Here is a 144,179-nt window from a genome sequence, read left to right as displayed (position 1 = left end):
GCACTCAAAACTCCCGACACCATCTGTCCCAAAAGAGAACACCAAACAGGAGCAACAACAACAAAAATCCCAACATACACCACACGAAAAACCCTCTGGAACGAAGAAGAAGCAAAATAAACAGACAAGCGACGAAGTAGACTCAAAACGGTCAAAAACACTGGCATACATCTCTGATACTGAAATTGAACTCGACCCTTCGCCATCTGTAGAAAAGGTTGTCGACAACGAGCTTATCTCCTCGGAAGACGAGGTGATGTCCACCGAGGACAACTCAACTCCAATGGAAGACTAGACCTCCACAACCCAGTCCGTCTTACCTGATCAACCGGAAAAGAATTCCCATTACAATCAACATGCACTTTACATCTACACCACCCTCTACTGAGGCTAGAAACAATCAGGAAACAAAGCGGACTGCATCTATCTCAATCACCATTCAGAAGATCTATAGAATTCTGCAGAAATACGGATCCGTAGGAAAAATTCTCAGAAGCTAAGACTTTTTTTTAGGAATTTGTTTTGTTTGCTTAGTGTGCTTTTTCTTTTGGTGGAACAAAGTTTTTAAACGAGGTAATGCATCACTTATTAGTGCCCTTTCTACCACCGCTCATCACTTGTACACAGAAGAAAAAAAATAATATGTATCAATCAATGATATTCATGATGAAGTATTGAACATCAATAACTGATAAAAGTTGATAGAATATCAGGCATAACATTTGATAACGGCACAAGAGCATTTGTAAACAAACTTTCTAAGGCCCTTTACACGCGAACCAAAGTACGCCCACGCAAACCAACATCATCATCGAATAGGGGCAACTATCACCTTTCCGAAAGTGGTATTTGTTTGCGTGAGCGTACTTTGGTTCGCGTGTAAAGGGCCTTAGAATGTTTGTTTACAAATGCTTTTGTGCCGTTATCAAATGTAATGCCTGATATTACAGTCATCAACATGATTTGTTCTCGAATGCTGTGTACATCGTACAACGTAATGAATGACTAATGTGCAGCAGTTTTGATGTAATATTCAACCATTTTTTTTTTCTGTATTCGTCAGATGTGGTATGTGAGACACACACTGGATACCAGTGGGATGCCTTGACCACTTATCATTTTCAAGAGCTGAAATCTACTAACTAGACGTGAAAAAGAACTGGCATCACTGATAAGTTCGAAATGTGGTGGCTTGCTCAATGCTTCAGTGGCGCTACCATGACAAATGCAAGCACATTCCCAACTAAAACATTATTTGCGATGAATATGATTGGGAGTGTTATGTCTGTTTGTCTGTGATTATACTAAGTCCGAATAACGGAGTGGAATTCGCTCAGTGTTTACTAAAATGACAGAAAAAGAACATCTGGATTCCCTTCGTGCTGATGAAGAGCTTTGTCCCGGCGGATAATAGGATTTTCCATAGATTCCCGACTTTGAGAAAAATAAAGATTGGATTCACTCAGTCTATTGGTACTATTCCGAGACTGAATAAAATTATCGTCAATTTCCTCATTTTCCGGCAGATTTTTTAGGTTTTCCACAGGAAACCATGAGACAAATTTTACTCATCGCTGAGTTCCTGCACTTTTGGCGATTATAATCCTCATCCAAATCCAAATTATAATCCTAATCCAATCCAATTTCCTCATTTTCCGGCAGATTTTTTAGGTTTTCCACAGGAAACCATGAGACAAATTTTACTCATCGCTGAGTTCCTGCACTTTTGGCGATTATAATCGCCAAAAGTGCAGGAACTCAGCGATGAGTAAAATTTGTCTCATGGTTTCCTGTAGAAAACCTAAAAAATCTGCCGGAAAATGAGGAAATTGACGATAATTTTATTCAGTCTCGGAGTAGTACCAATAGACTGAGTGAATCCAATCTTTATTTTTCTCAAAGTCGGGAATTTTTCCTTGGAAAATCCTATTATCCGCCGGGACAAAGCTCTTCATCAGCACGAAGGGAATCCAGATGTTCTTTTCCTGTCATTTTAGTAAACACTGAGCGAATTCCACTCCGTTATTCGGACTTAGTATAATCACAGACAAACAGACATAACACTCCCAATCATATTCATCGCAAATAATGTTTAAGTTGGGAATGTGCTTGCATTTGTCATGGTAGCGCCACTGAAGCATTGAACAAGCCACCACATTTCGAACTTATCAGTGATGCCAGTTCTTTTTCACGTCTAGTTAGTAGATTTAAGCTCTTGAAAATGATAAGTGGTCAAGGCATCCCACTGGTATCCAGTGTGTGTCTCACATACCACATCTGACGAATACAGAAAAAAATTGTTGAATATTACATCAAAACTGCTGCACATTAGTCATTCATTACGTTGTACGATGTACACAGCATTCGAGAACAAATCATGTTGATGACTGTAATATTCTATCAACTTTTATCAGTTATTGATGTTCAATACTTCACCATGAATATCATTGATTGATACATATTATTCTTTTTCTTCTGTGTACAAGTGATGAGCGGTGATAGAAAGGGCACTAATAATTGATGCATTACCTCGTTTAAAAACTTTGTTCCAGCAAAAGAAAAAGCACACTAAGCAAACAAAACAAATCCCTAAAAAAAGTCTTAGCTTCTGAGAATTTCCTACGGATCCGGATTTCTGCAGAATTCAATCAATTCTATAGATCTTCTGAAAAATTCATAGAACCGACATCACTGACTTCCATCTGTTTTGTTTTTATTCAACGCAGCTGACGTGTTGACAGAACGCAAGGGAAAAGCAACTAGTGATAAAATTACATGCACGAGGGATGCTCCAGTTGCAAAAAATTGCTTGGGAATGTGGATGATAGATGGTGCTAGTGCGCAGGCAAAATACGCTTGAAGATATTTTTTGAAGAATTTTCTTCTAAGAGTTATGTCTGTTTGTCTGTGGTATAATTTTGACGAAAATTTTAATCGAATCAATGTATACATTTTGAAAAACCACAAAATGCATAAAATTTAATCTATATTCGTTTTGTAATATTTTTGAGTGTTCACTAACACTAATCAAGCACATGTGTAAAGTGTGTGACATAAAAACGATCAGTTCGGCGAGCAGATACTGATTTTTGAAAAAAATCATCTGGCATCCCTGATTTTATAGTTTATCACACGTTCACATTACTTATCATGGCTGACTCGAAAGATCCAGTTGAAAAAGTTAATAAGTGCGTTAAAAGATACTATTCGATGAGGAAATCATTGAGAAAAGTTAAGGTCCAAAAAGCTGCTGAATCCATAATACCGTTCAAAGATTACTTATCCGGAAAAAAACTTACGGTGCCACGTCAAGCGGAATCGCTTAAAACAGTACATCCATCAGAACAAGCCCAGATGCTGCAAGTAAGCGTTCTCCGGTTGGTGAAAAATGCTAGGAATTGTTTCCTAGCAGCAAAGAAAACCAGCAGGATCAAATCTGAGAAGCTGGTCAAACTGAAGGGTATGTATCAATGTCCGACTTTTCTCCGAAAGTATACCGTTCAATTTTCTTCTAAGATTTTCTTCTTCTATGAAAAATATATTTTGACTGGGCACGCTCGTTCATGGTTATGTCTTGTTCAGTCCATGTAATGCAGATGTTTATGTATTTTTATTTCGTCAACCAACGTAGACGATTACAAATATGTACATAATGTCGTTTTCGTTTTTGCGGTGTAGCACTGGTGTAGTGTACACGGTAAGAAAAAATACTCAAAATTAAGTTGAAAAAAACTCAACGTTGGGTTCTATCATTTGAGGTCCGCCGTTGAGTGTATCAGAAAAGCGGCGTTGGTTAAAATTTACTCAACTATTGAGTAATAATAAATGAACTCAAATATAAGTTTATTTTCATTGAGGTTGCTTTTTTGCGCCTTTAACAATTTCATTTTCACAAGCGTTGATAGACGAGTGGTCAACACACGGGCCCCGTAATCTCAACGTCCATGGTTCGATTCCAGTCTGCTCCGTTTTATTATGTTTTTGTCAACTTGGTCAACGCCAGGATTACTCAAAATTGAGTTTTCTTCTTTAACTTAATTTTACCTAGCCCCACGGAAGCCACGTGATGAGTGAAAGGAACTCAATTTTGGGTACTTTTTTCTTACCGTGTAAGCAGGAATAAGCGCGAGTCTTTGACAGCTCAACATTATTTGTTTGTAAACAAAGGTGCATCCTATATCAAGAGCAAATTTTCATTATGTCGTAAGTAACATTCGCACCAATCCGAGAAAAATAAAGTTTTGTTTTGATGACCGAAAAGTTATTCCTATTTTCAAGTAAACACATATAATCTCATAGTGATAGCAATGTTTAACATATTTAGCAGGGTTTTAATCATACAAATGCAAATCGCTAGCTTTCATGCTAAAAAAATACTGGTTTTTGAGTAAAAAGTTATTATACGTCGTTTGGTGGCCCCTATTGTTACTTAAGTCAAAGTGTATTTACCAGGATATTCGGGAGAATTATCAATTACGTCTCCTTACGTGCAGCCCATTCATCATTTTAGGACCACCGAAATCATCTTAGCAACAAACAGTTCGATTTATTCACTTTAATAATGGGAAAGCGAAACGACGAAAGCACACTTTTCACGGGTTTCTCAGCGCTGTTACTTAAGTCAAACGGCATCTCCATAGAAATTGGGTGACTTAAGTAACATCGAAAACTATTTTGATCGGAAGGTGATTACGTCAAAAAGCAATTTGACTGGTAAATAAATTTAAAAATGGGATTTGATCCTATATTCGGACAGTATATAGTGTAATAGCAGGAGAATCGATTGACACTGCTAGCTCGACTTTGTTTACCTTTGTTACATTCTACGTAATGAAAATTTGCTCTTGATATCTACACCCTAAAATATTTCGGTGTACGGCAGTGTAGCACCGGTGTAGCTACACCGCAAAAACGAAAACAACATAAGTTAAGGTCTTGAGGGACCATGATAACTTTTTAAAAACTAAACTTCTCAGTTCAAACGCTGGACTAATAATAATCTATTATGTTCTTTTAGTCTTATGTCGTTTTCGTTTTTGCGGTGTAGCTACACCGGTGCTACACTGCCGTACACCGAAATATTTTAGGGTGTAGATATATGTAGGATGCACCTTTGTTTACAAACAAATCAGTGCCAACATTTCAAAGGGGCGTAATTGCTTTTGTAAACAATGGCTTTAGCTATCGATTTCTCGCAAATAAAAGTCCATCCCTCCAAATTAACAATGCTAGCTGGTAAAGGAAACATTCATCTACCTGCTTGTGTCATTAATCTTCATTAGTAAGTTTTAATTCACGAGAAATCGACGGCTAAAGTCATTGTTTACAAATACAATTACGCCCCTTTGAAATGTTGACACTGAAATGATGTTGAGCGGTCAAAGACTCGCGCTTATTCCTGCTTACACTACACCACAAAAACGAAAACGACTTTACATTACACCTACCAAATGGTTAACCTAGCAAGATAGCTACCCAGCACGGAAGGTTAGTCTAACATGAGTCTAACGTTAGTCTAACACGTTAGACCATTAGACTAACATTTGGTCTAACGTTAGTCTAATGTTCGTCTAATATTAGACTGATATGACACATTCTGTTAGACGTTACAGCCCGTTTCGAGCTCGTATGTTAGTCTAACGTGAGACTAACGTTAGACATTTTTTTGTATGGTGCGTTAGACGTCGTTAGACCACCTCTGTGGTGGAATTTATGCTCGTTTATTTACACTCTGCCATCCGAGCACGAAGTTTGACACTTCGCTCTCGAGCGAAGTGTCAAACTTCATGATCGGATAGCATCGATGAGCAGCAGAGTGTAAATAAATAAGCAGCAAAGTTTTATTCCGATATCAATTTTGGTAAGATCAATTTGTATTCAAATCTTTTGAATATTAACAGTTTTTTTTTAATTATAAACAGGAACCTGAAGGAAATTTATGCAACGTCATGCGGGAAGTTCTGGCAACTTTATGCAGGAAGCTTTTGAAATTTCCAGCCGGAATATGTTGCCCTTTCAAACGAGAACTTCAAGGCATTTTTAATTTGCAGCATCTCCTGTATTTAAATGCTGGGCTCGAACCAACAAAAGTTCTTCAGTAATAGAAGGAAATTCCCAATCGCCCGGAGTGGATTCCGGTCGAGGTTTGGAGTTTGGCTGCAGGAAGTTGCGAAAATGTTCCGCAGCAAGTTGCATGAACTTCCCTTAGGAAACTACAAAAACTTCTCGTAAGAAGTTGCAAGAACTTCCCGTAGGAACTTGAAAGAGCTTAACGTAGGTTCTAGGAACATCTTACGGGAAACTTTTGGAACATGCTACGGGATGTTCTTAGAACTTCCTACGGGAAGTAACAGGAACTTTCAATGGGAAATCCCTATAAACTTTCTTCGCAAGTCCTTGAGATACTTTTCTAACTTAAGTTGCTGTTGAATTAAATGTTTTATTTTTAACTAAGAGAGTTTCTTTTGGTTACCTACATTAATGATATTTATGTTAGCAAAGAGATTAATAAACTAAATATTTCACCTTTTTACTTATTTTCTTAACCAAAACAGCCTGAAAAACAGCAGATCTTCATAAAGCCACACTAATTGTTTTGGTTTTGTTAGGAGTTGTGTTTGTAATCTATACTCTGTGATCCTGGGCAGTCTCCGGAAAATTTGCAACACTGGTAAAAGTGGTCTACAGCTTAACGATGTTTTTGATAACACTTGTTAGGAGTTAGGGGAACAAAGGACAACATCGTCTGAAAAAGAAGTCTGAATATCAATTTGTTGATGCTGTTTTTTAACTCTTTATTTGTTCCAAATTCCAGTCAATTTGTTGAGTATTTCACACAAAACTGGACAAATATGCGCATTTTCACTTATTTAAAGTGTGATAAAAATGCGAGTTTTCGTCTAATCGTCTTGGTGGCTTTGGAGCACTTATTTCTAATGATACAAGCAATAATAGCTTCGGAGACACCAAAACGATTTGACGGAAACGTGCACTTTATCACACTTTTTGCATTTTCTCGGCAGTGCAGTTTCAGATGCAATTAGTAATACGTGCATTCATGTTTTAACCTAGGTGCTCCTGCTGGTACAGTAACTTGCCAACTTATTTTATTATGATGTGTGTCACACATAAAATGTTATGTTATGCCTATATTATATTATAAGGAAAACCATTGAGTTACTGGGAAATTCGGAGATCTTCGTAGATTTATTTCGTAAACCTTCCGGTAAATTCGAAGAACTTCTGTATAATTCCTAGAACTTATGAAAAATTCGTAGAGCTTCTGAAGAGTTGCGGGAGAAAGAAGTTCGTAGATTATCGAGAAAATTCTTTTAGAAGAAAATTAGAATTGCTGAAAAGTACGTAGAAATTCTTGGAAGCTTGTAGGCCTCTATGAAAAAAAAACAACTCATAAAAGTGCCTCAACCAAATGGCCTGAAGTTATCAGAAGAATATTTTTGACATTCCTGGAACAACTTATGAGAATTCAGGTTCAATTTGATTAAAACAATATTTCATTCAGGAATGGCAAAGACGGTTAATTTATAAAAAAAAGTTAAATTTAATTTTTCTAATTTAGCTGATCATTGGGACCTTCTAGAAAGATCTTGAGGTGTTCGAAAGTTCTCTCCACTTCACATGAAAAAAATAAAATTCTCTGAAAGTTCATGTATCTTCTTGAGCAGGCAATGTTTGAAACTTTTCAGCGGTTCATGGAAGCCCTTGTAACTTTTCGGAAACTTGATGTTATGAAAATCTTAGTTCTTGCAACTTATCGTAAGTTCTTAGATTTTGTTGAAAGTTCTTGGAACTTACCTTAAATTCTTGATATTTCCATAAAGTTCTTGGTATTTCTTGAAAGTTTATTAAGCTTTTTGGCATATCTAGCTTTAAGATTAAGAATTTTGAATAATTTCGGAAGGATGTTGCAACTTTTCGAAGTTTTTTATAATTGGTTGGAAGTTTTTGAAACTTCTCGGAAGATGACTTGCAACCGGAAGTACTTTCATATAAAATATCGTAATGTTGGTGTAGTCGTTGTACTCGTCAGAGCTGTACGGGATTTTGTTGAAGGCCGTAAAGTGGAGCTTCTCAGCTCTGAGGGGGGTCACGAACGATCTCATCCACGTAACAACATTTTTTATTTATTTATTTTTTTAACTCTTTATTTGTTCGAAGTTCAAACTAAATAACATTTCATTTTAACCTAGGTGCTTCAGTTACTACAGTAACTTGCCAGCCTTAATTGTTATGATATAGATCTAAGTGTTTTTACATAGTTCCTGCCTCGGCAATTCAGTATTTAAAACAGGTTTTTTTTAAACCTGCATGTCAGTATGACAATTGACATCTTAAAACTTAGTATAAAGGGGGATTGCAACGATTTTTGCCTGAAATTATTAATTATTTTGTTGGACATTTGTTCTAAAGTCTCAACATTATAATTCTATGTACCTTGGTAGTACCAACAATCAATACGAAACTAACGATTTTAAATTGGCTCACTACTTGACTAGCCTATTGGTCCCAAGCAAATCGACTAACGTACCCCATTCTAGTATAAATTCCAGTACTACACTATGTTTGTTTTGATTCGCTATGAAAGTTTGACAGATAAAATGAGGGGTTATTGGTTTTTCCTATGTTTCGAGGGGTGAATCGATTAGCTTGGGACCGAAGATAGTACCAGAGCTGAGCCAAAATGTTGAGCTCGTTTCTTCGGGACCTTCTGGTCTTAGAGTTACCTCTATGGTAGTACTGTACCTCGTACTGTACCAAGGAGGCAACTTCAAAATCATCTTCAGAACTTTGTTCTGAATCTTTTGAAGTGTTTTTTTTTTTTCTGGTACAGTACTTGTTCGCTAACGCAGCTTAAAGCGCAGCCCAGTTAGCGAATTCCACTCACTAACTGGGCTGGCTTGTTAATCGTCAAAAAACACGGAGGGGACCTTCAAATCGTCGTTAAACAATTTCACGTGCATTAAATTTAAACAGTGTAAAGATTGTTATTGTAATTTGCACGAGTTTAGAAAAGCTTAAAGCTTTCGCTAAAACCGCTTTTCAGTCCAGATTTCAGTGAAAAATTAAAATAATTTTGAAGTTCCAAAATTTAATATTCCATTCGAATGCCCCCACAAATTATGATAACGAAATGTCAAACTAAATGTGACGTCCCCGCCCAGTTAAAAAAAACAGCCCAGTTAAAGAACGCCCAGTTAGCGAACAAGTACTGTAGTGCAACTACTTGACCATATTGGCACAGCGTAAAGCATGGCCGGTCTAAAAACTTGTTTAAATATGAGAAGTTTATTCGTCAGGCAAAGTTTGGATTTCCTGTTTAAGAGGATACAAACATTTTATATATTTGTTACATTTGGCTTGAATGCCCTCAACGTGATCTTTAAAAGTTAATTTTTGGTCAAGTACCAACCCAAGATATTTCACTTGGTTTGACCAGGACATTGGAACTCCCTTCATAATGACTATGTGACTACTACCAACAATCAATACGAAACTAACGATTTTAAATTGGCTCACTACTTGACTAGCCTATTGGTCCCAAGCAAATCGATTAACGCACCCCATTCTAGTATAAATTCCAGTACTAGTATGGCTCTGAACCATTTGGTGGATTATTTTAACGTTAGGTTAAAATTTGACAGATGGAAAGTTATCGATTAACCCTGCTATCCGAGCGTGGTTATTTCTGACAGACAAGAAGTTAAATGTTGACAACCGTGACTGAGTTCTTCTCGGAAACCGGTCGATGCACAGCACAGGGATTTTCGAACATCAAGAATAACTTTTGAAATGTCACTTTTAACCACGAGTTAAATTTAACTCGGCAAATGGTTCACAGCCTATATTTGTTTTGATTCGCTATGAAAATTTGACAGATAAAATGAGGGGTTCGTTGATTTGCCTATGATTCGAGGGGTGCATCGATTAGCTTGGGTCCGAAGATAGTACCAGAGCTGAGCCAAAAAATTGAGCTCGTTTCTTCGGAACCTTCTGGTCTTAGAGTTACCTCTATGCTACTACTAGGCTTCAAAAAGAAAGCTCTGAAGTGTTCAAACTATAAAATATGTAATACTCGAAACGAAATCAATTATTTAATATCATGTGTTCACTAATACATTTTTGCCAAAACATCAGCCTTATAAGACAAACTACATAGGATATATAAGAATGCATAAAAGGTATGTGTGACCGCTTATACATTTCATTTGACACATGGTCTTCATTAACTTTCTGCAAGGCTTATTAGTTGACTTATACATTTTATGAATAATCAGCAATAGAAATTTGCCAAAAGGTATAAGAAGATTTCTATATGTGTAGAGACAGGTGTGACATATGTGACATATGTGAAAGTAATGTATTCTCAAAAATTCTTTCTATTATCACTCTATCCTAATGTTGTGCATATGTTCCTAAGCGGACCTAAGTGTTTTAGTAAACCCTTTTGCCCTGAGATTTAGAATGCATATATACAAGAAAGATATATTCTAGTTAAGTTTTGATAAATATTCCTACAGAGCTTTTTGACGTTTAATCGGCGCACACTAATGCAGCATTTAAATTGAAGGAGTGCGAGCAAGAGGGAAACAGATTAGTGGGAAAACAAACCATCCATTTATCCCTGTGTGCTAGATAGCGTCAAAAAGGTTTACAGATCTATTTTTGGGGTCAACACCCATGTCCAATGGGAGGGAACAATTAAATTACTATTGATTTTAATCAAAAATTGTTTGGCAGATTCGATAATTTCAAACTGTATGGAATACCTTTTGTATTAACACATTTGCACATCTCAAAACAACGAAAAACATTATAGAAAGGAAAGGGTTAACCACCAAGTCGGTGCTGACCTCATCTTTGATTCTGCATGACTTTTTAATTTCAAAACTTTGTCGTTAGTGTCATGCAATTTTTTTATTGCAGGAAACTTTTTGCAAAATTATGCAAAACGTTTAATGTCCAGATTAGTAATGCAAGTCCCGTAGACTATCTACATATGAAAGTCCAAAGGTTATATTCAAAGGATTCCCTGAACAAATTTAGAGAACGTACACGAAACGAAAATCAATTATTTTATCCATGTTTTTCACTTATACATTTTTGCCAAAACATCAGCCTTGTACATTCCATAAGACAAACCACATAGGCCCTATAAGAATGCATAAAAGGTATGTGTGACCGCTTATACATTTCATATGACACATAATCTTCATTAACTTTTTGCAAGGCGTCTGCTTATTAGTTGACTTATACATTTTATGAATAATCAGCAATAGAAATTTGCCCTCGAATTTGCCAAAATGTATAAGGAAATTTCTATCCTAGTACTTTAATCCAGATAGTTTTTCTCTTAAGACCATGCACCCACTACTGGTGCGGCGGTAGTATGGTATGTAGTATGGTACAACAAATATCATGCTGAAGTCGTGTGGCGTGAAAATGAGGATGATATTGGATGCCAGATTGATACACTGATAAAATTTCAAAGATTGTTTTTATGTGTCCCACACCACACATGATTTTTTGCAATGTGATCAACAAATGATATCTATGTGTCAGACACATACTTAATATGTGTACACATAAAAGTCATGTGTAACCACACATACTATTCATTTGACTCATAAATGTCATGTGTGCTTCTGGGTGGATTCTGTTTATGTGTGGTCACATGAAAATCATGTGGAATTTTACATGAAAATTCGTCAATAAAAATGTGTGGAATTCTATTAGTGTAGGAAATGCAACTAACATTCAATGTAATACATTTTTGGTTTGCGTTCGTATATAAATTAAGTTTACCCAGATTGGACGAAAAGCGTACAAACCAAAATATGGGTACATTTGCATCAAAACAATTCAAATATGGTTCATATTAAAAAAAAAAACTGGGCTTAAAATTTACCTATATTTTGCTTTTTTCGCTGAGATAATGACTTATCCGAGTCAATTGAAATCAATCGAATATTAAATAAGGGTTAAGTTGATCCTTAACATAAAAGCGTAGATGCATACCCATAGGTGAAGGATAAGAGAAAGGAGAGGCAAAGGTGTTGAAATGCAGAATTAGATGTCTTCGAGATTGAATGCGCATGTTTAAATAACGTTGATCCAGATACCTATTGTATAAATTTGCATATCATCTAGTTATAATTATTGTCAATAATACTTATATTTCGATAAAGATGTTGCTACCTATTTTATTTTTTATGTGATACTCATCATCACAGAATCCAACCTTGAATCGTAGACCAGGTCCATCAACAATACACTCGTTCCGAGAAGGGGGTCATGGTACCACTCATCCTGTATAGTCATCTTCTTCTTCTTTAGGTTCGCTCCCCACCCGGAATGAACGCTCGGTGTGGTTAGTAATATCAGTAACAGTGTTACATGCAAACGAAAAAGAGATACAACCAGGATTAGTTTTTCAAAGTAATAGTCATCTGAATACCCAACTAACCATATCTCAGTGACATTGTCTTACTCTGAACCTACATTAAAAGTTATTTTGTTATGGTTACTTTGGTACTCACATGAAATGTTGTGCAAGTACTACAAGTTCAATAACGCCCAGCTATGGACAGCTCAATGTTAATACCATTTACTCTTTGAATCAGCGTACACCAACATGATAATCGTCTAAGAAACACTTAAGAATGTATAGAGATAAAGCTCAAAACACAGTTTTAACTTATGTTATAACATCATACACTGGAGTCGCTTTTTACGCGGTTTTTTTTTACACGGTTTTTTTTTACGCGGTTTTTTTTTACGCGGATTTCGGAATTTACGCGGTTTTTTTTACGCGGTTTTTTTTACGCGGGACGTATCACCCGCGTAAAAAGCGACTCCAGTGTACTTTATAAACATCAAACTGTCCAATATAGGACCCTGCCACCACACGGCGTCTGCACGGTAATGTGGGCCATCAAAATGCTTCATCGGTTGCGAAGTGAAGTGCTTCTCAAACTGAAGCGATACATTTCTCAATTTTTCAACGTTATCCTAACGTAAACTTAATATTATCACCCATATGCCCGTCCACGTCCGAAACTCATCCACCACACAAAATCAAATAAAAATGTTTCTTTATGGCAAACACGTCCAGATATAAACGAGAATATGGGTGTATATCTCCACTGTAACCACTACGGGTAATCATCAAAAGTACTTGCTCAGGCACTTTTGAGCAAACTGCAATCACTCTCTCATACTCGAAATGTACCACGAACAAATTGGCACAACGACGCCCTATACACTATCTTACCAAAGCGCAGAGGAAACGTAACTCAAAATATAGTAAATGTTTCTAAAACATCAGTAATCGTTACTCAGTAATTAATTTTTAAACTAAGTTGTGTTTCGGGCTTAATAAATTCAAGAGAAAATGTTCATTATGTCGATTCCATATGTCATTTGCACCGATCCGAGAAAATATAAAGTTTTGTTTTGATGACCGAAAAGTTATTCTTATTTCCAATTAAACACATATAATCTCATGGTAATAGGAATGTTAAACATATTAAGCAGGGTTTTAATCATACAAAGCAGATCGCTAGCTTTCATGCTAAAAAATACTGGTTTTTGAGTCAAAAGTTATATGCTACTTAAGTCAGTGTATTTACCAGGATATTTGGGAGAATTATCACTTACGTCTCTTTACGTGCAGCCCAGCCTCATTTTATGACCGCCGAAATCATCAACAAACAGTTCTATTTATTCACTTTAATAATGAGAAAGCGAAACGAAACGTACACGTTTTACGGGTTGCTCTGCGTTGTTACTTAAGACTACAATAAAGAATTAAAAAAAAAGTTACTTAAGACAAACGGCATCTCCATAGAAATCGGGTGACAATATTTTGATCGGAAGGTGATTACGTCAAACAGCAATTTGGTTGGCAAATAAATTTAAAAATGAGATGTGATCCTATATTTGGACAGTAAATAGTGTAATAGCAGGAGTATCGATTGACACTGATAGCTCTACTTTGTTTACCTTTGTTACTTTCGACGTAATGAAAATTTGTTCTTGATATATCCTTGATGGGGACGGGTCCGGTGCAGTGGTTAGCACTCATGCCTCTCACGCTAAAGACCACTGGGAGGAGACATCAGCTGGTTCAACTTGAGCGTTCCATGCTTATTAGAAAAACTCACAATAACAAAACGGCACCAAGCGCTCACAGGAAACAAAAAATAAATTTGTACCTACATCAACAACAACGGTTCGAAAGAATTTCATATCTGGAGGCCACTGGATGCCAAACGTCCCCAATCCTACACTAGCCACGTCGTAGAACGGGTTAAAGACAGAGAAAACAGTAGAAAATCAAAAATCAATTCTACGGAAAACAACCGGAGAAAAAAGATGCACTCAAGGGAAACTACGAAGCAAACTAAACTCGTTTTCTATCGTCAAAGATTGAAAGCTTCTTATGAGAATTTTCGAATGAGTGAAAGGATAGTATTTAGTCCGCCATGTTTCACGCACAGACTGATGTGGGTAGACTTGGCTTCACTCTTGGCGTGACTCATTATACACCGACTCTAACTGAAGTCATCGTCAACGAAAATGACAGCTGCGAACAAACTCAAGTCGAGCTTTAGCCGACCTTTGTCATGCAGCCCGAGCATAATTCGACCCGAGTCATGCAGATCGATCATCATGGTCACGTCTAACGTTGGTCTAACGCTAACATTTTTCCTTCTGGGTAACGTAGCCTTCTACACCGAAAAAAGTTTTCATATAGCTTCAATTGGAAACGCACATGATATTTTTCCAATAACAAAATTAATGATTTTTATCTGAAATTCACATAACATTCATATAATCACATGAATTCTATGTGATAAATCACATAAATTTCATTGGACACATAAGGCTCATGTGATTATGTAGTGCGATTCACAATTATGAGATCACATGAAAGTTATGTGAAATTCTAATGGATATTTTCCATTGGAAATGTGATTTATTTTTTGAGTGTAGAAATCGATCAGCAGCAGCAGTTATGATGATGATCCATAATTCTCTATCATCCGTCGGATGTTTCTGCTAAGTTGTTTACAACTGTGCAGTTGACTTGTCGTGCGTAGGTACAGTTGTTAATATCGATCGGTGAGAACAAATAGATGCGTAGTTTGTTTATGTTGACTGTGCATGTGGCTTGTTTACTAAGTGGATCGGTGGGAACGGCTTAGTTGCAGAAAACGTATCAACTGAAGTATGAGGATGTTTCATGTAACTGGATTCGGCTTCCTTCCTACAGGATGTGGTTCTAAGATGCACTTTGCTGTGCGGGTAATTGGTGCTGTTACGGGAATCTGCTTTCCCATGCAATTTGGTTTAAAAATGAGTTGATCTGTTGTGTAGGTTACTGGGGATACTTTGACATTATGAACTGATGTGGGCATGATGTTCTGATCGGATGCATGAGCTACTATGGTAGAAGATCTCAGGGGTTATCTTTTCCGTAACTACTCCCCCTCCGAAAGACGCGACGTATCGGCGTGTTAGCTTAGGTTTATTATTTGGATCTGCGTTAGATTGAATATCCTGAGGAATATTCTTTAAATGCCGGTTACACATCCTTACTCTGAAATTGGTGTTTAACCAGAAAGTTATGATTATGAGTCCTAGGATGAAACTGCATGTAGAAATGCCAAGTGTTGTTATTGTATGACGCTTATGGATTTGTGTTAAGTTCGATAAGTGACAACTGTTTTCAATTTGTAGATCTTCGATTGTAAATGATTTATCGAATTTTTGTTCTGAAATTCTTAGGCCATGTAGTGGTAAAATAAACGATGGTTGTTCTGATTTGATGTATTCCAAATTAGTAAAAGTGGTTCCGTTTACTGTTACGGAACAGTTATGGAATTCAATCAAAAATATTCCTGATATGTTTCTTTCGGTGAAACCACAGGTTGAGGTTACATGTGAATCATATTTTGATTTGATAAGCACATGGTTATTTGTTACAGATTTGATTATGTTAGCATCCTCATGTTTTTTAAACGTACAGTTACCATGTAAACCTCTTAACAGATTTGGAAAGCATGTATCCAATGTATAATCCAAAAGATTGATCTTCGATGCGTTGACAGTTCTGGATGATGAAGTATGTCTTCGTTTCGCTGATCATTGCTGTAGCCGCTGGTATTTTTAAAGTTTTGTGCCCTACTGGTAACAATTCTAGCATGAAGTTATTATAAACATTATTTTCAAGTAGTGGGACACTTATTACAAAAATTAATTTTGATTTATTGAAAAATGCAGAAATTTCTAAATAATCGTAAATTTGCTCATAATTATGAACAAAAATTAATTTTTCTTCTAATCTCTTTAAAGCAAATCCTAATTCATCTGGATACAAGATATGTTTTGAAATAATATTTAATTTTGCTAAATGGATCGATTCACATATGCTTTCTAAGTGATCTAAGTTGACATTAATATTGAATATTTCCTTCATAATTTTTAAATTTTTACTGTGTCCATTTTCTACTCTACTTTCCATTAAATTTTTTGTAATAATAGTTTGTTCATCTTCTAGTTACTTTATGATTTCGTTAATTCTATCTTGCATCTTAAAGTTTATCTTAATTTGCCTATTGTTTTCCTCAATTAATTCAACATTATTGTATTGATTTTGATTTAGTTCGTTTGTAACTTCCAGTTATTTGTTTTATTTCTGAACCAATAAAATTTAGCACTCCTCTTTTATTACGCCTTTTAGGCAGCATACCAACATAAAGATTTTGCACATTACTAAATGTTGTTGATATGATACCTGCTAGTTCTGAAAAGTCCTGAAATGATGGAAGTTCTTTGATGATTGATATCAGTTTTCTAAAGGTTGGCAAAAACTATTCTAAATCTATTATGTGATAAATTTTATGGTTTCCTTCATTTAGAAAACTATTTCCTGTGGCCAAAACCAATATTCCTGGATTATTGTTTAAGTCCGTAATTCCCATGGTTGGTGTACAAAACGAACTTCTAAAAAATAAGAAATATAATATTTTGACATCCATTGGGTTCAATTGGTATACTAAAAATAAAAAGAAAATATTATTATTTTTGTGTACTTACTTTATTTTTTATTTTCTTATGCGTTTTACTTGATTTTGTGAAGTTTTCTACCTTTATGATCAAGGTATGTTTGATTTTTATCAGAGCGCACGTTAATACATCCGTATCGCTCTTTGGCTTTCGCTTTTATTCCTTACTTCCTGTAATAAACACTTTGGTCTATTTCTAACATAGGAGCATCTTCTCTTGAAAAGTTATGTTGTTTATGCTGATTTTTTTGAGCTTGAGCTATTGTATTGGTCGCTTCTTGATATAAATTACTCCTATATTCTAGCATACGAGTACGATCAAGTAGTCTTTCGTCACCCTCTTTTATGCCATAAAATACTTCTGTAGGCTTCAAATTAGTAGAAGTGTGAATAGTATTATTATAAAGTGAACAGGATATCAAGAAGTTTTCCTTGTTTGTAACATTTTCAAATTTATGTTTGTTCAAACGATAAATTTCGGATAAAGTTGAATGGAACCGTTCAACGATACCATTTACTTCACTTCGATCTGTTGGCGTAAAATATTGTTGAATATTTAGTTTATCTAACATATTTCTTATTTCGATAGATTTTAGTGACGGTTCATTGTCTGACACGATAAGTTTTGGTGAACCATAATTTTGTATCCCGCGCCCGTACGTGGTGGCCGAACTCGCGATACGCGAACATTGGACGCGAATACAAATTAAAACTAATTAAAAACTCGGAATGAAAATAAAACACGTTGTTACGATGACGAACTTAAAACACTTCTATTTAACATACATGATGACAACATATCTCATTCACTCTTTATGCGCTTTGTTGACATCTGAAGGATGACGGATAAAACAGTCACCCGCGAGTCCAGCGGCGGCGGAGTGGATAGGGGTACTCCGTTTTTCAGCTGTTCTCTTCAATAGAGGTGGTACGGGTCAAACCACTGCGGCGGCCTTCGGATACGAGAAGACCGGCGTAGAAGTTGTACCGGTGTAGCTGGTACGCTATCTGCTGAAGTGAACTCTGGAGATGCTACTGATGTAGACGTAGACGATGATGATGAGGACGAAGACGTAGCTAACGACGAGGACAAGGACGATACAGGTGGCAACGGTGTAGACTCAGCATTCGGGGTCTGAGGATTCGGAAGATCCGGCGAAGTCGATGGTCCTGGTAGTGGAGATGGTGCTGCCGGTACCAACGTGGTTCTAGGAATACTCCACGCATCTAACAGAACGTCGAGTGGTGGTGCCGACGATTGTGACGTACGGTTGCTAACTGGAGTACCACCACGACTGCGCAGCTGGTTGACGTGTGCGCGAACCATTCTACGATCCTCAACCCAGACCGTGTACATCACTTTGCCGATCTTGCCGCAAACGACTCCTGGTGCCCAGCGCCATTTATTATTGCTGTACACCTTTGCGTAGACCGGATCGTGTGCAGAAAAACTTCTCCTTACTTCATCGTCTGGATTAGGCTCTATCGGCGGACGCGGAGGGCGAAGTAGATCCGAATTGGTTCTGATGCGACGCCCAAACATAGCTTCGGACGGTGATTTTCCATCTTCGACCTGACGATTTGGCGTTGTACGGTAGGTTAGAAGGAAAATGTCCAACGCTTCACCAACACAGTTATTCCCCTCCTGGATTTTCTTCAGCGCCCGCTTGAATGTGTCCACGAACCTTTCAGCCTGACCGTTTGACTGAGGATGAAAAGGTGCCGTGGTGACGTTATCAATTCCTCTGTCACTGCAGAACTTCTGGAACTCGCTGCTCGTAAACTGCGTACCATTGTCACTAACGAGCGTTACGGGCATTCCTAGGCGGGCGAAGATGTTCCGTAGAATGCTGATCGTTGCTGTGGATGTTATTCGTTGCGTAGGCACCACTTCAGGCCACTTCGAATGGGCATCGATGGCTAGCAGGTAGTAGACTCCGTCAATGGGGCCGCCGTAATCCACGTGGACACGCTTCCATGGACCACTAGGCTTTGGCCACGGAACCGGTGGGGAATGCGGTGGAGATTTTGCCACGGATGCGCAGTGCTTGCATGCCTTCACGAACCCAACGATTTCATCGTAAATCGATGGCCAGTACACATAACTCCTTGTTATGGACTTCATGCGTTGTATCCCTGGATGTCCCTGGTGTAACTGCCGCATGCACCGCAGTCGATGCTTCTCAGGAATCACCAAGCGTTCACCGAACATGATGCATGCACGGGAATGCCCTTCCGTGAACCGAATATTCGAATCAAGAGTGCGTGATCGGTCTGCAAGCGAAACTGCCTTCCAAAGATCATTTTGTGGAATTTCGTTACGGCGAACACAACTGCTAAACCTTCGCGATCCGGCTGACTGTAACCCATCTCTGCCTTTGTGAGCGCACGTGCCGCATGCTGAACCACCTTCACCGACCCGTCGGGGAACCTGTGGCTGATTGTTGTACCAACGCCTATCGATGAAGCATCCGCCGATACAATGATCTCTCGTCGCGGATCGTAGTGAGTTAGCAGAACATCGGAACCAAGTAGCTCTTTGAACCGATCGAAGGCACGCTGACACTCGGTTGTCCACCGGAATTCTCCATTTCCTTTCAGCAACTCATCAAGTGGAAACCTCAGTGTACGCATATTCGGCACGAACTTCCCATAATAGTTTATGGCGCCCAAGAAAGAGCGAACTCCACTGACATCCTTAGGCGCTGGCAGCTTCTGAATAACTTCGATCTTTGCTGGATCCGGTCGCAGCCCGTGACGATCCAGCAAATGTCCCAAATAGCGAATCTGGCTTTCTCCAAAGGATCACTTTTCCGAACGAATGGTGAACCCGAACTCTTGGATTCTTTGCAGCACCGCCCGAAGATTCTTCTTGTGGTCCTCTTCGTCGGTACCACCGACAACGATGTCATCAAGGTAGCCGCTCACTCCTTTCAGGCCAACCAGCATCGTGTCGATCAACTGCTGGAACGCTCCCGGCGCTGCCTTCACCCCGGGCGGGAGACGATTATAGCGGTACAGTCCTCGATGCGTGTTTATGGTCAGGAGGTCACGAGAACTTTCGTCCACCTCCACTTGCAAAAACGCATCCGTCAAATCTATTTGGCTGAAGACGGTGCAGTTTGCTAGGTTAGCGAAAATGTCCTGCGGAAGAGGCAAAGGGTACTGGTGGGGCTGTAGAGCGTCATTCAGTCCCGTTGAATAATCCCCACAGATACGGATCGTACCATTCGCCTTACGAACCACCACAATCGGAGCTGCCCACTCCGAGAAGTCTATCGGTTCGATAATTTTCTTTCGCTCCAATCGGTCCAGTTCTCCTTCGTTTTCTTACATAGCCCAAGATCGCCAGAAAACACATTCGGGTACTCTGCCTTTAACCCGCTTACACTGGCCGGAGTGCTACTGATCTGGTTGCAAATTGAGTCGAAAGGAACCGACCACAATCCGAAAGCATCAATCGTGTCAGAACCCAGCAGGTGTAACTGTTCCTTGGTGACCCGAATCAAGCCACGCAACACTCCCCGATCAATGGAAAGATAACAAGAAAACTCACCATCAATCTGCAATGGCCTACCACTGGCTGTCTTTGCGATGATCGTCGACGCAGACATTGAAGGGCTGCCAATCTTGCACCAGGTATCCGACGAAATTATCGTGATGTCAGACCCCGTATCGATTTGCATACGAACCGGTAATCCATTGATTCCAACCGGCACGTACTTTCGACGCTCCTGCACACTGCACGAATTCACAGTCACTACCTTAGCCGCCGCAACGTTGGGCTTCCGTCGCCTGAATTTTACCTTCGCTGCACTCCGACAGTAGCCATCCTTATGCCCTACCTGGCTGCAATTGCAGCACTTATGGCTTTTGTACGTGCACTCCCTGGCGTAATGCATGCCACCGCATAGTCAACAAGCTGTTTCCGGACTAGTCTTCCCGCTGCTCGCTCTCCAACTACCCTTCTCACTACCGGACTGGTTGAACTTCGACGGCGAGCTTCCCTTGAAACGGTACTGCTTCGTCTTCAAGGCTTTCACAGACATTGAGTTCTCCTCAATCATCGCAGTATCGTGCCGCAAGTTCAACAAACGTTGACACTCTTCCGACAGCTGTTCCAGCGTAACATCATTCCGCTCCTCAATCTTCGACGACAGCCGCATCCGCACATCCGCATCTTTGCCCGACTTCAAGCCACACACGAATACGAGGCACTTGAACTGCTCCTCCGATAGCTTGGACAGCTCGAACTCGACGCACGATTTGTTAATGCGGCATGCATACGTCACATAATCCTCCTGTGGCTGCTTGACGATTTGCAGGCAACGATACCTCCGGATAATCACAGATTCGGCAGCACCGAACAAGCTGGTCAACTTTTTTACCGTCACCGCAAAGTCAAAATCTTTCGGTGCCTTTGGCAGAATAAAGCGGATATATCTTTCGTGCTCCGACATCCCCAGCTTTCGCATCAGCAAGCGCACTTTTGCTCCTCCGTCGAGTCGGCTGGCATCCTTCGCGAACAAGTCTTCATATCGACTATACCACGCAGCGAACGTAACATTGCTGTCGGGATCGTATCTGAACTCCTTGATATTGTTCGCCAAGGAATCTAAAACAGCTTCCGGATTTGCTGGGACCTGCACCTGGATCGATGTCATTATACTGCGAATCAGCTGCTCCTACTGGGCCATAAACGCTTGCTGTTGTTGCTGCATAACCTCCTGCTGCTGCCTTATCACCTCCTGCTGCTGCCGAAAAAGGTCCGTGACATAACCCTGCTGCTGCTGCTGAAACCATAGCTGGTACGGGTCCACTTGTCCGGCTGGAGGCGGATTTCTGACCTGTTGCTGCTGCGGAATCGGTCGCACATTCCCGGTAGGCAACTGCTGTCCATTTCCCGGCTGAATCGGACCCGGATTCCCGTCGAACGAGTTGTCATCCATTCTTCTTCGTTTCACTGTGGGTAACGTTGTGATGGGATATTTTCACCACTTTTCACAACTTTTGCACTCCCGAAGTCGTCACTTTTGTATTCCGCGCCCGAACTCGCGATACGCGAACATTGGACGCGAATACAAATTAAAACTAATTAAAAACTAGGAATGAAAATAAAACACGTTGTTACGATGACGAACTAAAAACACTTCTATTTACATACATGATGACAACATATCTCATTCACTCTTTATGCGCTTTGTTGACATGTGAAGGATGACGGATAAAACAGTCACTTGTGAGTCCAGTGGCGGCGGAGTGGATAGGGGTACTCCGTTTTCCAGTTGTCCCCAACACATAAAGCCTTTCGAACTTCGAGAGTATTTCTTGATAGGTTTATCCATAGCTGAAAGTTTATCCACAGCTGAGATAAATAAAATTGGTTGTGATATGAAAATATCTATGTGGATGATATCTAAAGGTTGTTTAGGAATAGGGGTTTCCCCTAATTTGATTTTATATGGTCTCCTTTCGTATTTCATAATACAAATTTCGCAAAGGATGACAAAGTTTCGAATTTTTGCTTTCATTTTTGGAAAGTAAAATCGCTTTATAATCTCGCAATGATTTTCCTGATACCACGATGAGAAATCTCGTGAGTATCTTCAATTAATTGATCTGGTTCAGTCTCATTTTTTACGTCTATCAAGATTTTTTGTGAATTTTTTATTTTAAATGTTTTGCACCTGCTGAAATAGTTGTTATAAACGAATTGAATAATTCCAATAAGGTTTTCTGGACAGTAGATACAATTAGTTCGTCTAGTGTCCATACATTCTTTGAAAATTTTTAACATTACAGGAACTCCAAAAACTAATTTGGTTATGTTCCTCCTGTAAATTCGTGGGAAAATCTCTTCATAAAGTTCAGATTCATCTTCTCCGATTTTAAGAATAATCTGATCATGAAAAAAGTTTACTGGTAATTCGGTACATGTTATGAACTCCGAATCATCAGTATCAGCAGAGTGTACTGTTTCGTTCTCAGAAGCAGTTTCATTGGCATTGATCTCTGGTACAATTCTGGATAAGGCATCTGCTACAACATTTTGCTTTCCAGGTCTATGCTTTATTTCAAAATCAAATCCAGAGAGCTGAAGTCTCCATCGTACTAATTTTGTATTGGGTGTCTTCAAATTCATGGCATACGTCAGTGGCTGATGATCTGTATAGAGAGTAAATTTTCTCCCAAACAGAGAAGACCGGAAGTACTGACAAGCCTAAATAATGGCTAGGAGTTCTTTCTCTATAGCCGAGAAATTTTCCTCCGATTTTTTTAAGGTACGCGATGCGTAAGCTATTGGTCTATCTCTACCAATTGGACCTTGGGATAAAACAGCACCTATAGCAAAATCGCTAGCATCAGTTGTTAAGATGAATGTTTTCTCAAAGTCAGGATATTGTAAAACATCACTATGTGTTAATAGTGATTTACAAAACTCGAACGTTTTTAAGAACAATGGAGTATGTTCTATCTCTTCACCTTTCCTCAATTGAACGGTCAATTGCTTAGTTATTTTTGAAAAATCACGAACGAATTTTCTGTAATAACCAAGGATACCTAAAAATCCTTTAAGTTCTTTTTGGTTTCGGGGAACAGGCCAATTTTTAATAGCCTCTATTTTTGTTGGATTTGGTTTTACACCTTTATTTGTAATTATGTGACCCAAAAAAGAAACTTCCTTTTTCAGAAATTCACTTTTATCCAACTGTATTTTTAAATTTACTTTCCTTAATGCATCAAGAATTTTCTTAAGATTTTCCAAATGTTCTTGTAAGGAAGTTGAAAATATAATAATGTCATCCATGTAAACTAAACAACATTTTCCAATAAAATCTCGCAGCACATGATCCATAACTCTTTAAAATGTAGCTGGAGCATTTTTTAGTCCAAAGGGCATTCTTAAATATTCATAAAGCCCATGCTCTACTGAAAAAGCTGTTTTTGGCACATCATGAGGATGAACTTCTATCTGGTGGAAACCAGATGTCAGATCTAAAGTCGTGAAATATTGACACTTTCCTAATTTGTCTAATATTTCAGTAATGTTTGGTAAAGGGTACTTGTCGTCAACAGTTTTTTCATTTAATTTACGGTAATCAACGACAAGACGCCATTTCTGTTTTCCTGAAGAATCTATCTTTTTTGGTACGATCCATATTGGAGAGCACATGATCCATATCTCTTTAGAATGGCATTCTTAAATATTCATAAAGCCCATGCTCTACTGAAAAAGCTGTTTTTGGCACATCATGAGGATTAACTTCTATCTGGTGGAAACCAGATGCCAGATCTAAAGTCGTGAAATATTGACACTTTCCTAATTTGTCTAATATTTCAGTAATTTTTGGTAAAGGGTACTTGTCGTCAACAGTTTTTTCATTTAATTTACGGTAATCAACGACAAGACGCCATTTCTGTTTTCCTGAAGAATCTATCTTTTTTGGTACGATCCATATTGGAGAGCACCTGTGCTTGGTTGGATTATTCCTTGAGCCAACATTTTTAATATTTGATCCTGTACTTCTTGCTTGTGGCAAAAAGGATATCTGTAACTTTTAGAATGGACTGCTGTTTCATCCTTAGTCTCTATTTTGTGTTTAATCACATTCGTAAATGAAAGATCCGTACCTTCCATGTAGAATGTGTCTTGGTATTTTGATATTAAACGAAGAAACTCAGATTTTTCTTCTGCATTTAAATGATCAAGTCGAAGTTGTTGAAGAAAATTTTATTTAGTTTTGACATTTCTCGTTTGAACATTAGAAATTTCAAAATTATTAATGTCTGTAAAAATAGCATCTGTATCAAGATATAGTTCGGTTTTTTGCTTTTTGAAACTTATAATTGGAAGAGTTATCATGTGATTTTCAATTTTGTACAATCCTGATGGTAAAAATACATGTTCCTGCAATTCAATGTCGTTTTTTGAGAAAATATCGCCTTTATTTATTGATGTGTGAAACGTTTTTATGACTGAAACATTTTCGTGGAAATTTATTGAATGGGAATTTGGGTATCTTCTAAACATTTGAATAGTTTTTGAAGGAAATTTGAGTTCATTTGTAGAAGTAAGAATATCAGCTTTAAGTTCTTGGAGTGATTGATAACCAATTAGTCCGTCAAAAAAAGGATGAAAATGAAAAACAAAAAACTTTAAGGGTTTTGTGTGGAGAATTTGATTGAAAGGGTTGAACTCTACAAATTTGTTAATACTGTGCGATCCACTAATATTGCGAACTGTTGTTGGATTTGTAAGGCGACATTTTTCTAAACGTACATGTTTTGGGTCAATGTAATTTCGGTTTGCTCCAGTGTCGACAAGAAAATTTAAAGGTCCTTTTGACGTCTGAAGTTTTATATACGGAATCAAATTTTTCATCTCATAATTTGATTGCTTGTTGCCATACAAACATTTAAGTCATCTTCATGAACTTCATTATCATTTGTGGAATCATTTTGTTGTGCTGAATCAACACATTCAGGTAAATGGACTTTATTATTAGTAGGCTGTATGTCAAGCCTCTGTTGTTCGAAACCATCATTTGTTGTTTCTTCATAGTGAATATGACTGTTATCATCATAGTAATAATATGGGGAATCATTACCTAACTGTGTAAAATTTGAACCATTAGTCATCTCAAGTTGATAATGTGGACCAAAGGCTGGCCTTGGCTGAGACGGCCTATTCATGTACACTGGAGTCGCTTTTCACGCGGTTTTTTTTTACACGGTTTTTTTTTACGTGGATTTCGGAATTTACGCGGTTTTTTTTACGTGGATTCCGGAATTTACGCGGTTTTTTTTTACGCGGATTTCAGAATTGACGCGGTATATCGCTTTTTACGCGGTTTTTTTCTTAAACGGTCTTTTTTTACGCGGATTTCGGAATTTACGCGGTTTTTTTTTTACGCGGATTCCGGAATTTACGCGGGACGTATCACCCGCGTAAAAAGCGACTCCAGTGTAGTTTATTTGCCTGGTACGCACTGATCTATCAACTTCCATAGGCTCTGGCTTAGGTAGATCAAGATTGGGACGTGGTGGACGTGGGACGTGGTGCAAATACTACTAGGTGGTAAGAATAGTCTTTGTTGTTGTTGAGGTTGAGCTTGAGGTTGAGCTTGAGGTTGCGGAATTACTCTATTTGGAATGAAAGGTGAGAAATTTGGTCTTGGTTGAGTAACTGGTTGATAAGTTCTTGGTTGAGGTATACACTCGTAAACACTCGGTGTTGGGTTAGTGGTTGATACGTTCTTGGTAGGGGTGTGGGTATTAATTGTTTCACTTGTTTTGAATAATTATAATTATTTTCTTCAAGCCACAGTCTCAAAGCCTCTTTTAATGTTGCAGGGCTTTGTGCTCTGATGATAGGACCGACAGGATCTTTTAGTCCTGTTAAGAACACTTTTAGTCCCATTTGTTGATAGAAATTATTTTTTGCATTTTTTACAGCATCATTTGGTTCACTAATATTTAAAAGATTCACCAAAAGAGATGCTATGTGCGATATTTTGCCATAGTAATCTTCAACAGAACCTGTTTGATAAAGCTTAAATATATCTCTCGTAAGGGAAACCTCATCACGTCTATCACTATAATGCGTTATTAAATTTTGCTTAATTTCGGCCCAGTCGAGGCTGGTACCGTAAAGTTCCAGAATATTGTCAGCATTACCAACAATTTTCGACCTATGGTGCCAAACCGTGTACATCGCAGTCCCACGTACTTGATTTATTACTGGCATTAAATTTTCAATTGATCGGATAAAAGAATGGAGTTTTACTTGATCGCCATTAAAGGATGGTAAATCTCTTAAAATTTGTGGGGTTTGTAATGTCTTTAAGACATTCTCAACTGGCCCAACATTTGCATTGGCGTTAGCATTGGCTTGCACCTGTGCAGCGGCATTAGCCTGTGCAGCCATTTGTTGTGCTTGGGCAGCAAGCGCTGCTTCAGCTGCTCCGATTACCTTAAATTGGAGCTGTTAGATTTGTTCTTCTATTTCTTGAAGCTGTAACTGCAAAGCAGCCAACTGCTGTTGCATCTGTTCCATTTTTACTCTCACACAAATTACTCAAATAATTGAACAAAAATCTTCACGCACAGGGTTTCACACTAGCCGGCGCCGATGGTGTAGTGGTAAGCGTGACTGCTTTCTAACACCTAAATGGGTCTGGGTTCAATCGCAACCGAGGTCGGTGGGATTTTTCTGAGGCATAAAAATCTCTGGTCACTTCTTCCTTCGGAAACGTTACGGGCGGACGTTAAATAAAGGAAAAAAAAAGGGTTTCACACTAGAGGGAATCCTACAATCACGCACTCAATTTAACGCGAAATCAATCCAAACAAAAAATTGTCAATTTTTACACTTTCACTAACTTTTTATCATCAATCACTAAATTTTCCTAAGATAATTTAATTTATAGAAAGAAGTTCACTCTGGTATAATTTTATTTACTTACTGTTGATTCTTAAAATTACAACTTACTTGAGCAATAATCCGTTGCTTCAGCAGGTGGTATGGTTCAGCGTCCACAAATCATAGGCACTTTCACTGCCACTTCGAGTTTTCTAGGGAGTTAATATCGGGCACTATTGTGATTTGAGGCACTAAATTGTCATCACAGATTTGTTATTGTATGTTTTCCGGTAGCAGATAATGGCCTCCTGGAAAAAGCGAAGTGGAACCAGAGCCCGAGGATCTGGATCGTATCACCTTAAAACAATTTCTATAAAAAGATCCCTTCAGACCGATCGCGTTTGTCATAGTGGTCTTTGGTTTTTTGTTCATAATTCCGTTATAAAAAATCTGGGACTTTGAACAGTTATCTGAAGTCAATGACTTGGAAAATTGGTAACTGAAATAAAAAGGACATCGACTTATTACCACTACCTACTTCTCTCTCTTCCGCTCTCAGAATTCGCCGATTCGGTGTCTCTCGTTGTGTTTTCTGCTGAGACTGAGCAATATTCGATACCGTGAAACATCTCCGCAGTTATGTTTTCTTTCGGCGCAGGAGATGTGCGGTAATCAAAAGTTAAGAATGTAGCTAAACATTTACAATAACATTCTACCAAATTTTCATGTGCGTAGTCCACTGCAACAGCCGAACGTACGAACGAATAGGGTGACTATAGCGCATTTTATGAAAACGTCACAAGTTTTTATGGCTGTTTGAAATCAATAATTACGAAGAAACCATAAAGCCTACAAGGTTACTACCAAAGGCACAAATCTAGGGAACTGCATGATAAATGTTTTGTAGAACAACTAAATAAACAGAAATGAAATTTTTCAACTTAAAAACACTAAAATGTATGAAATTTCACCAGTTTTTTTGGTACTTTCAACATACTTTTCAATTTTAAGTTTTTTTTTTTTCCAAAGAGCATTGATAGCTAAGACTTTAATCTTTCATTTTGTATGTTGAAATCAGAAAACCACATTAAGATTAAAAAATATAGCTAACCAAAGTTGGCAATATAAAAAAAAACATAAAATGTTGAATAACTCACTTAGCAGTCATTTCCGACCCTATGTTTCATGGGGATTTTTTCATAACTTTAGGAGCCCTATCTACCCTGAAAATATGTAAAACCCGGAACCAAACACCCTGTATATGCGATGGTTGCGGTTTTCGGTAATTTATTACTTCTAAATTTGATTTAATCAATTTTTTTTTTCGTTTCTTCGGCTTCCTCAATATGGGTATTTTTGGAATCGGAGTGACGTGTAGGGTTCGGAAATCGATGTCTGAGGCCATTTTGAAATTCAATATGGCGGCTTCCGGTTGGAAAAAAATTGGAAATTCTGTCAAATACCCCTCAATATGGGTATTTTTAGAATTGGGGTGACGTGTAGGGTCCGGAAATAGATGCCTGACGCCATTTTGAATTCAATATGGCGGCTTTTGTTAAATATCCCACAATACTGGTATTTTTAGAGTCGGGGTGACGTGTAAGGACCGGACATCAATGTCTGAGGCCATTTTAAAATTCAAGATGGTGGCTTCCGGTTGGAGAAAAACTTGAAAATTCTGTCAAATACCCCTCAATATGGGTATTTTTGGAATTGGGATGCCGTGTAGTGACCGGAAACCCATGTCTGACGCCATTTTGAATTCAATATGGCAGCCTTCGGTTAGAGAAAAAAATGGAAATTCTACCAAAAAGCCCTCAATATGGGTATTTTTTTAAATCTGGGTGACATGTAGGGCCCTGAAACCCATGTATGACACCATTTTGAATTCAATATGGCGGCTTCCGGCTAGAGAAAAACTGGGAAATACTGCCAAATAAACCCACAATATAAGCATTTTTGGAGTCGGTGTGACGTGTGGGGACCGAAAAACCATGTCTGACGTCTTTCTGAAATTCAATATGGCGGCTTCCGGTTAGAGAAAAACTTGGAAATTCTGTCAAATTCCTCTCAATATGGGTATTTTTGGAATTTTGGTGACGTGTTGTACCGGAAATAGATGCCTGACGCCTCTTTGAAATTCAAGACGGCGGCTTCCGGTTGGATAAAAACTTGTCGCCATATGTAATTAATATGGCGTCAGACATGGGTTTCCGGTCCCTACACGTCACCTTGATTCCAAGAATACCCATATTGTGGATAATTTTACAGTATTTCCCAGTTTTTCTCCAACTGGAAGCCGCCATATTGAATTCAAAATGGTGTCAGACACGGGTTTCAAGCCTCTAAACGTTACCATGATTCCGAAAATACCCATATTGAGAGGAATATGACAGAATTTCCTAGTTTTTCTCTAACCGGAAGATGCCATATTAAATTTTAAAATGGCCTCAGACATCCAGACATCGATGTCCGGTTCTTACACGTCACCCCGACTCTAAACATACCAATATTGTGAGGTATTTGACAGATTTTCCAAATTTTTCTCTAGCTGGAAGCGGCCACCTTGAATTTCAAAACGACCTCATACATCTATTTCCGGTCCCTACACGTCATCAAGACTCCAAAAATACCCATATTGTGGGTAATTTCGTAGTACTTCCCAGCTTTTCTCTAACCGGAAGCTGGCATATTGAATTCAAAATGGTGTCAGACATGGGTTTCCAGTCCTTACACTTCACCAAGATTCCGAAAATACCCATATTGAGAGGTATTTGACATACTTTTTAGTTTTTCTCCAACCGGAAGCCACCATCTTGAATTTAAAAATGGCCAGACATCAATTTCCGGCCCTTACACGTCACCCCTACTCCAAAAGTACCAATATTGTGGGATATTTAACAAAAACCGCCATATTGAATTTCAAAAAGACTTCAGACATCTATTTCCGGTCCCTACACGTCACCAAGATTCCAAAATACCCATATTGTGGGTAATTTGGCAGTTTTTCTCTAACCGGAAGTCGCCATATTGAATTTCAAAAAGGCGTCAAACATCGATGTCCGGTCCCTACACTCCCTAGACTCCAAAAATACCCATATTGGGGGGAATTTTGCAGTATTTCCAAGTTTTTCTTTAACCGAAGGCTGGTATATTGAATTTCAAAATGGTGTCAGACATGGGTTTCCAGTCCTTACACTTCACCAAGATTCCGAAAATACCCATATTGAGAGGAATTCGACAGAATTTCCAAGTTTTTCTCTAACCGGAAGCCGCCATCTTGAATTTTAAAATGGCCTCAGAAATCGATGTCCGGTCCTTACACGTCACCCCGACTTTAAAAATACCAATATTGTGAGGTATTTGACAGAATTTTCAAGTTTTTCTCTAGCCGGAAGCCGCCATCTTGAATTTCAAAACGGCCTCGTATATCGATTTCCGGTTCCTACACGTCATCAAGACTTTAAAAATACCCATATTATGGGTAATTTGGCAGTATTTCCCAGCTTTTATCCAACCGGAAGCTGGCATATTGAATTTAAAATGATGTCAGACATCTATTTCCGGTCCCTACACGTCGCCAAAATTCCAAAAATACCCATATTGTGGATAATTTGGCATATTGAATTTCAAAAAGGCCTCAGACATCGATTTACGGTCCTTACACGTCACCCCGACTCCAAAAATACCAATATTGTGGGATATTTGACAAAAATTCCGAGTTTTTCTCCAACCGGAAGCCATATAGAATTTGAAAAAGGCGTCAGACATAGGTTTCCGGTCCCTACACGTCATCAAGATTCCAAAAATACCCACATTGAGATGTTTTTCACAGAATTCCCAAGGTTTTTCTCCACCCGGAAGCCGCTGTGAGGTTTGGACCGTATTCCACCGGAATCACCCAACCCTTTTGGAGAGCAGGCACAACCTACCTATTCAACTGCACTGCGACGAAAGAGGACGAACGAGATGCTTGCTGATTGAAGCGTCGTTGGGTGGTCAGATTAAAGAGGATGAATAGATTCATCCTGTTCATCCAGTTGACAGCTCGTCGAGGGGTTCATCAATGGATATTGCACTATGACTGAATGGTAATCCATTCAGTCAATTGTGCACCTCACATCCCACTCCTTCTCTCAAGAAAAACGAGAAAAAAAATCGCTGGTGCTCATAGCTTTAGGGTGCTTGTTTTTCTTTAAATAATATAAGTCCATTTCAACAGCCTTATTGTCTGTGATGTTGACCCCATGATACCTGCACAAAGTTCATTTTTTCTTTAATATATGATACACCGCAACTTCTTCAGCCAACTGGATAGCGTCTTAGTAAAAGTCCAAAAAAAAAAATGGAAATCTAGCTGCGGATGACAAGTGGCAAACCATAACGCTACCATAGAGGTAACTATAAGACCAGAAGATCCCGAAGAAACGTGCTCAACTTTTTTTTTAATCTGAACTTTTGGAAATGATTTCTAGTAATCAAACATCAAAATTTCTGAGATTTTTGCATTCTTGTCAGTTTTTATAACTTGCTTTCTAATCTTCATTGCCTTAAATTCAAACTCTCCTCAAAATTCACGCATGCCATTGCAGAAGTGCCAAATCTGTTTTTGAAATATAATACATCCAAAGAAGTGAAGTATATCTTTCATTAAAAAGATATTTGAAGAAATCTGTACACTGGAGTAGTTACTGCTACCGGATGGCTGTAAATTTATTCAGAGAAATTCCAATCGATTTATTGCAATAAATTGTCCTATTCCCTCGTCTTAACAAATATAAAGTTAAAACAGAATCTGTGGATAAAATCTGGGTCTTTTTTGCAATAAAACTCCTTTATAGGAATAACTCAATCAAAAAGAAAAAAATGATGACTTTAGCATTTGCTGCACATATACTGACAAATACTGTAGCCACTAAGTCAGCAAAAGCTTCATGAGATTCTTGTTCTTCTTCTTATTCGCATTTCAAGCTAATTGCTTAGCGCATATTAGCTTACTGCGTGCTCTCAACTTAGTGTTCTAAATGCACTTCCACATTTATTAATTCAGAGCATTCGATGCCAATATCAATGCATGAATTTATATATTGTATGGCAAGCACAATGATACTCTATGCCCAGGGAAGTCGAGTGAATTTCCGACCCGAAATATTCCCTCGACCGGAAAGGGAATCGAAACCGCCGCATCCGGCTTAGCTTCAAGAGATCTGATCAGTGAATTTCATGTCCCGTATGAATCTATTCGGTATTCTGATCCAATATTCTGGATCTCAGTAAATGTACAATGATCGAACCCTCAACTTTCTGATCCTTTTAATCGATTCATTCTTCTCTTCAGAATCGGTGTCTCACTTCTAACTACGTTCAACTGTCAGAAAGGGCAATCAATTAAATTATATTTTTCTAGCTATCATCACGAATCACCTTTTTACCTTCTAGTAATCCTCAAACTAAGGCACTCATGATCGAGTGACTCAACATACTCAGATACGTTTCTTCGAGATTCTCCCGCGTCATTCTATCATCGACAACCTATTCCTGAGCGAATTTATTCCTGATGATCTGCCCTTTCTAATGGGTGACCCACAACACTCAGGAAATCCTCACGACATGCCTTTCCTGAGCTGGTGTCCCACCACGCTAAATAACCTGGTGATCCACAAGATCTGCCTTCTTCGAGTGGATGTTCCGGTAGAACGTATATTTAAAAAAAATCCTTTACTACTTCCGGAAGTAGCTTTCCAACGGGCGTTCCAACTTGTGGAAAAACAAATCCACAGACCTTCTTACGAGCGTCCCACTTCGTCACTAAAGGTTTGCAGTAATCTTTCCACCGGGCGTCCCACACCATGGCAAAGATAGTCTTCTAGTGGGCATCTGACACCACTGTTCACCAACGAGCGTCCCACTTCGTGGCATACTTATCTTCCTTCAGGCGTCCCACTCCGCGGAAGATTTTTCTTCGTTGTTGTCCAATCACTGAATAATCATTCCACCGGGCGTCCCACACCGTGGCAATGATTGCATGACTTAGCCGTCTTGAACCACTTTTTCCACGGGCGTCCCACCACCGGTTTGATACCTGTTATGATTGCAGCAAAAATGATTATACTAAGACAACACGGCAATCATACTACACTGCAGGAAACTATTATCACTTTTGAAAGGCAACGTAACGAAGAAAAAAAACAAACGCATCAAAGCAAAACAAAATGTCTTCTAAGGAACATTGACAATGCACTTTTTTTTTGTTGGTATCATTCCATTCTACTCGCAGTTCGCGGTTCGCGCTTCACACTTTCTCATAGACCAGACGAAAATTTGACGAATATACACGTGGGACTTTACGACTAGCCTTTCTTTTAAATAACACTTCAATTTCCACTTCTTAGCCCTCTCAAATCGTTGGGTGATTCTAATGGAAATGGTACAATTTATTTTAGCACTGAATAGTAGCTAAAACCTGGCAGGATCGCCAATGTGAGGTTTGGACCGTATCCCACCGGAATCACCCAACCCTTTTGGAGAGCAGGCACAACCTACCTATTCAACTGCACTGCGACGAAAGAGGACGAACGAGATGCTTGCTGATTGAAGCGTCGTTGGGTGGTCAGATTAAAGAGGATGAATAGATTCATCCTGTTCATCCAGTTGACAGCTCGTCGAGGGGTTCATCAATGGATATTGCACTATGACTGAATGGTAATCCATTCAGTCAATTGTGCACCTCACAGCCGCCATCTTGAACTTGAAAAAGGCTTCAGACATGGTTTTCCGGTCCCTACACGTCACCAAGATTTTAAAAAATACCCACAATGATTTGGTAGTATTTCCCTAACCGGAAGTCGCCATCTTAAATTTCAAAACGGCCCCAGACATCGATGTCCGGTCCGTGCACGTCACCCCGATACCAAAAATACCCATATTGTGGGGTATTTGATAATATTTTCATAAAACTTTGTTATGAAATAAATCCCACGTAATGAGTTTTTGTTACGTCTGGTTCGATTTACGAACCGCCGCGCCGGTTTGGTTCGTAAATGGAGGTTCCAGTGTATTAATAATTAAAAAAAACTCGATCGGAAAAAAAATCTTCGCTCGCAATCGAAAACAACAAACAGCAAAAACTGAAAGGGTCTAGCACAGACCGAACATTTTCAATTCATGTTAATGATATTTTTATGCATGATTTCGAACATGTGAACGCGGATTATGTTTAAGAAAAAATAAAATATTTTAATCTACCTTGTTTGACATGGAATACGACTCGAAACGCATGTTTATAGTAAAAAATAAAAACTTGCGATTAAACTGATAAATGAACCTACAAAAACTGTGTAGGCCCTTTTCGAAAAACAAAGCAAACTGACATTTCGGCGAATGAACACCGAGTCACTTTGCAACTCACCTAAGAATGAACCTCTCACGTCACCCGAGTCGACTGTCGGAATAGAGTGAGAAGAGTCATGTGACTGCGAGGTGACAATTGTCGTCTCACCTCATTCGCCACGCAGAATAACCCTAAATGATCCATAATTCAGTGCCAACATTTCAAAGGGGCGTAATAGCATTTGTAAACAATGGTTTTAGTCGTCGATTTCTCGCGAATGAAAGCTCACTCATAAAAATGAATGACACCAGCAGGTAGAGAAATGTTTCCTGTACCAGCTAGCATTGGTAATTTGCAAGGGTGGCCTTTAATTTGTGAGAAATCGACGGCTAAAGCCATTGTTTACAAAAGCAATTACGCCCCTTTGAAATGTTGGTACTGAATTCTCTATCATCCGTCGGATGTTTTTTTTTTTAATGTTTATTGTTTATTGTTTATTGAAAAATTCAACTGACAATTACTGTCTAAATGAATAAAACTTAAACTAAATAGTTACGGTCAACGGTACGGAAAAGGCCAAGTAGCCGATGACGAAACACGTCAGCTGATACATTGAAGTCGAACATATAAAAAAAGTTGTTGAATTGCGGGCTGATTGCTCGAATTGGCTCGTGTTGTGTATAATTCCGGCTCCGTGGTTCCAAAAACAGAAAGTCGCGTTGACGAAGAGACCTCTCAGGGGCATACATATTTAGCTGTGACAGCAGTGTTGGGCAGTCAATGTCACCTGTAAGCAGCTTTCCAGCGAACATAGCTTTAGCGACCGTCCGTCTCACCTCTATTGACGAGTGCACGGATAGATTTGAGTTCACTCACTCGACAAAAAGTGACACAACAGCGGGGCCCTGTTTACTAAAAATGAACACATATATGTTCATTTTTAGTAAACAGGGCCCCGCTGTTGTGTCACTTTTTGTCGAGTGAGTGAACTCAAATCCATCCGTGCACTCGTCAATAGGCTCGATTCCCAGGAGACGGCAACGCTCCTCGTACGGTGCTAAGTTGTTTACTGTGCAGTTGACGCACGACAACGTACAGTTGTTAATATCGATCGGTGAGAACAAATAGATGCGTAGTTTGTTTATGTTGACTGTGCATGTGGCTTGTTTACTAAGTGGATCGGTGGGAACGGCTTAGTTGCAGAAAACGTATCAACTGAAGTATGAGGATGATTCATGTAAGTGGATTCGGCTTCCTTCCTACAGGATGTGGTTTTACGATGCAATTAGCTGTACGGGTAATTGGTGCTGTTACGGGAATCTGCTTTCCCATGCAAATTGGTTTAAAAATGAGTTGATCTGTTGTGTAGGTTACTGGGGATACTTTGACATTATGAACTGATGTGGGAATGATGTTCTGATCGGATGCATGAGCTACTATGGTAGAAGACCTTAAGTCAGGGGTTATCTTGTCCATAACTCATGTACTGTTTTTTCTTAAATATAAAAAAAATCTTTTAACAAAAGAGTAGAAAGTACAATTTTATTTTATAGTACGTTCAGACTACAGAGTTATAACATGTTATAGCGCTATGGGCCTCCCTTAGCTCAGTCGGTAAAGGCGCAGCTACAAAGCAAGACCATGCTGGAGGTGGCTGGGTTCTATTCCCGGTCCGGTCTAGGAATTTTTCGGGTTGAAAAATTTCTCGACTTCCCTGGGCATAGAAGTATGATAGAACTTGCCACATTTGCCACATAACCAATGCAAAAATGGTACAGGCATCGAAAGCTCTCAATTAATAACTGGGGAAGTGCATCTAGAACACTAAGTTGAGAGCACGCAATAAGCTAATATGCGATATGCAATAAGCTTGAAATGCGAAGAAGAAGAAGCGCTATCTTGATGGTGGTTTTTGTGTTGCAATTATTTGACAACAGTTATAACATGTTATAACTCTCCAGTCTGAACAAGGCATTAAACGCTGTACATACAGGAGAATTATAACTAAAACTTCAAGATTAGTAGTAGATTTTTGTACAAGATTTCATCCGAGTTGGGAATTAGAAAAGCTTATATATAATGCAGTTTTCGCACCAGCGTTATTATACGGAACTAAGGTAGCGGTATTAACAAAGAAAAACAGGGTGGCTTTAGCAAACTACGAAAAAAATATTATGAGGAACATTTTTAATAGCTTTAAAAAATCAAGTTATATGAAATTTAATGCAAGAAAAATTTTAGCAGGAAAAACAATAAATAGACGAGTTAGGGTAGGCAGAATAAGTTATTTTAGACAAAATCAGAAGAAGAGAGATGAATCATCCACTGCTATTAGCGTATAGATTCAAATTCAACAACAAAAAAGAGGGTAGAGCAAGCCTTACTTCGAGGAAATCATTAAATAAGGACTTTGATAGATATGAAGAACTTGATATAGAAGAATGGAAAAAACTAGCTAAGGACAAAGAAAAATTAAAAAAGAAAGTGGAAGAAATTTATAAGAATCAGGATAGCGAAATTTCAGATGGTGTATCGACAGAGGAAGAAGATCAAGGAAAAGGAAGTTATAAACACTGGAAGAAAAAAAGATAAGACAGAGAATGTGTAACAAAGACTATTGCAAAAAAAAAGAAAAAAAAAATACAACCGTTATAGTCAAATAATTCAAACACAGAAACCACCATCAAGATAGCGCTATAACATGTTATAACTCTGTAGTCTGAACGTAGCATTAAACGCTGTCCAGACTGGAGAGTTATAACATGTTATAACGGTTGTCAAATAATTGCAACACACACGTTCATCCTAGAGTCGGTGTATAATGAGTCACGCCAAGAGTGAAGCCAAGTTTACCTATTGAACTGTCAAACCGGCTACCTATCGTGCAAAGTAAACAAACATTACGATGCTATGAAAGGTTCACGAAAGGTATTGCACTAAAATATAAAATATAATCGAAGAAATGATCATAAACACGCAGTGAGCATTAAATTGTCATGGGATACGTTTGGTAATGATCAGTAATGAGAATTTCTACTATTTTTTGTTAAGATAATTTGACAAAATCACTGATATAATGATTTACTACAGCCGCTAGTTTTTTTTCTCGCTAGAAGTTATTTGAAGTTGATGTAAAAGTCCTCTGTTGCCAAGTGAAAATAAAGATAATCTTTCGAAAACCGTAATGCGAGTTCAACTGTTTTTCTATTGGCGTGACTCATTATACACCGACTCTAGTTCATCCCTGTGTGCTGGATAGAGAAAGACGATTAAACGTCAAAAAGGTCTATCGGTAGGTTCAGTTTAACCGAACTGGGTAGATCCTACCATGTTTTGAAGGTTTTCAAGTAGCGTGTGTAGCACTCTACACGGAGAAAAAATACTAATCAAAATTTGAGTTCTTTTTACTTAATATTGAGTTCAGCCTCTCACTTGCACTCTTTATTGTTGTCAAAAAAGGAACGAGATATTCGACCCAACGATATAGTTCAACCAAATAAGTTACTTTTGAGTAAATTGCATATTCTCTAATTTACGTGAATTAACCTTAATTTTGGGTTGATTGATTTATCTTTATTTAGGAGGCTTTCAGCCTGAGGCTGGTTCGCCTCCAATGTTAATTTTGGGTAGCATATACTTAAGAGTAGGTAATTTGTTTTTGGTGTTGTTAAATGGAAACTACTATATGCGATTTACTCAAATTTTGGGTTATTGGGCTGAACCCGGGAATTGAGGGAAAAGTACTTAATTTTGGGTAGTTTTTCATCTCCGTAATAGTAAAAGTATGAACATAGTCTCCACTAAACTGAAAAAGTTGTTCCAATCGAGGTAAAAATGTTGAGATCACATTACCGAAAAATCTGTAAACTGGATTAGCAAAATTAGCTGTCAAATTTACCGAACGATCGGTAAAGTTTACCTATGTGCATTGCTTGATTTGTAGTCGACTTTACCGGAGAACTGTAATTTAGAGGACGAATGCAAATCGAAAATTACCGAGAAATCTGTAATTTTTTAAAAAGGTACCGACTCAACTGTAATTTTTTTTAAATATTGTTTCAATGTGGCGGTCACTGCAACCCATGCAAAAATATGGCGTGATCAACGTGTTAGTGTTGCAAATTGCTCCACCATAATGAACACTGATGTAAACCACACTTCTGCAATGTCCACGAGCAACATCCTTTCAACGCGCTGTTCCTCAACAATTTTCAAGTTTAAATTCGGAAATTTTAGAATATTTTTTTTTTTTCGAAAAAACGACTAAGTGCTTGTAAACAGTACCACTGAACTGTCAAAAAGGTGCAGCCGATTAACACTGAGTTCATCCGTGACGTCACGCTGCAGTACCTAATTAGGTTTATTGTTTTATTGTTGTTTTACATCAACAGGCTGGATGAAGCCCCCATGATGTTAACCTTATCAACTAGGGTAAAAAAAAATACATTCAAGCATGGTCATAACATAAAAAACATTAAAAAAAACATATATCTTATAGTCAGTTACTCCTGCCGGCGAAAAACAGAAGAAAACATTCGACGAAGCGCATCACGGGAGATCGCACCGTACGCTCCATAATTTGTGCGACGTAGAGGCAGTCTTAGTATAAGGTTATTACGAAGCGGTCGGGGTTGAACATTCAGGTCAATTTGAATTAGGATAGCCTCGCAATAAGTTGACAACGGCTTTCGTAACTGGGTAATCGAAACGGATCATTCCAAGGAAATCTACGCAACGCAAAACGAAGAAAGCGACGTTGAACAGATTCAATTCTCTCGGCACCGTTGTTGTAGTTTGGGTTCCAAACCGCTGAACAATACTCAAGCATCGATCGAACAAGCGAACAATAAACGCTGTACAGACTGGAGAGTTATAACATGTTATAACGGTTGTCAAATAATTGTAACACAGAAACCACCATCAAGATAGCGCTATAACATGTTATAACTCTGTAGTCTGAACCAAGGTGACTACATATAGGTGTTCTAATGTGTCAAATTCCTGATTCAGCCATGTTGGATTTTTGTATGGACAGCGACCGAGGGGGGCGACACATCTAAATTTCAAGATTAGATGCTCAACAAATCTCACACTAGCGAATCAATCTTCGAAAAATCTTCTTTCATTTGGCGCATCTACTTGCATCGTGTATCATCTTTTTGCAGGAAATCTTCAGAATCGTCATCAATCTTCTTTCTGTCTACTCAGCGTGCGCGCAGCTAGCCAGAGCAAAACAAAATATTTTCTGCATCGTAGATAGAGTCGTCCCCCTCGACAGCGACCGAGTTTGTTTACAATTTGCACTAAAACCGCACTTTTCCCCCCCGCGACCTCCTCGCCTATATAGTGACAAAGCTGTATCACCATTTATATACCCACCATGGTCTGAACTAGAAATTCTCAGAGGGAGAGATGGGCGGAGAGAATGTTTTGAGCCAAATGAACTGTGAAAATCTGAGCCAATCGAACATTCCAATTAGAATTTTCCGAGGATTTCTTATTCTTACTAGAATAAATTTGAGAGTATTGCAATCGAACAGAAATTCAATCACCTTGTTTTGTGTGCTTCTCAAATTCAAATAGTTTTTTGAAACCAAAAACAATATTCTAACTCTATTGATTAATTGATCTTCGTTGGTTAATGAATGGCAACAAGAAATGTGCAAAATATTGCGATGCAATCAATTATTATTTTGCACGTAAATCGAATTAAAAATAAAAGTCATTTGAAATACTAGCTTCTAGCAAGGGTTGCAAGATAATTTAGGAACAAATCCCTGGTGCCGAATTGTATTTTGTTTTCTCATACTTATGGCGGGTAGTGTATGTATTACCTAAAGCCAGTTAATCCTCCTCTAGTGAATTTAGATTGTTTATAGCGATGATTTTCTTAATAAAAAAATGACAACTATTTTCATTACAGATGGAATTCATGACGCTACTATCGCTTATTTCATTGACAGAAAAAAAAGTGACGATCTGATTTTGACTTCGGTGAATACAGCATACTACCTTGCGGACTTCTTTAACAGATTATAAAAGCATAATACAAATGTTGTGCTCTTCATGTACGAAAGACAATTAATTTATTATTAAAGGTCACTGCAAGAAATAAAGCTGTTTTATTTTTATTTTATTTTTCCGGCATCTTCCTTCAATGTTACTGTTCTTTTAAACACAAAAAATCTGGATCCACTGAAAAGTAACCGATTCTTTCAAATTGATATTTGTCGTATGGCGTAACATTTTTAATAGATGCATCTGCGTAAGCGACAATGATTTTCATTGAGTCCAGATTGCAGTCATTCAAAAATTCTCCCGGTACTTCATTGACGTCTTCAGGGTTTTTGTGTTTGTGTCTCGTCTCCATGTTCAAATTGTTTGTAACAAAATTCACTTATTTCTATGTCAGCACTGATAGGTTGCCTTCCTTGGGCCTCGAGGGTAATCAAAAGTCACTCTCTGGCGGCATCATTATCACTAGAAATACTCAGAGGGAGAGATAGGCGGAGAAAACTAGAAATACTCAGAGGGAGAGATGGGCGGAGAGAATGTTTTGAGCCAAATGAACTGTGAAAATCTGAGCCAATCGAACATTCCAATTAGAATTTTTCCGAGGATTTTTTATTTTCACTAGAATAAATTTGAGAGTATTGCAATCGAACAGAAATTCAATCACCTTTATGTTTTGTGTGCTTCTCAAATTCAACCAAAAACAATATTCTAACTCTATTGATTAATTGATCTTCGTTGGTTAATGAATGGCAACAAGAAATGTGCAAAATATTGCGATGCAATCAATTATTATTTTGCACGTAAATCGAATCAAAAATAAAAGTCATTTGAAATACTAGCTTCTAGCAAGGGTTGCAAGATAATTTAGGAACAAATGCTGCCGAATTGTATTTTGTTTTCTCCGCCTATCTCTCCCTCTGAGTATTTCTAGTATGAAGATGCGCATATAGTCCATTAGTGGTTTTGTGTTATCGGTCAATTGTACGTGGAATATATCGCGAAGTTATTCAAGAGCAAATTTTCATTATGTCGTAAGTAAAATTCGTACCAATCCGAGAAAAATAAAGTTTTGTTCTGATGACCGAAAAGTTATTCCTATTTCCAATTAAACACATAGTGATAGCAATTGTTTAACATATTCAGCAGGGTTTTAATCATACAAATGCAAATCGCTAGCTTTTATGCAAAAAAATACTGGTTTTTGCGTCAAAAGTTGTTATACCATAGAGGTAACTCTAAGACTAGTAGGTCCCGAAGAAAACTGCTCAACTTTTTGGCTCAGCTCTGGTACTATCTTCGGTCCCAAGCTAATCGATTAACCCCTCGAAACATAGGAAAATCTACTAACCCCTAATTTTATCTGTCAAAGTTTCATAGCGAATCAAAACAAACATTGTGTAGTACTAGATTTTCGACTAGAATAGGGTACGTTAATCGTTTGCTTGGGACCAATAGGCTAGTCAAGTATGTTGTGCCCTTGAAAAGGTATAAGATTACTCGGTTTACTAAAAGGATCAAACACGTCCGTCGTTGTTCATGGTCAGCGATATAAGAGACCGACACTCGTCTTTATTGCAGTTTCTACCGTTTAACACATATAATATATCGTTCGAGTGAACATCACTGATCGTTTATCTTTCAGACCTTATTTTATCGCTAAAAGGGTTTCGACTCTTACACCGGACATATCAGTTCTCCCTCCTTAAGACATAACGCTAATTTAACTAAATTGCAATACATTCGATTAGTTAGTTAAACACCAAAACTTCCTTTAAATTTAGCTTCGAACTTCAAATATCGAACACGAAATATTTCTCAGATACTTCAATGATAATTCGTGTTAATTCACTTTTTCTTCTTCACGCGACTCCCAGGTCTCAACGAAGGTATAAGTTCTTCTTCATTGCTTCTGGAACATCGCTCGACTTGAATCTTCCTCCTCCTTGTTCGTTTTTGATCGCGAATAGCTTCTCGTAGCGATAGGACTGCGTCTAGCCTGCTTGAAGCACCTGCTATCGCTGTCCTTTGTTGGTACCACTGGTACATCCGGAAATCCTCGAAACTCTTCCTCGTCAGAAACGCTGTTTTCTCGTGGCCTCTTTTCTCTCTGTATTGGTATACTAATCGTCGTGGTAGTTGGCCGCTGATCAACGATGCGCAGTTGATTCCGATGTGCATTAAAGGTGCGGCTGCCAATAGAGATAGTGAAAACATTAGTTGAAACTCTATTGACGTATTGCGCATCAATCTATTTCTCAATCGACTTTTTATCATTGTTTTTTGTATAAGATTTTATTCCCCAAAACCAATTTGATAAATGGATCTTGGGAGGGCGTACTTTTATCTACTAAAGTCTCTTCCTTTTCCAGAGGAGCTTGGAGATAATGCTTATAGCCTCGTTTAGGATGCAAAAGATCGACTAAAACCTTAGGCTTAAAGCTAAATAGTTTTTTCAGACGGTAGTCTTTCGTCGTTAGCTGAACATGTATTTCTATAATTAGATAAAAACAATGTAACTCGGTCTTCTTAGAGTCGGTGTATAATGAGTCACGCCAAGAGAAAAACAGTTGAACTCGCATCACGGTTTTCGAAGGATTCCCTTTCTTTTCACTTGGCAACAGAGGACTTCTGCATCAACTTCAAATGACTTCTAGCTAGAACAAAAAATTGCGGCTGTAGTGAATCATTATATCAGTGATTTTGTCAAATTATCTTATCAAACAATAGTAGAAATTCTCATTACTGATCATTAGCAAACGTATCCCATGACAATTTAATGCTCTCTGCGTGTTTATGATCATTTCTTCAATTTTATTTTATATTTTATTGCAATACCTTTCGTGGACCTTTCATAGCATCGTAATGTTTGTTTACTTTGCACGATAGGTAGCCGGTTTGACAGTTCAATAGGTAGACTTGGCTTCACTCTTGGCGTGACTCATTATACACCGACTCTAGGTCTTCTATGCCTAAAGAACGTGTGTCAGGATCTAAAATAAACTTTTTCAGCACTCGGATTATATGGAGGGCTTTTCATAACTTTTATTCCTTGATTCGTCATAAATGAGCAAAAATGTGTAGAGTTGAATGGTGGGCCTCCATCCGTCACTAAGACATCCGGCAAACCGAACCTTGCAAAAATTGAATTAATTTTTTTTTATAACTTTGTTAGCGTCTGTTCCATACCTCATAATTTCTATTTCAAGCCATTTTGTAAAACTGTCAACACCTAACAAGGATGTTTTAGATTCAAAGTAGAAAAAATCTGCATGAATACGGCTGAACGGACGAGTTGTTGGAATCCATGAAGTATTACAGTAAGGTTTAGGTATTGCTGCTGTTTTTAAACACGATTGGCATCTTTTTACATATGTTTCTATATCTTCATTCAAACCTAGCCAAAACAAACAGCGACGTGCTGTCTGCTTCATTTTAACAATCCCATTGTGGTTATAATGGAGCAATTTCAAAATAGGATTGTGAAGGGATTGAGGTATAAACACTAAGTCTTGATACAAAATACAACCTTCTGTCAATTCCAGATCATAACGTAAAGAAAACACTGGTTTCCAAATTTTATCAATAGTTTTAGGCCATCTTTCCTCAATGTAACAAACGAGCTTAAAGGGTGTCCACGATGAAATTGCCACACACAAAATTGATTCGCAAAATTCGAGTTTTCATCCGATTCCCATCAAATTTTCAGGGATTGAGAAATAACTATTAAACTTCATTTTACCATTTTACTCGTATTTTATTTACAGTCCATACGCAAATGCCCGCACCTTGGCCTTAACCCCGGCCATAAGATTCTGCACAACCTGTGAATCAACCGTTTTTTGCATGTAAACCCATACTTTCTTCAGTTCCTCGACTGTCTTCACTACCTTAGGTCGTTTAAGAAGGTGCTGCTTCATAATCGCCCAGTACTTCTCGATGGGGCGGAGCTCCGGAGTGTTGGGAGGGTTGAACATTTTCGGCACGAAATTGACCTTATTGTCCGCATACCACTTCAGCACGTCCTTGGAGTAGTGGCATGAGGCCAAATCCGGCCAGAAGATTGTTGGGACGTTGTGGGCCTTCAGGAGAGGAAGCAGCCGCTTCTGGATCAATCTTCTTTCTGTCTACTCAGCGTGCGCGCAGCTAGCCAGAGCAAAACAAAATATTTTCTGCATCGTAGATAGAGTCGTCCCCCTCGACAGCGACCGAGTTTGTTTACAATTTGCACTAAAACCGCACTTTTCCCCCCCGCGACCTCCTCGCCTATATAGTGACAAAGCTGTATCACCATTTATATACCCACCATGGTCTGAACTAGAAATTCTCAGAGGGAGAGATGGGCGGAGAGAATGTTTTGAGCCAAATGAACTGTGAAAATCTGAGCCAATCGAACATTCCAATTAGAATTTTCCGAGGATTTCTTATTCTTACTAGAATAAATTTGAGAGTATTGCAATCGAACAGAAATTCAATCACCTTGTTTTGTGTGCTTCTCAAATTCAAATAGTTTTTTGAAACCAAAAACAATATTCTAACTCTATTGATTAATTGATCTTCGTTGGTTAATGAATGGCAACAAGAAATGTGCAAAATATTGCGATGCAATCAATTATTATTTTGCACGTAAATCGAATTAAAAATAAAAGTCATTTGAAATACTAGCTTCTAGCAAGGGTTGCAAGATAATTTAGGAACAAATCCCTGGTGCCGAATTGTATTTTGTTTTCTAATACTTATGGCGGGTAGTGTATGTATTACCTAAAGCCAGTTAATCCTCCTCTAGTGAATTTAGATTGTTTATAGCGATGATTTTCTTAATAAAAAAATGACAACTATTTTCATTACAGATGGAATTCATGACGCTACTATCGCTTATTTCATTGACAGAAAAAAAAGTGACGATCTGATTTTGACTTCGGTGAATACAGCATACTACCTTGCGGACTTCTTTAACAGATTATAAAAGCATAATACAAATGTTGTGCTCTTCATGTACGAAAGACAATTAATTTATTATTAAAGGTCACTGCAAGAAATAAAGCTGTTTTATTTTTATTTTATTTTTCCGGCATCTTCCTTCAATGTTACTGTTCTTTTAAACACAAAAAATCTGGATCCACTGAAAAGTAACCGATTCTTTCAAATTGATATTTGTCGTATGGCGTAACATTTTTAATAGATGCATCTGCGTAAGCGACAATGATTTTCATTGAGTCCAGATTGCAGTCATTCAAAAATTCTCCCGGTACTTCATTGACGTCTTCAGGGTTTTTGTGTTTGTGTCTCGTCTCCATGTTCAAATTGTTTGTAACAAAATTCACTTATTTCTATGTCAGCACTGATAGGTTGCCTTCCTTGGGCCTCGAGGGTAATCAAAAGTCACTCTCTGGCGGCATCATTATCACTAGAAATACTCAGAGGGAGAGATAGGCGGAGAAAACTAGAAATACTCAGAGGGAGAGATGGGCGGAGAGAATGTTTTGAACCAAATGAACTGTGAAAATCTGAGCCAATCGAACATTCCAATTAGAATTTTCCGAGGATTTCTTATTCTTACTAGAATAAATTTGAGAGTATTGCAATCGAACAGAAATTCAATCACCTTGTTTTGTGTGCTTCTCAAATTCAAATAGTTTTTTGAAACCAAAAACAATATTCTAACTCTATTGATTAATTGATCTTCGTTGGTTAATGAATGGCAACAAGAAATGTGCAAAATATTGCGATGCAATCAATTATTATTTTGCACGTAAATCGAATTAAAAATAAAAGTCATTTGAAATACTAGCTTCTAGCAAGGGTTGCAAGATAATTTAGGAACAAATCCCTGGTGCCGAATTGTATTTTGTTTTCTCATACTTATGGCGGGTAGTGTATGTATTACCTAAAGCCAGTTAATCCTCCTCTAGTGAATTTAGATTGTTTATAGCGATGATTTTCTTAATAAAAAAATGACAACTATTTTCATTACAGATGGAATTCATGACGCTACTATCGCTTATTTCATTGACAGAAAAAAAAGTGACGATCTGATTTTGACTTCGGTGAATACAGCATACTACCTTGCGGACTTCTTTAACAGATTATAAAAGCATAATACAAATGTTGTGCTCTTCATGTACGAAAGACAATTAATTTATTATTAAAGGTCACTGCAAGAAATAAAGCTGTTTTATTTTTATTTTATTTTTCCGGCATCTTCCTTCAATGTTACTGTTCTTTTAAACACAAAAAATCTGGATCCACTGAAAAGTAACCGATTCTTTCAAATTGATATTTGTCGTATGGCGTAACATTTTTAATAGATGCATCTGCGTAAGCGACAATGATTTTCATTGAGTCCAGATTGCAGTCATTCAAAAATTCTCCCGGTACTTCATTGACGTCTTCAGGGTTTTTGTGTTTGTGTCTCGTCTCCATGTTCAAATTGTTTGTAACAAAATTCACTTATTTCTATGTCAGCACTGATAGGTTGCCTTCCTTGGGCCTCGAGGGTAATCAAAAGTCACTCTCTGGCGGCATCATTATCACTAGAAATACTCAGAGGGAGAGATAGGCGGAGAAAACTAGAAATACTCAGAGGGAGAGATGGGCGGAGAGAATGTTTTGAGCCAAATGAACTGTGAAAATCTGAGCCAATCGAACATTCCAATTAGAATTTTTCCGAGGATTTTTTATTTTCACTAGAATAAATTTGAGAGTATTGCAATCGAACAGAAATTCAATCACCTTTATGTTTTGTGTGCTTCTCAAATTCAACCAAAAACAATATTCTAACTCTATTGATTAATTGATCTTCGTTGGTTAATGAATGGCAACAAGAAATGTGCAAAATATTGCGATGCAATCAATTATTATTTTGCACGTAAATCGAATCAAAAATAAAAGTCATTTGAAATACTAGCTTCTAGCAAGGGTTGCAAGATAATTTAGGAACAAATGCTGCCGAATTGTATTTTGTTTTCTCCGCCTATCTCTCCCTCTGAGTATTTCTAGTATGAAGATGCGCATATAGTCCATTAGTGGTTTTGTGTTATCGGTCAATTGTACGTGGAATATATCGCGAAGTTATTCAAGAGCAAATTTTCATTATGTCGTAAGTAAAATTCGTACCAATCCGAGAAAAATAAAGTTTTGTTTTGATGACCGAAAAGTTATTCCTATTTCCAATTAAACACATAGTGATAGCAATTGTTTAACATATTCAGCAGGGTTTTAATCATACAAATGCAAATCGCTAGCTTTTATGCAAAAAAATACTGGTTTTTGCGTCAAAAGTTGTTATACCATAGAGGTAACTCTAAGACTAGTAGGTCCCGAAGAAAACTGCTCAACTTTTTGGCTCAGCTCTGGTACTATCTTCGGTCCCAAGCTAATCGATTAACCCCTCGAAACATAGGAAAATCTACTAACCCCTAATTTTATCTGTCAAAGTTTCATAGCGAATCAAAACAAACATTGTGTAGTACTAGATTTTCGACTAGAATAGGGTACGTTAATCGTTTGCTTGGGACCAATAGGCTAGTCAAGTATGTTGTGCCCTTGAAAAGGTATAAGATTACTCGGTTTACTAAAAGGATCAAACACGTCCGTCGTTGTTCATGGTCAGCGATATAAAAGACCGACACTCGTCTTTATTGCAGTTTCTACCGTTTAACACATATAATATATCGTTCGAGTGAACATCACTGATCGTTTATCTTTCAGACCTTATTTTATCGCTAAAAGGGTTTCGACTCTTACACCGGACATATCAGTTCTCCCTCCTTAAGACATAACGCTAATTTAACTAAATTGCAATACATTCGATTAGTTAGTTAAACACCAAAACTTCCTTTAAATTTAGCTTCGAACTTCAAATATCGAACACGAAATATTTCTCAGATACTTCAATGATAATTCGTGTTAATTCACTTTTTCTTCTTCACGCGACTCCCAGGTCTCAACGAAGGTATAAGTTCTTCTTCATTGCTTCTGGAACATCGCTCGACTTGAATCTTCCTCCTCCTTGTTCGTTTTTGATCGCGAATAGCTTCTCGTAGCGATAGGACTGCGTCTAGCCTGCTTGAAGCACCTGCTATCGCTGTCCTTTGTTGGTACCACTGGTACATCCGGAAATCCTCGAAACTCTTCCTCGTCAGAAACGCTGTTTTCTCGTGGCCTCTTTTCTCTCTGTATTGGTATACTAATCGTCGTGGTAGTTGGCCGCTGATCAACGATGCGCAGTTGATTCCGATGTGCATTAAAGGTGTGGCTGCCAATAGAGATAGTGAAAACATTAGTTGAAACTCTATTGACGTATTGCGCATCAATCTATTTCTCAATCGACTTTTTATCATTGTTTTTGTATAAGATTTTATTCCCCAAAACCAATTTGATAAATGGATCTTGGGAGGGCGTACTTTTATCTACTAAAGTCTCTTCCTTTTCCAGAGGAGCTTGGAGATAATGCTTATAGCCTCGTTTAGGATGCAAAAGATCGACTAAAACCTTAGGCTTAAAGCTAAATAGTTTTTTCAGACGGTAGTCTTTCGTCGTTAGCTGAACATGTATTTCTATAATTAGATAAAAACAATGTAACTCGGTCTTCTTAGAGTCGGTGTATAATGAGTCACGCCAAGAGAAAAACAGTTGAACTCGCATCACGGTTTTCGAAGGATTCCCTTTCTTTTCACTTGGCAACAGAGGACTTCTGCATCAACTTCAAATGACTTCTAGCTAGAACAAAAAATTGCGGCTGTAGTGAATCATTATATCAGTGATTTTGTCAAATTATCTTATCAAACAATAGTAGAAATTCTCATTACTGATCATTAGCAAACGTATCCCATGACAATTTAATGCTCTCTGCGTGTTTATGATCATTTCTTCAATTTTATTTTATATTTTATTGCAATACCTTTCGTGGACCTTTCATAGCATCGTAATGTTTGTTTACTTTGCACGATAGGTAGCCGGTTTGACAGTTCAATAGGTAGACTTGGCTTCACTCTTGGCGTGACTCATTATACACCGACTCTAGGTCTTCTATGCCTAAAGAACGTGTGTCAGGATCTAAAATAAACTTTTTCAGCACTCGGATTATATGGAGGGCTTTTCATAACTTTTATTCCTTGATTCGTCATAAATGAGCAAAAATGTGTAGAGTTGAATGGTGGGCCTCCATCCGTCACTAAGACATCCGGCAAACCGAACCTTGCAAAAATTGAATTAATTTTTTTTTATAACTTTGTTAGCGTCTGTTCCATACCTCATAATTTCTATTTCAAGCCATTTTGTAAAACTGTCAACACCTAACAAGGATGTTTTAGATTCAAAGTAGAAAAAATCTGCATGAATACGGCTAAACGGACGAGTTGTTGGAATCCATGAAGTATTACAGTAAGGTTTAGGTATTGCTGCTGTTTTTAAACACGATTGGCATCTTTTTACATATGTTTCTATATCTTCATTCAAACCTAGCCAAAACAAACAGCGACGTGCTGTCTGCTTCATTTTAACAATCCCATTGTGGTTATAATGGAGCAATTTCAAAATAGGATTGTGAAGGGATTGAGGTATAAACACTAAGTCTTGATACAAAATACAACCTTCTGTCAATTCCAGATCATAACGTAAAGAAAACACTGGTTTCCAAATTTTATCAATAGTTTTAGGCCATCTTTCCTCAATGTAACAAACGAGCTTAAAGGGTGTCCACGATGAAATTGCCACACACAAAATTGATTCGCAAAATTCGAGTTTTCATCCGATTCCCATCAAATTTTCAGGGATTGAGAAATAACTATTAAACTTCATTTTACCATTTTACTCGTATTTTATTTACAGTCCATACGCAAATGCCCGCACCTTGGCCTTAACCCCGGCCATAAGATTCTGCACAACCTGTGAATCAACCGTTTTTTGCATGTAAACCCATACTTTCTTCAGTTCCTCGACTGTCTTCACTACCTTAGGTCGTTTAAGAAGGTGCTGCTTCATAATCGCCCAGTACTTCTCGATGGGGCGGAGCTCCGGAGTGTTGGGAGGGTTGAACATTTTCGGCACGAAATTGACCTTATTGTCCGCATACCACTTCAGCACGTCCTTGGAGTAGTGGCATGAGGTAAAATCCGGCCAGAAGATTGTTGGGACGTTGTGGGCCTTCAGGAGAGGAAGCAGCCGCTTCTGGAGGCACTCTTTTATGTACACCTGTCCGTTCATCGTGTCCTGGGTCACGAAAGGTGCACTCCGCTTCCCGCACGTACAGATGGCTTGCCAAACCAGGAATTTCTTCGCAAATTTGGACATCTTCTGAGTGCGGACATGCTCCGGAACGCTGAACTTATCCTTGGCCGTGAAAAACAGGTTGCCGGGGATCTGTTTGAAGTGGGCCTTCACATATGTTTCGTCGTCCATGATGCAGCATTCAACTTTCGTCAGCATGTTGAGGTACAACTTCCTGGCACGGGTTTTGGTGGACTTGTTCTGCTTCTCGTCGCGATTAGGGGCCTTTTGTACCTTGAACGTTCGAAGCCCAGCCTTAGTTTTGGCCTTCTGGACAAAACTTCGGCTTAGGTGCAGCTTCTTAGCCACATCCCTAACGGAGGCGTTCGGATTTCGGTTGAAGGCCCCAACTACGCGGTTGTGATTTTTGGTGTTGTACGGAATACTTTTTCCTTCACTTCTGGGCTTCCGATCGGTGGTGAACCGTTCCTCGAACCGCTTAATCACTCGCGACACCGTGGAATTCGCGATTCCCAACGTTTTAGCGATGGAACGATGCGAGAGATCCTTGTTCTCGTGATGAATGCGCAAGATTTTATCACGCACGAGCTGTTCTTTCGACTCCATTTCCGCGAGTTTTGATCACAGGACTTTAAAACTTGCAGGATGTAAATAATGAACTATGAACTAAATCCACCCAAATTTTCATTAAATTCTACCCAACGGTTAAAAAGTTAGAGCAATTTCATAGTGTGGCAATTTCATCGTGGACACCCTTTAGAAAGAAAAGAATCAGATTTTGTTTCTTTCGCGATTTGCGAATAATCAAGCGGAAAATCGCCGAAAAAATTTATGCTTTTTATACTGCCACTGTCAATATTTTTAGGAATACCTTGTTCGAGAGGAAACCTTGAACAAAAGTCTGCGTTTCCCATTCGAGATGAAGGCCTATAACAAATTTCGAACTCATATATGGACATTTCCATCACATATTGCTGCAGTCTTGTAACACAAACCTTCTTTTCCATAAATTCCTAACAGTGGTTTGTGATCCGTGTAAATAGTGAATTTTTGGCCAAATAAATATTTATGGAATCTTTTCACCGCAGTCTTGTAACACAAATCTGATTTTCCCCTTCTTTTCCATAAATTCCTAACAGTGGTTTGTTTTTTTTTTTATCCATTAATTTATTTGTAAGGCTCAAACGCGTTAGCTTTACGGAGCCGATTCTTACAATTTTTCATTAATTTGAAATAAAAGAGTTTATAAAATTAGTTCATTTTTTCCTAGAAGTCGGTTGTTTGGTGTTAACTTTCTCTCATGGCCGCAGTTTTCTTCTTTCTTCCGTTTTCTGTGTTTCAATAGCAGTTTTCAATTTCTTCGCGATCAAGAACAATGGATGGCTTTCGGTCTCAAGCTGACTTCCTCTTGCTGCTTCTTGTTCTTCTTCCATGTCCGGGGTCGTCTCATCGATTGCCATAACTTCTTCATCGAACACCTCAATAGCATCCGCTGAAGCATCGCCGGCTAAAACACCCGCATATGATGTACAGGTATCCACGCTGCTAACACTTTGGGCTTCGTCCGGGTCACGTTTTTCCGTATCCGTCGTTTGTTGTTTTTCGTTTGTTGTTGTGTCCTGCGAGGTTCCCGCTTTGAGCAAGAATTCATCTGGTGCCCCTCAATCTTGCAAACAAAGCACACATTCTTGTTCCCGGGATAGAACACGTTTCCTTTACGGTTGAGGAAATGCAGTGATGTAGGAATTTCCTTCTTAACATCCATGTATACACCGCGGATGCCAGTGTATATATCAAAACCTAACTCGGGAGGAAATTTCTCCCTAACCACACGTTATCCAATGCTAGGTTTTTGTCAGGCACTTCAGGAGGCAGATCGTACACTCTGACATACTGAATGTATTCATCCGCATTCAACATGTGTACCTCTACTGCCTTTCCATCGTCATAACGGAAAGTTAATTGTTTACTGTTATTCATCAATGTGTGACACATTGCCTCTTCGACCTTGAATTTAATAAACAAGGATTTCTCCTCCGCTACCCTGTATATAGCTTCCATCTGCATAGGATCCGCATCCAGAGTCTTCGCGAAATGAATAATTTCGCCCATCGACGGTTTTCTAGCTCCATCGCCAAAGCTAAATTTGACGGTGTTTTTAACTTCAACTCCATTCATTCTTGATTCTATCCACAGGATTCCACACACGGCTAGCTAACTGCGGATAAACAATGTGCGCAACACACAATAGCTTGGTAGAAAAACAGGCTGCCGATAGCACTATCGACACCGAGAAAAAATGCTGCTGTGTCCGTCCACAGCTGAAAGCGAACTGACAGTGGTTTGTGATCCGTGTAAATAGTGAATTTTTGGCCAAATAAATATTTATGGAATCTTTTACCAGGTTTATTTGGAACGATGACTGCCAGAAAACATTTGAAGAAAGCAAGAAGGCTTTGCTTACTGCTAACCTTTTAGAATTTTATGACCCATACAAACCCATAATAGTGGTATCTGATGCTTGTAGCTATGGACTTGGAGGTGTCATAGCTCACACAATTAATGGACAAGAGAAACCGATAAGTTTTGTCTCATTTTCATTGAATTCTGCTCAAAAATCTTATCCAATACTACAATACTACATAGTATTGGATAAGATTTTTGAGCAGAATTCAATGAAAATGAGACAAAACTTATCGGTTTCTCTTGTCCATTAATTGTGTGAGCTATGACACCTCCAAGTCCATAGCTACAAGCATCAGATACCACTATTATGGGTTTGTATGGGTCATAAAATTCTAAAAGGTTAGCAGTAAGCAAAGCCTTTTTGCTTTCTTCAAATGTTTTCTGGCAGTCATCGTTCCAAATAAACCTGGTATCTTTGTCTAACAAAGCATATAAACAAGCCAACCTGGCAGACAAATGAGAAACAAATTTCCCATAAAAATTAATCAAATTCAAATTTAAATTTAAATCAGTCACATTTTTTGGAACTTTTGCTTCTTTAATAGTCGATAGCTTATCTGGTGATGGAAGAAGACCACTTTCTGTTATCAAATGTCCTTGCTAGTTTACCTTTATATTTAATTTTTCTAACCTATCAAGCCCCAAATGCAATTGTTTTTCACATACTTCCCTAGTTCCATGTTTTAATCCAATCAAAATCTGATCCATTATTTTTTGAAAAATTGAAGCGCTGGATGTAGCCCCTTGAGGTAAGCGATTGTAGGAATATAGTCCCTTATAGTGTTTATAACTACAAATCTCTTAGATCTTTCCGAGAGTTGTAGTTGTGTGTACGCCCCCGCCAAGTCAAGACAACAAAACCATTTGCAACCAGACAATGAAGCAAATATGTCTTGTGCTAATGGAAGAGGATATGTATCAAGAATTATTAGTTTGTTAATAGACACTCGGCAATCTATTACCATTCTAATTTCGTTATCTTTTTTTAGAACTATGACCACCGGGGAAGCCCATTCACTAACCTGAATAGGCGTTATTATATTTTGTTTCTCGAGGGAATCCAAATGAGCAATGACCTTCTCTCTTATTTTGAAGGGTACCTCGTATGCCTTTCGAAACACCGGTCTTTCATCCTTAAGCACAAGATTTGCCTCAAATCCTATTATAGGATTTGAAAAATCACTATCAAATATTTTTGGATATTGTAACCGTATATTAGACTCAACATTACCAGCTAGATCCGTTTGCTGAACTTCCTTCCTGACAATGTTAACGACTATGGGATTTCCAAACGTTTCCCTCCAGTTTCTACCGAACAAAGGAACAAAACTTCTGGCACCGTCGAGAATTATTAAAGAAACTTGCTGCTGCATGTTATTTACTTTCACGTTTACTGAGACCTTGCCAAAAATATTCAGTTGTTGTCCATTTACCACCACCAAACGACTATTGCAAATTGTGGTTTGAATGTGCTTGAAATATTTTGTATAAGTGCTCAGACTAATCACCGAAACTGCTGTCCCACAATCAATTTCCATGTTCAAATGCACTCCCTCAACTGTCACATCTACAAGGCACGGTTCGTTAAAACGTCTGCTTGCTGAAATCATCATGCATGGATAATCTTCGTTTCCGTCTTCTGAATCTCTTAGTCGTAATTTTTTAAAATCATAGCTGTCAATCGGCTCTTCGTCTACAAAGTTTACTGTTTTACGATTCTGTAGCTGAAAACAATTACGTTTTACATGTCCTCGTTTTCTACAATAATTACAAATAACATTTCCATGGGGATTCTCTGATCCGTATCCACGACGTTCCTGATAATTTGCTTTTGGTCTACCCTCGTAATATGTTCTGTGATCAAACCGGTTATTATACGGAGATACACGACCGCGTTCCCTACTCGTGCTTCTACTGCGACTACTATATTGTCTACTGTAGCCTCGCGATCTCGGTCTATTATCCCTGTTCCAACCATCCCGTTGTCCTCCTTGACCTAACCGATATTTCACCGATTTCACGCTCCAATATTCCACGTTCTGCTCATTCATTTCTTTTGCTCTAAGTTTTGCTAACTCTATTCTTACTACAATTTCCTCTACTTCTTCCAATGTCATGTTATCTTTCATTAAAAGCTTATGCTTCAAATCCTGATCTCGTAATCCAAACACTATTCTATCCTTTATCGCTTCATTCTTATGCGCTCCAAATCCACATTGACTTGCTAATAATTTCAATGCTAGTACATAATTTTCTGCTGGCTCATCTACTCCTTGAATGCGACCATTGAATTTGTGCCTGTACATCATATTTGGCTGCGTTTTATCTAGTCGTTCCTTTAATTCCTCTATCATCTGAACATAATCAATTTCATTTATATCTGTCTCCGGGTAAATTAGTTTTATTTCATCGAAAATAATTGGTCCACTCAAGGTAATGAATATTTTTTTTTTAGCTTCAGAAATATTATTTAAAGAAAATAAAATATTCATGCGTTCCATATGTTTGGAAAAGCTGGAACCATGTAAAAAATGGTCCACGCTTCCGATTAAAGAGGACATCGTAGCAAATGAAAGCCAACAATTGATGAAACCACCCTAGAATGATTCAATTATGATAGATGCTTAAAATGACTTACTTGACTTCTTTATGTTCTTACTGTTCCACGTTGTTGTTCGCGTTCGATGTGTCAGTGGTACTCACCACCGGCGTTACACTCACGAAGGCGTTATGAGCTGCTCACTCACAAAGGTGTTACGAACCGCTTGCTCTTAGTCGTCACTCTTTCTCGTTTTCTTTTCCGCTTGCTATCACGCCGGTCACTCAAGGTCGTCGAATTCCAAAGGCGTTTTCTCGGCTCTGCCTCTCGCTCACTCACTTTTTTCGTGTTTCTTTAGCTTTAGCACGCTATAAATTTTCAATGATGAACTTAATGCTCTTATACACTTTTTGCTAGCCTCACACAATTGTTCATTGCTGCTGCCACACAATGCCGGCCTTCTTTTGTACGGACTACCGGAAGCTCTATTCAATACTATGCTATAAAAAAAAATCCAAGAACGCATGTGCATTGCTTGATTTGTAGTCGACTTTACCGGAGAACTGTAATTTTGAGGACGATATGCAAATCGAAAATTACCGAGAAATCTGTAATTTTTCAAAAAGGTTACCGACTCAACTGTATTTTTTTTTAAATATTGTTTCAATGTGGCGGTCACTACAACCCATGCAAAAATATGGCGTGATCAACGTGTTAGTGTTGCAAATTGCTCCACCATAATGAACACTGATGTAAACCACACTTCTGCAATGTCCACGAGCAACATCCTTTCAACGCGCTGTTCCTCAACAATTTTCAAGTTTAAATTCGAAAATTTTAGAATATTTTTTTTTTTCGAAAAAACGGCTAAGTGCGTGTAAACAGTACCACTGAACTGTCAAAAAGGTGCAACCGATTAACACTGAGTTCATCCGTGACGTCACGCTGCAGTACCTAATTAGGTTTATTGTTTTATTGTTGTTTTACATCAACAGGCTGGATGAAGCCCCAATGATGTTAACCTTAACATAAAAAAACATTAAAAAAAACATATATCTTATAGTCAGTTACTCCTGCCGGCGAAAAACAGAAGAAAACATTCGACGAAGCGCATCACGGGAGATCGCACCGTGCGCTCCATAATTTGTGCGACGTAGAGGCAGTCTTAGCATAAGGTTATTACGAAGCCGTCGGGGTTGAACATTCAGGTCAATTTGAATTAGGATAGCCTCGCAATCTGTCCTTCCTTGCAGGATATCGGCCACGGTTAGGGCTCTGCTTGTGTCTCTTCTAGTCCGGAGAAGTTCTAGGTCGATAAGTTGACAACGGCTTTCGTAACTGGGTAATCGAAACGGATCATTCCAAGGAAATCTACGCAACGCAAAACGAAGAAAGCGACGTTGAACAGATTCAATTCTCTCGGCACCGTTGTTGTAGTTTGGGTTCCAAACCGCTGAACAATACTCAAGCGTCGATCGAACAAGCGAACAATAAACGCTGTACAGACTGGAGAGTTATAACATGTTATAACGGTTGTCAAATAATTGCAACACAGAAACCACCATCAAGATAGCGCCACCATGTTATAACTCTGTAGTCTGAACTAGAAATACTCAGAGGGAGACATGGGCGGAGAGAATGTTTTGAGCCAAATGAACTGTCAAAATCTGAGTCAATCGAACATTCCAATTAGATTTTTTACGAGGATTTCTTATTCTTACTAGAATAAATTTGAGAGTATTGCAATCGAACAGAAATTCAATCACCTTGTTTTGTGTGCTTCTCAAATTCAACTAGTTTTTTGGAACCAAAAACAATATTCTCACTCTATTGATTAATTGATCTTCGTTGGTTAATGAATGGCAACAAGAAATGTGCAAAATATTGCGATGCAATCAATTATTATTTTGCACGTAAATCGAATCAAAAATAAAAGTCATTTGAAATACTAGCTTCTAGCAAGGGTTGCAAGATAATTTAGGAACAAATCCCTGCTGCCGAATTGTATTTTGTTTTCTCATACTTATGGCGGGTAGTGTATGTATTACCTAAAGCCAGTTAATCCTCCTCTAGTGAATTTAGATTGTTTATAGCGATGATTTTCTTAATAAAAAAAATGACAACTATTATCATTACAGATGGAATTCATGACGCTACTATCGCTTATTTCATTGACAGAAAAGAAAGTGACGATCTGATGTTGACTTCAGTGAATACAACATACTACCTTGCGGATTTCTTTAACAGATTATAAAAGCATAATACAAATGTTGTGTTATTCATTTACGAAAGACAATTAAAGGTCACTGCAAGAAATAAAGCTGTTTTATTTTTATTTTATTTTTCCGGCATCTTCCTTCAATGTTACTGTTCTTTTAACCCTTATGTGATCGACAGGGTACCCGGGTACCTTTTCAGATTTCAAATTAATAAATTACGAAGTTATTTTCACAACAGGAAACCAGAATTCAGTGACATCTTAGAACTCATGGAGTGACAACTTTTCGTGAAGAAAGATTTCAAATTGCAGCAAGGGGCTTAGAAAGGGGGGGTCGTAAATTTTTTTACCCTTAAACAGCTCGACAAGGGTACCCGGGTACCCACAAAATTGAACTGCTTGCTACTGCGGCCAATTTTAACCGATTCCAAATCTTTTGGCACCAATGGATTCAGAAACTTATCTTCTTTCTGGACATTGCCAACAATGTCCATCCAGAATAGTCTGGTTCCCGGAAATCCGGATTTTCTGTATAATGTTCCAGAACTAAGCATTTTCTTGGCACTTTCGCTAGAATTTTGAAGGAATCGATATCAAAGTATCAGCATTTCCTTCAAAAACAATTTCAGCTTACTTGAGGATCAGTTTAAGGTTTCTCCCCGGAACGGCCGTTCTGGCGCAGGTTCCCGTAGGGCCACTAGTGGCCATAGAAGTGTTTGGGAAGAAACCCCTGCAATATGGGTATCAAAATTCATGAATTTACAGCAGGAGACTGTTTACCATAATTTTGTGGTCATCCGATGGATTGTCCCCGGGACGGCCATTCTGGAGCAGGTTCCCGTAGGGCCTCTAGTGGCCATAGAAGTGTTTGGGAAGAAACCCCTGCAATATGGGTATCAAAATTCATGAATTTAAAGCAGAAGACTGTTTATCATAATTTTGTGATCATCCGATGGATTGTCCCCAGGACGGCCATTCCGGAGCAGGTTCTCGTAGGGCCTCTAGTGGCCATAGAAGTGTTTAGGAAGAAACCACTGCAATATGGATATCAAAATTCATGAATTTACAGCAGGAGACTGTTTATCATAATTTTGTGATCATCCGATGGATTGTCCCCGGGACGGCTATTCTGGAGCAGGTTCCCGTAGGGCCTCTAGTGGCCATAGAAGTGTTTGGGAAGAAACCCCTGCAATATGGGTATCAAAATTCATGAATTTAAAGCAGGAGACTGTTTATCATAATTTTGTGATCATCCGATGGATTGTCCCCGGGACGGCCATTCCGGAGTAGGTTTTTGTAGGGCCTCTAGTGGCCATAGAAGTGTTTAGGAAGAAACCACTGCAATATGGATATCAAAATTCATGAATTTACAGCAGGAGACTGTTTATCATAATTTTGTGATCATCCGATGGATTGTCCCCGGGACGGCCATTCCGGAGTAGGTTCCCGTAGGGCCTCTAGTGGCCATAGAAGTGTTTGGGAAGAAACCACTGCAATATGGATATCAAAATTCATGAATTTACAGCAGGAGACTGTTTATCATAATTTTGTGATCATCCGATGGATTGTCCCCGGGACGGCCATTCCGGAGCAGGTTCTCGTAGGGCCTCTAGTGGCCATAGAAGTGTTTAGGAAGAAACCACTGCAATATGGATATCAAAATTCATGAATTTACAGCAGGAGACTGTTTATCATAATTTTGTGGTCATCCGATGGATTGTCCCCGGGACGGCCATTCCGGAGTAGGTTCCCGTAGGGCCTCTAGTGGCCATAGAAGTGTTTGGGAAGAAACCCCTGCAATATGGGTATCAAAATTCATGAATTTAAAGCAGGAGACTGTTTATCATAATTTTGTGATCATCCGATGGATTGTCCCCGGGACGGCCATTCCGGAGCAGATTCTCGTAGGGCCTCTAGTGGCCATAGAAGTGTTTAGGAAGAAACCACTGCAATATGGATATCAAAATTCATGAATTTACAGCAGGAGACTGTTTATCATAATTTTGTGGTCATCCGATGGATTGTCCCCGGGACGGCTATTCTGGAGCAGGTTCCCGTAGGGCCTCTAGTGGCCATAGAAGTGTTTGGGAAGAAACCCCTGCAATATGGGTATCAAAATTCATGAATTTAAAGCAGGAGACTGTTTATCATAATTTTGTGATCATCCGATGGATTGTCCCCGGGACGGCCATTCCGGAGCAGGTTCTCGTAGGGCCTCTAGTGGCCATAGAAGTGTTTAGGAAGAAACCACTGCAATATGGATATCAAAATTCATGAATTTACAGCAGGAGACTGTTTATCATAATTTTGTGGTCATCCGATGGATTGTCCTCGGGACGGCCATTCCGGAGTAGGTTCCCGTAGGGCCTCTAGTGGCCATAGAAGTGTTTGGGAAGAAACCCCTGCAATATGGGTATCAAAATTCATGAATTTACAGCAAGAGACTGTTTATCATAATTTTGTGATCATCCGATGGATTTTCCCCAGGACGGCCATATTGATGTAGGTTCCCGTAGGGCCTCTAGTGGCCATAGAAGTGTTTGGGAAGAAACCCCTGCAATATGGGTATCAAAATTCATGAATTTAAAGCAGGAGACTGTTTATCATAATTTTGTGATCATCCGATGGATTGTCCCCGGGACGGCCATTCCGGAGCAGGTTCTCGTAGGGCCTCTAGTGGCCATAGAAGTGTTTAGGAAGAAACCACTGCAATATGGATATCAAAATTCATGAATTTACAGCAGGAGACTGTTTATCATAATTTTGTGGTCATCCGATGGATTGTCCCCGGGACAGCCATTCCGGAGTAGGTTCCCGTAGGGCCTCTAGTGGCCATAGAAGTGTTTGGGAAGAAACCCCTGCAATATGGGTATCAAAATTCATGAATTTACAGCAGGAGACTGTTTATCATAATTTTGTGATCATCCGATGGATTTTCCCCAGGACGGCCATATTGATGTAGGTTCCCGTAGGGCCTCTGGTGGCCATAGAAGTGTTTGGGAAGAAACCACTGCAATATGGATATCAAAATTCATGAATTTACAGCAGGAGACTGTTTATCATAATTTTGTGATCATCCGATAGATTTTCCCCAGAACGGCCATACTGACGTAGGTTCCCGTAGGGCCTCTAGTCGCCATAAAAGTGTTTGGGAAGAAACCCCTGCAATGTGGGTATCAAAATTCATGAATTTACAGCAGGAGACTGTTTATCATAATTTTGTGATCATCCGATGGATTGTCCCCGGGACGGCCATTCTGGAGTAGGTTCCCTTAGGGCCTCTAGTGGCCATAGAAGTGTTTGGGAAGAAACCCCTGCAATATGGGTATCAACATTCAAGAATTCACAGCAGGAGACTGTTTATCATAATTTTGTGGTCATCCGATGGATTGTCCCCGGGACGGCCATTCTGGAGTAGGTTCCCGTAGGGCCTCTAGTGGCCATAGAAGTGTTTGGGAAGAAACCCCTGCAATATGGGTATCAACATTCAAGAATTCACAGCAGGAGACTGTTTATCATAATTTTGTGGTCATCCGATGGATTGTCCCCGGGACGGCCATTCCGGAGTAGGTTCTTGTAGGACCTTTAGTGGCCATAGAAGTGTTTGGGAAGAGACCCCTGCAATATGGGTATCAAAATTCATGAATTTATAATAGAAGACTATTTATCATAATTTTGTGATCATCCGATGAATTGTCCTCAGAACGGCCATTCCTGAGTAGGTTCTCGTTGGGCCTCTAGTGACTATAGAAGTGTGTTTATGCAATGTCATCTATATGTACAACTACCCTACCCACGGTACCATTAAAATATACAAAACAAAACAACAATAAATTAGTAGCGAAGCAATCGGTGCTTTTCATTACTATCCGTCTCGATCGGGATCAACAATTGAAAGATAAACAAATAAACACATCGTAGGGATCTCTCCCATGCGCGATCAAAGTGTTTGGGAAGAAGCCCCTATAATATGGGTATCATAATTAATGAATTTACAGAAGGAAACTTTGCTCCATGGCATTATTTCGTCATCTGAATATCAGGGGAAGCTTCCTATAGATATTAGTGACGTTTAAAGTACGCACACTAACAGACACAATCACCGTGTGAAGTTGCTCAATGTTTTCCTATAACTAACCTCAACATGTATGGATTCCTCCTGCTAAAATGAGTCTGACAGCAGTTTGCTATTATTTTCCACGGATTTTCAATAATACTTTCTCACAAAGCGCTCTAAAATTGGTGTATACGTATACGCGTACGCACACAAGTGCAATAAGCGTCATAAATCTCAATGGCATGTGAAGGTTTGTAGGCCCTTTTCTTGTGTTACCCTTCAAATTTGTTTTATTTTTCACCTTTAGCCCGCGTGACGGAATCCACACAGCTAAAACATTTAGTGTAAATTTCCGTTACTATGATGCACATTAATGGAGCGTCATATATCATACAATTTTAGATTATAGATAGTGTAAATTTATGAGACATGTAATGCAATATCCCATATATTGTATACAACTGTCCACTTTTGTTTGCAACATTTCTTGCAAGTAAACGAAAAGGAAGTTTACATGTATGAATATTTGCATGCATGGATGTTTACATCGCCAGTAAAATTCAGAATTTTTTGGTGTGCAGCTTTGACATAATCCTTTAAGACGTAAACAAATATTTCATGTAAAATTGAGTGCTTCCAGACTGAAAAGTTCGTTACTCGACGAAAAGTCGACTGAATTCTATGTCAAAATTGACGCTCATATATGTCAGTCTCAGAGCACTTTAATTTATATGATTTTTATCGAAGTTTGCAGGTTGTTCTACTCTAGTTGAACGAGATCCGTCCGGACGGGAGCCTCAAGTTGGCATCTGTCATATCTGCAAAAGTGAAGACATCAAGTGTAGAAAGACCAGAAAGATGTGAAGTCATGCTCAAGACCTATGTACAATCAGCACTGCCAAGAAATTTGCGATAACTGCTAATTTTTTTTTTCGTTTGCTTTTTATGTGCTTGTCATTTTTTAACAATTTTTTATGAGGATTAAAAGTCCAGAGAAATGTCAGTTTATTTCTAGCACAGCAGAGACTGCAAAAACTCCATACAACATTAATCCACAACGTTTATACCCCTAGAGAGATTGAACCCCAGGAAATACACCAAATCCATTGGAAGCAAATAATGAGAAAAGTTTCTTTTTTTAAATTTCAAAAAATAAAGAGCATTCTATCCAAGCCCATTCCGGGGACAATCTGTCAGATAACCACGAAAATATGATGAATAGTCTACTGCTGAAAATTCATGAATTTTGATACCCATATTGTAGGAACATCCTTCCAAACAACTTCTATGGCCACTAGAGGCCCTACGGGAACCTGCTCCAGAATGGCCGTCCCGGGGACAATCCATCGGATGACCACAAAATTATGATAAACAGTCTCCTGCTGTAAATTCATGAATTTTGATACCCATATTGCAGGGGTTTCTTCCCAAACACTTCTATGGCCACTAGAGGCCCTACGGGAACCTGCTCCAGAATGGCCGTCCCGGGGACAATCCTTCGGATGACCACAAAATTATGATAAACAGTCTCCTGCTGTAAATTCATGAATTTTGATACCCATATTGCAGGGGTTTCTTCCCAAACACTTCTATGGCCACTAGAGGCCCTACGGGAACCTGCTCCAGAATGGCCGTCCCGAGGACAATCCTTCGGATGACCACAAAATTATGATAAACAGTCTCCTGCTGTAAATTCATGAATTTTGATACCCATATTGCAGGGGTTTCTTCCCAAACACTTCTATGGCCACTAGAGGGCCTACGAGAACCTGCGCCGGAACGGCCGTCCCGAGGACAATCCATCGGATGACCACAAAATTATGATAAACAGTCTCCTGCTGTAAATTCTTGAATTTTGATACCCATATTGCAGTGGTTTCTTCCCAAACACTTCTATGGCCACTAGAAGCCCTACATGAACCTGCTCCGGAATGGCCGTTCTGGGGACAATCCATCGGATGATCACAAAATTATGATAAACAGTCTCCTGCTTTAAATTCATGAATTTTGATACCCATATTGCAGGGTGTTCTTCCCAAACACTTCTATTGTCACAAGAGGCTCTACGGGAACCTATGCCGGAATGGCCGTTCCGAGGACAATCCAGCGGATGACCACAAAATTATGATAAATAGTCTCCTGCTGTAAATTCATGTATTTGGATACCCATATTGCAGGGGTTTCTTCAAAAACACTTCTATGGCCACTAGAGGCCCTACGGGAACCTGTGCCGGAATGGCTGTCCCGGGGACAATCCATCGGATGACCTCAAAATTATGATAAACAGTCTCCTGCTGTAAATTCATGAATTTTGATATCCATATTGCAGGGGTTTCTTCAAAAACACTTCTATGGCCACTAGAGGCCCTACGGGAACCTGTGCTGGAATGGCCATTCCGGGGAGAAACCTTTAACTGGTCCTCAAGAAAGCTGAAATTGTTTTTGAAAGAATTTCTGATACTTTGATATCGATTCCTTCAAAATTCTAGCGAAAGTGCCAAGAAAATGCTTAGTTCTGGAACATTATACAGAAAATCCGGATTTCCGGGAACCAGACTATTCTGGATGGACATTGTTGGCAATGTCCAGAAAGAAGATAAGTTTCTGAATCCATTGGTGCCAAAAGATTCAGAATCGGTCCCAATAGGCCACAGTAGCAAGTATTTCAATTTGTGGGTACCCGGGTACCCTTGTCGAGCTGTTTAAGGTGTTTTTTTTGTCGATCACATAACGGTTAAACACAAAAAAACCCTTCACGTGTATCTGGATCGACTGAAAAGTAACCGATTCTTTCAAATTGATGTTTGTCGGATGGCGTAACATTTTTAATAGATGCATCTGCGTAAGCGGCAATGATTTTCATTGAGTCCAGATTGCAGTCATTCAAAAATTCTCCCGGTACCTCATTGACGTCTTCAGGGTTTTTGTGTTTGTGTCTCGTCTCCATGTTCAAATTGTTTGTAATAAAATTCACTTATTTCTATGTCAGCACTGATAGGTTGCCTTCCTTGGGCCTCGAGGGTAATCAAAAGTCGCTCTCTGGCGGCGTCATTATCACTAGAAATACTCAGAGGGAGAGATGGGCGGAGAGAATGTTTTGAGCCAAATGAACTGTGAAAATCTGAACCAATCGAACATTCCAATTAGAGTTTTTCCGAGGATTTCTTATTTCCACTAGAATAAATTTGAGAGTATTGCAATCGAACAGAAATTCAATCACCTTTATGTTTTGTGTGCTTCTCAAATTCAACCAAAAACAATATTCTAACTCTATTGATTAATTAATCTTTGTTGGTTAATGAATGGCAACAAGAAATGTGCAAAATATTGCGATGCAATCAATTATTATTTTGCACGTACATCGAATCAAAAATAAAAGTCATTTAAAATACTAGCTTCTAGCAAGGGTTGCAAGATAATTTAGGAACAAATCCCTGCTGCCGAATTGTATTTTGTTTTCTCCGCCTATCTCTCCCTCTGAGTATTTCCTAAGAGAAGAGGTCCCGCATAAACAATAACCATAAGATGCGCCTAACCACCAATTCGGGTTATCATCCCAAATTTATGTGGTATGGTCTCACCATCTAAGATATCGTCGGTATATGGTACCCGTTTATTAGGGGTGACAATACGGGGGCGAAAATGAACCACTTTTCTGTCAAACGTGAACCAGCTCCTGATTGGCCGATTTCATGTGCGTAAGATAGAGATAGAGATAGAGATAGAAATAAAAGAGGAAGAAGCCAATTGTCACCTCTTCCTCTTAGAGTATTTCTAGTATGAAGATGCGCATATAGTCCATTAGTGGTTTTGTGTTATCGGTCAATTGTATGTGGAATATATCGCGAACTGGTAATAAGTTATTCAAGAGTAAATTTTCATTATGTCGTAAGTAAAATTCGTACCCATCCGAGAAAAATAAAGTTTTGTTTTGATGACCGAAAAGTTATTCCTATTTCCAATTAAACACATAGTGATAGCAATTGTTTAACATATTTAGCAGGGTTTTAATCATACAAATGCAAATCGCTAGCTTTCATGCTAAAAAATACTGGTTTTTGAGCCAAAAGTTGTTATACCATAGAGGTAACTCTAAGACTAGTAGGTCCCGAAGAAAACTGCTCAACTTTTTGGCTCAGCTCTGGTACTATCTTCGGTCCCAAGCTAATCGATTCACCCCTCGAAACATAGGAAAATCTACTAACCCCTAATTTTATCTGTGAAACTTTCATAGCGAATCAAAACAAACATTGTGTAGTACTAGAATTTCGACTAGAATAGGGTACGTTAATCGTTTGCTTGGGACCAATAGGCTAGTTAAGTAGTGAGCCAATTTCGTTAGTTTCGTATTGATTGTTGGTTATACATGGTTATACCAACAATCAATACGAAACTAACGATTTTAAATTGGCTCACCACTTTAGTAGCCTATTGGTCCCAAGCAAACGATTAACGTACCCTATTCTAGTTGAAATTCTATTACTACACTATGTTTGTTTTGATTCGCTATGAAAGTTTGACAGATAACATCAGGGGTGTGTGGATTCATGCAGAACATGCAGGGCTGAGTGAAAAGCTTGGGACTGCTTGGGACCGTTGTTCTGGTACTGAGTGAGCCAAAAATAATAATGATTTTCTTCGGGACCCAGTGGTCTTAGAGTTACCTCTATGGTTATACGTCGTTTGGTGGCCCCCATTGTTACTTAAGTCAAAGTGTATTTACCAGGATATTCGGGAGAATTATCAATTACGTCTCCTTACGTGCAGCCCATTCATCATTTTAGGACCACCGAAATCATCTTAGCAACAAACAGTTCGAGTTATTCACTTTAATAATGAGAAAGCGAAACGACGAACGTACACTTTTCACGGGTTTCTCAGTGCTGTTACTTAAGGCAAACGGCATATCCATAAAAATCGGGTGACTTAAGTAACATCGAAAACTATTTTGATCGGAAGGTGATTACTTTTGAGTAAATTGCATATTCTCAAATGTACGTGAATTAACCTTAATTTTTGGTTGATTGATTTATCTTTATTTAGGAGGCTTTCAGCCTGAGGCTGGTTCGCCTCCAATGTTAATTTTGGGTAGCATATACTTAAGAGTAGGTAATTTGTTTTTGGTGGTGTTAAATGGAAACTACTATATGCGATTTACTCAAATTTTGGGTTATTGGGCTGAACCCAGGAATTGAGGGAAAAGTACTAAATTTTGGGTAGTTTTTCATCTCCGTAATAGTAAAAGTATGAACATAGTCTCCACTAAACTGAAAAAAGTTGTTCCAATCGAGGTAAAAATGTTAAGATCACATTACCGAAAAATCTGTAAACTGGATTCCTTATTACCTTTGTTACTAGCGTAACATAGGTATTAGAATCGATTTTCACACGTCTTTCCATCTGCGCCCGATAGTCACACTCACAAGCTACCTCACCTGTATAAAACATTCTCAATCTATAGAACCCAATCGATTCCCAATTTCATCTCAGCAGCGAATATGGTGCATGTCGGTTAACCCCTCTTTTTTAAGTCAGGAGAAGGCTTTATGTTTAGTTTGGGCGTTAGCATCAGAAGAAGAAATCTTGCGCAATCGTGGAATGTAGGGGAGAGTAGCCCATAATGCACCCCTGGGGTAAAATAGCCCCGTGCAGTTTTTCGTTGTTTATCCATTACTAATTCTGGAAATATCATGTGCCAGAATGTTAGTTACAGCACTGAACTAGCAATGCTGATTGTTAAATTCACGAATTGACAATCGGAAAGCTATGAAAAACAGCGCAGGGCCATTTTACCCCAGGGGTGCGTTTTGAACCATCCTACCCTGAGTATTCTAATAGACCTTTTCGATGCTTAATCGTCTTTCTCTATCTATCACACATGTATGAATCGACGGTGTATTTTCCCGCTAATCTGTTTCCCTCTTGCTCGCACTTGTTGGATTTAAATGGTACAGTAGTGTGCGCCAATTAGACGTCGAGAAGCTCTATAAGACCAGTCAGATGTTGTCCCTTCAAATTTGTGCACGACCGATGAGATCAACCTAAATAAAAGCCTCAATAATCTGCTGGAAAATGAGGACAATTTACGAAAATTTTACAGTCTAGTAGTTAGTACCAATAGACCGAAAAAATCCAATCGTTAGTGTTATCATATTCTGGCATTTTTTCCTTGATAAAGCGCGAAAAAACTGGAAAAACATGAAGTAAATTTTTCTGAATTCCTCCACTTTTTGCGATTTATGAGTAAAGTAAAATCAAATTTGGGTTGATCTTGTTGGCCATGTCCAGCGAGATTTTCCACCTGTCTGCGCACGTTATTTCTATTTCTATTTACAATCCAATTTTCAGTAAGATCTACTCATTTCCATTAGAAGTAGGGTAAAACAATATAGAGCAAACTAGATTGTAACTGACAAGATAACAAATTAACATTCGGATTTAGGTCGATGTTGTTCATTCGCCATCTTGTCAGTCCCAACTTTGTTTACTCAATTTTGGTGGATATCCTACTCAAATTTGGGTTGTTTGGAAATAGCGTGCATCCTGCGCTGTTTTTGCCCATAGACCTTTTTGACGTTTAATCTCTATGATGGCTACCAAGCCTTTGGGATTTTCCTTATTAGAGAGTTGTATAGATTTTTCTCCTTTAGTTTACTTAAATTTTTGGTTTTTATTAGTTAGGTAGGTCACGATTCAACACATTGTAGTTTCATTTTTATACCTGTGATCTCGACTTTTTTACCTAGGAGATGAGTACTTAAGGGGGTTAGATTTTGATAAGTTCTTAAGTGGGAATGACACTGATGAAGACTGCACATTGTAGTCGAAATACGTATTTGTCATGGATACCAAAATGTATTAAGTGGAATTAAATGGAAGATAACCTTTTTTTCTGTTTTATTTAAGCATTCCGTTAACAACCCAATTTCATTACCACATGATTTTAAAGTAGTTCAGTTCCTTCCAAAGTGATTCCGAACAAATTGGGAATAATTCAGTTATTCTAGGAGTGATTTCTATCATTTCTGAAGTGATTTAGTTCTTTTAGAATTACTTGAAGTGATTCAATACTTTCCGAAGTGTTTCCAAACATTTCTGAAGTGATTCCGATTTAAAAAAGTAAATATTCCTAATTGATTTTTTTCTTGTGATTGTTCAACTTGCAAAGACGAAAATTCTATCTTCCCCAAGCGTATTCAGCACGTTTTCCTGCTTTTTTTAGGTAATGAATGTTACATTTGGAGGGGGGTAATGCAATATTCAAATGAGTGTTGCAATACTTTTCTATTCGAGTCCAAATTTATGGCGGGTAGTGTATGTATTACGTAAAGCCAGTTTATAGCGATGATTTTCTTAATAAAAAATGACAACTATTCTCATAACATATGGAATTCATGACGCTACTATCGCTTATTGCATTGACAGAAAAAAAGTGACGATCTGACTTTGACTTCGGTGAATACAGCATACTACCTTGCGGACTTCTTTAACAGATTATAAAAGCATAATACAAATGTTGTGTTGTTTATGTACGAAAGACAATTAATTTATTATTAAAGGTCACTACAAGAAATAAAGTTTTTTTTAAATTTTTTTCCGGCATCTTCCTTCAATGTTACTGTTCTATTAAACACAACAAGCCCTTCACGTGTATCTGGATCCACTGAAAAGTAACCGATTCTTTCAAATTGATATTTGTCGTATGGCGTAACATTTTTAATAGATGCATCTGCGTAAGCGGCAATGATTTTCATTGAGTCCAGATTGCAATCATTCAAAAATCCTCCCGGTACCTCATTGACGTCTTCAGGGTTTTTGTGTTTGAATAGTTTTTCGTACAAGCGTACTTCAATCTCGGTAGGTTGTGATACCCATTGTATAAAGGCTTGTGGTTTCTCGGTTGCCTCACTGCTGTCACAAACACAGATCAATTCCTTTAAAGTCCCATTTTGGTTTTTGATCACTTCTTCCACTTTTATAACAAACCCTGCGTACCGTAAGCCCACCGATTGCGTTGGCGTTAAACGGCGGTATCCCTTCAACGGATATTCCTCAAAATCCGACCGTTCAATATATAACACTCTGTCAAACCAAATGTTATGGGATCCCTTCTCTGGATTGTTGGGAAAGTTAAGAACGGACATTTTCAACGGTTCTTTGTGTGGGAAGTTAGAAATCGTGACCTTAAGCGGCTCTAGTACGACCAGAGCCCGTGGAGCAGTAACATTGAGCATATCACGAACGCTTGCCTCTAAAGCTGAAGGATCAACGGAGCTCTGAGCAGCAGTAACGCCCATTTGTGCACAGAAGTTGTTGATAGCTTCCGATGGGAAACCACGACGGCGTAATGCAGTCAATGTAAACAGCCTAGGATCATCCCAGTCCTCGACGATTCCTAAAAAGAAAGAAAAATAGGAAGCTACAGTTAACTCTACATTACATATCTCAATGCTCTATATCCTGCCCAAAGAAGACTTCAAATCCGCAAGTAAACATAGCTTAGCATGTGTGTCGAATAATTACTTAATCAACGGGTTGTAGAATTATGTAGCATAAAGCAGAGACGTCTCGTCTCCATGTTCAAATTGTTTGTAACAAAATTCAATTATTTCTATGTCAGCACTGATAGTGGGCCTCGAGGATAAGCAAAAGTCGCTCTCTGGCGGCGTCATTATCATTATTATGTCATCGTAACCGTTGCCACACTGAGAGATGTTGCTGTCCACGAGGTTTATTGTATGAAGATGCGCAGTGGTTTTGTATTCCCTCCCCTTGGCTTGTTTTTGCACCTTGCTGTTGGTGGGCGGGCTTAATTTCATGCTAGTGGAGTGTTGGAGACGGTAGGTTTATGGTCGGCCTTACTGGTTCATGCCGCGATAGAATGACGTCATGGACAGGCAATGGGAATTACTAGGCTTCCCCTCTCTGATAAACCACTGCAAGAGAGAATCAAAGATCTAGTCTAGCAGTGATAGTTACTCCTTTAATTGAGAGCCGCGTCGTAGTACGCATACGTAAGGCAGTGATGTTGGGTGTGATACTGGCGGGTTTTGCCGCAAATCACTCTTATTTTATTTTTTACGCAAATAGATTTATTTGGGTTTGCAAGGGAATTATACTATTGAAATATTTCAGAAAACGCCCAACAGTGCTCCTTTTATTTGCGTGACAAGCTTTCATTGTTGTTTTCGTTGAAGTATTATTCAGGAAACAATGTTAAACATCATTTTGGTACATGGTATTGTAACTAATCTTATTTGTGCTTCATTTTTATTTGGGATAAATGTTTGAACTATGGCTCGGGATTTCCACTGTGGCGTGCTTCTATTGTGATATATCCATACGTAATTTTGTGGGACGACATAGTGGAAACGTGTGAGCGTAGTTGGATCATATACTCTAAATAATTTAAAATCAGCTAGGAAACTTAATTCAAAATGAAGCATTTTCGTCACTTGAAGGTGTCACCTGGGTCGAACTAAGTTATAATAAATAGGTATAGGTCAAAATCAAAAGTAATTGAAACACGTTTAGTTTTAGATTACAAGCACAAGTGCAGGTACTTAAAAAAGCATGGGTTATGATTGATTAGGTGAATTAGAGATTTCAATAATTTATTAAATTAGACTAATGAGATATCATAATCATCAAATGAACTTAAATAAGAAACTTCAGAAAGCCTAATGACATTAAGTAGATTAACAAAAGAATTAGGATGCGGGGGGTCCGCTTAGGGAGGCAACTAACCTTTAAAGTTGTAGAATAAATCTTCTTATTTAGTCTTGAACTTTAAAAAGAAAACGCAGGCAAACCAATAGCATTAAGCAGATTAACAAGGAGAGGAATAGATTAGGAAATAAGTAAAAGTAGAGGTATGTGACAATTAATAGCTTTTTAAACTTTTGGAGGTATTGTATTCCCCTGAGTTTGTTGTACTCGATTACTATATTATTTTCTCAATACGCGAAATCTCTTATACAGGGTGTTTGGTTCCGAGTTTTACATATTTTCAGGGTAGATAGAGCTTCTAAATTTATGAAAAAATCCCCATGAAACATAGGGTCGGAAATGACTGCTAAGTGAGTTATTCAACATTTTATTTTTTTGTATTGCCAACTTTGGTTAGCTATATTTTTTTAATCTTTATGTGGTTTTCGGATTTCAACATACCAAATGAAAGATTTAAGTCTTAGCTATCGATGTTCTTTGAAAAAGAACTCGATTAAAGTTAATTATCATACATTAAAATTGAAAAGTATGTGGAAAGTACCAAAAAAAAAAACTGGTGAAATTACATACATTACATTACATTAGTATAATGAGAGAGAGAAGGATTAGTATTTTCCATTTAATTCCACTACTTTATTTGCTTATCCTTGACAGATACGCGTATTTCGTCTACAATGTGCAGACTTCTTCAGTGTCGACTAGTCGAGTATTAGTACAAGACACTGAAGAAGTCTGCACATTGTAGACGAAATACGCGTATCTGTCAAGGATAAGCAAATAAAGTAGTGGAATTAAATGGAAAATACTAATCCTTCTCTCTCTCATTATACAGGTATTCCACTAAGACGCCCACAATCATCAGGATACATTTTAGTGTTTTTAAGTTGAAAATTTTCATTTCTGTTTATTTAGTTGTTCTACAAAACATTCTCCATGCAATTCCCTAGATTTGTGCCTTTGGTTGTAACGTTGTAGGCTTTATGGTTTCTTCGTAATTATTGATTTAAAATAGCAATAAAAACTTGTGACGTTTTCATAAAATGCGCTATGGTCACCCCATATTGAATTTTAAAATGGCCTCAGACATCGATGTCCGATCCATACACGTCACCCCGACTCTAAAAATACCAATTGACAGAATTTTCTAGTTTTTCTCTAGCCGGAAGCCGCCATCTTGAATTTCAAAACAGCCTCGTATATCGATTTCCGGTCCCTACACGTCGCCAAGATTCCAAAAATACCCACATTGAGATGTTTTTCACAGAATTCCCAAGGTTTTTCTCCACCCGGAAGCCGCCATCTTGAACTTGAAAAAGGCTTCAGACATGGTTTTCCGGTCCCTACACGTCACCAAGATTTTAAAAAATACCCACAATGATTTGGTAGTATTTCCCTAACCGGAAGTCGCCATCTTAAATTTCAAAACGGCCCCAGACATCGATGTCCGGTCCGTGCACGTCACCCCGATACCAAAAATACCCATATTGTGGGGTATTTGATAATATTTTCATAAAACTTTGTTATGAAATAAATCCCACGTAATGAGTTTTTGTTACGTCTGGTTCGATTTACGAACCGCCGCGCCGGTTTGGTTCGTAAATGGAGGTTCCAGTGTATTAATAATTAAAAAAAAACTCGATCGGAAAAAAATCTTCGCTCGCAATCGAAAACAACAAACAGCAAAAATTGAAAGGGTCTAGCACAGACCGAACATTTTCAATTCATTTTAATGATATTTTTATGCATGATTTCGAACATGTGAACGTGGATTATGTTTAAGAAACAATTAAAATATTTTAATCTACCTTGTTTGACATGGAATACGACTCGAAACGCATGTTTATAGTAAAAAATAAAAACCCGCGATTAAACTGATAAATGAACCTACAAAAACTGTGTAGGCCCTTTTCGAAAAACAAAGCAAACTGACATTTCGGCGAATGAACACCGAGTCACTTTGCAACTAACCTAAGAATGAACCTCTCACGTCACCCGAGTCGACTGTCGGAATAGAGTGAGAAGAGTCATGTGACTGCGAGGTGACAATTGTCGTCTCACCTCATTCGCCACGCAGAATAACCCTGATTGTTTTTAGAATTTTATCACTCAGCAATATTGCAAATTGATTTTTGTCTTCTCAATTTCAGATATAAAGTGCATGGTCCTTAAAAGAAAATATTGAAGATGCAGGACTTTGGAAACAAATATTTGTAAGAACCGAAACTGAATTATTCTATTCCGGGGTTTTAATTTTTCGTTGTTCAAAATTCTCATGATATAAATTCCAGAATTAACTTGGAATTCTGCTCTGAATTATCTTGAAATTGTTCTGAAATAAACCAGAAAACACTCCGCGTAATAATTACAGTTGAATTCTTTTTGGAATTTCCTTGCCACCGCTTCTAAGAATTTAATTGGAATCCTTCTTAGTATTCCCTTGAGCCTATCGACTTTGATTCCTTTGAAAAACTTTTCAAAAATTTCTTTTAACTCTATTTAAAACAGCAGAAATTTTTCGAAATTTTATTTAGAAACTCCTTGGAGTATTTTAAAGAAATTTTTTGCAATCAATTTTGTTGGAGTTCTGTAATGAATCTTTCGCACTAGGGTTGAAATTATTGCCAAAACACTCTAAGCACTCTGTTTCTTGTTAAATTCTGATCATAATTCTCTTGGAATTCTTCTTAAAATTTATCTGTCATTTTCCTCGCGTTCCCCATACAAATCGCCTCAGAATCACGTAGGAATTTTCCGCAAAATTTTGTTTTTCACAACTCCTTTTTCAAATCTTCTAAAATTCCTAACAATTTAATTTAGAACTTGCATTCTTCTCCACAGAAATCCTTTCAAATTCATCTAACAATTTCTAAGGATTTCATGTCAGAATAATTATGGAAATCTACTCAGAACTTCTCCTTCGAAAACTGTGTGGGAATCCTTCTCAATATTTGTTAATCTTTTATAGTTTACTAAAAATGCCAGGTTTTGTCCGTTAGATTCTATAGATTGTTATGTAATTTGTTATAACCCCTGAAATGCTTCCAAGTCTCAGAGCGTGACAGTTATGAATCCACGACTCATAAGTGTGATATTTTTTCAACACTGTGATCATGAAAAATTTCAAAATCTCACATTTTAATTATCTTACTCCAAATCTTGCATCACAAAGATTGTAATCAATCACAAATTTTGAAAAAAAAAAGTTCTGGTTTCAGACTACACAAATTTTAAAGCCCCAGAATCTTGGGAATCTTCTTAAATCACTTATTTTTATCCTTTCAGTTAATTCCTTCCTTGGGTTAAATTTCGTTTTTGTTGAATATTAAAAACCGGGAATTTTTAAAGATTTGAACTGGGAAAACCGGGAAAAAACCGGGAATTTCAAAATGGAAATTCACTGGTCACCCTGATGTTACCACTGTCTGATATTACGAATAAGCTTTTCACACGTTTGAGTAAACACGGTGAAGCTTGCATCTACGTAATTGATGCTGCAAGGGCCACATCGCTTGAAACAAGACAGCCAACGAAACACACACACACACACACACACACACACACACACACACACACACACACACACACACACACACACACACACACACACACACACACACACACACACACACACACACACACACACACGCACACACACACACACACACACACACACACACACACACACACACACACACACACACACACACACACACACACACACACACACAGGGCTACAAATGGTGAATTGACAACCTGGGAAGAGAGTTTTTCCTATCTCTGGTCCTCACAAGTTCCTACCTCACACCTCCCCGTGGTGTAGCCTGGGCAATGTTGTCCTTCTGACAATAGCAAAGTGAGGGGGTGCGACGCGAACACTGGCGCGGTAACCATAACACGGCGATCGAGGAAATGCTTCGTCAACCCGCAGGAGTGCCAACCGGCACATTAGGATCGACGCCAGTAAGATCCTTATTACGGCATGGAACTATGGACACGACACTGCACAATGGATTGGATACCACGCTACAGGGCTGACAGTCGTGCTATTCTGCTCCCTAAGTAAAGAAAGGTGACACCTTCTTGAAATGGCGAGTGGGCTAATAGTGCGGCTGCCCCCGTCCCGGTAAAACCTTGGCAGGCCTCCGGATACGTTCAAAACTCGTCACCAATTGGTGATTGGTGAGTAGTAGACTCAGATGTAACATTCCTGACTTACGCCGATCTGGCTCTGAACACGGCCCCCATGAAGGACCGTGTCAACCCTAGCATGGCCTCCCTGCTTGCATAGATAACCGATCCCATGGCGACTACACGACACGATAGGCGACTACATACAACGAGTGGAGATAGCGGCCCGGAGGGGAGACCCAACAGAATGGAGAAAAACGGAGAAATAAACAAAAAAGAAGAAAATGAGAAAACCCAAAAAAATATGAAGGACGACGGCAAGACGCCAGAAATTGAAAACGGAGGAGCGAACGTGTTCGCAAGGAGTGGGATATTGCAGAGATCACCAGTGTTGAACCTGGAGGCAACAGCGAGTTCCAACAGCAGCAGTAAGCTCCAAGGTGAGCAGCAAGGACACCAAGGAGAGCTAGGTCTTATGCTAAGCCAGGTGTTCACACCGAAATCCAGCAGTAGCACACCCCAAGAAGGATTGCAGCTTGGGAAGACCAAATTGATGGAGGTCAGGAGGAGGATCAATGAACTCCATGACTTCATCAAGGATAAGAGCAACGTCCACAAGGCAATAAAGGAAATGGTGACGGGCATCAAATCCGCCATTATTGCTGCCGAACGTGAACAGGATGCGCTGAGGACGAGGTCCGTAACTGCCGAAAGGGCACTGATCGAGGCCAAGGAGAAAGCAGCAGCTGAAATACAGGAGACGCCAAAGGGACCTCGAAATCCACGCTCGGAGAAGAGGAAAAGGGAAACTCCAGGAGAGGAAGAGGAGTTGAAAAAAGTCAAGAACGATAAAGAAGACAACAAGAAGGAAGGCTGGCGTACCGTCGAGAAGCCGAAGGAGAAGTGGAAAAAACGGAAGAAGAAAGCTGAACAGAAGAAGGAGATACCCAGGACTCGTCGGGAGCGAAGTAAGGGCGATGCTCTGATCGTCGAAGCTAAGGACATAACGTCGTATGCAGCACTCCTCCGGAAGGTACGAGAGGATCCGGAGTTGAAGCAACTAGGAGAGAACGTGGTGAAAACCAGGCGAACCCAGAAAGGCGAGATCCTCTTTGAGCTGAAGAAGGATCCTGCTATCAAGAGCTCAGCCTACAAGGAGCTCGTTGAAAAGTCTCTTGGCGAAGGGGCGAGCGTAAGAGCTCTATCCCAGGAGACAGTGGTCGAGTGCAGGGACCTGGACTAGATCACCACAGAAGAGGAGCTAAGAAGTGCGTTGAGAGTGCACTGCAATCTGGGAGATGTCCCGATGTCAATCCGCATGAGGAAGGCGTACGGCGGCCTGCAAACGGCGGTTATACGGCTTTCGACAGTTGCAGCGAATAAGCTGTTGGAGACGGGCAAGGTCAAGGTTGGCTGGTCATTGTGCTCGATGAAAGCCACTCCTCGGGTTACCAAGCAATTGGAGCGATGCTTCAAGTGCATGGGATTCGGTCACTAGGCGAGGAACTGCAATGACCCTGACAGATCTGATCTGTGCAGGAAATGCGGAGAGAAAGGCCATATTGCAAGAGGCTGCACGAAGCATCCGAGGTGTATGCTCTGCAAAAAAGAGGACGGTAACGATCATACGACGGGAGGCTTCAAATGCCTAGCATACAAAAAGGCGATGGCAGGCCAACAGTAATGGAGGTAACCCAAATAAACCTCAATCATTGCGACATTGCTCAGCAACTGTTGTGGCAGTCGACAACAGAAACAAAGTGCGACGTTGCAATCATTGCGGAACCGTATCGAGTCCCTCCCGATAACGGTAACTGGGTTGCGGATAGAGCTGGGATGGCAGCTATACAAGTTATGGGTAGATACCCCATTCAAGAAGTGGTTGCGAGCTCATACGAAGGCTTCGTGATCGCCAAAATCAACGGAATCTTCATGTGTAGTTGTTACGCACCCCCCAGATGGACGATGGAGAAGTTCCACGAGATGCTTGATGGACTTACCGAAGAGCTGGTCGGATGACGACCGGTAGTCATCGGAGGAGACTTCAATGCTTGGGCAGTGGAGTGGGGAAGCAGGTGTTCCAATGCAAGAGGGCACAGTCTGTTGGAAGCTCTGGCAAAACTGGAAGTTATGCTGGCCAATAAAGGCACCAGCAGCATTTTTCGCAGAGATGGCCGAGAATCCATTATCGACGTTACTTTCTGCAGTCCGTCGCTGATGGCAAACATGGATTGGAGAGTGTGCGAAGGATATACCCATAGCGACCATCAGGCGATACGATATGGCATCGGTCAACGGAATACTGTGGCAGTACGGAGGACGAGAACTTGTGACCGAAAGTGGAAGACGAAAGCTTTCGACAAGGATTTGTTCGTTGAGGCACTTCGTGTGGACGGGAGTCCCGTAGATCTAAATGCGGACGAGCTGACAGAAACGTTAGTGAGAGCATGTGACACGACCATGCCGAGGAAACTGGAGCCAAATAACAGACGACGTCCAGTCTACTGGTGGAACGAGGCACTTAGCACTCCCCGCGCTAGTTGTCTCAGAGCCAGAAGACGTGTTCAGAGAGCAAGAACGGAAGCAGACAGAGAGGAACGAAGATAAGTGTTTCGAGCGGCCAGGGCCGCTTTTAAACGAGTGATTAAGCAGAGCAAGTCGAACTGTTTTAAGGAGCTGTGTCGAGACGCTGATGCCAACCCCTGGGGCGACGCATACCGAGTCGTGATGGCGAAGATCAGAGGTCCAACGATGCCCGCTGAAATATGTCCAGAGAAGCTGAAAGTCATCGTGGAAGGACTTTTCCCAAAGCACGACCCAACAACCTGGCCACCGTACGGAGAAGGAGAGGGAGATAACGTCGAAATCACCAACGAGGAGCTCGTAGTAGTGTCGAAAGGATTGAAGGTGAAGAAAGCTCCCGGTCCGGATGGAATCCCCAACGTAGCGTTGAAAGCGGCGATCCACTCATCCCCGGACATGTTCAGGATGGTGCTGCAGAAATGCCTGAACGAGGGTCACTTCCCTGACAGGTGGAAGATACAGAAGCTAGTGTTGCTGCCGAAACCAGGAAAACCGCCGGGGGATCCAGCATCGTACAGGCCTATATGCCTGCTGGACACACTCGAAAAACTCTTGGAGAGGATCATCCTAAACAGGCTGACGAAATACACGGAGAGTGAGCACGGATTGTCGGAGAGGCAGTTCGGATTCCGGAAAGGGAGATCGACGGTGGATGCAATTCGGACAGTGGTCGAGAGAGCTGAAAAGGCGTCCAAACAGAAGCGGAGAGGAGATCGATATTGCGCCGTGATAACGATCGACGGTAAGAATGCGTTCAACAGCGCCAGCTGGGAGGCCATCACCGAAGCACTGCATAGAATGAGGGTCCCTGACTACCTGTGCAGGATCCTGAGGAGTTATTTCCAGAACCGGGTTCTGGTCTACGAGACAGACATGGGACAGAGATCGATTAGGATCACAGCGGGAGTTCCACAAGGCTCCATCCTTGGTCCAACGCTCTGGAACGGGATGTACAACGGCGTGCTAACGCTGAAACTGCCCAAAGGAGTTGAGATCGTTGGCTTTGCGGACGACGTCGTCTTGACGGTAACAGGCGAGACGCTGGAAGAGGTGGAAGTGTTGTCAACCGAGGCAATCGACATGATTGGTAACTGGATGAAAGGAGCGAAGCTGCAAATAGCCCACCACAAAACGGGAGTGTTATTGGTCAGTAACTGTAAAGCGGTACAGCGGGCAGAAATTACCGTCGGGGAGCACACCATAGCCTCGAAGCGCCCAGCAGTAGCAAGAGGCGTCGTCTGGCCAGCGTGTCATCATCGATACTGAGATATGGAGGTCCAGCCTGGGTTCCAGCGCTGGAAACGAAGCAGAACCAAAGGAAACTGAGCAGTACGTTCCGGCTCATGGCCGGTCACCCCTCTGTCCGGAGTGTGGCAACGTCGATGAAACGCCGGAGCATGTGGTCTTTGACTGTCCAAGGTTCGAGGCAGTGCGAACGGAGATGCCCGTCCTTAACGTGGAGAATGTCGTCGATGAAATGTGTCGAGAGGAGGACTCTTGGAATGCCGTCAGCAGGGCAGTCACGCAGATTATGTCAGAGCTGCAGCGTAAATGGAGAGAAGAGCAGCGATCTAGTAACGCCACCTAGCGCTGAGAGTACGTCAAGTGCATGAGCACAGCCACCCCCCGAAGTAGTCGCTTCACAGTGGTCACGGGGGGATCCAGGCAGAGGAGAGAGTAAGGAATGGGTTTTAGTGGAGCTGCACTAGGCAACTAGTCGATACCACATCGTGCCACCTTCACTACAGGCCAGCTTTCCTAAACCTTACTATAAAAAAAAAACACACCCACACACACACACACACACACACACACACACACACAGACACACACACACACACAGACACACACACACACACACGAATCTGCACAGTAGTAGACCGATTGGAGAAAAAAATAAAAATGAAGAAAAAGAAAAAACCAAAAAAAATATGAAGAACGACGGCAATACGCCAGACAGTGAAAACGGAGGAGCAAACGTGTTCGCAAGGAGTGGGATATTGCAGAGATCACCAGTGTCGAACCTGGGGGTCACTGCGAGTTCCAGCAGCAGCAGTAAGTTTCAAGAAGAGCAGCCAGGCGTTGGGCTAAGCCAGATATTCACACCAATATCCAGTAGTAGCAAATCCCAAGAACTGCAGCTCGGGAGAACCAAAATGACGGAGGTCAGGAGGAAGATCGATGATCTCTATGTGTTCGTGAAGGATAAAAACAACGTACACAAAGAGATCAAGCAACTTGTGACCGGTATCAAATCCGGCATAACAGTGGCAGATCGGGAATGTCAAGAGTGGAGAAAAAGGGCCGAAAATGCCGAAAAGGCTCTGCTGGAGGCCAAGGAGAGCATAAGACTGGCTCAAGCACATGAGACTCCGAAGGGACCCACAAATCCACGTCCTGAAAAGAGAGATAGGGACACGCCAGGAGATGAGGAGGAGCCCAAAAAACGCAGGGACGACGAGGAAGGCATCAAGGAGATGGGAGAAAATGGTGCGTGGCGTAAAGTCGAGAACCAGAAGGAGAGGAAGAAAAAACAGAAGGAAGATGAAGTGAGGAAGAAGGAAGAGGAAGCGAGGAGGAAGGAAGAAGAAGCGAGGAAGAAGGAAGAGAAGAAGAAGGAAGACAGGAAGAATAAGGAGAAGCCTAGGCCTCGTAGGGAGAGAAGCAAGGGTGACGCTCTGGTTGTTGAGGCGAAGGACAAAACGTCCTACGCAGCACTCCTCCGGAAAGTGAGAGACGATCCGGAGTTGAAACAACTAGGCGAGAATGTGGTGAAAACCAGGCGAACCCAGAAAGGCGAGATGCTATTCGAGCTGAAAAGGGACCCTACGGTTAAGAGCTCAGCTTTTAAGGAGCTCGTCGAAAAATCTCTTGGCGAGACGGCGAAGGTAAGAGCCTTATCCCAGGAGTCAGTGGTCGAGTGCAGGGATCTGGACGAGATCACAACAGAAGACGAGTTGAAAAGTGCGCTGAAGGTGCAATGCAACCTGGGAGACGTACCGATGGCAATTCGGTTGAGAAAGGCGTATGGTGGCACGCAGACGGCGTTGATACGACTTTCTTCGGACGCAGCTAACGAGCTGCTGAAGACTGGCCGAATCAAGGTTGGGTGGTCAGTGTGCCCGTTGAAAGCTATTCCTCGGGTATCTAAGAAAATGGAGAGATGCTACAAATGCATGGGCTTCGGTCACCAGGCGAGACACTGCAAAGGCCCTGACAGATCTGATCTGTGCAGGAAATGCGGAGAGAAGGGGCACGTTGCAAAAGACTGTACAAAGCAACCGAGGTGCATGCTCTGCAAAAAGGAGGATGGAAATGGCCATGTGACGGGAAGTTTCAGGTGCCCTGAGTTCAAGAAGGCGATGGTGGGCCAGCAATAATGAAGGTAACCCAAATAAATCTCAATCATTGTAACACAGCACAGCAACTGTTGTGGCAGTCAACAACGGAAACAAAGTGCGACGTTGCAATCATTGCAGAGCCATACCGAGTCCCTCTCGATAATGGTAACTGGGTGGCGGATAGAGCAGGAATGGCGGCCATACAAGTCATGGGCAGGTATCCCATACAACAAGTGGTGGCAAGCTCATATGAAGGTTTCGTGATCGCCAAAATCAATGGAATCTTTGTATGTAGTTGCTACGCACCCCCGAGATGGACAATTGAGCAGTTCCACCAGATGCTAGATGGGCTCACCGAAGAGCTCATTGGACGGAGACCAGTCGTCATCGCAGGAGACTTCAATGCTTGGGCAGTGGATTGGGGGAGCAGATGTACCAACGCAAGAGGGTATAGCCTGCTGGAAGCTCTGGCAAAGTTGAACGTCAGTCTGGCCAACGAAGGAACCATCAGCACCTTCCGCAAAGATGGTAGGGAATCCATTATCGACGTTACTTTCTGCAGTACGTCGCTAATGGCAAATATGAACTGGACAGTGTGCGAGGAGTACACCCATAGTGACCATCAGGCGATCCGGTACAGTATCGGCGAACGAACACCGGTAGAAATGCGGAGGACGAAAGTAAGCGAGCGGAAGTAGAAGACGAAGGCATTCAATAAGGATCTCTTCATCGAAGCTCTAAGGGTAGACAACAGCGTCCCGGGCCTAAGTGCGAATGAGTTGACCGAATTATTAGCAAGGGCATGTGACACAACTATGCCGAGAAAACTGGAGCCAACGAACAGGCGGCGTCCAGCCTACTGGTGGAACGAGGAAATTAGCACCCTCCGTGCTACTTGTCTTCTAGCCAGAAGGCGTGCTCAGAGAGCAAGAACAGAAGCAGACAGAGAGGAGCGCAGGGTGGTGTTCCGAGAGGCCAGGGCTGCACTGAAACGAAAGATAAAGCTGAGCAAGTCAAATAGTTTCAAGGAGTTGTGCCGCGATGCCGATGCCAACCCCTGGGGCAACGCATACCGAGTTGCGATGGCGAAGATCAGAGGCCCAACGATGCCGGTTGAAATGTGTCACAACAAGCTGAAAGTCATCGTGGAGGGACTTTTCCCACAGCATGACCCAACGAACTGGCCACCTACACCATATGGCGAGGTAGATGAAGACAACGTTGAACAAGTCTCCAACGAGGAACTCATAGCAGCAGCGAAAGGGTTGAAAGCGAATAAAGCTCCCGGCCCGGATGGAATTCCCAACGTGGCGTTGAAGGCGGCGATCCAGACGTTCCCGGACATGTTCAGGATGGTGCTGCAGAAATGTCTGGACGATGGTCAGTTCCCTGATAGGTGGAAGGTACAAAAGCTTGTGCTGTTGCCGAAGCCCGGAAAACCGCCGGGGGATCCTGCATCGTATAGGCCAATATGCTTGCTGGATACTGTAGGAAAGCTCTTAGAGAGGATCATCCTCAACAGGCTGACGAAATGCACGGAGAGTGAACACGGATTGTCGGAGAGACAGTTTGGATTCCGGAAAGGGAGATCGACGGTGGATGCAATTCGGACAGTGATTGACAGAGCCGAGAAAGCTTCCAAACAGAAGCGGAGAGGAAATCGATACTGCGCCGTGATTACGATCGATGTCAAGAATGCATTCAATAGCGCCAGCTGGGAGGCCATCGCCAAGGCGCTCCATAGAATGAGGGTTCCAGGCTACCTCTGCAGGATTCTAAGTAGTTATTTCCAGAACCGGGTCCTTGTCTACGTGACAGACACGGGGCAGAAATCGCTTAGAATCACGGCGGGGGTTCCCCAAGGCTCCATTCTAGGTCCCACGCTGTGGAACGGAATGTACAATGGCGTGCTGACGCTCAAGCTGCCCAAAGGAGTTGAGATCGTTGGCTTTGCGGACGATGTCGTCTTGACGGTAACCGGTGAGACGCTGGAAGAAGTGGAAATGTTGGCGGCTGAGGCGATAGATACGATTGGTAACTGGATGCAAGGAGCGAAGCTGCAGATAGCCCACCACAAAACAGAAGTGATGTTGGTCAGTAACTGCAAAGCAGTGCAGCGGGCAGAGATTACCGTTGGAGAGCACACCATTGCTTCGAAGCGCATGCTTAAGTATCTGGGAGTGATGATCGACGACCGGCTAAACTTTAATAGCCACATCGAATATGCTTGCGAGAAGGCGACGAAGGTCATCAACGCAATAGCCAGAATCATGCCGAACAATTCTGGTCCAAGCAGCAGCAAGAGACGTCTTCTGGCTAGTGTTTCCTCATCAATACTAAGGTACGGAGGTCCAGCCTGGATTGAAGCGCTGAAAACGAAGCAGAACCAAAGGAAATTGAGCAGTACGTTCCGGCTCATGGCCATGCGAGTCGTGAGTGCGTACAGAACCATTTCGATGGAGGCAGTATGCGTTATCGCCGGTATGATCCCAATCGGCATCACCTTGGCGGAGGACTACGAGTGCTATATGACGAGAGAAACCAGAGGAGTACGAAAAATGGTGAGAACGGAGTCGATGGCTAAGTGGCAGCAGGAGTGGGATGCAGCAGAGAACGGTAGATGGACACACAGGCTAATACCGACTCTTTCGACCTGGGTGAACAGGAAGCATGGAGAAGTCAACTTCCACTTGACGCAGTTCCTGTCTGGTCATGGCTGCTTCAGGAAGTACCTGCATCGGTTCGGACACACAACGTCACCCTTCTGTCCGGAGTGTGGGAATGTGGAAGAATCACCAGAGCACGTGGTCTTCGAATGTCCTAGATTTGATGATGTGCGAGAGGATATGCTCGCCCTTAGCACGGAGAATGTCGTCGAAGAAATGTGTCGAGAGGAGGGCACCTTTAACGCCGTCAGCAGAGCAGTAACGCAGATCATGTCAGCGCTGCAGCGAAAATGGCGGGAAGACCAACTAGCAAGTAGTAATGTGCTCACACAAGTGCGAACTGAAAGCCGAAGCCGGGAGAACTCTCCGTCAGAGTAGGCTGTATCCACCACCAGGGATAACCGAGTAGAACGTGACGCTGGGAGATAAATGGCTCACAAATTGGAGAGACGATCAGCGAACTGGAAGCGCCAATTAGCTGAGGTAAAGTGAGGTGCGTAATGCACGGCCCCCTCCGAAGTAATACGACAAGTGGTTCCGGGGGAAAAGGGCAAGGCGTCTAAGGAGGTTTTAGTGCGGTAAGAATCCCACACACCGTGTCACCGCGACTGTGCGCCCAGTCGTCAAGCGGTGGCACGATGGCCTTTTTGAAGGTTTCCTCCTTGCCAAAAAAAAAAAAAAAAAAAAAAAAGTAGTAGACCGTCATCGAGCACATAAGTAGTTTCTCGATAACTCGACGGATTTTAGCAAAGGACGCTTTGCATCGCAGAAATAAAACTCGAACACCGGCTCGGAAATTCACGACGATCTGAAAGGTTGGTAAAGTTGAACACAGACGCAAAACCCAATAAGTTTCTCGTCGCAGGTTAGGTAGTACGCGCAACCGCATTGAGGGAGTGGCTCACCGTGGCAGCGTATCACCATCGAAATAACCGGTAAGGTGGACGCAGGGACCATTCTTACGATGATATAGCCTGTAATGAGTTCTCTTTTGATATTTGCGCAGATCAATACCACGACAGCGGGAGTCAAAATTATCCTGGCGGTGTTCGATTACGTCACATTACCACGTTGGGAGACAAAAGCCTTCTCGAAGAAGTGAGTTGCTTCAGATGAAACCGCCATCTCTTTGAAACTATTGTTTCGAGTGCTCTATTCACAGGTCGGATCTCCTCGCGGTGGTACAGGGTAGGTGCCAGAACGGCTCATCGATCGACGTGTTGGCCGTACGACTCCTAGTAACAGGGCACACGGAATCGAAGCAGCAGTGCACGCAAGAGGCAGTATTGACCGGGCACAGGTCATCACAATCGGCAAGAACCATCCACGAAGAGAGCGAGAGGGAGGCGTAGCCACTCACGAGTTTCCTCAAGTTGAGAGGTCATCGGCGCGGCCGATTTTCGATCGTGTCTGGCCACTGCGGATGCGAAGCGGCGTGGACCCCAAGCGACGAAGTGAAAGGGAGCATCGGTGTGCCGTGTGTGTCGTACCCATCCAATTCGAGCGGCGCCGCTTCATCCACATCGAGCGGCGGTAAAGAGTGCACCCGGCCAGTATTTCGTGAGTACTCATATGAAGAAAATTATGTTTAGGTAGAAAGAACAGTAGGTTAAGAGCGGAGGCGCTAACTAATGTACAACATCGACATGAAACCGATCGACTTTGTTCATTTGTCAACTTTTCACTCCCAACATAGTTTACCCATTTTTGGGTAGGTTCAGTTTTGACCGATCTGCGTGGATTATACCCAAATTTGGGTAGTTTTGAAATAGCGTGTAGTACTGTATATGTATATTCGTTGCTGCAGTTCGGTGCCTTTTGTTGCTACGGTGCAAGATGTGTGAAGTAAAAAACACCATCAAGTTTAGCTTCAGCGATTGTGATGCTAAAACAAACATCGGAGAGATAGTAATTTCGCCAAAGCACTCGACGCTGATCCGGCCGAAATGGAAGCTGTTTATCGCATTGGTGAGGAAAGGGGAATCTTCATGAAGTTCAAAGCGATGCTCCATGCTCTGACATTCAATTTGGAGGATTTAATCTTCCATTATGCGAATGGAACGACGGCAAAGGTACGCATGTCGCATGCTGGTGAATTCATCCAATATGTGCGTGTGTATGACTTGCCACCAGAGGTACCCGACAACGAGCTGGGGAAATATGGAAAAATTAAACGCATCATCCGGGAGAAATTTACAACTAATCTGTGTTTTGAGGTATAAAGGGTGTTTGGTTCCGGGTTTTACATATTTTTAGGGTAGATAGGGCTCCTTAAGTTATGAAAAAATCGCCATGAAACATAGGGTCGGAAATGACTGCTAAGTGAGTTATTCAATATTTTATGTTTGTTTTGTATTGCCAACTTTGGTTAGCTATATTTTTTTAATCTTATTAAGTCTTAGCTAACAATGCTCTTTGGAAAAAAAACTTAAAATTGAAAAGTATGTTGAAAGTACCAAAAAACCTGGTGAAATTTCATACATTTTAGTGTTTTTAAGTTGAAAATTTTCATTTCTGTTTATTTAGTTGTTCTACAAAACATTTTCCATGCAGTTCCCTAGATTTGTGTCTTTGGTAGTAACCTTGTAGGCTTTATGGTTTCTTCGTAATTATTGATTTAAAACAGCCATAAAAACTTGTGACGTTTTCATAAAATGCGCTAGTCACACTATTCGTTCGTACGTTCGGCTGTTGCAGTGGACTACGCACATGAAAATTTGATAGAATGTTATTGTAAATGTTTAGCTACATTTTTAACTTTTGATCACCGCACATCTCCTGCGCCGAAAGAAAACATAACTGCGGAGATGTTACGCGGTATCGAATATTGCTCAGTCTCAGCAGAAAACACAACGAGAGACACCTAATCGGCGAATTCTGAGAGCGGAAGAGAGAGAAGTAGGTAGTTGTAATAAGTCGATGTCCTTTTTATTTCATAGCACTCGCAGCTCAGCTGCATCTGTATACACACTAAGATTTTTCTACAGGAGTTAGTATTTTTACTGGATTTTTGGATTACTGACTCGGTTAAAATTCAAATAAATGTTATTCGTAAAGATTGGATAAAATCGGAAATGCATAAAATGCGCTATAGTCACCCTATTCGTTCGTACATTCAGCTGATGCAGTGGACTACATGAAAATTTGGTAGAATGTTATTGTAGATGTTTAGCTACATTCTTAACAAATTACTGACTCGATGAGTGTGTACTGATGTATGGTTGGTGAAGAGGCTAGCATGTGGAGGGTATTCTCGGGCTAGTGTATGCCACCCATCCCCACTTATAATTCAGTAATACACTATTTATTCATTTCTGATTGAGCATTGCAGTGTAGTTACCAATTTTCCAAGTCATAGACTTCAGATAACTGTTTAAATTCCCAGATTTTTCATAACGGAATCATGAACAAAAAACCAAAGACCACTATGACAAAAGCGATCGATCTGAAGGGATCTTTACATAGAAATTGTTTTAAGATGATACGATCCAGATCCTCGGGCTCTGGTTCCACTTAGTGTTTTCCAGGAGGCCATTATCTGCTACCGGAAAAATACAGTAACAAAACTGTGATGATAATTGAGTGCCTCAAATCGCAATAGTGCCGGAAATTAACTCCCTAGAAAACTCGAAGTGGAAAATGGGGAAATGGATGTAATGTCGGCCTGAATTTCCCTAATTTGGGCACATACATAAATTCAGCAATCGACTAAATTTTCAATACCGACCAAAAATATCCATTAATACCGTCCCAATGACGCGTTCATCAAGATAAAATTGATAAATAGCAGATTTTTAGCGATGGGCCCAATCTTAGATCCATAGGCCAACATTAGAGCCATTTCCCCTATATATATAAGTGATATAAATGATATAAGTGATGACACTGACATAATAAAGACATTAAATTAAATAAAATATGTGTTTTGATGAAAAACGTGTTTTTGGGGGTCCGTTCTCAAACAACACTCCCTATCTCGATTTGAGTGAAATTTAGAACTTTCAAATCTTGAGCAAAGTTGTTTGTATTTATTTTTGTTACAACTTTGCTGAATACGTCAATCATTTATCTCAACATTGTGAAAAAATAAATTTTTCATTTCACTTTTAGGGGGATTAATCACAAAACCCATGCCTTCAAAATATGAAGCATGTAATACTCATCAACTTTGCTCAAGACGTCCTTACTCTAAATCCACTCTCCATGGTGCTATTAATTAAGAGCATCAAAATGGACTTTTCAACCACTGTGCACTCCAGAGAAAAAGTTATAGTGAGGCTCAGCATCTCGTGAACATTGGTATAGTTCAGCCAGAAAACGTTAGTTTCATGTACCCACTTACAAATTGTAGATGTCTCCACCTTACGTTGGGGTTAGCCATCGTTGGTGGCACATTTTTTTTACATTCATGTGGACTTCGAAAGCAAGGCAAGAATAAATTTGGAGTGAGACGTATTACTGATGATGCATTGTTTTCCATATATCTTAGAATTTAATCGATTTGTTGAAATAAAAATTCATTATTTGGAATGATGGGTTTTAATTCAAGTATGGTCTGGTTAATTCTCCGGGGGCATCTGGGACATGCCCGGAACTGACCAATGTGGTCCACAGCGCTCGACATGGCCACAATTGATTTGGTTATCCTATTTTGAAGTAAATTGTTTTGTCACATGATTGCTTTTATTCTTTACCGGTCAAATTTAGTATCATGGCTAATGATCCCCTGAACATGATCCTGTGTGTGTGTGTGTGTGTGTGTATTCAATCTAACCCCCACTGGTCGGCAGTGGTATTATGGAATAAATTTGCTTACAACAATCCTTGATATTATAATTTGAAACAAGTTTAATCCGGGAGTTAGAACGCGATAGCTCTACTGCAGATTCAGCAACCCATTTCAGAATGCCTGGTAATTCACGTCTATTCCGAGGTTACTTTCACATACAATAAGCCCCGCATGTAAACACTACCGTTATCATATGAATAATGGTACTGCAAACACACTTCCAGATTTCGAAATCTGGCGCGTATTTAGCAATATATGGAAATATGCATTTATGATTGATTATAAATCAGATGGATCTCACCAAATTCTGCCTCCAAAAAAGGATCGGTTTGTTCACTCGCGGTAATCGAAAAAAATCTTCCGCGTTGTATTTACAACCCAACACGATATTTTGAATCACATTCGATGTTTTTCATTTGCACCGAATTTTTACTTGACACCTCCGGAAGGCATAACGCCAGCACCAAGAAAAGAAAAAAAAATACCCGGTAAAACTCATCTTGGGAGGGAGGCAAAGCACCAAAAACAAACGAAATGAAAAACCAACCGACGCGACGCCACAGCAACACAGCTTCTCGAAACAAATTCTTCTGAGTGGACGATTCGAAACTGTTCAACGCAAATTCGTCAGATACGCACTGCGCTATCTTCCATGGAGTGACCCGCTGAATTTACCACCGTATGCTCCTATACTTAATGCATTGCTTGTCAAAAAATCTTAGACCCCCTCCCCCCTAGAGCGTGACATAATATATGCATCAACCCATACCACGAATTCAAATAAAAATTACTACAAAACTCAGTGACGATTACTAAACAATTCACGTAACTTTTAAGTGAAGCCAATTTGACGACCGTCCAATAAAATTTACGTGAAAATCACTTGATTTTCATATGGATCACTTGAAACAGCATTTCATTCCCAAAACACGTAATAATTACAATTATTACTCGCGGACATTGCAAAAGTGTGGTTTACATCTCACAGCAGTTATTGCGCATTTCACACCAAATTGGACTAATAAGCGCGTTTTTACTTATTAAAAAGTGTGATAAAATTGCAAGTTTACGTCTAATCGTCTTGGTGTCTTCGGTGCACTTATTCCTTATGATGCAAGCAATAAGTGCTCCCAAGACATCAAAACGATTTGACGTGCACTTTTATCACACTTTTCGCATTTTTGGGACAGTCCAGTTTTAGATGCAATCAGCAATAAAAAATTATCGAGAAAATCTCACAAGAAAAAATCGATGAAGTCCACGTTAACAGTACCACTAAACTGTCATCCGATTAGGTTAACCCTGGCGGTGCAAAACCTTATTCAATGAAGTACTTACATCACCAGTCAATAAATACGATTAGTTCACTCTGTTATCGCGTATTTCTAGCGCTATATTTAACGTAAATCAAATATTTTTGAATAAATTGAAATTATAGTTTGAAGATAAAACTTATTTTAGACTTTAATGCGACATGCAAACATCGATTCTGGCTGCTGTCTGGATCCTAAATTCATGATCCCCTGAACATGATCCTGCCACATTTCCAGCACCAGTTGCCCGATTCTGGACCTGTTCAATAATGTTCTATGGCCGAGGCTATGGGATCATGATACTTTTCATTTGGTGGTTGTTGCGTGCAATTTGTATTATTTATTATCGAGAAATACGACATAGGTAGTTCCCAAAATCCACGTTTCGGAACTTGTCCGCCCTTATCTCCGGAAATAGTTGACCGATTATAAATTTGTTCAAGAGCATCCAATTTGATCATAATACCTTTTATTCGCTGATTGTTTCGTTTAATTCGGTTATTTGGTTGCCGACAAACACCACTTAGTTCCCGAAGTACGCGATATTCGGGTTTTGTTCCGTCCATACATGCGGAACTAGTTAATCGATTGAAAATCTATTAATTACCATCCTATAGCATCATAGTACCTTTCATTTGGTGGCTGTTGCGTTTAATTCCGAAAGCATACGGATCCTCCATTGTTTTGGCCGGATCTGGCATCTGCTCACTATGTTTCTGCTACGTTGGAGATGCTCAAGAAGGAAAAAGTCGATTTTGTCGAAAAGTTCCAAAATCCCCTGAACTGCGTCCTATCGAAAGATAATTAAACGGCATCAAAAAATTTGATCTGCAGCATAACGAAAAGTTAAGAAGAAAGTTGTGCAGAATCTAATGGGCGGTGTCAAGAGAAAAGTCCGAGCGTTCTTCAGAAATGAGAAGTAAACAATAAAACTCACGTGAAATCGGTCATATATATCAGTGCCAACATTTCAAAGGGGCGTAATTGCTTTTGTAAACAATGGCTTTAGACGTCGATTTCTCGCAAATGAAAACCCACCCCTCCAAATTACAAATTCTAGCTGATACAGGAAACATTCCTCTGCGTGCTGGTGTCATTTATTTTTATAAGTGAGCTTTCATTCGCGAGAAATCGACGACTAAAGCTATTGTTTACAAATGCAATTACGCCCCTTTGAAATGTTGGCACTGATATGTTGATTTTCATTTATATAAAGTAAACTTATGGATTTGTTCGAAAAAAAATATTTTCCTTTGTAAAGCAGATGTCTACTTTCATTAAAACGTGAAAAAAGAGTTGACCGAAAATAAAACTAATTGTAAATTTACTCCATCATTATTCGATTCGTCAGACCCAGAGTACCACAATTTTCGGGGCTGTCAAATACCTCCCGAGGTGGTATTGTTCTTCCTATGTATGAATGTATGTAAGTAGCCACCATCCTAGCTTGGGTCTTGCCCTGCATGCGGCTCCACTCAACAGCAAGATCAAATTCCGTCATCATTCTGAATTCAACATACTGCTGTATGAAGGGCCAAAAAGGGTTGGACGGGCCCGTAAGCAGAGGCACTTACGCGAAACCCGCGGGAATAAGAGAATCTCCTTCCAACAATATGATCCAACAAAATGAATAACGAAATTCGCAATGCATGTTAAGCTTTCCACGGGATGATTTGTTTAAGAAGAGCGCGTCAAATTCATTGCAACTGTTGGAGTGAAATGTAACTATCTAAAATGACAGTACACATTCCCTCCTAGACTCCGGTTGGCACTCCACTCTATTGTCCAGTTACAACTTCAATGATGCCCTGATGCTCCCTCCCGTCCCAGTATTTATTGTAATTTACATTATGAATTTATATATAATCATGTAATATATAATGTATATAAAATATGTAATAAAATAAAAAAATATAATAAAAAATAAAGATGTTTTACAAAATACAAATAACCTAGATTATTGGGTCCTATACACACACTTTTTGTTTTATGTGCCATGAAATGACATAATGCATCATTGTATGTTTTGAAAATATAATACTAAAGTATTGAATCAATAGACCGAAAATCGAGGTTATTTGGACATTAGACATTATATTTAAAAGGATACTACCAAACCGACCATCAAACGCACTGCCCACAAAAGCAGACACGTCCCCTCGAAAATGCAATCGAGAAATGTACAAGAACAATCCTCAACTGGAACGTACTCACCAAATCAATATATCCGGGAGCGCATTCCCGATGTCGTCGAACGGCAAAAAAAAGGGAACTCGGTGATACGGAATTTTCACTGAAAACAACCGCGAATTTCACCACACCCAACTGCGAAACACGTTCAGAAGCACTTTTGGTACACTTTCGATATCAATTTCATTCGAAAAAACTTTCTTACTCAACACCGATCGTGTCAAGCTCTTTCACGCACCTTGCAGCGCATAAACTGAAATTAAAATTTTCACTCACGATGCCACAAATTTCTGGTCCGAGAGAAACAATCAAACCACGCAGCGCCAAACCTTCTGATGCTTGCAATTTTGCAAACATGATGAATCATGCTTTCTTTCCCGATTCTAAAACTTCTCGGAAAGCGAGAAAACCACCACTCACACACGTATAACCGTCCGGGAGGCAGAGTGCCAGCGCTAATCCGGCAAATGCAGCCAAAAACTATGAAAGCGAACGCACGCACAAAACAGAGAACAAACACAACCGTATCCAAAGGGGTTCCGTGCGCGACTGGCTCCCGAGGTGGTATTGTTCTTCCTCATCAAAAAATATTGTTATTGTTATTGTGCCATGCTGGAGGAGGCATTGAGCCTGGTCGCCAGTGTAATGTTAATGAACAATTATACACCTTCCATGCAGCAATCAAATAGATAAAGATGAGATGGCTATTAGATAATGACTTATGCGAGTCGATTGATATCAGCCGAATATTAAATAAGGGTTGAGTTGATCCTTAACATAGAAGCGTAGATGCATAGGTGAAGGATAACAGAAAGGAGAGGCAAAGGTGTTGAAATGCAGAATTAGATGTCGTCGAGATTGAATGCGCATATTGAAATAACGTTGATCCAGATACCTATCGTATAAATTTGCATATCATCTAGTCAATAATACTTACATTTCGATAAAGATGATGCTACCTATTATGCCTTTTATGTGAACTCATCATCACAGAATCCAACCTTGAATCGTAGACCAGGTCCATCAACAATACACTCGTTCCGATAAGGGGCTCATTAGGTTTTGCACCGTCGGGGTTAACCTCAATCTGAGGACAGTTCAGTGGTACTGTTTACGTGGACTTAGTTGATTTTTTCTTTGGTAGATTTTCTCGATAATTTTTTTAAACTGCACGGACAAAAACTTGTTTGCATTGAACCAAAAAAACTTTAGTTGTAATTTTATTGCATTTTGTTGTTTCAATAATACTTATTCATATAAATTCAAATTATAAGCCAATTTTCAACTGCAACTATTGTAAAAATAACAATATTCTATTATTAAGCCAACAATAGTTAATTTTAATTTAGCATTTATTGCTGTTTTATTGTTGTTTTACATCAACAGGCTGGATGAAGCCCCAACGATTTTAACCTTTTCAACTATAGTAAAAAAAATACATTCAAGCATGGTCAAAACATAAAAAAAAAACATTAAAAAACGTATATCTTATAGTCAATATCTTAACTCCTGCCGGCGAAAAACAGAAGAAAACTTTCGACGAAGCGCATCACCGGAGATATGAAAGTCGAAAACAGATGCAACTCTGTTGAATGTTCTCTGCAGTCCGCAAATCGCACCATACGCTCCATAATTTGTGCGACGTAGAGGCAGTCTTAGCATAAGGTTATTACGAAGCGGTCGGGGTTGAACATTCAGGTCAATTTGCCTCAGGATAGCCTTTCAATCTGTCCTTCCTTGTAGGATATCGACCACGGTTAGGGCTCTGCTTGTGTCTCTTCTAGTCCGGAGAAGTTCTAGGTCGATAAGTTGACAACGGCTTTCGTAACTTGGTAACCGAAACGGATCATTCCAAGGCAAGCTACGCAACGCAAAACGAAGAAAGCGACGTTGAACAGATTCAATTCTCTCGGCACCGTTGTTGTAGTTTGGGTTCCAAACTGCTGAACAATACTCAAGCGTCGATCGAACAAGCGAACAATAGAGAGATTTTAGACAGTAGATATCAGTGAAGTTTTTAGCTATCCTAAAAATGAACCCTTAAGTTCTTGACGCCTTATCAACAACATATGCAATGTGTTGCTTGAATGAAAGCTGCGAATCCAAGATCACACCCAAGTCTTTCACCTGATTCACGCGTTCGATTGTCGAGCCAAGCAGGTCATAGCTAAATATTATCGGTTGTTATTTTCGTGAGAACGTAATAGCGGAGCATTTGGCTGGGTTCACTACCATTCTGTTTAACCTGCACCAACTAGCGAATACATTCAGTTGACGTTGAAGAAAGTGACAGTCAGCAATGGAGCAGATTCGTAGGAAGATTTTGAGGTCATCTGCATATGATAACCGAGGAGCTTCGATGACCAGATGCACGTCGTTGAAGTACAGTATAAAAATTAACGGTCCCATGTGGCTTCCCTGAGGTATACCTGATGTGGCGAAGAAGCTAGCTGATCTGCAATCTCCTATGGCAACTTTTAGTTGCCGACCGGTAAGATATGATCGAAACCAACTCAGAAGATTACCGCATACACCGAGTCTGCCGAGTTTAGCAATCGCAATAGCATGGTTCAACTTGTCGAATGCTGCGGATAGGTCTGAATAAATAACGTCCGTTTGAACCCGATACGACATGCTTTCGGTTATATACGATATGAGACACAGTAGATTGGTAGTTGTAGAGCGGCCGACAGTAAACCCAAGTTGATCAGCACTCAAATACTGCTTGCTATGGGACAGCAACGATTCCATAATCACTAGCTCGAATAGCTTCGAAACGGCACTTAACGATGTAATTCCTCGATAGTTATCCACAGCTCGTTTCCTTCCTTTTTTGTGGACGGGAAACATGTGCGCAAATTTCCAGCAAGATGGAAAAATGCCACCTGAGAGAGACATTCGGAACAGGCGAAGAAGCGGAATTAACAAGCTAGCAATATGTCTCTTCAAAAATACAAATGGAACTCCATCAGGTCCAGGATTGAAGGATGACTTGAGCAGAGTCGCACTTTGTGGTGAGTTCTTTTCGGGACGTGTCTGTCAATGACATATGCCAAGACATGTGAAAAGGTTTGCGCTGCAGCCTCAACGTCATCTGAATCAAGGATGTTCTCCCATACCATGCTAGACAACACATCTATGATGCTACGGTGGTCAGCTTTACGGAAGTCATAAGAAACCGTAGTATAGTCGCCGAAATCACGCTCGAATTTGTCCTCAACAGTGACAATTAGAGGAGGGTGATGTGGAACTAGCTTAGTTAGTGCACAAGGAGCCGAGCAAATTGATGTCTGTGTGCTCACAAAGCAGAGGTCCAAACTACGACCATTTTCGTTAACTACATGGTTAATTTGAGAAAGCGTCGCTGCGCTGTAGTTGTCGAGAAGGCTAATAGCTCCTGCGTGAAATGTAGAGCTATCAGGATCTGGATACAGGAATCCGCTATGAGATGGACGATTGAAGTCACGCCTGGCAGATTGAAGTCACCAAAAATGAATATCTCATCAACTGGAGTGGAACTTTCGACAACTGTGAAAACTGACCGACAGTGAGTATCGATGTGTTCATTGTCGCGGACTCGATCAGATGGAATGTACAGAGCGCATAGAAATAGTGTGCGATCACCCAGATTGATGGCTGTCCAAACCTGCTCCACATAGTTCCATGAATCGTTCTCGATGGCCTTTGCCTCCAACCCGCTACGGACAGCTACAAGGACACCTCCACCAGTAGATTTACGGCTGTTGTTAGGATTCCGATCGCAACGAAAGACCTCGTAGTTAGGACCGAAGACTTGACTGGAAAGCGTTCGATAACCGAGCCACGTTTCGCACAGGACAATAATATCGTAGCAACGATCCGATACAGCTAGGCGGTACTCTTCAACATCAGAATTCATTCCACCGGCGTTTTGGTAGAAGATCACGACGTCCTGCTTGCGGCAAGGAATCGAACGACAGCTCTCCCTGGAAATCACAGATACATCAGGCAATAACTGACCATCATCAAGTCTCATTGGATACTCGCCATAGTCAGTGAGTTGGAAGACCCCCTCTCCGCATCCGACAGCAGGTCCGGAAAGACTATGATGAACGAAGGCTGCTGATGGCAGGACTGAGACGGAGGGATTGGGGGCTTCCATGGGGCTTTCTACGGCGCGTTCCGGGTTTCCAGGATAAGGAGTTACAGAGGCATCATCACAATGACTAACATAGTTAGAATTGCTGAAAATTTGATCGGCATCAGGAAGTGAATAGTTAATATATTGATTGTACTTGCTTGTAGAGGCAAGGTGGAAGACTATTTGCTGTGCCCATTCCCCGGGCCATGAATGCAAAAATGAATACCAACCATTCCCTCGTTTTCACCCGGACAAAAATGTAAACAATAACAAAACTTGTGAATTTCGGGAAATAAGTTCAAAATTTCCGAAAATCTTGAGACTTGAGGCTAGTACGTATGCTGCAGTTCGAGCTGCAGTTGCTAAATATAATTGAATTTTCTGTTTTTTCCCTTCATTTTTTCCGTCAATCTTGTTTTCCGTACTGAGTACCAATGCTCCCGACGCCAGGAATGTAGCTCCCACACCTGTACCCTACATATCGACCCATCAACTAATGAACCGGGGACCAACGGCTTTACTTCCCTCCCGAAGGATGATCAGTGAAAACGAAAACAAAACATAAAAAAATTGGCCATATTATTTCCGAAGTGATTTGAGATTTGGGCGTAATTGCATTTGTAAACAAACACGTCAAACACTATGAAGTAGAGGAATGATTCCTCTATCATTTGGTATAGTTTATTTGTGTCATCAGTAATTGACGTGTTTGTTTACAAAAGCAATTATCATCTCAAATCTCAAATTACTCCGGATTTTTGAATCAATAAACATATTTTTATTTCTACTGCGTGAATTGTCAGACTTCATAAAATAAATATGATTGAATCAACAAGAAATCTCTTTTAAAAACAAACATATTTTTGTTTGTTTGTATACAAATTACCGTAGTAGTCTGTTATTTGAAATTAGCATCTTCAACTATGTAAATCGTTGACTTCACGCAGAAGTAATACTAAACATATAGTCAAAGTACATAACTCTGGATGGGAGCATACCATCAATTACTGTCATTGGTCGAAAGGTACAGTAGCAGCATCTACCCCACTCGTGCCCCCTCGAGATCGTCAAGTCGACGACGACAGGAGCACATATCGTGGTAGGGGTAAACAATAGTTGCAATTTCCAAACCTACGACTGGATGCCTTCCTTCAAATAACAACTGAAGTACGATAAAAAATCAGTAGAACTGTTTCAAACACATCATAGACGCACATCTTTTGCCTAACCCGTACGATGTACGCGGAGACTTGAAGTATGTCTCCAAGTCTACAGGCAAAAAATGTGCGTCCCTCTGTTGCTCATAAACTGACTGCGGCTGTGGAATAGTTCTAGCGACGTTTTCATCACTACCTAAAGCACCACGCTGCGAGAGCATTTCCAGTCGATGGTGTGTTATAATGCAATTCTTCTTTACCCAACTATTGTGTTGCTCCTCTCGTCATGACCAACTTGGTCATCTCAGAGTAGGGTGGTTGTTGCGTGCTGTACCATCATCAGCATTGTTGACGGTTACTCCCGTGTTTTTATGTTACTTCATACGCGAAGTTAGCGATTTTCAGAGTTGGTTGGAAATGCTAACATGAAACTTTAGTGTGATAATTAGCTAGAGAATGATCTTTTTAGAAGGGGGTAGGTGGATAGTTCCGTTAGAGTACGGCAGTACGAAAATTGAATAGAAGTTCCGTGTACCTTCAGTCAGTGTAAAAGCAACTGAACAACCATTCATTAGGTACTGCATCGTGACTTCATAAATGAACTCAGTGTTAATCGACTGAACCTTTTTTATAGTTCAGTGGTACTGTTTACAAGCACTTAAACGTTAAAAAAAAAATTCTAATAATTCCGAATTTTAACATGAAAATTGTCGAGGAACAGCGCGTTGGATGTTGCTCGTGGACATTTCAGAAGTGTGGTTTACATCTCACTGCAGTCTGAACAATTATCGCGAGAATCCACCCAAGAAAAAAACGACTAAGTCCACGTAAACAGTACCACTGAACTTTCATCAGATTGAGGTTAACCCCGACGGTGCAAAACCTAATTTCCGTGCAAGCGGATGAATAAAAACCTCACTTGAGTTTGTTGTCTTAACCAGTAAAGACGTGTTTTATTTACTCTGCTACTTCACGGCTAACAATCCTAACGTAAACTTAATATTATCACCCATATGCCCGTCCACGCCCGAAACCATTCCACCACATAAAATCAAATAAAAATGTTTATGTATGACAAACACGTCCAGAACGAGAATATGGGTGTATATCTTCACTGTAATCACAGGAGAGGAACTTTGGATCAGAAAGTGGCTCCACTTGTCATTTGCGAACACTAGCGCACCTAGCGGTAGAAGGCATCTATGATAGTGTGAGTGCACATAGAAAGCCCGTGTGGAACGCTATCACAACACATCGCTGCAGAAAAACGAACACTTTTTGATTCACCGATTTGTTTGCACTTCTCCTTCTGTTCTGTGCTGTAATCATCGAAAGTACTTGCATTTTACTCAGGCACTTTTGAGCAAACTGCAATCACTCTCTCATGCGCGTAATGTGCCACGACCAAATTGGCACAACGACACCCTATACGCTATCTGACTATCCGCCATTAGGGTAACCATTTTCGTGTTGGGGTGGTCCAAAAACTATATTATTTTCAAAAATGTATTTTTTCAAACATTTAAAACTTTTGACAAACAACATCCCCTTACTGGCCACAACACCTTGACAAAGTGGAACTTGCAAAACAAGCATTCTGGATTGTTCAAGGTGACGCACAATGGAAACGCCGCCCCTTGCATCTGCGGAAACCTGACAGACAGTTCTGGAGAACTCAACGAGCTACCGACTACCAAAGTTAGTTAAAACAAAATCCTCCAAAGTCCGTCAAAACACATTGAAATATCCTGATAAATGTGCACGGAACCGAAAAATTACCCAAAATTAAGTTCTTTTTGCTCATCTCCCATGTTCCGTTTAATAAGCTAATTTTTCAGTAAACTGCTTATAGTAGTTTACATTTGACTACGGCAAAAATAATTACTTAATCGTGAGTATTTTCTACCCAAAGCTAAGTTGAATTGACTCAAATTTGGGAATATCTCATATACTCACTAGTACCTTATTGAACGATTGTCATGAGAAAATCGAATCTCTCGATCCATTTTTGACAACAACAAAAAGTGAGATGTGGTCCACCAACTATGAAGTGTGCTGGCGTTAGTGGCTCTACATCTGTAGGATCATCGGAAAGAGTCATCAATGGCCTCGAATTGAGGCATCCTTCCACCTGAGTCAACAAAGTGATGAAGTCTTCGTGTGCCACTGGATTGCCACCGAGAACTCTTAATAGGTGAAACTTTGCTGACCACACCGCTGCCTCCCACAGCCCGCCGAAGTGTGGTGCACTTGGAGGATTGAAGTGCCGATATATTCCATCGTTAGCGCATTCCTTGGAAACCGTCTCACGGTGTTTTATTTTTTAGCAACGCAAATAACTCCTGAATCTGGTTTCGCGCTCCTACGAAATTGGTACCATTGTCCGAATAAACGTCTGTGCAACGCCCTCGACGCGCAAAGAATCTGCGTAAGGCTTGCATGAACCGTTGTATGTGCATGTAAAAGGCCTCGAAACGTTGACTCGAGCAGCTGGTAGCTCCCCCATTTACTGCTGAAGGTTTTGCACGAAAGCACCGCTGGCATCTTCCTCGCTAGATTTCTGCTTCCAAGTGGCCAGTATCGTTGTCGAACGGTATCTAAGAGTAATTGCATCCCAGCGTGAAGGTATTGCTGATGATAGTGACAAATTACCAGCTCCGTGAACTTGTGCCTAGCTGGAAGAACAATCGGGTGCTTTGTTTGCTGCGATTCCTCGGAATGAGCCAGTCTTCCACCGACCCGTAGGATGCCGTTTTCAACAATTTGTGGATTGAACCACCGCAACGGAGAATTACGACCCACTGATACACCAGACGACAGCTTTCGGATCTCGTCCGAGAACGATTCCGCTTGAACTGCCAGAATGATCGACCGTTCCGCGTGATGCAACTCGTTTGTTGTTAGACATCCTGATAGTTTTTCTGTTTCAGGAAAATTTTGATAAATAATCCGAAATGAACCCAGATTTCTTCGATAAAACACAAACCATCGTATTGCGTCGTCTCTCCAAATCTTTCTCAGTTGGGTTTTCTGCAGCCTTCGGCCATTCTTCCTGCGAATCCTTTGACCAGGTAGGCCCATGTAATCACAGATCGTTTTCTAGAATGTTGTTGGGCAAAATTCCACAGGATATTAGATCAGCAGGGTTCGTAGTTCCCGGAACATTCCTCCATTGTCTCCGTTCAGTCAGTACTTGAATTTTCGCAACTCTATTGGCAACGAAGGTGGTCCATGTTCCTGCTGGTGACCTGATCCAGTGGAGTACGCAAGTTGAATCTGTCCAGAAATAAGCGCTACCTTCAACGATTCTACTACTTTTCCCAGAGTTGGGCTGCCAGGAGTGCGCCACAAAGCTCCAACCGTGGTAGAGATTGAATCTTGAGCGGTGCTACCTTTGATTTCGAAGTCAAATGGTGCACCGAAACCGTACCATTTTGTTCTTGACTCCGAACATAGATTGTCACACCATAAGCGACAATCGAGGCATCCGAAAAGCAGTGGAATTCTACGGATACCGAAGCTGGAGCAATCACACACCTTGGAATCCGCACATCGTTGAGCGAAGGGAATGTGGAATGTTCGCCATTCCTTACCCACCGTTTCGGGCAGTGGGTCATCCCATTGTAGATTGTGGCCTTGTTCGTTCTTCAAGCACCAGAGCCGTTGCATGAAGATCTTTGCCGCTGTGATCGTTGCACCGAGCAGGCCAAGCGGGTCGAAAAGTCTTGCGATGAAAGCCAACACTTGTCGCTTCGTGAGGATTTGGAATGGCGTGAGTGGCGGAATGGTAAATTTGATCGTAAGTGCCGCTAATGGAAACTGCTTTCGTTCGTCGTTCGCTAGTTGTTGCAACGCACGAGTGGCCAGATACGGCGCGGACTTCGTACCAAATGTCACCGTTAGTAACTCGTACGCGACTACCTTTCCATCAGGTGCTGTCCAGAGTATGCATTAAAGCGGTTGGTCATCCAGACTCGTCCAAAACTGTCGATACATCTTTTCGACGTCTGCTACGACCATCACCTGACGAACTCGACTACGCAGAACGATTGACCTTAAGTCTTGTTGAACTATTGGTCCAGCATACAGCGCATCGTTTAGGGATATTCCTGAAGATGTTTAGCAGGATGCGTCGAATACCACCCTCACCTTGGTCGTGGTACTAGACTCTTTGATAGCGGGGTGATGTGGCACCGTTTAAATGCATGCTCTTTGCTGTCGTCCAATCTTCGCATGTGACCGAGCTCGAGGTATTCGGTCATAAAATCAAAATACTGCTTCTGTAGACTTGCCAATCTTCGCTCCACAGCTCGCAGCCGTCTTAATGCGATGTCTCGGGATTCACCCAGTTTCACCAAAACTTCGTTGTTCTTGGGGAGGGCTACTGTGTATCGCCCGTCGGATTCCCGCCTAATTGTACGCTGGAACTACTCCACACACTTACAAACAATGCAAAACAAACACATGCGGAATAAGCGACAGCTTTAAAATACGCAATACAGCCGCAAAATTCATATGTGTTGTTCAAGTTTGTTATGGGCTATATTTTATAGCCCGTGCAAGATACTGTCATACTTGTCAAATCCCATAGTGAAAAAAAATGTTGACAGTCCCGTGGTCCTTGCCCAGCTGTATCTCGCTTGTTACAAAAATTTCGAGATGATGCCGACAAAATGCGCCACCAACTTCTTCAAGTGTATTCTTATGTGGTACCGATGCGCTATTGAATTGAGCCTATTTGCGTTCAGTATTATCGATAACTTAATTATCTGACAATTATCGATAACTTAATTATCTGACAATAAACCAAGCTACAAGGAAATTGGCACATTGGCGCTCAACGTGAGGCCCGAACCCACGACCACGTATTGCGAGTTCCTCTGTGCGATGCGGTTTAACCGCTCTTCTGTCGTCTCGATACCGCTATTCTGGTCTCCTGCAGTCTTCCACGACGACAGAGAATCGCCACGGATATCGTATGGGCCGAAGCTGTAAATAAAAGGCCCTCTGATGAGGATTTATTTATTGGGTTTACCTTTAGAAGGCCTTTCGTATTGTACGTAGCTCACGGTCTTTCCTGACCAGCACATGCGTTTATTGAGCACTAATGGCGATGATACGAGCTCCTGCGTCCATTTATGATTGTGATGTATGGAGGCGTCCTCTTATTGCTCCAGGAATGGCGGTCTGATCATGAGGGAGGATGCATGCAACTATCCTGCAAATAGCATGTTAGTCCACTGTTTTGCCTAGATCATGGCCTTGAATTTACCTTGAGAGACAGATCACGCTAATTACTCCTTCTGTCAATCAGGTGTGTGGTCCTCCTTCACGGGAACTTGATCTATCGCCACGCACTTTCAGCAAGCACCGAAATTATTTCGCCAGCACTTTTGACGCCAACCACACGATAGTAGTGCTTTAACAACAATATCCGTCCCATTGTCTACTACGGGTATTTCTTCATGCTGAACGGTTGTTTATAGAAAGAGCCGATCTCTTTCTATCGATGTATTTGATAACGCCGTGAGAGAGGATGTATAACAGATGATGAGTTGGGTAATTGGTTACCATAAACGGGATACACTTGAAGAAATTGGTGGCGCATTTTGTCGGCATCATCTCGAAATTTTTGTAACACCCTTCCAAACGGGAAGTAGCTGAAGAAAGCTTGAATGCCCAGAACCAAGTCAATCTTTCTTGACCGGAAGAACTCAGGATCCGCCAGTTCGATCTCTACCGGTATGTTCCATCCATTTGCCTGAACTGTAGAAGTTGGCAGACAAGCTGATTAGTTGTTAAGTCTATGAAATTCAAATGACCACTATCTGGAGTATTATGCAGTTAGAATAAAATATAAGGTCAGCTGCAAAATTCCAATTCATATAAAAGGATTCCATTTCGCTTAGTGCAAACGGTTGAAGGCCGGCGCACAATGCATAAAATGTCACGCACATTTGATCCGGTTATAATACATTCCTGCAAAATAAAAGCTAAATCTATTGTCTAACTATCAAATTTGCATCAACGCTTCGCAAACGATTCAAATGTGCGTGAGCCTTAAGTAAGATTTGACAAATTAGCTGGATATTCAAATTATTTGGCAGCATCATTTAAGGAGAGACTCAGGAAGAGTTGGAGATAAGTGGAAATATATATATATATATATATATATATATATATATTAAATCATTGAAGAGCGAAGTCGGATTTTTAAAAAATAACTAGATACTACTAGGTATTCTCGTATGACTTTCAGTCATTGGTGAAGAATTCAGACTTCGACGTCATAATGAAAGGTACTACAGTGGAGCATATACACGTCAAATAGCGAAAAAAAATTAACGAAGTTGATTTTACCACTCAAAAATCAACGAAACTTCACATAATTGTTTGTTACACAGCAAAAACATAATTTTAATATTACAACCAAGAGGATGCACTTCAATCATGTCGAAAATCTCATGTAATTTTTATGGCCACAAAAATAAACAAATGTAGTCAGTTCATGCACTGTATTAATGATAATTTTGTCCTTTTTAGCAAGTAATATTACACCATATTTTTGACACGATTGAAGTGCTTCCAATTTTGATGTGATAGTAAAAAATGTTTTTTTGCTATGTAAGGGAAATAAAGTGAAAAGGCCTGACTCTAATGTTGTGTTTTGGGTAAAATTAACATTTAAAAGAAATAAAAGCAATAATTAATTATCTTTTCAGATATGCGACATCATTTTAAAACTGACCAAATCGTAGAATAAAAACAGTTATGAAGATTTTTGAACTACTCACCTTGCATTATTGTAGTTATGTAGCTTGTGGTATCGTACGCTCTGAGCCATTGGACTAAACAAAATGTTAAAACAATGTAATTTATTTGAGAAAAAAAAACCTTAATTTTTTTACTCAGAGTATATGTTTTGCGCTGTTAGTCTATTTCAAAGGGCCCAATGTCTTCAATATCAGAAAAGTTAGCATTTCTGATAAAGCTTTCAAATAAACATAAATTTAAAATTCTTAAAACACATTTTTTATTGCAACTTTTAACAGTTTTCTTTATTTTTTAACAAAGATTTGAAAAGGCTATCCAGTTTTTTTTTTAACTTTGCTTCAGACATCATTTTGATTAGAAGAGCTGTTTTCGTATAACTTATTATAAAATATCAAATTTGTCATTTTGAAATTTTATGACCGAATTTCAGCACAACATTATTTTATTGTCCCTAGTAAAGTTTTATGCGAAGTTTCATGTAATTTAGAGAGGGTAACGTAGAAACGATTCGTCTATTGGCGCAGATTCGCTCAGTTTGTAATATTCTAGAAATTATTACTTACAATTTAATTTAAATGTTGCAGTGAATGGACGTGTTAAACCCATTATGATGTTATCGGTTGACGGAGGCCCCGATGAAAATCCCCGATATAAAAAAGTGATCGCTCACGCGATTGACCACTTCAAAAACTACGATCTCGATGGACTGTTCATTTTTACCAGGCGCCAGGTAGGAGCCCCTTCAATAGGGTCGAGCGCAGAATGGCCCCATTAAGTCGTGAGCTTTCGGGAGTCGATCTGCCTCACGACAAATTTGGAAGCCACCTTGACAATCAATGCCGGACAATAGATAGCGATTTGGAAAGGAAAATTTTTAAGTTTTTTTTTTATTTCTTACTTTATTCTTGAGTTTTCTTCTTGTTATATTTTGGTATAGGGGAATTTACGTATTCTCGTCAATCTAAGCAGCGTCCGCACTTCTATTAGCATTTTGTCAGCGTTACGCACATATATCACGTGTCTGTTTGTTAACATTCATCTGCTGCTTGCTTCTCTATCCATTCCAATCGACAGAATTTTTCAAACCGGTTTGAAAGCGATTTTACAACGCTCCAAACTTCTCAGGTGAGTGTGACTATTGTCGGCAGCCTCTTTTTCTTCGGCAACCTTCCCATTAGAACTGCGTGTTAACCAGCTGTTCTATTATCGGCAACTCGAAATCAGCCCCATTTTGTAGTGCGTATACTTCATTTGAAGAAAAATCTGGCATAATAGGATTGCTCGGTCGTACAAATATAATCAGATTGAAGCTGAAAGACTAAAGAATCGTTTGAATACATTCAGGGAAGTGTGTTGATAGGAAAACGTAGTGAAATTATCGTTTAAATTTTGGTTGCCGAAAACAGTCAATGGGTGCCGAAGCCAACATTTACCCTATATACGCAATAAAATTTGAATTTGTTGTTTTTCAGAAGAATTCTTTTTTTTTTCGTTCTGTCTACGTAGTTTATGGACAGCCCCTTCGTAGACAAATGCCCCTTCGTGTGGCAGGACCGAGACGAGTGCTCAGCAGCTCTACCAGCAACAAATCTTTATAATCGGCTGGTTCGATGATTTGGTCTAACGTCTGAATCACACGGTTGAAACCATCCCCCAATTTATGGAGATCCTTGATAGATTCCTTACTAAGCGAAGGCAGCTTGATGAGCGCTTGAACTTGCTTCTTCTTCAAAAGTTTGTTGTTGTTGTAACCAACGTGTCCCAAGCAACTTGGTAATTTTTTTTCGTGATCCTTAGCGGATCAATCAGTGCCTTAGCCTCGCCTGCTAAGCACCCTTTAAGGTAATGAAGGTTTTCTACATCAGGTTGATCGGGGTTTTCGTGAATCAGAGATGTGTAGAGGTCTCTAAAACTCAACCAATCGTCGATACTACCATCAAAAGATTGCAACTGGATTTGAGGTAGACGAACATGATCCATTACGCCATGTAGAGTGGCATCTGCAGTCCGCACTGTTTGGTTTGATGAAGACCCTTCCTGCAATCCGTCAACCTTTTCAACTAGAAACGATTTCGCATCGTAGTAACAATTTTCAATCTCCAACTGCTCTCTTTGAATAACATCTTGGTCTGCATATTCCTCATGCGCTTGGATATCCCAGATTGTTTCGCTGATTTGTACCCACAGTATATCTAACCGCTCAATACGAGCACTAATTGGATTGGCAGAGGTTTCCTCCTTGAAGTTCTTAACATACTGACAAATATTGGTTAATTATCATTAATTAATTAATTATCAAATTTAAGCCCTTTGAGTTTGGATGTTAAAACCTTCAGGGATTCGGCATTCCTGGTTACGGGTTTTGTTGCCATAATTGCTGTCGTCACAGTACAGGAACTCGACCGAATGTCAGTTGATGAACAGGTTACACCACTGGCAGTTCAGAAAAGCGAGAGAAAACGTAGATGTAGTATCCAAATTTGTCTACTTCGGCTGGGCATATACCGTTCACCTCACCTGTGTGAAGAGACAGTGGCACCTCCGAAACCAAACAGCAAATCGACACACCTCCAACGTTCGATCAGTAACCTCAGATTCAGATTCAACCAGTGAAATGCGGGGGGGGGGGGGGGGGGAGGAGCGAATGTAGTATACAATATTGAAACTTCGGCTAGACATATACTGCTCAGCTCACATATCAAACAGTAGCATGTAGCAGCAGCCGAGCTCAAAATGCATCAAAATCGTCCCTTAAGTTTGTATGCAGCGAGTAGTACAGTACGAAACGTCTCGAAAGTTCAAATCCAGTACAGCGGAGAAAGAATGACCAATGTAGTTTCACAAATAAGCCTGCTCCGGTAGGACATATACTGCCTCACCTGGAGCACTAAAGATGGTGCTGACGAATTAGCTTCAGTCCGAAGACCACAGTGAAACCTCAGGGATTGCGTCCATAAATGAGTTGACTCGAAACAGTCCAATGTGCATCGAAAGGATAATAATTTATTGGTGTGGTATCCAAAATCCAGCTTCGGCTGGGCATATACTGATCAGGCTTGCAATTGCCCATTACAGCTATAATGCTATTTTTCGTAATTATGAAACAATGAGATAATAAAATGATAATTTTTATTTGTAAGATGCAAGAAGAGGTGGTAAAGTTTGTGTATGACATATAAAATTTATCAATTTTGCTTTCAGAAGGTCACAACGAGCGATTTTATGATCGCTGATTGCTCGCTCATCGCGTTGCTCATCGTTACAGCTAATCGCTAGTAATATTAATTACAGGATAATATGGTTATTTCTCATTTACTTTTTCAAAGGGAACCACCAGCTCCTGCAAACAATGCATCCGATCGTCGATCCGGCGCAACCGACAGCTCGCACACGCACCAGCAGTTAGAGGAAAATTTCCCCTATCTGATGATAGTGCCAGCACGCGCGGGCGAGCCACCAGTTACGCCAAATCGACGACCAAACGCACCGTCTACAAAAGCCGATACGCTCCCTTGTAAAAGTTATCGAGATTTCTACTAATTAATGAATTATTGACAATTACCTCTCATGGTTCTTGGCTCCACTATGATTTTAACTTACCACTTTTTGATTATTTATCAAATACCTCTCCGAGTATATAACGCCCTGATGCCTTGTTGGTTTCTGGGCTCATTTGGATTGGTCCTGAATTTATTTGATATTCTGTTCGAAGTTATTCTTTGAGTTCCAGCTTGTACGTGTCTCACGTCATATGATTCGCCATTCATAAAGATAATGGGTTAAAAGGGAGTAAAACATACATAAAGGTAGATTAGTATTAGTTGTACTTGATCCAAACAATAGAAAGATCATTTTAGTGTTAGTAGTTATGTTAGTTTTGATCCGTATTCAGCCCTACCGGCCCCTCCAGCAATATTTGCAGCAATTGTGATAAGATTATGCGACACTGCTACTACTACTTGTTAATGATTATGCGACACTGCTACTACTACTTGTTAATTTTCGCAACGCACTGTCTTTCAATAAATCACTCAATCAATTTGATGTTTGAAAATTTGCTCAAAAGGGTTTTGTTGACACATCATACCTTACCGAAAACTAAAGCACAACAATCCTAATTCTTATTTCAAACCAATCAACATATTTAACACATCTTTCCTAAAACTTCACTTGTTCGTAAGCGCCTGGTTGAAGATATGATTTTCGCTATTGACATTGTCTGTAATTAACAAATACACTAAATAGGAAGATTTATTATACAAGGTCATAGGCTAGTCGTCTCCCTATACGGACCCCCCGCGTCCTATATCTTATGTTAATTAACTTTCTGAATTCTCTAATTGAACTTTATTTAATAAATAACTGAAATCTCTAATCTACCTACACAATCATAACCCATGCTTTTAAACTAAAATTTAACGTGTTTCAAGTACTTCTGGCTTTGACATATATTAATTATATCTTTGTTCCGGAGACGAGCCAGCCAACGGCTGAAAGTCTCCTTAATAAAGATATAAAAAAAAAAAAAAAAAATCTTTGTTCGTCCCAGGTGACACCTTCATGTGACTAAAATGCTTCACTTTGAAGTTAGTTTCCAAGCTAATTTTAAATTGTATATTGTATAGGGTAAATGTTCCAATTACGCTCTCACGCTTCCACTATGTGGCACCACAAAAATACATATGGGTATGTCACAATAGAAGCACACCACAGTGGAAATCCCGAGCCATAGTTAAAACACTTATCCCAAATCAAAATGAAGCACATATAAGATTAGTTACAATACCATGTACCAAAATGATGTTTAACATTGTTTCCTGAATAATACTTCAATGAAATCAACAATGAAAGCTTGTCACGCAAATAGAAGGAGCACCGTTGGGCACTTTCTGAAATATTTCAATAGTATAATTCCCTTGCAAACCCAAATAAATCTATCTGCGTAAAAATAAATAAAATAAGAATGATTTGCGGCAAAACCCGCCAGTATCACACTCAACGTCAGTGCCTATACGTAAGCGTACTACGACGCGGCTCTCAAGGAGTAGCAAGTGTGATACTATCACTGCTAGACTAGATCTTTGGTTCTCTCATGCAGTGGTTTATCAGAGAGGGGAAGCTTAGTAATCCCCGTTGCCTGCCCATGGCGCCATTCGGCCATAAACCTACCGTCTCCAACACCCCACTAAAAAGCATGAAATTAAGCCCGCCCACCAGCATCAAGGTGCAAAAACTAGCCAAGGGGAGGGATGTTCGGCGGCGCCGACTGGGATTGAACGCAGGCCTGCTGGGGTGAGAGGTAATCACGCTTACCACTACACCACCGGCGCCGTTAATAAATCCAAGGTTACATGGCTACCAAGTGACAGTGAAAGTGAAAATCAAAAAAAAAAAGTATTTTAAAACGGTTCGGAACGTGCCCAAAAACAAAGTGTTTAGTGAATCGCTCGTTGCCAATTCTTTCGATTAGAAGCAATGTTGGGTGTAGTTCCATACAGAAACAGTCCGCCAGTGGAAGTGCAAAAATTGTGCTGGTGGTGCGCAGAGTAGAATATCCCTATTTAATACTGGCATCATCGCGATCTTGTTTTGCAACATTATAATGCGTGGCTATTAGTAGTGAATGTGCCAAGGAACATTGTAAAACGTAGTGTGTGAAAACTAAAAAAAATGGGAAAAAACCAGCTCTAAGTCATTAACATTTTTTTGCGTCCTTGACTTGAAAATGTAAACACACACCCCCTTATTCTGCGAGTCACGTGACTCTCTCTCACCGGTGAGGTGACAATTGTCACCTCGTGTGAGGTGACTCTCCATGCAAATCAAATGGAGAGTCACCTCACACGAGGTGACTATTGTCACCTCACCGGTGAGAGAGAGTCACGTGACTCGCAGAATAAGGGGGACAATCTCAAAAGTTACCCATAATGCGGACCCGCAGATCCGCATAATTAACAACCAAGAACTGCATAGCGAGCAGCTTGGACAACACGAACAAATATTGTACATTATTTTGGACATCGTAGTGATGCAGTTCCTAATCACGCTGTACCAGTTGCAGAAACGGCGTGAAAGAAGACTCGCGTTGAAACTAGCCAAGAGTATTGAAAACGTGGCTGAAGTATAAAAAGAAAAAGTTACATTCAAAAACATAGAACAAACATTGTGCAGACATTTAAGAACAAACGTTGAATATGTACTAGTGTTCAAAAGAAGTGACAAAAATTAGTGCTCACACATCGATGCCGGTGCTGGACAGATTTCATCCCATCGACAAATAAATCCACTGCTATGTCGAACTGACGTTGAGGAGTGCGCCTCCGCTGTTGCGCAACATCTACAAGAATGGGTGTCGAGGAGTGCGCCTCCGTCCCATCGAAACGAGCGTAGAGGAGAGCGCCTCCGCCGTAATCTGAAAGCAGTCAGGGTGAGTCGTAATTTTAATGTGTAATTATAATGTGTTATAAATTAACTAAATCAATTTTCTTATGCCCGAATTTGAGTCCTTTCAAAAATTAAAGGCTCTGCACTCCAATATTAAAAAATCAGTTAATAACATTATTACAAACAAGACATTAAGGGCCAAAAGCAGCGAGTGTAAGTTGCTTTGTCAAGATATTGAAAATTATTTAGAATATAATTATAAACAATTAGGAGAGCAACAATTTACAGAAATTTGTAAAATACCAGGCAGTGGAAATTTGAAATCCAAGAAATTATAAAGCAAAAACTTGAAGAAAATAAAAATCGACTCGCCAAAAATTGTACATTGAACATCGAAATTGTTGCATATATTTTTATTATTTTAAATAACAAATTAAGAAAAAGAGTTAATACAAAAATTGAAAACATGGCAAAGGTAGACATCAAACTATGCACCTCACTCATACAATTGTATGATGGTGCCCCAGAATCTTTAGATTCATTTGTTGACGCAGTCGGTCTTTTTAAAGACATCGTCGACCAAACATTCGCTGCATCTACACCAGAACAAAAAGCAGCGGCAGCATTAACTGTTGCGCGCTTTGTGCGAACTCGCGTCACTGGTAGAGCGAGACAAGTGATTGCTGCCAACCAAACAATTGACCAGATGCTAGATGCAATTAAAGCAAACTGCATCTCGAAAGTAACAGCAGAAAACCTCATAGCTAAACTTTCTGCAATCAAAAAAAAAGACGACGTAACTGATTTTTGTGATCAAGTAGACAGAATTACTGCTCAGTTAAAATCTGTTTATTTAAGTGACAACATACCTGAAGTCACAGCACACAAAATGGCCACAAAGCATGGCGTAGATGCCCTAATCAAGGGCACTAAAAACAATGAAACGCGGATTGTTCTAAAAGCAGGTAGTTTTACCCACATTAACGAAGCAATTCAGAAATTGCAAGAAAATGTGCAATCAAGCCAAAGCAGCGGAGAGTCTGTCCAAAACGTTACTCGAATATTGTGGACATCGAGAAATGGAAATCGAGGTCGCAGAAATTTCCAGTCACAACTTAACTATAATTTCCAGCAAAGTAGGGGAAATTTGCAAAATTATCGTGGAAATTTTAATACAAGCAGAGGTTATCAACGATATCCTCATCAGAGGGGAAATTTTTCACAACGTGGGCGATTTAATCACAACCATGGGATGTATATCGCTCAAGGGTCACTACCCAATGAGGAAAATAATCAAACGGTTCAAAATTATCCATTACCGCACCATCCGCAAGCTCAACTTGTTCCACAGGTTCAACAATCTTATCCATTACCCTCACAGCCGCACCCTTTAGGGGTACCGTTCGGTAAATATTTATGATGAAACTCTATCACAGAACATCCATATTGTAGATCAAAGTTTCCCAATACCTACAGATGGAATTCTTGGTAGAGATTTTTTTTTAACAAATTGGAGATGCAACATTGACTACGATACTTGGATATTGTCAATAAAAGCAGACAGAAAAACTTTAGAAATACCTATAACAAATAATCTTAAAGGAAAATATTTAATTCCACCTCGATGTGAGGTTATTAGAAGATTAAATTTAGAAAATTTAGAAGATAGTGTAACCGTTGCGGAGGAGATACAACATGGAGTATTTTACGCCAATAGTATAATTAATAAAAATTATCCATATGTTAAAATTATGAACACTTTAGACGTAACAGTGGAAATTCCAAACAGTTTTGTACCTAAGATAGTACCGCTTTCAGACTATAATATACTTAATTTGAACAAAGACATTAGCAACAATCAAAGGAACCAAAAATTATTGAATGAATTGGAACTAAACGGAATCGACCCAAAAATTAAAGGCAAGCTGGAAAAACTTTGAGAAGAGTTTAATGATGTTTTTTCATTGACTGATGAAGTGCTAACGGAAAATAACTTTTACAAACAATCAAGTCATTTGAATGATTTGAGTCCTACGTATATCAAAAATTACAGAATTCCTGAGGCGCAAAAGTACGAAATAGATAAACAAATTAAACAAATGTTGGAAGATGGAATAATTCAGGATTCTGTTTCTTCATATAATAATCCGATTCTTTTGGTGCCCAAAAAAATACTACCGGTGATAAAACTTGGCGTCTGGTAGTGGATTTTCGGCAATTAAATAAAAAAGTATGTGCAGATAAATTTCCTTTACCCAGGATTGATGAAATTCTAGATCAATTAGGGAGAGCGAAATATTTTTCAACGCTCGATCTTAAGTATGGATTTCTTCAAATCCCACTCACTGAAGAAAACAAGAAGTGTACAGCGTTTTGTTCATAATCTAGATAAATCATTAGATTTAATATTTTTTTAATAAAAACTATGCTAAAGGAATTGCCTTTGGGCTGAAAATTCCAACTATTAATAATAGCAATGTTCAAACGGATATAATTAAAAAGATTTTTATGGAAATTGAAAAGGGGGCCGGAAATAAAACCAATTAATAAAAACAATACATGCATGCTAGCTATCGCTATGAATGATCTAATATTTAAATACATACAACATTTAAACAAATTGGCAACGATATTCTTAGGAGTACGACCGTATTACTTTTCAAAAAACCGAGAATCTTGACTCGACAAGATCAGGTATATAATATTTTAAAACTATATCATAATTCGCCCACTGGAGGACATTTAGGTATTAACCGGTTATACCGTAAAGTGAAATCCATGTATACGTGGCAGAATATGAAACAATCCATTTCAAATTATGTTAAGGGGTTACCCCTACCTGCAAACTTTCAAAAAATCGATTTTGTCCTAATCGAAAGTATATTAAGTCAAGAATATTTCCTCAAAAGATCAAGTTGATCCGATGCAAATTGTGAAAGTTATGCGACGTACAAAAATATTCACTTATAGTGGACTAAACCCAACTTGAAACTTTAAACGCGATTATCTCGGAATCATATTTTCAAAACCGGTACATTCGATTCGTCCGATTCATTTTGATTTCTGTTCAGTACTATTTTGTGCAGTCCACAATCGTTCGGATTTCGTCTATCATTTAATTTCGATTTTTTACAGCCGATCAAAGACAAATTTTAAGGATCAAAAATCGGCACTTCAACTTTGCAAGGCCGCCATTTTGTTAAAAAAATTAAAAAAAAAAAACCGAACGATCAAGGGCTAGTCTAATAGCGAATTCGTTTATTATCGGGGTTAACACCAGTTCCAACCCAGTGCGAAACCGACATTTTTGTCAGTGTGAACCTCAACCTGAGCTAGGTTTTAAAAACAAACGAGCAAACTGACGTTTGTCAGAAAACGAGCAGACCCAATCTTGATACCCGATCCAGGTTGGAACTGAATAATAAACGAATTCGCTATAACACATGCTTAACGATTTGGCATGGCTTTTTCAGATGATTACATCACAAACCGCAGTTGGCACCGCAAAAAGCGTTTTTTAGAACATCGTCCACGGGGAGCAGCCGTGCGGGGCACCAGGACCTCGTTTTTACAGCATCGACTGATAAATGTACCATTTAATGTGTGTTCAATAAACGGCAGAAAACCGATTTTCAATATGTTGCGTCGTTTTCGAGAAAAAAAAATCCAAACTTTCGCTTTTTTTCGGTCTTGCAGGTAGGCGTAAACCCTTAAATCATGTGTAGAATGTAAGTAAAATAAACATTTTCCTTCAATCAAAACTAAAGCAGTAATTACGTCAACACCAGTTAAACCATTCGACGTTGTGTCAATAGACACAGTCGGACCATTTTCACTTGCCGAAAATGGAAATCGTTACGCTGTAACTATGCAGTGTGACTTCACAAAATTCGTTATAATTGTTCCAATAACAGACAAATCATCATCTACAATAGCTAAAGCAGTTGTTCAGCATTGTATTCTTAATTTTGATCCTATGTAATGAAAAGTATTAAAACTGATCAAGAAACGGAGTATAAAGGAGTATTTGACGAAGTATGTAAACTCATCAGCATTAACCATGTATGTGCAACTGCTTACCACCCTCAAACTATAGGAGCATTAGAGAGAAACCATAGGTGTTTAAACGAATACCTACGGATTTTCTGTAATGAATCCAAATCAGATTGGGACGAATGGGTACCACAATACTGTTTTTCATATAATACCACCCCTAGTGCAGATCATAACTATACGCCATTTGAATTAGTCTTTGGAAGAAGATGTAACAATATACAATTTTTGGCTAATGAGAAGAAAACTCCGCTTTATAACCATGATTCATATATTAATGAGTTGAGATACAGGCTGCAAATTACACACTCAAAAGTTTTGCAGGAAATAGTCAAAAGTAAAACACAAAGAACAACAACAATAAACAAAAACATTATAAATACACCCATAAAAATAGGAGATTTAGTATACCTAAAATCAGAAAATAACTACAAATTAGATCAAGTCCATACAGGCCCATACAAAATCATAAATCTAACCGATTCAAACGCAACCATACGAAATGACAAGAAAATAATAGAAGTTCACAAGTCTAGATAACATAAAAACAGCAAATAGACAGAGTAAACTTTAACTCTCCTGAGGGGGATGGAAAGAATATATAGATAACATACATTAGATAATTCAATAAAGATTAAATTTTATACAGAATATGTAACTTGTCCAAAAGAAGAGATATAATAATGTAATAAATGTAACTATGTGAGAGATACTTGAAAACATTCGAAAGCAATTTATTTTCCGTAGGGGGATGGTGTGACATGTGTATCGCACATGTTAACATATCCCAAAATTCTCAAGGACCACACTTATCCACACCCTGTAGATTTCCAACGCCATCGACCTGCGTTATGCAACGAATGCAAATGAGTTCATAAAGCAGTTCGATGACTTAAAGCCTGACCCGACAATAAACGTGTTAGGGTCATATTTCACCCGACGACGCGCAAACAGCGTGTCGTTGTCAAGCGCATTTGGTTTGGCGCAATTAGCCTTCTCCAGAATTCTCTCTCCCTGTCCTCTCTATTTTCCTGTATCGATCGCTGATTGGTGATCCGATACATAATAATACATAAGTGCTTTCAAGTGTCTCCAAGCTAAGCTATGTAAGAAGGATTAAGTAAATTCTGAATAAATTCATTCTTAGTTCGATCCTCACGCGAGCATGTTCAATCAGTGGCAAAATATCACAGTCAAATAAATCCAAGGTTACACTGGGTAGTATATATCTAGACCAACAATTGAAATAGGCGGAACAATCAATCGTAAACAATGGCTTTAAACGCAAATTCCTCGAGAATCAAAGCACATCCAAGCAATCTAACACCATCATTTGATTTTCCATTATCGAATGGCATTGTTAGTTTGTGTGGGAGTGTTTTGATTCTCGAGAATTGTGTTTAAAGCCTTAGTTTACGTTTAGTTGATTCGCCTATTTCAATTGTTGGTCTAGATATGTACCCATCCATAATATCAAACGTTACACAATCCAAACGGTTATTAATGTTTTTTTTTCAAACCATACAGATATAAAAAAGGCCGCAATAATTCGGCAGAGCTGCCGAGTGGACTTGGGCTTACCTCATTTCCCTCTATAGTTAGTTTATCTTACCTTCGGTGATCAACTTGGCAATCTTCCGTTTGGAAACCACAGTGTAATTCACGTTCAGACGGCCGTACTCCCATTGGACCGGGCAATAAATGTCCAATGCATTGCAGAGCCAATAGTAAGAAGATCGTCGCGACTGAAATTCCTTAGTACATAACGAATGTGTGATGTCTTCGATACTGTCACAAAGACAATGCGTATAGTCATAAGTCGGATAAATACACCAATCGCTTCCGGTTCTATGATGGGGAATGAACTTGATTCGGTAGGCTACGGGGTCCATTTTTCCCTCTTCTAATGTTAACTTCATACGTAGTGTTGCAGCGCCCTCGTTGATTTTGCCAATCTTCATGTCTTCAAACAGCTGCACATTTTCCTCAATAGGACGGTTACGCCATTTGGACGGTTCTGGATTAAAACCTTTCATCTCATCTGCCGTTTGGTGACAAACATATGCTAATCCCTTTTTAATTAACAGCACTGCCCACTCATACAATTGTTGGAAGTAATCTGAGGAATGTGTTATTTGGTAAGGCTTATAACCAAGCCATTCAACCATATCCTTAATGCCAATGAAAAACTTTTCTTCCTCTTTCTCTGGATTTGTGTCGTCGTAACGCAAGAAACAAATGCCATTTTTTGTATTGGCATACCCAAAGTTAATATTGATGGCTTTAGCATGACCGATGTGCAGTATACCATTAGGTTCGGGAGGAAACCGGGTTCGAACAAATCCACCCGTACGTTTCAAATGCTCTATCAGCAAAGTGTTGGTTTTGTTAGTAACTACATAACCATCAGTTTTATGGTTATCACCTGGAGCGTGAAAATGTACTGACTTCATTAGCTCTGAAATTGATTTCGCACCATCTGACGCGGATTCGGAATGCAAATCGTATAGTGTATTGTTATTGATCTGATGAACCACCTTCTCTCCTTTCGATTTTTTCTCAGATTTTGATGATGGTGCAAAATCCGCATCAGTTTTCGGACCAAGTAAGTCGAAAATTTGCACATCTACTTCATTTTTCATAGTTTTTCCATCTGCCCATCTTAGTTGACCACGTATTTCAGAAAGCAATTTACCAAAATTAAAACGATACCTTTGAGCTATGATTGCTCCCTTGTTTCGAGTAATCACAGCATCAACGACTTGGTCAATCTCTTCCGGCGTAACCATAACACCAACGCCACAAGCTTTCTCGAAATCCTCGACGTTGATAGATTTGGTTGTTCCATTAGCCAATAAAAACTCCAACGCGGCATCAACGCGTATTCCAGAATCCAATTTTCGTTGCAGAATATTCTTCATTAAAAATTCGAGATGATGCATAGTTTGATGCTTGATCTTGGTGCACGTTTGGTAAATTAGCAAACCTTCGCCTTCGTAAAAATCATGATCGGTAGGTACAAATGAAAGAGCTGTCATAATCGTTTTACTTAAGGCTGCATTCTTCTCAGTTTCTTTCGCCTTTTGGTCACTAAGTCCCAATGATTTTAGTTTTGTGATGCGTTCCTCTGAACTTGCAGCCATCGTTTTACGTAATCTACAAAAAACAGAAAGGTTGTTTAGTTTTAACGATTTTGTCTTGAGACCATATAGTGATTTCACGATTTTGAACCCCCCCTTTCGAAAACCTTTTTACTCTTCTTACAAAGAAGTGTATATATATCGCTTGGAAAACCGACTTTCGATCCAAGGCCCGACTCAGTCCGACGAGATCACAAAATGTGTATGCGTTTTTTTATAGTAAGGATAAAAATGATTTGTTATGTTCGTGTGTGTGTATTCAATCTAACCCCCACTGGCCGGCAGTGGTATTATGGCAGAAATTTGCTTACAACAATCCTTGATGTAATAATTTGAAGCAAGTTTAGTCCGTGAGTTAGAAACGATAGCTCTACTGCAGTATCAGCAACCCATTTCAGAATGCCTGGTAATTCACGTCCAATCCGAGGTTACTTTCACATACAATAAGCCCCGCATGTAAACACTACCGTTATCATATGAATAATGGTACTGCAAACACACTTCCAGATTTCGAAATGTGATGTTTCGAAATCTGGCGCGTATTTAGTAATATATGGAAATATGCATTTATGATTTATGATTGATTGAGAACCGGTTTGTTCACTCGCGGTAATCAAAAAAATCTTCCGCGTTGTTTTTACAACCCAACACAACATTTTGAATCACATTCGAAGTTTTTCATTTGCCAGGATAAAAATGATTTGTTATGATGTTAATCTCTACGTGTGCCCCACAGTGTGGGATACATAACCTCTAAAAAACGGGTCCCTACTCTCTCCTTCTAATGACATCTGTATCAAAACCGAATACTTCATCATTTATCAATGGTGATGCAGTAATACGACATGCACTCTAAGGACAAGAGATATACTACAATTGATCAAATTACTAATGGCAGTGATTGTATGTCATTCGACAGCCATTACTCGTATTCATCCAACGTGTGCTTTTTCTGCTCTGCTTAACTTGGTGAAATATTGTAGCGAAAATGAGTGTAGTTCGTAAAAACACACTTGTTGTTGACTTCAGTGTCCTTCCAGTTCGTCCCAATGCGGGAAAAGTGCAAAAAATCTTCGAAACAATATTAAGCTTCAATATTCGGACGTTAGATGCATTCAGTTTCATAACGTCCGAAATTTTGTTTTTATTTAGAATGATAGACAATGAAGTTGCCTTGCGCTATGAAAAGGCGCACAACCATAAACACGCATTTCTCTGTGCGAAGAGTGAGTTCAAAATCCCGGTATATGTGGATTGTGAAGCAGTGACCGTTCGAGTGCATGACCTTCCTCTGGCATGGCCACAAGCCACTGTTATGAATCACATGGCAAAGTACGGGACAGTGATTTCCAGTCGACATGAGAAATGGAAGCACTACTTCCCAGGATTCCTGAGCGGTGTTCGAGTTCTGCGAATGCGACTCGAAAGCGTCATTCCATCATACATCACGTGCCGCCATTGTGGCCGAGCAGCACATCCCAAACAGAAATGTTTGGATGTAGCCACATCGAACAATAGCACCGCTCCAGCAGCTCCACCAACCGAAGGGGTATTCAGTCTCGTTGATTTTCCGTCGATGGATATCGAACAAAACGTGATTACCTCTTACCCCAGCAGGCCTGGGTTCAATCCCAGTCGGCGCCGCCGGGATGTTCTGAGGCATAACATCTCTGATCACGCCTTCCTTCGGATGGGAAGTAAAGCCGTTGGTCCCCGGTTCATGAGTTGATGGGTCGATAGGTAGGGTCCAGGTGTGGGAGCTGCCTTCCTGGCACGTCGGTAGCATTGGTGCTCAGCACGGAAAACAAGATCGACGGAAAAAAACAAACCAAAGGAAAAAAAAAACGACATCGGGTCAATCATCTGCTGCATTCACCGGGTTCTCAGCAGAAGAACAACAGCAAAACACCGACAATCAAACCGATCATTACACTTCAAACGTTGAAAGCGAAAACTCTAGCACCAGCTCATCGAACGCAACAAAGGATTTCATTGAAAATACCAACAAACGCCGGCGGTCAAAGCACAAGGAGAACGAAAAAAAGAAAGTTCGTGCTGATCAGTGCACCCAGAAGACTGGTCAGTAAACAGATAGTTTAGATGAAAATAATGTAACTTATCAAATAGAGGATGATACGTTTTATTTGAAAAATAAAAGCGGGAACGGATCTAATTGTAAATAATGGTCATCGGCACAAGCAATGCTTAATAGGCGAGGGGGCCTCATAAATAAACGCAATAAAAAAAGTCCCGAATAGCTCTAAGCACTTCATTACGCTCCTCTCTGTCTGCTCCGTTCTGGCTTTTTCGCGTTTGGCTGGCTGAATGCGTTTTCTTGCTCTGATGCAACTAGCACAGAGGGTGCTGAGTTCCTCACTGAAAGCCATATGTTCTTTGGCTTCAGTTTCCTCGGCATGGTTGTGTCACATGCCCTCGTTAACGTTTAACGTGATCAGATCCGAGAGGCCACTGTCTACACGGTGTGCTTCAACCAGTGATGGTATAATCATTATCAAAATGATATTTTTTCGCTCTCATACGCTCTCCATATCACGTGTGATATTGGAGCAAAATATCATGCTTGATATTGATTTTTTTTTCTCTGTTCGGGACCTAGCACTACTGCGATATTGATTTTACAAGCTGCTTTGATATTGCGAGACTATTCACAACGTGTAAAGTTGAAGCTGAGAGTTGAATCGCTTCAAAAATGACTCCGTTGCACCCCATTTTCTTAGAAAGAGTAGACATAATAATGTTATCTTTTTTTCTTCTCTTCACCGACCTTCCATGATGGGTTTCGGTTGCGTCCGGGTGTAAAGCAAAAATCATGAAACTCAATCTCATCACAGTTCAGTGAGATTTGCAGCTGGTGAGTTTTACACGTATAAATACACCAAATAAACCAAATAAAAAAATACAAAAATAAACCATAAATTCGTAGGGAATTTGATATTATGTTAATGGTCATATATTTTCTTGGCAACCCTTCTCCTACATATCTTTTCCTACACTTAAAATAATCTACACGTGAAGCTACGTGAATAATCACGTAAGCTCTCAGTTTTACGTGACTCACGTAGAATGTATGTGATATCCCTTGAATTTCACATGGAGTTCCTTTTTAACACACCTACATAATCAATGAAATGTACGTGATTTTCCCATAACACAGAGTCTATGTGCGTTCCACGTAAAGCTTATGTGATTTCCACATCTGAAAAAGAGCGTTGCAAATCATGGCGGGATCATAATGTGCTTTTGTTTGGTATTCGGTAGTGGCAAGATGTAAGTATAACATGATGGATTATTTTATTCTCTTTAACAAAAATAAAATGTCTGTTTCATCGTGCTCAACAGAATGATGTTAAAGCTGTCCATCAGTTTCTTCCTCTAAGGAAAAAAGTATCTCGACCCATCTCCCCATGATCGTCCAGATTGTTTGTACTGCGTATCGAATATTTAAAAAAAAATCTGATGTGATGTATTTAGAATATCTGAATAAATTAAAGAAATATTATCAAATTATACTACTATGAATACAGTAAAGATTGTATCTACATATTAAGGAAATATTTGTATGAACAGTATCAACATATTGATACTAAAATCGTCAAAAGAATGTCACTGACCAAATCACATAGCTTCTATGTGATAATACAGTGATGTTAACAAGTCAAATCCGTATCTCTTATGCATGGCGAAGCAGAGCGAACAGAAGCCACTACTGTTTTTCAGTGAATGTATTTTACATTCACTGAAAAACAGTAACAAGTTCTGCCCGCTCTAGTTCGTGATGCATAAGAGATACAGATTTGAGTTATGAGCAAAACTTGTAGCTAATAACAAAACCTACAATATGCAGCTTCCACACCTGCGTAGGATATCGCACCCATTCATACACACATGGGCCGAAGAAAGACGTGATCAGTGATTTTTATGCCTCAGAAAATCCCACCGACGTCGGCTGGGATTGAACCCAGACCCATTGGGGTAAGAAAGCAGTCACGCTTACCACTACACCACCGGCTCTAATAAATAACAATGGCATGGATAATAGTAATCCTATATATCAGAGGAAACATGTCAGAAGGGTATAACGTAACGTAAACAATGACTTTGAACGTCGATTTCACTTGAATGACCACACACCCACGAAATCTGACTACACCAGCTCATAGAACAAACATTAATGTTTGTTCTATGAGCTGAGTGGGTGTGTTGTCATTCGTAAGAAACCGACGATCCAAGACATTGTTTACGTTTCGAGTTAGACCTTTCTGACATGTTTTCTCTGATAGAGATTCGCGGTAGGATTGGGCGATCTTCAGATAAAGATCGATCTTATATTTGGCTCTAGAGTCGATCCACTGATTAAATCGGTACCAAAGAATCGATCTTTGATAGATCGATCTTATGGTTTTTATTTCAATTGACCTTTCTGAAGTTTATAACTCGTACACTTGCATAATCTCAAGTGCTTAGTTTGCTATCCTCACTTTCGCTCTAGCCAAAAAAGTTGATTTGTTATTGTTATCCTCACTTTCGGACTATACGCTTGTTTACGTTGGTACCTCAAGCAATTATTTCTATTATTTTTTTATTTCATTTAATGTTGTCGTGACGGTAAGAAGCAATGAGCACAGGAGGGAGGAAGCGAAAACCTTCAAATGTTGCTGTATTCACAAATATCGGAAACGCAAATAGTGACGCCATTGTAGGGAGCGATGCTGATTTTGACGTTATGTTCCTTAAATTTACCTCGCAGTCTGGGGTGAGGGTAAATCGTTTTTTCGATGTAAATACACTGGAGTCGCTTTTTACGCGGGTGATACGTCCCGTAAAAAGCGACTCCAGTGTATAACGATAAACCGCGTAGATTCTGAAATCCGCGTAAAAAAAACCGTGTAAATTCCGAAATTCACATAAAAAAAAAATCGTGTAAAAAGCGACTCAAGTGTACAATTACAAAATTTAAAACCTATTGCTTTTTTAAGATCGAAGGAAGAGATCGATTTTTTCGATCTTTTAGTAGACAAAGAATCAATCGCGTTTGCCGCGACAGTGAAATTATTGCGCAGGTATCTACACCGTAATTTATTTAATACACTTTTTGGGAGGATTTTTGAAATACCTATATGCATCAAAGAACTCCGTTTCCCAGTCAAAGTTTAAAATATTTTGGAAACGCTACTTTAGACTCTAAGGCGATTGAACTAATCGGTTAGGATTTCCGAAAAATAAATGGCATGTACTTCAAATGTAAGGGTGGGTTTATTACATCCTCTGCATGTTTTCTTACAACAAATGTAATGCCAATTCTCATAATGGATCACATTACATGATTTATTGATGCGGTGAATCATTACAAAGTCTGCATGCTTTTTATGCAGATCTGTACCGTGGTGGTGGGCTTCTTTGGACACTTTTCTGATGTAAGGACTATTCAGTTTATAAAACGGACACACAAACTTTCAGTCATAGCATTATTATTTGAAAACTTAGCTTAATACTTTCTTCGGCAAGTTTTAAGCTCTAATTATAAGCAACAAAAAAAGATAATAAGCTATGTACTTGAGGCAGCATATAATTTTTACAAAAATTTATATCACATGTAATCTAAAATGCATTTTTTATACTCGTTTTAAAATAACTTGACCACCAAGATGAATTTTGCAATTGTCTCAACCCAATTATTTTTTTATTTCATCTCTTCTAAAAGATGGTAAACACTCATTTGAACAAATAAGTATTTTGTAGTGTATGTACGATTTTGCTCAATTTTCAGTGTCATTTTTTTTTCAACGTTTACAACTTCAGAAAATTAACAATAATGTCTCAAACATTCTAATATTTTCAAATGCTGTAAATATAAGCTATTCAGTGACAGTTTTATTTAAATTTTAAATGAATTTGCACAGTTGAAACACTTCAAGTAAAATTTAGTTCTGACTATTAACTCTGTCAATCCACTTTTTATCACAGTGTGTTCTTATTAAGTGATCTGACAAGTGTAAATGATGATATTTTTTTTATCTAAAGTGTTCTACGTAAGTGTATAAAGAGGATCCCATACATTGAAGAAAAAAACTTTTTTATTTACGCGGAAAACGAAAAGATGGAACAACAAAATATAGTTTTAGCGTATTTTGTAAATCAATTTTTTTGAAAGCCTTGCTTTGATTGTTATTTCTGAAGTTATGCGTTTGTTTATCATTAATTTAAGGAATCGCATAACTTTGTTTTGACCATAATTTAAATATGTCCAAAAAAAAAACAATACGAATACAATGAAAAATTAAATTTTTACTTGCAATTTTTGTTGTGCTGACTTAAACTGAACTTAAACATGTTCGTATGAAATCAATAAAGTAGTTGATAATAGGATTTGGTGTACATTCAATGGGGATACCTTTATGGTGTATAATGAGAAGAATATGAACGACCAAAATTTAATGCAGAAAATGTTCATCATGTATAATCATCACAACAGTCGGAAATGTGAATAGACGGGCTACTTTGAACACGGTACATGGAACGAAAATCAATTATTTTATTCATGTGTTTCACTTATACATTTTTGCCAAAACATCAGCCTTATACATTCCATAAGACAAACCACATAGGTCCTATAATAATGCAAAAATGGTATGTGTACATTTCATTTGACGCATGATCTTCATTAACTTTTTGCAAGGCGTCTGCTTATTAGTTGACTTATACATTTTATGAATAATCAGCAATGCAAATTTGCCAAAAGGTATAAGAAGATTTCTATCCGTGTATAAACTTTCATCTGATGGTGATAATAAAATGGACAAAATAAATCAACATCGTAATACCATAGAGGTAACTCTAAGACTAGAAGGTCTCGAAATAACGTGCTCAACTTTTTGGCTCAGCTCTGGTACTCTCTTCGGTCCCAAGCTAATCGATTCAACCCTCGAAACATAGGAAAATCCACTAACCCCTCATTTTATCTGTCAAACTTTCATTGCGAATCAAAACAAACATAGTGCAGTACTAGAATTTCGACTAGATTGGGGTACGTTAATCGTTTGCTTGGGACCAATTGGCTAGTCAAGTAGTGAGCTAATTTAAAATCGTTAGTTTCGTATTGATTGTTAGTAATACCACAAACGAAGTGACAGACGGAGCGGCTCGAAAACTTTGGTGACTAACCTGCTATTGCAATTTTTCAGTGTACCACATGGCAACACCACTACTACTGGATTGTACCACATGGCAACACTACTATTAGATTGAACTAGCATTTTCACCAAATGTACTAGAATGTTTTGGTTCTATCTCATTCACTCTACTCAAAACTGAAATACATAAAAAAATGACAAAATGATACGCACTCTTTGCACACTGTCAAAGAATCATTGTACACAAAATCAACTTTGTTCAAATCAAAACAAAAAAAAACTAACCCATCTGGTGGATGATGGCACAAGCTTCCAAGAAAATTCTATTACAGTGAACCACATTATTTTAATGGATTTCTTCGCCAGTTAGTCGTCTGTAACTTCGTTTGTGGTAATACCCTACACGACAGGATCTATACTACCCATAATCGCATAGCAGTCCCATCTTTGCTTGATTTCTTATCCATATGGGACTGATATGCGATTATGGGCAGTATATCACTTCATATATTATTTTATTATTATTTTTTATTACTTAAATTGTTTTATTAGTACCGTAGACCCCCGTTAATCTGAACCACGCTTCGTGCAAATAAACGGGGTTGATTTTTCATTTGAACTTCTAGCAACCCTATTTCCAGCAGAAAAACAAGTTTCTTGTAGCCTTATTTGCTGTTTTGTTTTGATGCTGCGTTCCGTTTCGCATAGTTCGATTTCACTATGGGCTAAATGACGTTTGAGCAATTTTTAGTTTGTACGGCGTGCAGATGAGTGGAGTTTAAAAGTGTTCAAATTAAGGACTGTCAGATTACCAGGATCCACGGTATTATAATCTGCAGTTGCTATTATTCAATCATATTTAATTGCTGTATCAAGTACTATATATAGCGGCGCCGGTGGTGTAGTGGTAAGCGTGATTACCTCTCACCCCAGCAGGCCTGGGTTCAATCCCAGTCGGCGCCGCTGGAATGTTCTGAGGCATAACATCTCTGATCACGCCTTAAGCGTTGGTCCCCGGTTCATAAGTTGATGGGTCGATATGTAGGGTCCAGGTGTGGGAGCTGCCTTCCTGGCGTCGGTAGCATTGGTGCTCAGCACGGAAAACAAGATCGACGGAAAACAAATCAAGGAAAAAAAACAAATAGTACTATATATTCTGGTGAAGTAAATTAATTCATGTCAACACATGTAAATCACCCATTTCATTTAGTAGATTACAGCCCATGAACTTTAACAGGAGCTATTGGAACTTGATTCCATCAGTATGATATTTCTTTATTTTAATTGGATCTTCTATCACCGACAAACCGACATGAATGACCATAGTAAAAACAATAAAATTTCTGACCAAAGCACACTACTGACATCTTGCTCCGTGTTCGCGGGAAATATTTAGCTAAGCCATGAACCCGCATGCAAAAGTTATGAATTGGTTCGTGTCTGATCTATTCTGGGCAAATTATTTTTATCTAGATAAAAAAAAATCCTATGGTTTTGACAGTTCGGATCACTGCACATTTAAATCAGCTGTTTACGATTTTCGGGCATAAGTCAGAATTAAGTGTCATGTCGGTTTGTCGGTGCTTCTATTACTATACTGACAATATATCAATGATGACGAGATATTTCTCGAGAAGGAACATTTCAAGGACTTCATACTATTTCAGAAGATTTTTTTTTTTACTTTTTTCCATAGAAGTTTTTTTTTACCAACAATTGAATTAGGAATAATTTAACCACCAGTAGGAATTTTTACTTTTAATCCTTTTCAAATTCCTCTATTAAGGGAAGAGTTACCGGCCCGAAAATTAAAAAAAAAATCGGTACGGTTTTGGAACAATTATCAAAAATCCAAGAAAATCAGTTTCTTCCTTAGATTTTTTGTCAAAAATTACATTGATACCTTTATCCAATATTTTTTATAAAAATCAAAACGTAATTATTTTTTCGGAGCGGTGAGCTATACAGCTATTTCATTAGACTTGGGAGTAACCTTGAACTCATCTTAGTTTAATAGAAAATAATCATACTCAAACTATACAAAGTTTATCTTTTACTATTCTATTCTATCTTACAAGCATATGAAGCTATGGAGCTTCACATTTATAATTATTTATGGTCAACATTATTTGTAGCAGCTGCATTCCACGGACTTCATGTTTTAATTGGAACTTAATTTTTATTATTGACCTACAACATCTAAATTACCATTTTTCAAGTAGTCTAGAAATTGACATTTTGTTAATGTATTTTGATTATTCTTATATATTTCAATTTACTGATTAGGTAGTTAATTTATAAAGTATATACTTGTATATGTGACTACCAATCACAAGGACTAAATAATTTTAGCATAAAAATTATTATATTATTAACTATAAGATGCATTATTTTTATTATGAAAATATATAATACTAGCTACAATTTTATAAAATAAAACTATTACTGATCGAGAAAAATCATCGTGCCGCTTTGACACAATACATTTCTCTCGATGACCTTTTTCATTTCGATTTTCCTAATTGTTTTTTTAGTAGAAATTGCCTTTATTTTAACAACAATTTTAATTATTAAATCATCAAATATAATAAGTTGATCAATTAATAGTCTTTTTTATTAGCAGGAGCTTTAGAATGAAATAATTAAATAATTAAACAATCCGCTACAAAATGTTGAAAAAGAAAAACAGTATCAATAAAATAATGGTTATTGAAATATATTTGAATGAAAATTTTTAAATTATGTAGTTTCAAATGGCGCTTATATATTTGAAATACGTCAATAAATGAGTTATGATTTTTCAAACATTGCAAGTTTTCCGTTACACATTTTACCGGAGGCATCGGGTTCGGAGTTAAAAACCAAGAATTAATCGTTTGAGGCTTACTGAATATTGTACAGGTGTTCCACTAAGGATGATTATAATATGTATTGAAGAAAATATTATAAAACCTATAATAAAGGTTGCACATACTCATTTCAGCTAAAACAATGTTTTTTTTTTTAAATTATGACATAATTAGATACTATGATCATATTTTGAATTGGTAAGATACAAGAAGAGGTTGCAAAGAATGTGTTAGACATATTAAACCTGTTTATTTCACTTCATGAGAGTCACCATCAGCGATTTTTCACACACTCACTCACTCACTCACTCAGCGATCAGCAAATCGCTGATTTTGCCTAATAGAAAGCAAAATTTACAGGTTTTATGTTTCAAACGCATACTGTGTAACCTCTTCTTGTAAGTTACAAGTAAGACATGTCATCATGCCATCTATTGGTTTTATTATTATTTATTTATCATGCCATGGTTTTATTATTTTGGTTTTATTACACCAATGTTTAGAGGGAGGGAACAATTAAATTACTATTTATTTTAAGCAAAAAATTGTTTGACAGATTCAATCATTTCAAATTGAATGGAATATCTTTTGTTTTAGCACATTTGCATATCTCTAAACAACGAAAAACATTCTGGGAAGGAAAGGGTTAACCAACAAGTCGGGGCTGACCCCATCTTTGATTCTGCATAACCTTTTAATTTCAAAACTTTGTCGGTAGTGTTAATTATGCAAAACGTTTAATGTCCAGATTAGTAATGATAACCCGGTAGACCACCTACATGTGAAAGTCCAAAGCCCATATTTTAAGGATTCCCTGAACAAATTTAGAAAATGTATAGTACTTTAATCTAGATAGTTTTTCCCTCAAGACCATGCACCCATTACACAGCAAAAAATTCTGAATTTTAATTATCGCGTAAACTCTCCCTTCGGTTAATTTTGAGCTATACTTGGCATAAACAGCGGAATCGTTTACTAGCTTGCATACAATATTTCTTATTTATGCGATATTGCGCTTAAATTTACACGAAATATCGCGTAAATGTATGCCAAATCTAGCGTTAATTTTATGTGTGCTATAACTCGTAGAAATTTACATGAAATTTTCGAACGGTGTACTGGTGTGGCGGTGGTATGGTATGGCATCATACAACAAATATCATGCTGAGACGTGTGGCGTGAGGATGACGATGATATTGGATGCCAGATTGATAGGAAATGCAACTAACATTCAATGTAATACATTTTTGGTTTGCGTGCATATATAAATTAAGTTTACCCAGATTGGACGTAACGCAGAAAAAAACCAAAATATTGGTATATGGTTCATATTCAAAAAACTGGGTTTAATATTTACTCATATTTCACTTTTTTCGCTTAACGTCCAATCTGAGTAATCTCATAGCGCATTCGGCGTATTAAGAGTTCCCAATTTTCCCCGTCCTACCACTAACTGACCGTTTGAACGCCTTTAGCAGCATCGTGTCCCTAATAAAATTTGAATGGTTATTTTGCTTAACGACTTGTTCGGGGTAACGGCGCCTGTGGTGTAGTGGTAAGCGTGATTACCTCTCACCCCAGCAGGCCTGGGTTCAATACCAGTCGGTGCCGCCGGGATGTTCTGAGGCATAACATTCTCTGATCACGCCTTCCTTCGGATGGGAAGTAAAGCCGTTGGTCCCCGGTTCATGAGTTGATGGGTCGATAGGTAGGGTCCAGGTGTGGCAGCTGCTTTCCTGGCACGTCGGTAGCATTCAATTGGTGCTCAGCACGGAAAACAAGATCGACAAAAAAAAAACAAACCAAAGGAAAAAAAAAAAAAAAACTTATTCGGGGTGTCATCCAAACCATGTGTGGAATAGTTCAAGCATTCGGGTTATCATTCGTGCATGGTATTTTTTATTAGTGGTACCGTAAAACGGGGTACCTTTGATAGTTTTTTGGAGTTCATTCTAAATAATTTTAACAACAATGAATATTTTTCAAATTTTATTTTTTAAGGCAAGGGATCCTAGATTCAATTCTTTGGTAACATGTTTACCAGGAATTATTGAATTTGCACCATTGTTATTGTCTTGTGACTGAACATCAGTTTTTGTTTTGTTTTGGGGTTACTTATTATTATCGTATTATTACTCGATGAATGTAGAAAACCATGCGAGAATCTCAAATAATCATATATAATCAGAAACATCATAAGCAATAAAAAAAAAACAATATTAAATTTGTCATGACTTTATAGAAAATACAAATAATAAGTGATTTTTTGAGTGCCCGGGGAAATACAAGAAAAAAATGTTTTGCAGGTATTTGGAAAATATATAGAACATACTATAAAAAACTCTATACGGTATCAAAAGTAATACCCTGTGCTACAAAATGGAACCAATGTTTCCAATTCGTAAATAGTGCAGAACGTAAATTTAATCATTATATTCTACTATCAAAGTAACCCGCATTATCAAAGATATAGTTTTACGGTACTTATGACCAAGCATAATGTCTACCTCGACTCTCTTGATAAATAAATAAGTGCTTCATCATCGATTAATAGTGGTTCATAAAGTACACTCGACGTTCGGTAACAGATTAATGTTTACACATAGCAGCTGCATTCACTAACTGAAATGCATTTTATTTGTCTAACCAGTAATTTTCTTCTTAATTCCATCTGGAACCTTAAGCATCTTAATTAATCATTTACAAATGGGATCTTCATTTTGCGAATCCAGAATAATCCCAAGACTGAACAGCTGCTATTTGTTCACTAAAACTCCATCATGTAGAATGAAGCGCTTCTCGCTCAGCTAGTATGATCTTATGTCTTCAGCCAGAGAAAAAGGCTGCCGAAATAATTGTTATTTTTATTGTTAATTATGTTTTTTGGAGGGGGCATTGAGCCTGCTCGTCAGTGTAATGTTGACGACCAATTATACACCTTCCATGCAGCAATCAAACAGATAAAGATGAGATGGCTCTTAGATAATGACTTATGCGAGTCGATTGAAATCAGCCAAATATTAAATAAGGGTTAGGTTGATCCTTAACATAGAAGCGTAGATGCATAGGTGAAGGATGAGGGAAAGAAGAGGCAAAGGTGTTGAAATGAAGAATTAGATGTCGTCGAGATTGAATACGCATGTTTAAATAACGTTGATCCAGGTACCTATCGTACAAATTTGCATATCATATAGTTGTTATTATTGCCAATAATACTTACATTTCGAGAAAGATGATGCTACCTATTTTACCTTTTATGTGATACCTATCATCACAGAATCCAACCTTGAATCGTAGACCAGCTCCATTAACAATACACTCGTTCCGAGAAGGGGCTCATGGTACCACTCATCCTGTATAGTCATCTTTTTCTTCTTCAGGATCGCTTACCACCCGGAATGAACGCTCGGTGCGGTTCGTAATATCAAATAGTGCTACATGCAAACGAAAAAGAGATACAACCAGGATTAGTTTTTTAATGTAATAGTTTCATCTGAATACCCAACTAACCATATCTCAGTGACATTGTCTCACCCTAACATTTAAAGTTTAAATTCTACGGAAAACAACCGAGGGAAAAAGGATGCACTCACGGGAAACTACGAAGCGAACTAAACAGTAAGCGAATTGGTGTTGACGGCACCGTAGAAAATCATCTTATACCGTCAGAGATTGACAGATTCTTATGAGAATTTTCGCTTGAGTACGAGGATTGTACGATGTCCGCGATTTCGCACAGACGTTTTCTTATGGGATTTAACCATAGGAGTAAAGAGTAGAAAAATATCCAGATGGATTTCTAGTAAAGAGTTACAGAGCTGCGAACACACTCGAGTCGAGCTTAAGCCGACTCGAGTCATGCAGCCCGAGCATAATTTCGACCCGAGTCATGCAGATCGATCATCATGGTAACGTCTAACGTTGGTCTAACGCTAACATTTTTCCTTCTGGGCGGATGGATTTGAGTTCACTCACTCGACAAAAAGTGATACAACAGCGGGGCCCTGTTTACTAAAAATGACCATATGTGTTCATTTTTAGTAAACAGGGCCCCGCTGTTGTGTCACTTTTTGTCGAGTGAGTGAACTCAAATCCATCCGTGCACTCGTCAATTGGCAATCTAACGATAGTATACTTTAATCACACTTTTTAATAAGTGAAAACGCGCTTATTAGTCCAGTTTGGTGTGAAATGCGCAATAACATAAGAGAGAAAACACACATATTTCAAGCTGAACATTGCATTAGGTCCTAAGTAACATTGATCGATTCTCTTCGTCGACTTTCTCTTTCGTTAATAACTTGAGCTCATAACCGTTTCTAGTTGTGTTTGTCGTATTAGATGCTAGATGAAAGCTTCTTTTATCGATATGTGTGCTGAAAATACCTGGGAATGTCTTTACATGGCCGTGGGAATGCAAAGAGAAAGTCGATGAAGAGAATCTGTCAATGTTACTTAGGACCTAATGCAATGTTCAGCTTGATTTGTTCAGTTTGGTGTGAAGTGCGCAATAACACTATACGCTATATTCCTGTCCGCAAAACTCAGTGTGTCCGCAAAGTTGAGTGTTTTTCGGAAACCGGAAAAAAGCTCACATTTTTGCACTTCGTTGCATTTCTACGACCGCGGTTCACTGTTTCACTAATGTCGTTTTCGTTTTTGCGGTGTAGCACCGGTGTAGTGTAAGCAGGAATAAGCGCGAGTCTTTGACAGCTCAACAATATTTGTTTGTAAACAAAGGTGCATCCTATATCCACCCCCTAATTTATTTCGATGTACGGCAGTGTAGCACCGGTGTAGCTACACCGCAAAAACGAAAACGACATAAGAATTCAATAACGTAAACAATCCTTTAAATGTGTCGAACCTCTTAACGGAATCCCTTTATGAAGAGCTTTGAGTGGTGTTGAGTACTTGACCCTGATGAAGTCTGCAAGTAGTAGACGAAATACGCGTATCTGTCAAAAGATAAGCAATTATAACGGAATTTAAAGGAAATAAACCAACCCACTCAAAGCTCTTCATAACGTAAACAAACAAACTCATACCGTAGACAACGGTAAAGTCACGCACGAAGCTTGAACATTTTGCTCTATGGCAGCTTATGTGAACAAAACGAATCACGTGGCCAAATCGTCTGGTGATATTTCCGCGAATCTCTGTATATAGCATTACTAATGGAAATTAATTCCACTAAATTGACTGTGGAGTTCAAGTGTCATACTGGTAAATGTTAAGTGAAGTTCACGTAAATTTTGAGTGACCTCATGGTGTGAAAACTGTCTGCGTATTTGTTAGTTCAAAATAACGGCAGATGAAAATATGCGTTTTTTGTTGCTAGTCGAGTAGGGATTTTTAATGTTTTTGAGCGTAAGTTTGTAACAATAACTGAATCCTGATTTTCAATATCCAAAATAAATTGAAGAGTTTAAAATCGGTTTGAGCACTCCTCACAAGCTTAATCGCCGAACTACAGGAGTGGTTACAACAAAAAGACGTCTATTGGCGTTGACGGCGACTCTGTAGCTCTTTACTCCAATGGTAAAATCCATAAGCAAACGTCAGACTGTGCGTGAAACATGGCGGACTTCGTACTATCCTTTCATTCCACTGAAAATTCCCATAAGAAACTGTCAATCTTTGATGACGATTTTTCGGCGGTGCCGTCAACGCCAATTGGAGATGTGATGTCCTTTTCGAAGTCATCAGTTGTTGGAGGAAAATAAATGTAAGAATCAAACTTAATGTTTTAAATAAATCAATAACCAACTATTCCTTTATTCAGAAGCAGCAATTATTAGAGCATTGAGGAGCAAACAAATGCAAACGATCAACTTAACAACAACCAGTGCCCATGGTATAGAATTAAGAATAGGTTACATGATACACATGATAGTTACTAAAAAGAACAGTTTTATGTCAATATCGTGACGTTTTTCCTATACTTAATGCATTGCTGTGTGTGTGTATTCAATCTAACCCCCACTGGCCGGCAGTGGTATTATGGAAGAAATTTGCTTACAACAATCCTTGATGTTATAATTTGAAACAAGTTTAATCCGGGAGTTAGAAAGCGATTACTCTAATGCAGATTCAGCAACCCATTTCAGAATGCCTGGTAATTCACGTCTATTCCGAGGTTACTTTCACATACAATAAGCCCCGCATGTAAACACTACCGTTATCATATGAATAATGGTACTGCAAACACACTTCCAGATTTCGAAATCTGGCGCGTATTTAGCAATATATGGAAATATGCATTTATGATTGATTATAAATCAGATGGATCTCACCAAATTCTGCCTCCAAAAAAGGATCGGTTTGTTCACTCGTGGTAATCGAAAAAATCTTCCGCGTTGTATTTGCTTGACACCTCATTCGCGTGCATCCTCGGAAGGCAGAACGCCAGCACCAAGAAAAGAAAAAAAAATACTCGGTAAAACTCTTCTTGGGAGGGAGGCAAAGCACCAAAAACAAACGAAATGAAAAACCAACCGACGCGACGCCACAGCAACACAGCTTCTCGAAACAAATTCTTCGGAGTGGACGATTCGAAACTGTTCAACGCAAATTCGTCAGATACGCACTGCGCTATCTTCCATGGAGTGACCCGCTGAATTTACCACCGTATGCTCCTATACTTAATGCATTGCTTGTCAAAAAATCTTAGACCCCCTCCCCCCTAGAATGTGACATAATATATGCATCAACCCCATCAACCCATACAACGAATTCAAATAAAAATTACTACAAAACCCAGTGACGATTACTAAACAATTCACGTAACTTTTAAGTGAAGCCAATTTGACGACCGTCCAATAAAATTTACGTGAAAATCACTTGATTTTCATATGGATCACTTGAAACAGCATTTCATTCCCAAAACACGTAATAATTACAATTATTACTCGCGGACATTGCAAAAGTGTGGTTTACATCTCACAGCAGTTATTGCGCATTTCACACCAAATTGGACGTTTTTACTTATTAAAAAGTGTGATAAAATTGCAAGTTTACGTCTAATCGTCTTGGTGTCTTCGGTGCACTTATTCCTTATGATGCAAGCAATAAGTGCTCCGAAGACATCAAAACGATTTGACGTGCACTTTTATCACACTTTTCGCATTTTTGGGACAGTCCAGTTTCAGATGCAATCAGCAATAAAAAATTATCGAGAAAATCTCACAAGAAAAAATCGATGAAGTCCACGTTAACAGTACCACTGAACTGTCATCCGATTAGGTTAACCCTAGCGGTGCAAAACCTTATTCAATGAAGTACTTACATCACCAGTCAATAAATACGATTAGTTCACACTGTTATCGCGTATTTCTAGCGCTATATTTAACGTTAATCAAATATTTTTGAATAAATTGAAATTATAGTTTGGAGGTAAAACTTCTTTAAGACTTTAATGCGACATGCAAACATCGATTCTGGCTGCTGTATGGAATGGATCCTAAATTAGGATTGGGCGATATTGGATCTTTTCGATCTTAAAAAAAAAATAGGTGTTAAATGTGTAAGTCGACAGTGAGCATGCATAAGGGCGAATACGCGATGATCGATTCTCTTCATCGATTTTCTATTTGCATTGCTACAGCTAATCCCAGAAGGAAAAATGTTAGCGTTAGACCAACGTTAGACGTTACCATGATGATCGATCTGCATGACTCGGGTCGAAATTATGCTCGGGCTGCATGACTCGAGTCGGCTTAAGCTCGACTCGAGTGTGTTCGCAGCTCTGTAACTCTTTACTAGAAATCCATCTGGATATTTTTCTACTCTTTACTCCTATGGTTAAATCCCATAAGAAAACGTCTGTGCGAAATCGCGGACATCGTACTATCCTCGTACTCAAGCGAAAATTCTCATAAGAATCTGTCAATCTCTGACGGTATAAGATGATTTTCTACGGTGCCGTCAACACCAATTCGCTTACTGTTTAGTTCGCTTCGTAGTTTCCCGTGAGTGCATCCTTTTTCCCTCGGTTGTTTTCCGTAGAATTTAAACTTTAAATGTTAGGGTGAGACAATGTCACTGAGATATGGTTAGTTGGGTATTCAGATGAAACTATTACATTAAAAAACTAATCCTGGTTGTATCTCTTTTTCGTTTGCATGTAGCACTATTTGATATTACGAACCGCACCGAGCGTTCATTCCGGGTGGTAAGCGATCCTGAAGAAGAAAAAGATGACTATACAGGATGAGTGGTACCATGAGCCCCTTCTCGGAACGAGTGTATTGTTAATGGAGCTGGTCTACGATTCAAGGTTGGATTCTGTGATGATAGGTATCACATAAAAGGTAAAATAGGTAGCATCATCTTTCTCGAAATGTAAGTATTATTGGCAATAATAACAACTATATGATATGCAAATTTGTACGATAGGTACCTGGATCAACGTTATTTAAACATGCGTATTCAATCTCGACGACATCTAATTCTTCATTTCAACACCTTTGCCTTTTCTTTCCCTCATCCTTCACCTATGCATCTACGCTTCTATGTTAAGGATCAACCTAACCCTTATTTAATATTTGGCTGATTTCAATCGACTCGCATAAGTCATTATCTAAGAGCCATCTCATCTTTATCTGTTTGATTGCTGCATGGAAGGTGTATAATTGGTCGTCAACATTACACTGACGAGCAGGCTCAATGCCCCCTCCAAAAAACATAATTAACAATAAAAATAACAATTATTTCGGCAGCCTTTTTCTCTGGCTGAAGACATAAGATCATACTAGCTGAGCGAGAAGCGCTTCATTCTACATGATGGAGTTTTAGTGAACAAATAGCAGCTGTTCAGTCTTGGGATTATTCTGGATTCGCAAAATGAAGATCCCATTTGTAAATGATTAATTAAGATGCTTAAGGTTCCAGATGGAATTAAGAAGAAAATTACTGGTTAGACAAATAAAATGCATTTCAGTTAGTGAATGCAGCTGCTATGTGTAAACATTAATCTGTTACCGAACGTCGAGTGTACTTTATGAACCACTATTAATCGATGATGAAGCACTTATTTATTTATCAAGAGAGTCGAGGTAGACATTATGCTTGGTCATAAGTACCGTAAAACTATATCTTTGATAATGCGGGTTACTTTGATAGTAGAATATAATGATTAAATTTACGTTCTGCACTATTTACGAATTGGAAACATTGGTTCCATTTTGTAGCACAGGGTATTACTTTTGATACCGTATAGAGTTTTTTATAGTATGTTCTATATATTTTCCAAATACCTGCAAAACAATTTTTTCTTGTATTTCCCCGGGCACTCAAAAAATCACTTATTATTTGTATTTTCTATAAAGTCATGACAAATTTAATATTGTTTTTTTTTTTTATTGCTTATGATGTTTCTGATTATATATGATTATTTGAGATTCTCGCATGGTTTTCTACATTCATCGAGTAATAATACGATAATAATAAGTAACCCCAAAACAAAACAAAAACTGATGTTCAGTCACAAGACAATAACAATGGTGCAAATTCAATAATTCCTGGTAAACATGTTACCAAAGAATTGAATCTAGGATCCCTTGCCTTAAAAAATAAAATTTGAAAAATATTCATTGTTGTTAAAATTATTTAGAATGAACTCCAAAAAACTATCAAAGGTACCCCGTTTTACGGTACCACTAATAAAAAATACCATGCACGAATGATAACCCGAATGATTGAACTATTCCACACATGGTTTGGATGACACCCCGAATAAGTTTTTTTTTTTTTTTCCTTTGGTTTGTTTTTTTTTTGTCGATCTTGTTTTCCGTGCTGAGCACCAATTGAATGCTACCGACGTGCCAGGAAAGCAGCTCCCACACCTGGACCCTACCTATCGACCCATCAACTCATGAACCGGGGACCAACGGCTTTACTTCCCATCCGAAGGAAGGCGTGATCAGAGAATGTTATGCCTCAGAACATCCCGGCGGCACCGACTGGTATTGAACCCAGGCCTGCTGGGGTGAGAGGTAATCACGCTTACCACTACACCACAGGCGCCGTTACCCCGAACAAGTCGTTAAGCAAAATAACCATTCAAATTTTATTAGGGACACGATGCTGCTAAAGGCGTTCAAACGGTCGGGGAAAATTGGGAACTCTTAATACGCCGAATGCGCTATGAGATTACTCAGATTGGACGTTAAGCGAAAAAAGTGAAATATGAGTAAATATTAAACCCAGTTTTTTGAATATGAACCATATACCAATATTTTGGTTTTTTCTGCGTTACGTCCAATCTGGGTAAACTTAATTTATATATGCACGCAAACCAAAAATGTATTACATTGAATGTTAGTTGCATTTCCTATCAATCTGGCATCCAATATCATCGTCATCCTCACGCCACACGTCTTCAGCATGATATTTGTTGTATGATGCCATACCATACCACCGCCACACCAGTACACCGTTCGAAAATTTCATGTAAATTTCTACGAGTTATAGCACACATAAAATTAACGCTAGATTTGGCATACATTTACGCGATATTTCGTGTAAATTTAAGCGCAATATCGCATAAATAAGAAATATTGTATGCAAGCTAGTAAACGATTCCGCTGTTTATGCCAAGTATAGCTCAAAATTAACCGAAGGGAGAGTTTACGCGATAATTAAAATTCAGAATTTTTTGCTGTGTAATGGGTGCATGGTCTTGAGGGAAAAACTATCTAGATTAAAGTACTATACATTTTCTAAATTTGTTCAGGGAATCCTTAAAATATGGGCTTTGGACTTTCACATGTAGGTGGTCTACCGGGTTATCATTACTAATCTGGACATTAAACGTTTTGCATAATTAACACTACCGACAAAGTTTTGAAATTAAAAGGTTATGCAGAATTAAAGATGGGGTCAGCCCCGACTTGTTGGTTAACCCTTTCCTTCCCAGAATGTTTTTCGTTGTTTAGAGATATGCAAATGTGCTAAAACAAAAGATATTCCATTCAATTTGAAATGATTGAATCTGTCAAACAATTTTTTGCTTAAAATAAATAGTAATTTAATTGTTCCCTCCCTCTAAACATTGGTGTAATAAAACCAAAATAATAAAACCATGGCATGATAAATAAATAATAATAAAACCAATAGATGGCATGATGACATGTCTTACTTGTAACTTACAAGAAGAGGTTACACAGTATGCGTTTGAAACATAAAACCTGTAAATTTTGCTTTCTATTAGGCAAAATCAGCGATTTGCTGATCGCTGAGTGAGTGAGTGAGTGAGTGTGTGAAAAATCGCTGATGGTGACTCTCATGAAGTGAAATAAACAGGTTTAATATGTCTAACACATTCTTTGCAACCTCTTCTTGTATCTTACCAATTCAAAATATGATCATAGTATCTAATTATGTCATAATTTAAAAAAAAAAAACATTGTTTTAGCTGAAATGAGTATGTGCAACCTTTATTATAGGTTTTATAATATTTTCTTCAATACATATTATAATCATCCTTAGTGGAACACCTGTACAATATTCAGTAAGCCTCAAACGATTAATTCTTGGTTTTTAACTCCGAACCCGATGCCTCCGGTAAAATGTGTAACGGAAAACTTGCAATGTTTGAAAAATCATAACTCATTTATTGACGTATTTCAAATATATAAGCGTCATTTGAAACTACATAATTTAAAAATTTTCATTCAAATATATTTCAATAACCATTATTTTATTGATACTGTTTTTCTTTTTCAACATTTTGTAGCGGATTGTTTAATTATTTAATTATTTCATTCTAAAGCTCCTGCTAATAAAAAAGACTATTAATTGATCAACTTATTATATTTGATGATTTAATAATTAAAATTGTTGTTAAAATAAACGCAATTTCTACTAAAAAAACAATTAGGAAAATCGAAATGAAAAAGGTCATCGAGAGAAATGTATTGTGTCAAAGCGGCACGATGATTTTTCTCAATCAGTAATAGTTTTATTTTATAAAATTGTGGCTAGTATTATATATTTTCATAATAAAAATAATGCATCTTATAGTTAATAATATAATAATTTTTTATGCTAAAATTATTTAGTCCTTGTGATTGGTAGTCACATATACAAGTATATACTTTATAAATTAACTACCTAATCAGTAAATTGAAATATATAAGAATAATCAAAATACATTAGCAAAATGTCAATTTCTAGACTACTTGAAAAATTGTAATTTAGATGTTGTAGGCCAATAATAAAAATTAAGTTCCAATTAAAACATGAAGTCCGTGGAATGCAGCTGCTACAAATAATGTTGACCATAAATAATTATAAATGTGAAGCTCCATAGCTTCATATGCTTGTAAGATAGAATAGAATAGTAAAAGATAAACTTTGTATAGTTTGAGTATGATTATTTTCTATTAAACTAAGATGAGTTCAAGGTTACTCCCAAGTCTAATGAAATAGCTGTATAGCTCACCGCTCCGAAAAAATAATTACGTTTTGATTTTTATAAAAAATATTGGATAAAGGTATCAATGTAATTTTTGACAAAAATCTAAGGAAGAAACTGATTTTCTTGGATTTTTGATAATTGTTCCAAAACCGTACCGATTTTTTTTTTTAATTTTCGGGCCGGTAACTCTTCCCTTAATAGAGGAATTCGAAAAGGATTGAAAGTAAAAATTCCTACTGGTGGTTAAATTATTCCGAATTCAATTGTTGGTAAAAAAAAACTTCTATGGAAAAAAGTAAAAAAAAAAAAATTTTCTGAAATAGTATGAAGTCCTTGAAATGTTCCTTCTCGAGAAATATCTCGTCATCATTGATATATTGTCAGTATAGTAATAGAAGCACCGACAAACCGACATGACACTTAATTCTGACTTATGCCCGAAAATCGTAAACAGCTGATTTAAATGTGCAGTGATCCGAACTTTCAAAACCATAGGATTTTTTTTATCTAGATAAAAATAATTTGCCCAGAATAGAACAGACACGAACCATTCATAACTTTTGCATGCGGAGTCATGGCTTAGCTAAATATTTCCCGCGAACACGGAGCAAGATGTCAGTAGTGTGCTTTGGTCAGAAATTTTATTGTTTTTACTATGGTCATTCATGTCGGTTTGTCGGTGATAGAAGATCCAATTAAAATAAAGAAATATCATACTGATGGAATCAAGTTCCAATAGCTCCTGTTAAAGTTCATGGGCTGTAATCTACTAAATGAAATGGGTGATTTACATGTGTTGACATGAATTAATTTACTTCACCAGAATATATAGTACTATTTGTTTTTTTTTCCTTGATTTGTTTTCCGTCGATCTTGTTTTCCGTGCTGAGCACCAATGCTACCGACGCCAGGAAGGCAGCTCCCACACCTGGACCCTACATATCGACCCATCAACTTATGAACCGGGGACCAACGCTTAAGGCGTGATCAGAGATGTTATGCCTCAGAACATTCCAGCGGCGCCGACTGGGATTGAACCCAGGCCTGCTGGGGTGAGAGGTAATCACGCTTACCACTACACCACCGGCGCCGCTATATATAGTACTTGATACAGCAATTAAATATGATTGAATAATAGCAACTGCAGATTATAATACCGTGGATCCTGGTAATCTGACAGTCCTTAATTTGAACACTTTTAAACTCCACTAATCTGCACGCCGTACAAACTAAAAATTGCTCAAACGTCATTTAGCCCATAGTGAAATCGAACTATGCGAAACGGAACGCAGCATCAAAACAAAACAGCAAATAAGGCTACAAGAAACTTGTTTTTCTGCTGGAAATAGGGTTGCTAGAAGTTCAAATGAAAAATGAACCCCGTTTATTTGCACGAAGCGTGGTTCAGATTAACGGGGGTCTACGGTACTAATAAAACAATTTAAGTAATAAAAAATAATAATAAAATAATATATGAAGTGATATACTGCCCATAATCGCATATCAGTCCCATATGGATAAGAAATCAAGCAAAGATAGGACTGCTATGCGATTATGGGTAGTATAGATCCTGTCGTGTAGGGTATTACCACAAACGAAGTTACAGACGACTAACTGGCGAAGAAATCCATTAAAATAATGTGGTTCACTGTAATAGAATTTTCTTGGAAGCTTGTGCCATCATCCACCAGATGGGTTAGTTTTTTTTGTTTTGATTTGAACAAAGTTGATTTTGTGTACAATGATTCTTTGACAGTGTGCAAAGAGTGCGTATCATTTTGTAATTTTTTTATGTATTTCAGTTTTGAGTAGAGTGAATGAGATAGAACCAAAACATTCTAGTACATTTGGTGAAAATGCTAGTTCAATCTAATAGTAGTGTTGCCATGTGGTACAATCCAGTAGTAGTGGTGTTGCCATGTGGTACACTGAAAAATTGCAATAGCAGGTTAGTCACCAAAGTTTTCGAGCCGCTCCGTCTGTCACTTCGTTTGTGGTATTACTAACAATCAATACGAAACTAACGATTTTAAATTAGCTCACTACTTGACTAGCCAATTGGTCCCAAGCAAACGATTAACGTACCCCAATCTAGTCGAAATTCTAGTACTGCACTATGTTTGTTTTGATTCGCAATGAAAGTTTGGCAGATAAAATGAGGGGTTAGTGGATTTTCCTATGTTTCGAGGGTTGAATCGATTAGCTTGGGACCGAAGAGAGTACCAGAGCTGAGCCAAAAAGTTGAGCACGTTATTTCGAGACCTTCTAGTCTTAGAGTTACCTCTATGGTATTACGATGTCGATTTATTTTGTCCATTTTATTATCACCATCAGATGAAAGTTTATACACGGATAGAAATCTTCTTATACCTTTTGGAAAATTTGTATTGCTGATTATTCATAAAATGTATAAGTCAACTAATAAGCAGACGCCTTGCAAAAAATTAATGAAGATCATGCGTCAAATGAAATGTACACATACCATTTTTGCATTATTATAGGACCTATGTGGTTTGTCTTATGGAATGTATAAGGCTGATGTTTTGGCAAAAATGTATAAGTGAAACACATGAATAAAATAATTGATTTTCGTTTCATGTACCGTGTTCAAAGTAGCCCGTCTATTCACATTTCCGACTGTTGTGATGATTATACATGATGAACATTTTCTGCATTAAATTTTGGTCGTTCATATTCTTCTAATTATACACCATAAAGGTATCCCCATTGAATGTACACCAAATCCTATTATCAACTACTTTATTGATTTCATACGAACATGTTTAAGTTCAGTTTAAGTCAGCACAACAAAAATTGCAAGTAAAAATTTAATTTTTCATTGTATTCGTATTGTTTTTTTTTTGGACATATTTAAATTATGGTCAAAACAAAGTTATGCGATTCCTTAAATTAATGATAATCAAACGCATAACTTCAGAAATAACAATCAAAGCAAGGCTTTCAAAAAAATTGATTTACAAAATACGCTAAAACTATATTTTGTTGTTCCATCTTTTCGTTTTCCGCGTAAATAAAAAAGTTTTTTTCTTCAATGTATAGGATCCTCTTTATACACTTACGTAGAA

General features: G+C 39.2%; 2 protein-coding genes across 3 annotated transcripts; both read right to left on the bottom strand.

The window, feature by feature from the left end:
• Nucleotides 1–54,156: 54,156 nt before the first annotated feature.
• LOC135714427 (uncharacterized protein K02A2.6-like) lies at nucleotides 54,157–55,169 on the bottom strand. The gene has a single exon (XM_065237780.1). It carries the CDS (start codon nucleotides 55,102–55,104, stop codon nucleotides 54,199–54,201), a length of 906 nt encoding a protein of 301 aa, XP_065093852.1. The 5' UTR covers nucleotides 55,105–55,169; the 3' UTR covers nucleotides 54,157–54,198.
• Nucleotides 55,170–58,347: 3,178 nt separating this feature from the next.
• Nucleotides 58,348–136,119, bottom strand: GlnRS (Glutaminyl-tRNA synthetase). 2 transcript variants are annotated; one of them, XM_065237779.1, is made up of 4 exons: nucleotides 135,961–136,119; nucleotides 117,145–118,688; nucleotides 69,938–70,700; nucleotides 58,348–58,411 (listed from the first exon to the last, which is right to left on the bottom strand). In XM_065237779.1, the coding sequence occupies exons 2-4, from the start codon at nucleotides 118,673–118,675 to the stop codon at nucleotides 58,363–58,365; spliced, it is 2,343 nt and encodes a 780-aa protein (XP_065093851.1). In that variant the 5' UTR covers nucleotides 118,676–118,688; nucleotides 135,961–136,119; the 3' UTR covers nucleotides 58,348–58,362. The 2 variants fall into 2 exon arrangements, with proteins under 2 accessions (XP_065093851.1, XP_065093850.1); XM_065237778.1 differs by lacking the exon at nucleotides 58,348–58,411 and having other exon boundaries at nucleotides 69,840–70,700.
• Nucleotides 136,120–144,179: the final 8,060 nt, after the last annotated feature.

This window comes from Ochlerotatus camptorhynchus, unplaced genomic scaffold (assembly GCF_037179485.1).
Source record: "Ochlerotatus camptorhynchus isolate MF236.1 unplaced genomic scaffold, CSIRO-AGI_Acam_v1.1 ptg000644l, whole genome shotgun sequence".
NCBI lineage: Eukaryota > Metazoa > Arthropoda > Insecta > Diptera > Culicidae > Ochlerotatus > Ochlerotatus camptorhynchus.
The sequence above is the reverse complement of the archived record's forward strand: the minus strand, read 5'-3'. Positions and strand labels throughout refer to the sequence as shown.

Bases quoted from the DNA above. Each gene is read 5' to 3' on its own strand.
- GlnRS (XM_065237778.1), bottom strand. From the start codon at position 118,675: ATGGCTGCAAGTTCAGAGGAACGCATCACAAAACTAAAATCATTGGGA. The intron at 70,701-117,144 runs GTAAGATAAACT...CTTTCTTTTTAG, and splicing joins TGCCAAGTTGATCACCGAAG to GAATCGTCGAGGACTGGGAT.
- LOC135714427 (XM_065237780.1), bottom strand. From the start codon at position 55,104: ATGATGATTTCAGCAAGCAGACGTTTTAACGAACCGTGCCTTGTAGAT.